This window comes from Andrographis paniculata, unplaced genomic scaffold, assembly GCF_009805555.1.
Source record: "Andrographis paniculata isolate CXL003 unplaced genomic scaffold, ASM980555v1 Contig89END, whole genome shotgun sequence".
NCBI lineage: Eukaryota > Viridiplantae > Streptophyta > Magnoliopsida > Lamiales > Acanthaceae > Andrographis > Andrographis paniculata.
The window spans coordinates 2,870,802-3,014,980 of NW_026137627.1; the positions used below are offsets into that span (position 1 = coordinate 2,870,802).

The window sequence follows — 144,179 nt, forward strand, 5'->3', positions numbered from 1 at the left end:
ATATTCTTTCATAGCTTTTATCCATTGAGTCTTATTTTCAAAATTAATTGTCACGCTAAAAGTCTTAAGTTCATTCATATTTGAGTTCTCAAACGCCTTAAAAGCTAATGAAGATCAATCAAAATTACCAAATTTAAAGGGTTTTCTAGTAGTTCTTCCAACTCTATCTCTAATTAATTGATAATTTTCTAATTCATTTTGATTACTATTATCAAATTCAGATTCTATTTCACTCTCAAAATCAGTAAGCTTGTGGATGATAGAAATATAGATGATTATAGTACTATGGTTCAGCTAAATGTTATTCCAAAGTCGTATTTTGATGTAAAATCTCTGATTAGGCTACAACAGATTTTTTATTATCAACCTTACAAATTACGTGAACAACTAAGTTCGATGTTATGCTATAATAAGTCATTTCATCCATTTCAGCCTTCTTTTCAAGTGGTATGTTAATTGCATGATCCGACTCAACATATTTTATTAATCTTGAGGAAACTAAAATACTTCTCATTTTTTTATTACAAATAGAAAAATCAAATTTTCCATCAAGATGTTGCATATTATAAAATATTTGTCTATCCATATTTTAATATTTCAAAAATAGTTGTTTTTCAAACAAATACATATTATACATAAGTTATCAAGCACACAATATGACACATAAAGGCAACGAATCACAAAATTCAACATATCTATTACAGCATACATTCAATAATTGTTCCACCAACGCACCACAATAATCACTTACACAACTGCAAGAATCATATATTATTTTAACCTTGGTATCAAAATAGTCCTTACAATATTTCGGGCATATTTACAAGCAGAAATTAAACTAAGTAAAGAATATAACAATATAGTAAAAGTTAAATTTTAGAGTTTTACCCTTGAAGTACAACAATGATTTTCTCTACAAAATAGCAAAGGGAAAACACAGCAAGAATCTATTCTCTCACCATAAAAATTCTTAGCCAACAAAATAAAACAAATGTGACATAATACAAATTGATTCAGACAAAAAACAAGGATGGATTTTCTTCTATTAACAAGTTTTAACCAATATTTTGCCTAAACATGCAATCTAATCAGTTTATCCAGAAAAAAGACATGGAAGCATAGGATTTTTAACCGAATGGGCTTTATTTTTATATATCTACAGAAATCGAACGGAATTTTAGAAAATCTATATATATTTAGACCATTCTTTATAGATCCAACCAATGCGAAACAATATAAGAACAATAGAAATTAAGTTCAAACCATACATGAATAATTCGATCAAGGTTAAAACAACAAAGATCAAATTACTATGAGGCCGGATTTAACTTAAAACCGAAGGAAAGAAACCAAACACATAGAAACATGTCCGATTCAACCAGATTCTTTCTATTTACAAGCTGTTAACTTTGAGATCAATCAAATTTACACAAAAGTGAGTAAAAAATTATGATTTCATAAAGAAAACACAATGAATTTGTGCTCTAATACCACTACAATGTGTTTTATGACCAATTAAAGGATTTTGAGCACAAATGTAATATGAAGAATTAAATAAAACACAAAAAATTATGAATTGAATTTAAAGTGAAAACCATCTCAAGTTAACAAAGAAATTTGAGGCTTAGGCCCTAAATTATTTGAAGACACACAACATTACACAAAAACAACACAATAAATCCAAATCACGACAAAGGCACAAATACCGGCCCTAATACTCATCACACAACAAAAATTAACCCCAATAACATAACGATATAGCGGTGGACATAAAAGAAACACCATGGAAAAAAATTGAACACCACACAAGCTATACAAACCCTCTGCGGTTTGATTTGTCAATTGAGAAAAGAACCGCGGCTCAATCTCCACTCGAAACAAGAAGAGAGGTACCACAGAAGAATCTAAAAACAAAGACAGTGAATTACAATGAGAAGTAGAGAGAGGTGAGAGATAACAAATTTTAGAGAGAGATATAAGTATAAATATGTGAATAACGACAACTTTCTCACTCTCACCCCTCCCATATATATCTAGGGCAAGGCGGATTGGACGGCTAAGGATAATGCCCTAGATCCAACGGCTCAGAATTGAGATGTATATGTGAGTCAGATTAGGTGGTCATGGACCGGGCCAGAGGGATGTTGGGTCAGGCCAAAGTATATCGCGGGCCACATAAGTGGATTTATATGTGTTGAGTGTGGAATTGATTTGTTTTTATCTTAATTAAATCATGAAAAATCGTTGACTTTATTCTCTCATAAAAAATGTAACATCTAAAAATCCGGATATGTCACCCGTCAGCATTATAACAATAACATGTATTGACACATCACGCTATAATACTAAGGCTTCATAGAATGTCACATAATTTTTAAACTTTTTTGGAAATAAAATTTATTTCAAAACATAGTAATACTTCAGTGTTACCTACATTATTTCTCAAAACAATGAAAAAAGTGAAACGGGTTTATTACGATACAATGTCAAAATAAAAAAAAAAAAAGGTGACTGATGCAGTAATCCAAAACTATCTCAAAATTGTTTATATGAAATTGCTAAAAACTTGTTTGCAGTCATGTGGAAAGACCACTTTTCCAATGCTATGTCAATCATTGACCCAATGGTCCAAGTACGAAGTTTCTACGAAAAAAAAAATGTAATACCATCAACAATACTAGTTGAGTATGAAAATAAATATATAAAAATAGAAAAGACAAATCATAATCCAAAAATCATGACAATACTCTCAACCATCATATTCAATCATAACACATAGCTCAATCACAACTCGTCATAGCCGATCCCACATATTAGCTCAATCATGGCTCATCATAATCAATCGCAACCCCTAGCCAAATCACATCTCATCATAATCAATCTCAAATCATTAGCCCAAATCCGGCTTAAATCATAATCAATCCCAAAACAACAGCTCAATCACAACTTAGAATATAATCAATCCCAAAATGAGAGCTCGAGCCCAGCTTATAATATAATCAATCCCAAAAAATGATAGCCCAAGCCCAGCTTGTATCAACAATCAATCCCCAAACATTAGTTCAAGCCCAAATTATAGCATAATCAATCCCAAAATGATAGTCCAAGTTTGTTTAATATCATAGTCAATATCCAAATATTGGCCCAAGCCCAGCTTATAACATAGTCAATCCATATATAATAACCAAACTTAGCATATATCACAATCAATCCCCAAATATTAGCCCAAGCCTGGCTTATAACATAGTCAATCCAAAAATAATAGTCCAAATCCGGATTATAACACAAGCAATCTCAAAATATTAGCCCAAACCTATCCTATAAGACAATCAATTCTAATTACACAAATCACATAAGCATATGAGTACATCATATTACATATCTCATTTCATCAAACATATAGTTACGTAAAATTCACAAGTTTATCAAATCACAATCAAGTTGCACAAATCATCACAGTCAACACATTTATCACATCACAATTTTCAAATCATATGCAATCACAATTCACATCTAAGCACTGGACAAATACATAATCAATTGCTTATTCATTTCAAGCACAGTTGGTTAAATTCGGCTTACGATATTTAAATTCACACTTTAACTTCATATATAAAGCACCAAGCAGTTGTCCACACTGACAACCTCTTTAAAGATCGGAACCTCCTTTAAATAATAAATTTTCTTTAGTTACAACTTATCGAACCCAAATGTATAAACAAACCAAATGAGTCCTTACCATCACCTCTACGAGCATAGTGCAACGGATGAACACGGATCGGAATTACGAGACGTCAGAACAATCAAAGCATAACAATCAACCCCAATAAAGGCATGAACATCACAATAGCACAATGTTGAAATTTCAACTCACATCCGAAAAATCCATCAAACACATTTCAAAAACAATCCTCACTCATCCACAAACTCACACTCAATCACCACAAAAGTTAGAAGAACATTTTAAATTATTTTGATTCCAAAATTTAACACATACAAGGTTGTCCATTCGGACTAAATAGAAAATAAAGTAATTTTGATGGTTCAAAAACCAAAATGCTTAAAATTCACCTAATTGCATTAATACGTCAAAAGACCTATCAATTGGCACCTCTACATGCTAATTAAATATTCAAAACGCTAGGTTCAAAATCAAATTAAGGATTTTCATGAGTTTAATCAATATTACAATAGTTGAATCTAAAATCATACAATTAACAATACTAGGATTTAAAAATATTATAGCTAATTAGATACTGTTTTTTAGTGAGTTCTCATACGGATAGCTTTAATTTCAAGTGGACATAGTGCTCTTGTCTGATGTTCAATCGACTCGCTGTTAGCGGAATTGGAAAGTTAATTCAAATAACCATCAAATGACACTAACTTCAACAAAAAAGAATGAAGAATAAAAAACTTGCATGCGTTCAAAGTGATGTATTGCAAAGAGGTTTTAAAATGATCGAATATAATAACATCTAATGAAACGGGTTGATGTCGAGTATTATAAAAAGTCAAAATTCAACACAATTTTCAAAAAACCATACTAAATATATTTTTTAATATGTGAACATTTTCATTTAAAGTATAATATTAAAATATGACTTTTTATTTTTATTTTTATGCAATTTTATATCAAAATGTAAGAAACGGATAATTACATATCATTGATAGACACTACAAATAATATAGATACAAATATCCCTATGGAGCAAAAATATAATGTTAAAATTTTTGAGCAATTTTATAAGAATTAAAGTAGATGGTATGCAATATGTGAAATGCAAGTATTGTTAGTACTACAAGTATAAAATGATAAAATACTAATTTGACAAAAAAAATATATGTCAAGTTGAGGAAGTTATTTTTTTTTCCACAATAATTATGCTTTAGTAGTGTCTTCGGTTGAAGGAATATTATTCCCAAAGTTGACGTCTCCAAATAGATGATATCTTGATATTTATAGCTTCGGCGAGCAAGATGAGACAGTAACTGGGCAGTGCCAAAGAAGCAATGGAAGATGAGGGATTGTGAGAACACATACCAGAAAATAAGAGCTAGAAGGAGAAAAAAAAGGGCTATTCGAGTTTACTATGTTGGAATGGTATGGAGGATGCCTCTTTTATTGGTACTTCAATCCATGGAGTTTTGGCGTTGACCAAAATTCCCGTTTATTATTGCCGTAATTATTGCTACTGACCTGTCGCGCGGTCAATCAAATATTTTACCTAATCCGTGATCACAATTTAATGTAATATAGGGGAATGGATCGTCTCCACAGGGATTGTGATTCACTCTTTCGTGTTCTAGTGCAGTAAATAAAGGGGAAATTTTCTTTTATTATCTAATGAAAATAAAATAACAAAACAATTAAATTAAGGGGGGAACTGACTATCAAGGGGATGTCTGGCTCAAGGGATGATGCAGTTATGGCACTTGTGTTTTATCATTAATTCAATAAAGTTAATTCTTATTAAAGTATCAATAAATTGGTTATAGTTATCAACAAGCTCTGACAACCAATTTTTCCTTACAGTGAAGGTAATTAAGGTACGACCGTTAACTACCCCTAGTTAAGCAAATAAACTTAGGTGCGTCCATAAGAATATTGCCTAACTTCATTGTAATCTAGAAAAACCCAATTCAAAACAATTACTACCTAGGATGAGCAATTAGATTTGATTGTCTAACCCCCGGGAGGAATTATTCAACCCGGTTATCACCTATTCAAGTGCGAATACAATTACGGATATCCTACCTGAATTGACTTTAGATTATCAGACTAATTTAAATATCAGTACCAAAATATTCAATCAATCTAACAATCACAAACGCTATTCTTAGAATTAGACAAGTATTGATAATCAAAAAGAACTTTTATAAAGAAAATCAAGAATTTCCAAAACAAAAGAACCAAAACATTATCACCCCTCAAACCAGAAAAGTATCTACTCCATAATCAAATAACAAAGAACAAAAGAGAAAGATAAAGTCATAGTAGGAGGGGGAAATCTTCTCTGTCGATTTGCTCCTACGCGATCTATGAATCTGTCAGTCTCCTACTCCTCTGCGTTTTTGCCCTAGCCGTTCTCCCTTGCCAAATAGGCGTGTCTTTTTCTTCTTATTTGATTTTTGCCCTAATTATTTTGTAGATGGGCTTTTGGGCCTTTAATTAATTTTATTTCTTTTTTTCTACCAATTATGTCCAATTTAATATTTGCCTTCTGCACACAGCAAATAAACAATTCGCATATAAATTAGGTAGAATCCAATCAAAATCACTCAAATATCGCATATGATATGAATATAAAACGCATACGATTTCTAACTATCAGCTACTCATTACTGACATAATTTTCGGAGTGTAATGACAAGAACTCAAAATTGCACCATAGGTTTAGGGTTTATCTTGGTTGCACGGCCACAAATTACATTTACTTTTGGACGATTTTTCGAGTTTGGATTCTTGGACTTGTCTCAAGACATAATAATAATAATAATTGAATTGGGCTTTGGAGCAAAATTGGCCTTACCAAACCAAATATTTTTCAAAATTTCAAGTCCAAGCCAACAACTAGTACCATGCTCGTATACATGTATATGTCCGTGTACATACCAGACGGCACACGCATATTGTTTAGTTGTTTTTATGCACTCTAAAACATTTTGTTCCGTTTATAAATACATCAAAATTTACTATAATTACAATATGGAATGAATGAACTTAATAAAATTCGCCCCAGTGTTTCATTATTATATAATGACCTTATTTAGCCATATCAAGTCCTTAGTCAAGCCCAATCAATTGTAGACCACTCCAATTAACTTGTTTGTTTGGCCCATAATATTTTCACTCACCAATAAATTGATTTTCTATTTTTTAAAAAATTTAAAAAAGAAATAGAATTAGCTTTTATATTAAATCTCATCAATTCATTTTATATTGATTAATCAACAAGTATTGCTAAGTCGTTTGAAAGCATTAGGTGATAATGAAACATATTTTTAGGAAAATAATATAAATAATATCATATCTTTTGGAGGAAAATAAAATACAAATAAAATAAATATGATTTCTAATTATTGATATATGTTGATTTTTGTAAAATATCAAATGAATACAAATATATTCAAAATGAAAAATAATGTATAAATATCATACATATATAGATACACATAATTTTGACAGCAAAATTAATGGATTTTATCAATTACGAAAATATCATTAATTGATATGTGACGAGAAAGAAACAATATAAAGATTTTATCAAAAAGAAATATACAAATAATTTTTTCAAAACGAAAAATACTATCCGAATAAAATATTTTAAAGTCTTCTTGTCGACTAATGAGAGTATACCATGTGGCCTCATTTGAAAAGAACATAAAAATTACTCATTACCATAATGATTTAATCAAATCAACATGGTGCTAATTTGACTCCGTCAACATAATTTTATAAAAGGGACAATGCATTTTGTCTATACATCACATTATTTCATAAACAGAATTTTTCAATACATAAATAACAAGTTTTAGCTTCGTTTAAGGTCTTACTAAGATAATAAATAGCTCGTTCCCGACCTTCGTCATCATCCTGAGTAAGGAGGCAGCCTGTCGTGTCATCGGTGGCGGCTATGTATAACTTCAGTTCTCTTCCACTGATTGGTGGCGTTAACACCAGAGGAGATGCTAAAGTCTGCTTAATCTGGTCCAAAGCTTCTTGTTGGGCTGCTCCCCACTCGAAGACGTCTTTATTCCCACACAACAGCAACGAGAAGGCTTTCATTCTCCCAGCCGTGTTAGCAATGAATCTCTTCAAGAAATTGACCTTCCCCATCAAACTTTTCAGCTCTTTAATGTTGAGGGGGGCCCAAGGTACTAGACAGCCTTGGCCTTATTTTTTTCAACTTCGATGCCCCTCTGATGTACCAAAAAACCTAAGAAATACCCTATTTGTACTCCAAAAGTGCACTTCGCTGGGTTCATCTTGAGGTCATGTTGCCTCATCCGCATAAAGGCCTTCTGAAGGTCCAGTAGGTGGTGATCGAATGCTCCGAACTTCACGACTACGTTATCTATGAACACCTCCATGCAGGCACAAATCAGGTCGTAAAAAATCGCATTCATCGCCCTCTGGTAGGTTGCTCCGGAATTCTTGAGACCGAAGGGCATTACTATCCACTCGAAGATTCTGATTGCTCTAGGGCAACAGAAAGCCGTCTTATGGGCATCATCCTCAGCCAAATATATTTTATTATAGCCATAGTAGTTGTCCATAAAAGAAAGAATCTCATATCCAGCCGTAGAATCCACGAGCATGTCGGCAATGGGCATCACATATTCGTCCTTTGGTGTCGCTAAATTACAGTTATGGAAGTCAATGAAAATCCAGATTTTTAAGTTCTTTTTCACTACTGGAACAATGTTAAAAATCCACTCCGAGTACTTGCATATTCGGATAAATTTAGCTTTAAGGAATTTTTCGACCTTTTCATTCACTTTCGGTAAAAAAAAAATTCCGGCTTGAAACGTCTAAGGGTTGTTTGTGGGGCCGAAATGAAGCTTTAGTTGGCAGTCGATGCTCTACTAAACTCCTTGATAGCCCTAGCATCTCGTGGTAGTCCCGTGAGAAGCAATCCTTGAATTCTCATATCAAAGCAATCATTCACTCATTTTTTACATCCGCAAGGGGCTGACCCGTGTGGTTCGAAGGGTTGTCTCATCCCCCAGTTGACCTCCTCAGTGGATCTTGTGCCTCAAAATGTGGAGCAGCTCTTCGAATTGGTGAATGAATATCCTCTTTGTCCTCATCGTAATTAGGCGGATGGAAGGATGGCCATGCCTGCCCGACAAGAGGTTGAGCGGCGTGCTTTCCAGCTTGTATAAACGGACAACTGGACCTGTCTGCTCTCGCCTACAGATCCTGCACAATCAAGTTGTCGGACATGATAAGTACCTGAATTATTAGGCCGTGCGTCGGCCTCAACTTTGATCTCGAAATCCTTCATGGTTAAATTGCACTATTTTCAAATTCCAACATCCTCAAGCATCATGGACAGTGGGTATACATTAGGGGAATAATAAACAGCCTCTGCGGAATCTACCTCCATGGCCAAATTAGCTTCGGCCTCCACCGTCTCGACTTAATCCCCATTCCAAAACATAACTTTTTGGTGCAAATTCGAAGGGACGCACTAGGTAATGCGGATCCAATCCCTCCCGAGAATGACCAAATAAGTTGGCATCCCTTTGATAACGAAGAAAGTCATCTGGTCCGTCCTCGTTCTGACTGTCACTTTCACCACGAAGACGTCTACTACCGTATATGCGTTTCCAGTGAAGTCGGCCATCTGCATGGTTATCGGTACAAGATCGTTCCTGTTTTTTCCAATATTCCTTAGAGTAGACCAGGTCATGACATTGACAAACGCCCCTCCATCGACTAGAATCTTGTTGACCGTCCGCCCATCGAGATGAACGGTGAGGAACATGGGTTTCAAATGACGCGTATCCTCGTCCGCTAACTTCTGGAAGATCATTGGTTCCGGTTCTTCTTTTTGGATGTCGTAATTCTGGTCACCCAACATAACGAACCAGCTTTTTCCAACAGAACATCTCCCTGGAGATAGTCGGGCTGGCTTGGAGGAGCTTCGAATTCTCAAGGAACACACCTATTGTATTAACCTTGAGGTCTCTTTCATAGTGCGAAGGTCGTTCAATTTCTTGGTTGGAAGCTATAATATCCAAGGTAGCCTCTGATGCTTTATTGCAATCAAAGGTATCGATCATTGGTTCATCCTCAGGAATCTGGTCTTCCCCAAGTATCACAGTAAAGTGAGGTTCAGTGGGGTACTCAACCCTTGTGAAAACTCCTTTTAGTCTACACTCCTTTCGGGCCTGAAGCTAGTGACGAAGGTCCTCCCGACCAATCTTTGGCCTTCTGGCGACATCTCCTTCCGAGTTCTGGGGTTGCTGCCCCCGGCCTGACCTTCATGGCCATCAGTCTGCTGCCCCCCAGCGTGGTACTCTTGGGAAAAGTGAGCGGCCAAACTTTGTCGCTGCATTCTCCTCTTTTGAGTCCTAATAGGAGGCCGTGTTGCCTGCTCCTTCCGGTTACTTGTCCAGCTTCTATCGTTGGGCACTTTCCCAGGAAGACAGGTCTGATGGGGTGTGATCAACACCTGATCTACGGAGGTTACTCGCCAAACTTCTCCTCCTTTTTCGAGGCTTACTTCCGCGACTGTATTCATGGAGGAAAGTCTGTCCCACACCGAACTCTTTCTCAGAGTTTTGATCGACATTCCAAGCCTTTCAAAAACTGTTTTTAGGGCCTGCTCCCTACCATCTGTTCCAAAACCTGGATTTGACTTTCTGGACCTGGTTGGACGCATCTCGACAACGTTTATTGGTGCCGGGAATGGTTTTGTGTCTACTTTCAGGTTGGGTTTTTCAGCAAGCTTGAGGTGACCTTCTTTGATGGCTTTCTTAATTTCTTTTCGGAAGGTGATATAGTTACCAATCTGATAACCATATACTCCATGTCACTTACAAAACAATTTTCCATTCAGCTCATCTTCGGTCGGCATTTTGTGACCTTCTTTAAGGCGGAGCTGATTGTCTTTCAGCAGATACTCAAAAATCTGCTCCGTTTTCATGATGTCGAACGAGTAAGATATCTTTGGATTCATCTTCTTCCGTCGGGGTGGCTTAAGTGCCGGCATGTATATGCCTTCCTCTGCAAAATTTCAGCATGGAAGGGCTCTTCATGCTCCTCCTCGACATCGGCACCCTCTTCTTGGGCAAAAACAGAGTGATTTCCACCCCGGAACTTCTAATTTTGTACCGTTTGAGCCTCTTTGACGAGCTGCCCGGCCTTCACAGCTTTGGATGTCAGCTGCTGGAAATCGTGGTACTACTAGAGGGCTAGTTTATCACGCAGCTGATGCGTCATGTTGTCGATGGCCATGTTCACCACCTGGTTTTCTGGTATACGAACTTGGCACCTATTTTCCGACTCCTGAAGCGTTCCAGGAACTGTTACACAGATTTATCCTCATGCTGACGTAAATGTCACATTTGAGACGGTCACCTCTAGAAGAGGGCTGTAAAAGCACTCATGGAAGACCCTCTCCATGTCTACCCACGTATGGATAGAATTCGGAGGTAGCGAAGTGTACCACGAAAAAGCAGGACCCATCAAAGACAAAGAGAAGAGCTGGAGTTTAAACCAATCGTTATTCCCGTATTCTCCTCCACATTGCGCCGTAAATCGGCTAACATGTTCGATGGTGGAGTGGGAATCTTCCCCAGAAAATAATGTGAATTCGGGAATGCGAGCGTTGCGAGGCAACATGTGATCCAAAAGAATATACCCCGGGAAAGGCTGTTGGTAGTGAGGCCTAGCCGGTAAATAGATGGGATCATTGTAAATTCTTCGAATTGCATCCTCAATTGCCTGAGGATTTTGGAGTGGCAGCGGCAACACTTCTCTAGCTGCCCCACAGGCTGCTCGGGAGTTGCCTGAGCGGGCGGCGGATTGCGGGCTTCCGGTTGCGGGAAGACCTGATAAGTAGTTTCCCATAGTAGGAAACTTACTCTAAGGCCTCCCATAGTTTCCCTGAACGTTGCGGTCTGTTGTGCTGGGGGATTTCCGGGGGGTGTTTGGGCAGAAAATTCAAATTTTGTTGTATCCTGGAACCAGCAGCGAGCTGACCTTCTGTGGCAGCCACCTGCCCCCAAGTGTATTGGGATGTCACTGGGATAGCTCCCCATAGTCCCCACATTATCCCAGAAGGTCCTGGAGCGAATGAGGGTGTTGGAACCGTTGTTGACCTTGCTCCTCAAGTATTGGCGGTCTCTTGCTCGGGCGTCGGATATCCTTGGAGGCTTAGAACGGGGGTTGGAGCATTAGAGGTGGTTCCGGTGAGTGACAAACCCGAATGCAAGACGGAGCTAATGGTACTAACCCGAAGGTCATGCCGAATTGGTCTGTCGGAGGTGGCCCAAAAAAGGCATGCCCAGCTGGCGCGCTAAATTCTTTGAACTTCCGGGCGTTGAACGAAGGTTCTCGAGATCCGTTTTTACCAAAAATACCAACTTCACCATATTTGAGCGCCTGGGAGTTCGGATCCACCCCGGAGCTGGCTGCGAAGGTGGCAGGTGGCCAGTTTTCCGACGGATTGGAGTTGGCCATCAGTGCCTTGCCTTTTTGAGCTTCCTCCTCCCGAAGCAACGCGAATTCAATTCGGATGGTGCGCTTGAGTACGTCGGTGATGTACTTGGACAGTTCCAGAGTAGATTCAAATTTCAAACCAAATACATCGTTAAAGTTTATTAATTATGAAATATATTTTTAAAAATATTAAAATTTAAAATGTTTTTATTTTTTAAAAATTTCACTAATCCGGCCTAAGTTTGATTTCATATCATGCTGGAGTTGAATTTTCAAAATTTTGGGTCATGTTTATTTTTATTTGTTTTAATTAAATTTAATAAAAAAAATAAAAATTTTAAAATAATTGTGAGTAAAACATAAATAGATAATTTGAATATTGATTAAGATTTAATTGTGATTAAAAGTTGTTCGTTTTTACTTTTTAAGGAAAGTGACATAATTGAATAAGATAACTAAAAAATGAAATGCGGGCGGGACAGATGGAGTAATAAAGAACAAGCTTCTATACCATTTATTATATTTTTAAGATGGAAAACTTTAAGTCCTGCAAAGGATGACATAGTGATGTGATCAACGGTGGAATCAGAACTTGAATAGAGGAGGGGCAAATTTTTTTCCTTTCAAAATTCGATATACCAAAAAATTGGTATGATAAATGTATATATTGAAATTGTACAAAAATTTTGGTACAATATCGATATATACTATTTCATACCCAAATACTAAAATTTAAAATAATAATTGTAATATCAATATATTGAATTATTTGTATATATCACTATACCGAATACTAAAATATCATTATTCCCGTATTAAAAAAATTAATATAATATTAGATCATACCGTAAATTTTGATATACTAAAATTTTGATATATTTATAATAAAAAAATAATTTTTTAGTACAAAACAAATTTATATTCCAAAATTTTAATATTTTTTAAATAATAAAAATTAAGAGGTGAGGTGGGGCTGGCGCCCCTTGCCCAAATGTAGTTACGTTTCTGGATGTGATGATGAATTTGCAATCATGAAGATAAGAACTCCAATTTTTGACACTTTCTGGTCTTATCTATCGGACCTAGTTGCAAGCTCTCGGTCTTTGCCAAAATCGAAATTTCAAACCCTTGACATACAAATCACAGTTTGGTAATTTGATTTATGGTAATATCTACCCATATTGCACACACACAACATATATCGCAGGATTTATTGAAGATTAACGGTTCAAAAAATTTTCGACCCAACGATCAAGATTGAATCTCATAAGGCCATGGACCAAACTTGAAATTGGGCTAATTAAGATGGACACGTTATATATAAATTGATATTGATTAAGCCTCAATGTATCAATTGGCTGAAATTTTAATAATATGATTCGACATTATAAAATTATTACTATTATTGCTATTAAACATGAAAATATATATGTTTGCTTGAGAAAAATACATATATTATAGGAAACAAAAAAATTTACAATATTCAACCACGTAGAATTCAGACAAATTTTGCGAATATTCGATTACATGGGATACAGATCAGACTTCGCGAATATTCGACTACATGGGATACATGTCAGACTTCGCGAATATTCGACTCCGTGGGATCCAGCTAAGACATCCGAGATACTCAAACTGCATAGGATCCACGTCAGACTTCGAAATAATTATATTATTATTTCAAATTTATTGTCGTTGTTGTTGGCTTACTAAACTTAAACGAGACATAATTATTATTATTTTTTTCAATTTGATTTATTCTAAAAAGGAAAATCATAAATTATAACTTACTCTTAAATTATTTGCATTAAATTAAATTTAGTATAAATTTTCTAATAATTTCATTATAATTTTGACCGGTGAAACTTATAAGAAAAACTAATAGTAAAAAATGAAATAAAAATACAAGCATATATGCATGACGGAAGTTATGGCAGTACATTATGTGGTAACAGACAACATACGTAACATACAATAATTGATTTAAAATATGATATATTTTTATACAAGTTATAAATATAAACAATAATAGATGTCTTTATTTCACATAACACATACAATATCTATTGTTTGTGACAAAGACATGTGTTATTTGTATATTTTGGATAAATTAAAATATTGTTTTTGATTTCCCCAAATCAATATCGTAACTGCTTCTGATTTCCCAAAATATACATATTTATTTGTATTATTTATAAATTTTTATGTTCTTATAAAATAATTTTATTATTATACGTATTTTATTAAAATATAATGTTTAAAATATTCAAATATATATTTTATATTTATTTTAATCATATTTTTTTTAAAAAAAAAAACTATCAATAACACAGTTTATTAAAAAAATAATAATATCATAATTGATTATTATTAACGGACTAAATTTAATTATTCTAAATATCAGTCTTACTAATCAGATGCGTCTACTGTTTCCGGAGCAGGGATTATATAATAAAGTAATTTTGATAGAAATTTATAAAAAAAAATATATATATATTATATAAAAGTAAAATAAAAAAAAGAAAGACAAGGCAAATGATAAGCGGGTCATATATACAAAATATTATGTTAAATTAATTATTCAACAAAGCTATTAAACTGCATGCAAAAGCATACTGTACCAAATAAATTAACACTGGTAAATAACCTTAAATCCTTAATCAACATATATTTATCTATCTTAACCATTATGCATTCTTAAATTCTTCGAATAAATATTGTATTATTATTATTATTATTATTATTTTCATTTCCACCTACCCTACCTACGCACCCTTTCACCTTCTCCATCAAGACCATACATACAGACACAGTCATTGGACCAAAACACCGGACGAATCCACGCCACCCATCTCTCGGGGCCCACAAAGAATCAACGGCGCAGATTCACCAATCAGTCTCCAAGTCGTCGTCGAGAGGCGAGAGATCCGTCAATCAGATAGATAGAAAATTATTCCATCATTTGTATCTAAACATTATTAATTTTTTAAGGAAATTCGCAATGAGTACCCAAATATAAGTCCCAACCCATCATTACCTCTTCATCATTTACGTTAATTATTTAATTAATTATTTGTTTTTTTAAAAAAATCTTATTAGCCCCCCCCCCCCCCCCCCCCCCCCCCCCAGAACACACACACTCCTCCAAGAATCAATTTTTATTACAAAAGCTGAGCCCTTTTGGAGAGAGAGAGCTTACTTAAAGCCCCCTTACCCACCCACCCCCTTTCTCCTCTCTCTCTCTCTCTCTCTCTCTCCCCCAAAAAGAAAAGTTAGAGAGAGAAAGGGAGAGAAACAAAGGTTGTCTTGGTCGAATTCTCACTACTACTCTACTGCTGTGCTGCTGCTGATTTTATATAATCGAAGAAATCATTCATCATCATAGTCGTCTTTCTTGGTGCCATGGATGAGTACGAAGCTACTAAGGTAGTGATGACGAGGATCCAAAGTTTGGATCCGGACAACGCCTCGAAAATCATGGGATATATTCTCATACAAGACCAGGGCGAGAAGGAGATGATTCGATTGGCCTTCGGGCCTGAATCGCTGCTGCTTTCTTACATCAGCCAGGCCAAGGCTTGTCTGGGGCTCACCGCCGGCGCCGGCGCCGGAAACAGCCCCTTTCCGCCGCGAATCTTGGTCCCCAACAATGGCTTCCATTTGAGCGGCCCTCCCTCGCCTTCCCTCTTCCAGAGGAGCAGCCCCCGCCCCTTTTCCTACGCTGCTGCTCTCAACGGCAATGGCGCCGGCGCCGGAGGCGGCGGTGGAAGTGGCTCGCCAAGCTTGCATTTTTACGGCGGCGGCGGCGGTGGTGGTGGGAATGAATTTCCGTATCTGGACGACTCGATTGTGGATCCGGTGATGAGCCCTAGCGGGAGGAGTGATTCGATGATTTTCCCGTACGGCGACGACGGCAACGGCGGCGTTTCTTCGCCCCACCCTTTCCACCGCCGGAGCTGCTCCGTTAACGACGCTGCTGCATTTTTGTCCGGTCTGGAGGACGGAGGAGGCGGCGGCGGCGGCGGGGGGTGGAGGCCTTGCATGTACTTCGCTCGAGGGTTTTGTAAGAATGGGAGTGCCTGCAAGTTCTTACACAGTGACGTTGCCGCCGCCGCCGAAGCCGCGGCGGCGATGGAGATGGGGTCTCCGGGCAAGAATGGCGCCGGATTTGATGAGCTGCTGAGACTGCGGACTCTTCAGCACCAGAGGTTTGCTTTCATGGCGGGTCACCATCCGTTTGGTTATCACAACGAGAATCCGAGGTGACCCAAATTCGATTATTACTAATGTTCTTCTACTTTGTAGTAAAGTTTATCTATTTTTAGGAGGGGTTAAAAAAATCTCACCTTTTTTGCTAAAGAATCTCATCTCTGGCCATTTCTTTGTTCGACTAATCGATCCTTGCATACCCAATTTTCACTTTCTTTTTTTGTGACCCTTTCTATATTACTAATGTTGTTCGAATTCGATTCATCTGATAATTGAATTGCAAATGTGACTGTTGATTAGCTTTGATCGATCTTAATTTGGTGTAATGATATATATATAATAGGAATGAGTTTTCTGCATTGGGTTTGATTGTTGGTCCGAATTCGAGCTCCCGACAAATTTATTTAACGTTCCCGGCGGATAGTACATTCAAGGAAGACGATGTTTCGAATTATTTCAGGTTAGGGAATTGGATGAATGTGTCTTGAATTGCTGCTTTGATGCGCAGTAGGCGTCGCTAACGATGTTTTTTTGTTTTCTTACGACGAAAATGTTCGATTTTGAAGTAAGTTTGGACCGGTGCAAGATGTCCGGATTCCGTATCAGCAGAAGCGTATGTTCGGATTTGTGACCTTTGTCTATCCGGAGACCGTCAAGATCATCTTGGCGAAAGGGAACCCGCATTTCGTGTGCGATTCTCGCGTGCTCGTCAAGCCGTACAAGGAGAAAGGGAAGATCTTAGAGAAGTAATATATGGGCGCAATCGATAATCCTATCCTACCTTGTATTGTGTCTCGACATTTTTGATTTGTTAATGTTGTTTGTTTGATCGTTGTAGGAAGCAACAGCAGCTGGAAAGAGGCGAGCATTCAGCTTGTCTGAGCCCATCCGGGAGAGACACTAGAGAGCACGTCGATTCCCCGTTTGGTAATAACAATCGAATGCTGCTCGGCGCTCAAGAAATGATGCTGAGACGAAAATTGGAGGAGGCGGAGTTGCAGCACGCCATCGAACTTCAAGGCCAAAGGATGATGAACTTACAACTTTTCGACCTCAAAAATCAGCATCATAGCCCTCGATTTCTCCCGAACTTGAGGTCCGCCGTCGCTCCGTTTTCGTCTCCCAGACACTCTCATTTACTGATGAACCAAACTTTCGTTGCCGCCGTTAACAAAGAAGACTCTGAAGGTCGAGACATCGTTTATAGAATTCCCCGTCGTTTTAATTCCATCTTTTTCGCCGTATATATTGAAATGACATCGTTTATAAAATCTCGAATTTCCCATGCAGCTAAATCTTCTGCCGAGGCAGCTGCCGGTGAACCTGATCTACCGGAAAGGTACGGTTTTTATTTTTTAAATCGACGATTTCTATGCAAACTAACTATACGGACGTATTATTTTCGATGGATTCGAGCGCAGCTTGGAGCACATCCTTCCCGACAACCTCTTCGCGTCTCCGACAAAAGCAGCGGCGGAATGTAATCCTCCTTTCTCCGAAGCTTCGGGTGATGAAATCGAACAACCCGTCGTAACAATGTCGCCGTCTCCTAACAATAGCAACAACCCAGCCAGTTCTTCCCCCGGCATTACTCCGAAATCATGTTACCTTCAAATGCCAAGGTAACGAAACCGATCTCTTATTGAATTTTGCCTTTTTACTTACGGCGATTATGATCGACATGGACTTCGATTCAGGTTTTCGTCCTCCGGGCAAGAAGTTATCGAAATGTAGGTGCAGTAGAACTGATTTGAGGTAGCGAACAGCGATTAACAACTTAGCCACCGGTAATTCTCGACGGCTTTTGCTCGATTTTTTTATGTCCTAATCCATTTTTAAGGTTCTTAGTGTCTTTTTTTTATGCAGAAAGTAACAACAAAGTATACAAGGAAGTAAGAAAAAGGCAGAAATCTATGTAGCTGTATAGCCAAGTAAAAAAAAAAAAAAGACCACATACAACCTTCAAAACAACACAAAGAAGAAGTTCGATCGATGGATCCCTTCAGACAAATCCAATCCAACCGTAAGCAAGAAAAAAAAAAAAAAAAAGGAATCTTGATCGAGGATTATTATTGATATCATCATCAAACGACATCAACATCATACTACTAGTTTTTACAACAATACATGATGCACGGGGGAAGGACAGATGAACTGATTTATGAGAGCGGGGGGTACTTCTCTCTCTATCCTCTTTCTCTCTCTCTTGGTTTTTGTAGTACCCTGTTTTTCTCTCTCTCTAGATGTTTGTCTGGACCACAATACAACCCACCCATAGCTGCTGCTGCTTATAACAATACAAAAGTCTAGCAGTGAGTAACTTTTACTAATATTATAGTAGTAGAATGCAGATTCACTTCAACCCCCCCCCCCCATCCCCCACCCCACCCCACCCCACTCCACCTTATGCTATGTATATCATCAATGTGTAAATCATTTGCAACTTAGCAGCCCAGGTGGGTAAAGATTAGATTTTTATGGATGAATGGTGAATTGGGGATGGGGTTTGGTTAAATAGAGAATAAAATAAACTGAAAAGAATAAAGCAGACAAGAAATGAGAGGGAAAAAGATAAAGGGCGGTGTATCATTAAAGTGTGTGTAGTGTGTGTGTGTGTTTGTATGAGTGGGTTTCTCTCTCTCTCATTCTTTCTCTCTCTCTCTTTTAAGGTGAGTGAGGGCCACAGAGTCACATGGGTGCTGACACCCCCCAGTTGAATGGGCATCTGGGTAACATAATATCATCAAAGTCCTTTAGAGTGAGAAAGAAAGAGAGAGAGTTGAATTGAATGGGGGGCAGTCATCTCTCTCGCTCATCCATCAGGGTTGTAAATTGCAGAAGCAGTAGTAGTAGTATTGTAGTAGTAACATAATTACAAGTCCTTTCACTTTCAGCCCACACACTCACATGGGGTTGAGCTTTCTCTCTCTCCCTCTCTCTCTCTCTCTCTCTCTCTGCCCTTCTCTCTCTCTGAGTGAGTGGGTATCCACATGTGGTTTTGCTCTTCTTTTATATAATTTCTTTATGGACTCTGCAAATCTGATTCCTCTCTTCTCACTTTCTCTGTCCTTTTGGTGTGTTCATGTGCTCCATTTCTTGCCCTTCCCTCCTCCCTCTTCAATCTTCTGTTGTCCACAAACATTATATATATATATATAATAGATCATATCTATAGTGCATCTGGGATTGGGATTATGGAGGGTTGTTGATTTTTTATGCATTGGGAGGTGTGGCAAAAATCAAATCTGTCACGGTTGATCCTCTTGTTTTATTGTCTGTTGATTCTTTCTTTGGGGCATTTCGTCGAACACATTTGGGGCTTAAATAAACAGCCTGGTCTTATGTGCATATTTGTATATTTCCCTGTTCCAATATATTTCCAATCAATCAACAACACCATTCCTTATCATTATCCTTCGAAAATTTTTGTGAAAAAGAACAATCTTTTTTGTCCATCCTCAAACCCCTCTTTATTTTAGATTTGAATCTCTTACTATATATGGTCGATATGTCTTTTTCATCATTTGCTGGAAAAATGTTCATCTCATTATTACTCAAATTTTATTTTAATTTTTTGGCACCTTACTGTTGCTTACCCTTCTCACCAATGAAATTAATTACTCCACTTTTAAAGAATTAGCCATTTCTGGCGTTCAAATAGAGATAGAAAATTGTATTATTTGGTTCTACTTGTTGTGATATACTCCTACATCCATGGTGCAATATTTGATAGGCAAATTTAAATGAGCACTATAAAATAGAATAATTTGAAAATTAAGTAATATTATAAGAAAAAAAAAATGTATTTTTATTTGAGTAATGTAATTTGATAAAGTAAAGTAGAAATTAAATATATTCAATTATTTTTTATTTTAGAAATACTCCTTTCATTTCAATTTTTGTGTGTCCATGTATTTATATTTTTGGTAAAGTTACTGAATCAAAATATATTTAACAAATATATATCAACTTAATTAACAACATAACCCCTTTATTTCTATCTATCAAATATTTTTTTCCGTCGTCCAATTATGTGCTTATTTGACCGGACACGAGTTTTAAAAAAAATATGTAAGAATAGAAATTTTTACTTTTTTAGGTAAAGAAAATGGGTGTTTTTTACTTGAAAAATAAAACGAGAATAAATTTAGATGACAATAAAAAAAATGAAAGTGAAAATAGATATGAATGGCTGAGTACTATTTTTTTATCTACTTTTAAAACTTCACATCTTTTGTAAAATTGGCTTACGTTAATTATAAATAAATAAACATATTTTTTTTATTTAGTTGTATTATAAGAAATTTTATTATTTACAAAATGATATCCGTATTGATATATTTTTTATTGCTTTATAATTTTAAAAATATTTAAATTGGCTTATGTTAATTATAAATAAATAAACAAATTTTTTATTTAGTTGTATTATAGAAAATTTTATAATTTACAAAATTATATCCATATTGCATATATTTTTTATGGCTTTATAATTTTAAAAATATTAAAATACATATTCTAATTATTTTAGTCATATATATGTTAAATTTATTTTAAAACTACCAATATTATTAACTACATAAAAAATAATAAAATAATATTATAATTCACTATTATTAACTAATTAAACATTATTGTCTTAAATACGATGTTCAAGTGTCAACTGAGTCGGGACAGAAAAAGTATTACACAAGAAAATGTCGCAGAGAGAGGAGTAATATACTTCATTCATTCCAAAACAAATGATATTTTTTTGTTCTAACATGTTTAATTTTATTTGACATATTTTGTAAAATTTATTAATTAAAAATATATTTAATAAATATAAATTAATTTAATTAATTTCATAATATATAACATCATACCCACTCAAAGTCTATTTTTATTTTTTTTTCTCAATAAGGAAATATTTTATCTACATTTAAATTTTTCATCTTTTATAAATTTAATTTATTTAAATTATAAAAAATAAATATATTTTTTATTTATTTCTATTATATAAAATTTTACTACGGTCTACCAAGTGATATTAATATGAGATGGAATATAGTTTATTGAAATATACATTTTAAAATATTTAAATAAATATTCTATTTTTTTTAAATTATATATTTTCTTTGTCCGGGGCAAATGTAATTTTTATTTCTTACACGCAGATTTTAATATATTAGTATTTTATAGATAATATTAAAGATAATAAGATAATTTTGTCCTTAAACTCATTTACATTTTAATTACATTGGTTATAATATTGTGTTAAGTTTAAGGATATTTTTTATAAAATGAAAATATTTTTACTAACAAAATGAAACCAATACATTAGAATTGCACTGAAATGACAAAATAGTTACATTAAGAATGGATTGATGGAGTATATTAATTCTTATTTTAAAACAACTAATAACACTCACATGAAAAATAATGAAATAATATCATAATTTATTATTATTAACTAATTAAGTTTCGATGTATTAAAAGTAGATCTGTCAAAATGGGTTAGTGGAGCGTATTGATCCACAATCCACCATAACCCGTAAATAAGCGGGTTGTTTGCGAGCCAACCCGCGGCGGAGCGGATCAAAATTTCATCAGTCAAACCCAACCCACCGGCGGGTGGCGAGCTAAGCGGGCGCCCATGAGCTTTTTAAAAATATTAAAAGAATATTAATATTATAAATATTTTCGTAATTAATATTTAAAAATATTTAAAAATAGTTTTAATGTAAAATTTAAATAATAAATATTTTAAAATAAATAACAAATATAAAAATTCTCAATTCTAAATATTATTAATTGATGTATTTAAAAAAATTAATAATAAGAAATACTTCATTTTAAAAATATCATAATTAATTTTATGAATTTGTAAAATTATAAAATAATAAAATGGAAGACGAACAAAACAAATGATGAAAAATCGAAACAAATAACAATGTCATGAATAACATAGTTAGAAAAGAAAAACAATGTGTAGACAATATTAATAATTTATTTAAGCTAATGATAATATAAATTTTATTTTATTCGTCTTAACTTATTTATAATGGTATGTTTGTAATTTATAAAAAATTAAAATACATTTTTATATTAATATTTGATTAGTTTTATTATAATTTTTTAATATGACAGTACAAAATGGTAAAAAAATACATTTAGTTAGACGAGTGAGTACTAATTATTATATCTACTTGACTCGCGGGCCAACCCACCCTCAACCCGCGGCCCATGCGGGTTGGCCCATTTAGGCCCGCATTTTAACAGGCTTAAAAAATCACAACTCAACCCTCCTTAAAAGTAAGGCGGGACGGGCCAACTCAACGGGCTTAGCCCATTTTGACGGCTCTAATTAAAAGATATTATTTTTATGCCAGTAGGATTGTGGTAAGTTTAAAATAAGAATTAATATATATGATTAAAAAATTAAAATATATGTTTAAATATTTTAAATTTTATATTTTAATAAAATATATGTAATATGAATATAATTTTGTAAAGAATAAAATTTTATATAATACAAATAAATAAAATATTTATTCATTTATAATTAATATAAATAAATTTTATAAAAGATGAAAAATTTTAAATATAGATAAAAATATTTGTTTACTAAATAGAGATATAGAAATAAAAAATATTATGAGTCTATTTGATATGTTATTAAATTAATTAAGTTGATTTATATTTATTAAATATATTTTGAATTAATAAATTTTATCAAATACACAAAATGTCAAATAAAATAAAATATTTTAAAACAAAAAACTTTGAGAAAGACAATACCACTGATTTCGACCGGATTAATTTATAGTATAAGGGTCGTTTGGTTCAAGAATTTTTTTTTTTTTGTTTTTTTAATGGGATTGACATTTTACAGTATGATTTGTATGTGATATGATTTATTGTACTCCCTATGTCCCATAATTATGTATCCATTTGTTTTTTGTACGGAATTTTAAAAATATTAGTATTATATTGGGATGTAGTAAGAATAAAGTAGAAATGCCTAAAATAACTTTATTAGTTTTGTGTGATATAAAAGTAATGATATTTGTGTAATATATTGTAAATTATAAAGGTGTTTGTAATGTTAGGCAGATAATACAGTTATTCAAAAAGAAAATAAATATTTTGTTATTGGACGGACTAAAATGAAAAAATGGATAGTTTGTTACGTGACAGAAGGAGTATTTAAGATTTGAAATTTATCCTGGTTAAACAACAGAGATTTATATTTTAAATAACATAATTATTCTTCAACGAGTTTTAGTTATTGTGATAAATTAAACTTTACATTTTCAAAACTTTAGTTATTTTTTCACCGTGTTCTAATAAAAAAATTTAATATAGTTTTTGATTAATATTAAAAAATATGATATATATATATTTATACAAAATATATAATATATAATTTCTACACTAAACAATACAATAATTTAACATAAAATATTATTTTTTACACTACCAACACTCTTTCTCATATTTCATATTTAAAAAATTAAAATTAAAATTACAAAATTAATACACCAGTAAAATAAATTTAAATTATTAATTTATTTAGTACTTCGTATAAAAATTATCTTTTCAAATCATTTTACAAAACAAACACATTCTAACTATTTTAATTGGATTAAATTTTAATTATTTGGATAATCCTAATATTTTTAAATTTAAATAGTCCGCTATTTTTTTATTTTTTATATTTTTAAAATTGTAACATTTCTAATTTGAAGCGAGGGTACTTAAATTTATTTGGAAACACAATTATTAAATAATAAAAATATTCTTTTGATAAAATAAAATTACTGATGTATCACCACTCTTTTACACCTTCACCCGCCCCCTGCTAATTTGTGTATATTTTGAGAATATATACTAACTGATTAAATCAACAACATACTATTTAATTCATCAATATTGTTGAAGATTTTTATTTGCGAATAAATAATTAATTGTTGCGTTTTTTTTAACAGTTCGAATTTTTAGGTTTGACGATTACTCTGTATCCAATATAGCATCAGAGTTTAGACTAAGTTTCGTATAGCTCGACCATTTAGGTGAGATGGTCAGATGACCTTTAATAATTTATATATTATTATTTTTAGTTTTTTAATTTTATTATAAAAAATAAAAATTATTTACATATCTGTCATGTGGCGTTAATCTGGAGGATACGCGGATAATTTTTATTTTATTTATTTTTAATTTTATTGTTATTCTTTATTCTTTTATTTTTATTATATTATATTTTTTATTTTCTAAAATAAATTATCCATATGGCGGACACATGTCCGCCACGTGACGCTGATCTGACCGACATATGTCCGCTAACATGCGACTAATGTGCCACATAGGCTTTATGAACTAAATGTACAAAAAAATTTCATTTACAAAACTATTTTTAAATAGTTTCAGTTACACTGAAAAAATTAAATTATAAAGCTAAAAATCAATTTACCCTAATATTGTTAATTAAATAAATTTCATGTCATTCAACTTTCAACGGACCATCATGGAGTATGTATTATTTAGTACGAAAATAATGTCAAAATTGAAAATAAAAACAAACACGACCAAATCATTCACGTGCATATTTTATGAATTTGGCATATACCTTTTCAAATGGTAGGACAGAATTGTCCACTTCTAAGTCCAAACCGTACAAACGAATCTCGACCGTTGAAAGAGCATGACTAAATCTCCAACCGTCGATTAGTAAACTAGTCATTTTACTTTTATCCATCAAGAGTCGTGTGGAGAATAAAGCGCTTTTCGCACTTCAAATCAAGCATAAAATTAAAGTCGCGTTTTCAATGTTGCAGGCATTAAAATCGTGCTTTTGCCAATAAAAATAATACAATTACTCAATTAATCCCAAATTTGTCGCATCAGCAAATAGTAAAGCTGGTCATTATTTATTACTATGATCCGTCCCAACTTTTATATTCGAATTAGTGTAGATACGGTAATTTAAAAAAAATTATCCCAATTAATTTTTTTTTTTACTATTTGTTTATCTTATTTTAAAGTATTATTTTTTTATTTTAAAAAAAATAATAATACATTAGTACCAAAATATATTTAATTTTTATTTAAATTACAAACATATAATTACATATGCGATTACTTTATACATAAAGTTAAAGAATAAAAATGTCAAAAATTCTTACACGATATTGACTAATAAAATACTATTATTTCTTAATTTATTACAAAATTCCAAATTCTTTTTAATTAGGAACAGAAAGTATATATAATTAGTAAATAATTAAAACTATATTAATAAGAATAACTATTATATATAATAAATAACTATAAATTGGGATTAATCTAACTAAATTTATAAGAATTAAAAATTTAAAATGAAGTTAAATGTATATTTTTTTTAAGAAAAAAGAAAAAGAAATGTGATGGACAAAATATGTGAAACAAAAAAGAATAATATTTAACATTTTAAAAAAAAATATCAAATTAAATACTTCTTTCATCCCAAAAAAGATGTCTTACTGGGAGTGGACACAATAATTATGAAATAATAGTATTTAATTGAAAGTGGGTATAACGTAGAAAATAAAAGACTAAAATACCTTTGAATAATTTTAAAAAGTAGGTTATAATAATAATTAGGGGTAGTTTGGAAAAATAGGAATAATTTTGTTATAAAGTGAGGACTACAATTACTAAATAAAAAAACAAAGATAATTGTTTTGGAACGGACAAAAATAAAAAAATAAGACAACTTTATTGGGACGGAAGGAGTATTTATTTAGACTTAGAAACTATCAAAATTTTCAAGGTTGTGTTTCTGTGGGTATGAGTTTTGGAAACTTAATGTGCCGTTATTGTTAAAGGAAAATTGAGTTGAGCGTCTAAGATTCCGATATGAGGTGAAAATCGGAAAGTTATATATGAGCAGAGCAGAGCAGGTGTTGATTTTGTTTTTTCCAAAAATTAGAATTACAATCCGGTCTGCACAACTGTATTGTAGTTGAGCCGAGCCATTTCGCTGTTTTATTGAACCCTTATCCACAGAAAATTACATGCAGTTCTGTACAACGAATTAATATTTTCAATAATATAGTTTAATATAAGTAACATAAATTAATACTCAAGTCAAACCATTATCTGATTTCATAAATTTAATTTAATATATTTTTCATCATTATATTTATTAACAATCAAATCAATACACGTTAAAACACTTCAAATTAAAACCAAACCTACTGATCCAAAGAAATGCATATTCCTAAAATTTTCAAATTCAAATCAAATACAAACCAAACTAAATAAGCTTGCAAATCATTTTCGTACCATTGATGGATGAGACTAAAAATAAATAAATAAATGTGTTCAACTGTGCAATTTGTAATTAAATATTTTTCCTCTAATTAAAGTATTATTTTTATTTATGTCCGTCCATTCATAAGTATTTATTATTTATTATAGTAGAAATAATATATTTATATCAAAATAATTTTTAGTTTTTATATAAATTATAAATATATTATTACATATATATTTATCTTATATATAACGTAAAAAAATATTAAAATTATGTTATATATTTTCACTGACTAATAAGATTACATCATTTTTTAGTTCACTATAAAAATCCAAAAATAATATTTTAAATTGAGACGGACAAAATATTTTTTAATTTTTTAATAAAATTATCTATTTATAAAATCAAAGTTATGTCTCTTTTAAATAAAATATGCATTTATTTTATTCAAATCTCTCCCTTTTTTTTTTATTCTGCTTAGCAAGGAGATCTTTGTTGATGAAATCTCGCTCTGCAATTCATAAATTCGGTTGGGATATGAAGTCTGATTATATCCTAAAATTTAGGGATATGATTTAGATATTATATTCTAAAATTTGGAGATATGATTTGAATATTATTGACATAGGCTTAGCCTATAAATATCCATGTATTCTTACTTTAACACGTGCATGGGTACTTTATAGTAGAATTTCTGGCTTGGCAGCGCCCCCAGACGTAGATCATTGTGATCGAACTGGGTTACCGAATTCTTGTATTCTTTTGTCTTTGTTATCTCATCTTGATTTCCTGGGAATTTTTGTAACAAGTAGTATCAGAGCCTAGTTCGTTCGTAAGATAGACTGAGAGGCATCGGATATTGATTGTGGCTATAGGAATCCCTTGTGACCTGCAGAGATGCCTTGTGTCGAAAGTCTCCTGGCGGTGTTGGGTCGGTCCCGACTGGTAGGTCAGACAGCGGATCCCTTTGTGATAGGCAGTGCAAGGTAGGCAGGGAAGGATAAGGGTTTCGGCAAACGCAACGGAAAAGATATCAAAGATGTGCTCTCATATCAAGTGAGCCTTGGGTTTGTTTGTGGGAGTCAAGATGGGTGATCGTTATGTTGTCAAGGTATTCGATGGTATGAACTTCAGTTTCTGAAATATGCAGATAGAAGATTACATGTATGGTAAAGATCTAGATGCGGTATTGAAGAAGAAATCCGAAGACATAGGCCGAATACAAGAAGATCGACAGGAAGATGATGAGTGCGGTTCGACTAACCCTTTGGGAGAATGTCTCGATTGAATTTATATTTGAGGCAAAAGGAAATGGTGAAGATCAAGAATGGTCAAAGTTGAAGCTGAAGAATAAGGACAAGGAAGATGCAAGTCAGGTGGTATGTTGGAACTGCAAGGGGCACTTGAAACGAAAGTGCGGGGCGCCGGAGAAGGATCAGGGTTCAGCAAACGCAGCGGATGAGATATCCGATGCGCTGATTCTGAGCGTCAACAGTTCAATGGAATCATGGAATCCTATACCGCAGGTAGTTTTGGTGTTGTTTACCTTGCAGATGATTGTAGGTAAAGAAATGATTCGAATCAGAACACCGAATGGTGGGGAGTGAATATTGAATGACGTGAGCCATGTTTTGGGTCTGAAACGAAATCTGATTTCCATTGAATAATTGGATGAGGCAGGTTACTCGACAATTTTTTGAACCTAAGTCGTGGAAGGTAACCTAAGGATCCATTGTGGTGGCCCAAAGGAGAAGAGATGGAACTCTCTACATGACGAAAATCATGTAAGACGGAATCAGTTCCGTGGCCATAAATAATGACACAAAATTATGGCATTCTCGTCTTGGACATATGAGCGAAGGGGATAGGGAAGCTCATGTCAAAGGGAAGATTGTCAGGTCTATAGTCTGTCGATATTGGAGTATGCGAGGACTGTATCTTTGGGAAGCAACGAAAGGTGGTGTTCTCAAAGGGTATGAGAGACCTGGAAAATGAAAAGTTGGAGTTGGTTCATACGGACCTACGAGAACCAACTTTTGTATCGATCCTTGGAGGCTCACAGTACTACCCCGTGGTCATTGATGACGTTACAAGGGAGGTATGAGTATATTTCCTTAAGTGTAATTATGATGCTTTTGATACTTTTAGGAGGTGGAAAACACATGCAGTGGGAGTAGTGAGCCGATTTATGAGCAATCCTGAAAGACAGTCTAAGGTGGTGACCTTAGATGAATTGAGGTTGTGTTCAACCTCAAGTGGCCTCGATGAGTGATGAAGGAGGCTTGACGCCGTCATTGCTGATGAAGTAAAATGTTGAAGTGGAAGATGCAATCAGTCTTGGAAGATGCAATCAGTCTTCAAGTGGGAGATTGTTGGGATATGAAGTCTGATTATATCCTAAAATCTAGTGATATGATTTAGATATGATTTAGATATGATTTAGATATTACATCATATATTTAGATATATGATTTGGATATTATTGGCATAGGCTTAGACTATAAATATCAATGTATTCTCACTTTAACATGAGCCTGCGTACTTTATAGTAAAATTCCTCGCTTAGCAGTGCCCCCAGACGTAGATCACCGTGATCGAACTGAGTTACCAAACTCTTGTGTTCTTTTGTCTTTGTTATCTCTTCTTGATTTCCTGAGAATTTCCGTAACAAACTCATATTCAGCTCCAGGCCCAGACGGCTTTCCAGCCATATTCTACAAGCGATATTGGGACATGGTGGGTGATGGTGTTATCAATATGGTAAAAAATATATTTCTAACCGGCCAAATCCCTGATGGACTTACTGAAACTCTTATTACTCTTATCCCGAAAAATGCTAGCTCTAACTTCTTCTCGAACCTCAAACCTATCGATCTCTGCAATGTTATCTTCAAAATTGTCACAATGATCATTGTGGCAAGACTAAGGCTCATCTTACATATCACCGATCCAAGCTGTTTTCCTAATGGGCAGGAGTACTGATGACAACTCCATAGTGCTCCAAAAGGTTATGTATCAGCTTCATAAGGACAAAGCCAAGGTGGGCTCTATTGTGCAAAAAATTGGCCTAAATAAAGCTTATGACAATGTGCGATGGCAATTCTTAAAGCAGTGCTTGGAGGAGATTGAAATTCCTCAGCAACTCACAAAGATTATCATAAATATGTAACATCTACATCATTAACTCTTTTTTGGAATGGGAGCAGTCTCCCCACCTTCAAACCTACCAAGGGCCTCAGGCAAGGGGACCCTCTTTCACCCCTGATTTTTGTATCTGCATGAAGAAATTGTCCAGAACAATTTCTCAAGTTGTTGATGATGATAGTTGGAAGCCGATCAAGCTCTCCAGGTCTGGAATTGAAATCTCACACCTTTTATTCACAGATGGTATTATCCTATTTACAAAATATGAGAGAAATTAGGGTGATATAACAAACCAAATTCTGGATTCTTTTGCTTGTGCCTTAGGCTTGCGTATGAAAAATAAATAATTGAGGGTTATTGCATCTCCATCCATGCCCAAACACATCCAATGTGATTTTGGCCAAACCACTGGGATCCAATTCACCCATGATCTCGGAAAATACCTCGGATTCCCAATGGTGCATGGTAGAAAAAAGAAAGACTTCTTTGCCCAGATAATAGAACGGATAACTCAGAAGATCAATAATTGGTCATCTAGGTTCTTGTCAAAATGCGGGAGAATTACCCTAGTTCGCTCAGTCCTGAATTCCATTCCAGTCCACTTGATGCAAAATTTCAAGCTTTCATTTTCCTTAATTCAGAAAACAGAAAATTGCATGGCCAGATTCATTTGAAAAGATAAAGAAGGCCGCTGAATACATCTTGTTGGATGGAAATATATGGCAAAACCCATAATACACGGTGGTCTCAATCTTCGGAACATAACTTCCTTTAACTTTGCACTACTGGGAAAATTCACTTGGGGGATGTTACACCAGAAATACAAACTATGAGTTCGCCTCATGCACGAGCTCTACTGCAGAGGAAAGAATTTTTTGGAAGTCACTAGAAAAAATGGATATTCGATTTGGCGGGCCATCTACTATAGAAGAGAAATATTAAAATCGGGCTACAACTTTAGAATTGGAAATGGAGAATCCTCATTCTGGTTTAAGGAATGGTTGGATGGTCGGTTGCTATGTAATGAAGTTCCATTCATTGACACCGGGGATATCAATTTGAAAATTTAAGATATTTGGAACGAAGGAAAAACCAACACCAAGCACATTCGATCATGGATCAATGAAGATCTCAAGCTTGAGCTAAAGGAAAAATTCATCCTCTACCATCCTAAAAATGAGGACTTCATGATTTGGAGTGCATCTATATCTGGAAGCTATTCAACCAAAGATGGCTACAAGTGGATTACAAAACAGACAAATACCAATACAAATTATATTTGGAAAAAAAATTTGATGCATGCCAACACCTGAAAAGGTTAAGCTCTTTCTCTAGCCAATGATAAAAAAAAATCCCTCCCTCTTAATGATTTAAGATATAATATAGGTATGTCACAATCTCAAATATATATGAGATGTCAAGAAGATACCGAAAACTGGATCCATGCCTTATTTTACTGTCCACATGCCAAAGTGGTTTGGCCGAGCTATATCAATGAGATCAGCTACTACGCTAATCAAAATGAGATCATGGAGTGGATCTTTTGCAACTTTAACATAGGTCATACCGATTTCTTTGCTAGACTATGGATGGCTTGGAAATCAAGAAACGAGGAAATATTTCGCTAAACTAGTCCCAAGGCGGGAAATCTGGAAGCTTCAGTCAAGTATCATGCCTTCTTTTGGAACAAGATATCCAAACAACCAAAACAGCCTTGTCTCAGATTCGTTGTCTGGAATGAAGCTAGAAATAAAAAAATACATCCTAAACTGCGATGGAAGCATGAATCATTATGGAGCTAGATTTGGATGTGGCTTGGAAGGGACGATGGCTCATGGCTGACCTGTTTACCTGGAAAATGACCACAAGTTGTGGTGTTGTTCACCTGAGTTAATGTCGATACGGGAAGGAATTCGCATGGCATCTAGATATTACCTTCCAGAATTAATGATATACTCGGATTCCCTCCACGCCATCTAGCTATTCTTTGGTAGCGACCTTCGTCATCATTAATACACTGGGCTAGTTAATGCAATTAACAAATTCTCACCGAGCACCCATCATACGCTTCGCGAAGGGAATTTAGTGGCATATTGTCTTGCAAAAAAGGAAGTTGCTCTGGACAACTTTGAGCAAATAATGTGGGGTTCGCCTCCTAGATAGATTTACTTTGAGCTTCTTTCATGTAAAATTGGTACTCGATTTCCTAGATAATAATAATATTCTTTTTCGTTATCTTACCAAAAAAAAAAAAAAAAACTCTCCATTTTTTTATAATTTTATTTATGTTAATAATGTGTAAATATATAACTACCTCCATTCTTCTTTATTTTTATTAATACTACCTCCGATAACCCATAAGAAGAGTACATGGCCTTTTTGCGTATAAATATTTAAATATTGATTACTATATCAATATGTAGTACAAAAAAAATGATAATAATATCTCTATTAGTATTTTATAATACAAATACAATGACATTTGTGAGGTAAATTATACAAATATAAAGATATTTTTAATGTTAAGTATAATGATGCAGAAGACAAATATAATCCTTCTTATGGAACAAAAGTAGTATAATTTTTATAAATATTTTTTACACTCACCTGTGCAACACTATACTTCAATTTTGTCCTTCGAAAAATGGAGAAGGAAAGTATGAAATATACAATAAAATGAAGACCTTAAAAGTTACTTTTTTGTTATCATTTTTTAGACCTCATTTTGCTTGATTCGATACATTTGAATTTGAAAATGAATTTTAAATGAATAAATTTGAATTAATTCATATTTAAAGTACTTCATAATTAAATTTCATTGTTTGATTACGGAAATAAAATATTTGAAATGATACAATATACTTTATCTGTTCAAGAGTAAATTTTTTATTTTTTTTAAAAAATAACTCACTTAAATACCAAAATATCCATTTTTTTACTTTTCATATCACTTTTACTTTAATGTCAAAGATAAAATAGATATTACATTACTTTATTACATTATATATCTATAAAATATTAATTTATCTTAATTCGCGTACAAAAGTCAAATAAAAAACTTACTCAACGAAGGAGTATATTTTTGAAATACTGAAATAGATAGAGATTTGAATCTATGTCGTGATCAAACAAAAGTAATAAATTGATAAGAGTCGTTGAAATACTTTTTAACCCATATTTCTCAAACCAAACATGCTTTACAAACATGCTTTAGATTTCTTTCTATAAATCATATTTAGAAGACTGAAATATAATTTTTAAATAGTACTTGAATAAATATTTTAGTATACATTTTTATCAAAATATAAATATTATACAATATTTATAATATTGAATAATATTATACATTTTTATAAAAATTAATAATTCAACACAAAATATTATTTTAATATTACTAATATAATGTTTTATGTTTTTCAAGTCTATGACGCAACTCCTCTTGAAAAAATCGCTAGGGTTTAGGATCACAACCCTAATTTATATCCCGAATTATTCATTGGTCTCATCACCCAATTAATAAGTTACCGAGTTTCTGCACATAAGAGACAAACACTTACTAAATACTAAGCCCAATAAATTAATAGATCACTTAATATAGGCTTAATCTGACTGACAACCCAGATAGTTACATTTAACCCACAATTGAATTTTTAATCCAACAATCTCCCACTTTGGTAAATGTACACTGAATAACCTTATAAGCTCATGAATATTTTGCTATAAGTTTCTTTAATGTATTTTACCAATCTTATCTATAAATCACATAAATGCAGATCAAAGTGGCCGTCACTACATCTATCGCAATGAGACCGATCAGTGGTCACAACATCAATAAAACCTAAGATTCGATCAAGTGCGGATGCACAACATGAAAATTTCATGTAATGTGATCTTAACATGCCTATTTCCAACTGATCCACCTTAACTTTAATTTAGAACAACTGAATACTGAACAAGGCATACTGAATACTGCAGTATAAAATAAAATAACTTTAATAGTATTTGAACATTACTAATTAGCTCCCATTAAACCAAAATATCATATATGGTTCCACTCTCATACGAACAACATGCTCACTTTAGACCTTATATGGAAACTCTTTAGCAATTAAGCGGATCCACAATCATGGAAGCTATATGAATATGTTTAATAATTAATTTATGAAATGAAACCATACAATTAAGCAAATGACGATTATTATAATCAAACAAGGTACTAGTTCCAACTAATTTTGAATTTTATAAGAGACAAAACTCTATATCCGAATGAACAATAATAACCGAATTTATTCAAAATAGAGATTGGAATTAAATTTCGACTAAATATGGTACCAAAAAACGTCTAATCCAAATCCAAATAATAACAAGTACCTAATAATAATCTAAAATTCCCAATGACTTCAACTTTAACTTTCTTGTCGTCACCCATATAGATGCATCTTTCAACATCAACTGATTTTCGGCAATAGAAATGATCTTGCATAGACCGTTGATGTAAGTTGTTACACTAAAATACACCCCCCAGGTGTGTCTATGAACTGAAGTTAAATTAATTTCAAGAGCAAATTCGATAGGACAAACATGTCCTCCGAAAGGTTTAACTTAAGTGCCCTCAATTTAGTAGCAATATTAGACATGTTTAGGATGTACTCCCTTATGTTGTATTTGCAGTTACATCATCAGATATCGTACTCCGAAAAATTTATAGAGTATTTTTCTTAATGATTATCAGACTTAGTCGTTGGGCCTATCCTACTTCTCAAACAACTGTTATTCATCTGCAATGCTTTTCGTTGTATGAGGGGGTTGGTTTACTCTTAATGCCAAGTCAAAATTTCTAAATAAATCAATATTGATTCTTTTTAGTGCTTAAATTTGTTCACATACCATATTGAGACCGGAAAATACATATATAAATATTTATGAAGCACAATGAAGTTCAAGAATAATTCATTTTCATCCATAGACACTAAGTGCAACATAAATGATCAATTTTTGAATCAATAACATTGATTGCTAGCAGCCATCTTGTTGCAATAATATGTACGGACAATAAGTAATGTCAAACAGTAACCAATCTTTGGATTGATTCACTATTCACATAAGTTAAAACTATATAATTATCTCATACATATTATCGCAGATGTATATTTCATTATGTCAATTACTAACTGCCTTTTGGCCGAAGAATAATCACAAGAATTAAAATACACATATAAACACTTATGTTATAAAGTAAAGATCTCATATAAGAGAGGTTACTTTGGCAACGTCAAATATTTGATTTTCAAAACGCAGCAAACATTATTAATGAATTTATATATTCTTAAACCAAATTAGAATTAGAATCACGTTCAATGTATACGAGTCTGATTCCATAAAAAATAAAGAATATATATAAACAACTGAATGCACATGTCTATAAGCAACAAAATGTTCCGTATGTGAATTTATAGATAAACTAGCAATCATACTACAAGCACTCGAGCAACATCATCAATTGTCTTTGGACAATTATTGACTCGCCAGTGATAAACTTATTTTGACAATCGAATGTTGACAATAAAGTAGTGTGTCAAACAATACTCTATCTTTGGACAAATCTATTATTCACACACAAATAGCCAAATTATCATCACCACATTAAATGTCACTAAACATGCATGTAACTATTTAATCGTTGAAATGCCTTTGAAACAACCTTATAAGTTACATGCACAAACTTTTAATATATAAGATAAACTGATTTACACAGCAAATGTTGTTTTGGTAACATAACTGTTTCAACCAACTCATAAAATATATTATATTATTTATTGCTAATTAAATTCACCTTAAAGAAATCATGTCCAATACATTATAAAACCATAACAACAACAATTAAATTTTCGATTTATTAAAATAATCAAATAGTCCAAGAAGTACTATATGCAGCGGAATTACATAGGTAAAAATATGCCACCAAAAAAGAATATAAATTTGATACAATAAATAATTATAGTCGAATTTGAACAAACACATATGATAAAAAATACATGCTGATGCACAAACTTAATTGCATCGTAAAACATATCATAATAAATCTATAGTTATGATTATTCATAAAAATCAACGATAAATAAATAAATAATCGGTCAAATGCATGTCTAAATTCATGACATTCGAAGCAAAATTCAGCTTCCATAAATAATTAAAAAAATTATAATAGCTACATATATAAATAAATCAATGATGGTTGTCATGATTGCAGAGATACATCTATTTTATTAAATCACATAATTGAATCAAATAATTTAATAAGGGAGATATAGACATATTATGTGCAACACATATGAAAATTGTGTGATATTTTTGAATTTTATGAATATAATTTTAAGAACAAAATAATTTTTGAAAATTAAATTTGCATATATTTAGAGAAAATTGGTGTAAATAAATAAATAAAATAAATAAATAAATATATAATTTCAATATATATAGTGATGATCTCGGCGGAAACAAATAATCACAAATATGCTCCCGAATGAAAAGCTATACTGACATGAACATAAAAAGAAATTAATATGTACTAATTCCATTGCATTAAGTACCGAATAAATTGATAATAATAAATAAACATGATTGCATTACAACCATTAATGCTTAATTCTACGTCATATGAATACAGAAAACAAGGACATTGATTCAAATATGTTTTTAACAATAGATACACTGGCGATTTCCTCATTCAATTAATTAAAGTTGATTAACCAATTACTTCGTCTGACGAAAACAAATTCAAATCGACACCAACTTTAGACCAATTGATCGATCCAAAAAATGTTAGAAAATAAACATATAATCAAATATGTTAGCGGAAGCGGAATTAAACAAACCTCCAGCCATTGCTAAAAATTAAAGTTATTCTCGATATTCTCTTCTTCAAGCAAACGGTAGATTGGAACCGTGGGAAGATGGTGTTGCCAAACTCTGGAATCCTTGGGAGGATGTTGTCAAACTTTGAACCCTGTGAAGATGTTGCAAGATCCTGGAACCCTAGGATGATGTTGCCAAACCCTGGCTCTCAAATAGCGTTGGTGTATTCTGATTTTCTAAGAGTAGGTTTAGTAGCCCGTATGTGAGAGTATTTATAATAAAAAAGAGAAACCGTCCATCACGATTTTTCTGCCACTTCTGACGTATATTTTGAATGTGATAGACTTAATGGGAGAAAAGTGGGCCACAATTTAAGGTCAGTTTAATTATATAAGATAATTCAAAATAATCAAAATTCAAATATGATTAATTAATTAATTAAACTAACATTATCCCACTTGGCCCACTCAAACCATCACAACATAACGAGAAACTTTACATACAAATCATGGCGGTAGGTCTTCTATAAACGAATGTTACATTCCATGTATTACGATATGTCAAGAATCTCAAACTAAATTCACAACTTAATGAATAAATCTTATATTTATTCCGGGTTAAACTTAAGCGAGTTTTTCTCAATAATAAACAAATATGTGCACAATAAAGCGAGAAAACATCAAACTGAATAAGAGTCTCAAATAACAATGTGCGCAAATAAACTACATTGTATAATCAAGTCCCATACTTGCTACGTGATCCTTGAAATTCTTTAGTGGTATGCCTTTAGTCAAGGGATCACAAGCATCAACTCTGTATTAACGTGTTCAATGACCACTTTATTTTCCTTGACACGTTATCTTAAGGTTAAATACTTAATGTCGATGTGTTTACTTCGACACCCACTCTTATTGCTTTTAACCATAAACACCGCAGCAGAGTTGTCACAGTACAACTTGATCGGTCTAGAAATAGAGTCAACGACTCTAAGCTCGGATATGAAACTCTTGAACCATACACCATGCGAGCTAGCCTCGAAACATGAAACAAACTCAGCCTCTATAGTGGTAGTAGCAGTGATAGACTGTTTTGCACTTCTCCAAGAGATAACTCCACCAGCCAACATTAACACATAATTCGATGTGAATTTCCAAGTGTCAATGCAGTCGGCGTAGTCCGAATCGGAGTAGCCAATCACTTCCAAGACATCAGTTTGTTATACATGAGCATGAAATCCTTCGTACCTTGAAGGTACCTCATATAACATCCCTTTATCATTAGTTGCAAGCAAAATATCATCCACGTTCAACTCAAGGAAGCATATACGACTCCCACTAACCTTATGGTATATACAGTGATCCATGACGTTTTCTTCAAAGCCGAATGAAGAGATAACATCATGAAATTTCAAATACCACTGACAAGAGGCTTGCTTCAATCCATATATGGATTTATTAAGCTTACAAACTAAATTTTCTCCATTCCTCCATCAATAATTTTTCATCCTCTTTAACACACATGGTCATCAATTCATTGATGGACCATTTATCTTTATGTGTACTGTAGGATAATGTCCCGCATCCGCATTATGTGCTCGCGCACACCCCTCACACCCGCAAATCTCGTGGTGGAGAACTGAATGACTGGCATAATCAATGTCCATCCAACCTAAATGAAGGAGGATCCATTCTTCCAGATTTCGTAATTATCACCAGTCAATTCGGGGACATCACACTTAATGTCAGAGAAATTCATAGGATTAAACGCTCCAAAATTAAATATACATGCTCATCAATAAACGAGACAAGTAAATTACATGTTCTACCAATGTAAACATGTTAAAACATGAATTTAGAGACATAAAACTTGTCTGTGGGCTAAAGTTTTACTCAATTATATTCAAACAAAAACTTAACAATAAAACTATCAAATTGTGTTCCTTTTCTTAACTCATGTGGGTAGATTAAGAAATACAATTCGATACTTTATCCTAATTACTCATATAAATATAACAAGACTCCTGTGGGTAGATCTTATTACATTGTACATGATAATTACAATTAATGTCTATTAATATGATTTCAAATCAATCATGAATAAATGTTTAATTAATCGAGGATGTTGTGGCTATTCCCCAATTAAATAAAATTTAAAATAAATCAAAAAAATCATGAATATGCAATCTAAAGTACACATTTCTATAAGCTATTGAGCAACATCAACAGTTGTCTTTGGACAAATTATTGACTCGCCAATGATAAATTTGTTTTGACAATCGAAAGTTGACAATAAAGTAGTGTGTCGAACAATACTCCATTTTTGGACAAATCTATATTCACACACAAATAACCAAATTATCATCACCATATTAACTGTCACTAAACATGCATGTAACTACTTAATCGCTGACTTGCCTTTAGGTCAATCAACAACCTTATAAATTACATACACAACTTTCTAACATATAAAATAAACCGATCTGCTCAGCAGAGGCTGCTTTGACAACATTACTGTTTCAACCAATTCATAAAATATATTATACTCCTTATTGCTAATTAAATTCACCTTAAAATAAACTATGTATGTCCAATACATATGAAAGCTATAACAACAATTAATTTATGGACTCATTAAAATAATTTAGTAGTCCAAGAACAACTAAGTGCAGCTGAATTATACAGACAAAAATATGTCACCCAAAGAGACTATAAATTTAATATAATGAATATTTATAGTCGAATTTGCATAAATGCATAATGTCGAAAACACATGTTATATCCCAAATTTAATTGGACCTTCAAACAGATCATAATGAATCTACAATTATGATATTCACAAAATCAGCCATAAATAAATAAATAGATTGTGCATGTATTAAATATAATTGCAGATACATTAACATACACACATTAATTAATTAATTCTGCAATAATCAAACTGGATGGATATATATAAATTGAACGTCAATCTTGACCCAAATGGTTGATTAAATAAATAAAAGACTATTAATTCGCAATTGCTCACCAAATGCAAATATTAAATATATAAATAAATAGGCACCCCGATATAATTTATTTTGGTGTCAACAAACAGACAAATACAAATTTACATGCATCTAATTCAAATTATAATATATGTGTATAACCAATCCAACAAAGTAAAACACAGTATATTAATGTGAATCACACAAATCTATATAGCAATTATATTGAGGAACTTATCCAAGTTTGAGAAGTCATAGCAGAGGCTGCCCACACACTTCTTTCTAATATCACAATAATTAATACCACCCACACGGCTAATGATAGAATTGAAGATTATTTCGCAAACTGAATAGGCCGCCAAGCAAGAGAGAAGCCGGAATTGCTAGATTTCTCATCAAACAACAATTGATTTCTTTCGTGTCGGGAGTAGATCCAATAAAATTATAGTGTATATGATTTCAATCGATTGATCCCATACAATATCTCAATTATTCAACACGAAACTGCTTTCTCAAGGTAATTAATTGCGCATACAAGTTGACACAGATATGAAGTGCACAGAAGACATTACAGAAGAATCTGAACACTCCATCGAAACACACGAAAAATTCATAAATTTAATATTTTACATAAATTAATTTCAAAATAAAATTTAAAATTTTTCTCAAAACATAATGAAATTTTCTCAAATCGCAGGATTGGATCTTGATCAAGAAATATCGCAAAGCAATTGTTGAAAATAAACAACAAAAATATTTCCAAATAAAAATTAAAGCGAATCTTGATCAAGAATTTGACGAGAAGAAAATTCAAAGCAAGGCAGAGGCAAAAATTGCTCTGATACCAAATGTTAGAAAATAAACATATAATCAAATATGTTAGCGGAAGCGAAATTTAAACAAACCTCCAGCCATTGCTAAAAATTAAAGTTATTCTCGATATTCTCTTCTTCAAGCAAACGGTAGATTGGAACCGTGGGAAGATGGTGTTGCCAAACTCTGGAATCCTTGGGAGAATGTTGTCAAACTTTGGAACCATGTGAAGATGTTGTCAGATCTTGGAACCCTATGATGATGTTGCCAAACCCTGGCTCTCAAATAGCGATGGTGTATTATGATTTTCTAAGAGTAAGTTTAGTAACCCGTATGTAAGAGTATTTATAATAAAAAAGAGAAACCGTCCATCACGATTTTTCTGCCACTTCTCGCGTATATTTTGAATGTGATAGACTTAATGGGAGAAAAGTGGGCCACAATTTAAGGTCAGTTTAATTATATAAGATAATTCAAAATAATCAAAATTCAAATATGATTAATTAATTAATTAAACTAACATAAAATATATTAATTTTGCTTGGATTAAATCGGACCAATCAAACATCAATCTATCAAATAAAATCTCCCAATAATCTCTTATACCAATTGTTGAACTTATCAGGAATTTAAACTTAAGCTCAGGATTTGACGTGTTGAAATAATAAAATAAAACTAATTAAATATAACATTATTCCATTAGCGCAAACGGATTTGGATCTACGAATTGACAGACGGTTTTGTGTTCTTCAATCCTATGACGCAACCCTCTTAAGAAAACCGGCAGAGTTTATGCCGTTATTACCACGATTAGATATAGATGGACACCTGGGATCACAACCCTAATTTATATTCCTAATTATTAATTGGTCTCATGGCCCAATTAATAAGTTATCGAGTTTCTGCACATCACATCGGAAGTATACATCTAGGCCCAGTAAATTAATAAATCTAATTTAATAGAACACTTAATATAATCTGATGATAGTTCAATCATTATTAATTTAATAGAACACTTAATATAATATGATGATAGCTCAATCTATAATTGATTTCTAATACAACTTATATTCTTCTATCCATCCACTAAATCACTGAACAATATAAATGAAAAATAAGAACACCGAAACTTGTTTACCTAGTGTAAAGACCTACATTTTGAGGTTACAATTTAAGTTTGATCATTAGAAATTAATCATAATTACACCAATTTATTTCTCAAACAATTTCTACAATGGTAAACTTCAACCTTTTTTCCTCAAATTTTATACTTGAAGGATTCACTAACTAAGTTCACGAATTTGATTTTATTTTCTAAATGATACCTAATTTGATCAATCTTAAGATGGAACAAAAAAGATTTTCTCTCTAATATTTATAAGATAACATAAGCAATAACTAGAGCTGAATTATTATTGGGCTTGTTTTATTTGTGTTGGGCCTAATTTGAACAGCCCAATTGTGGCCCGTATAAACCCTAATAGTACATATAGCTTACGAAAGAAAATAAAACTAGCCGTTAGGATTGCGGCGTGGAAGTAACGTTCGAAAATTTGTATTTTGAATTTTCGAAACCACAAAACGTCTCTTTTTATATCGCATCTCTTATCAGTGTACTGTCTTCGTCTTTCATTTCTCTCTCTGTTAATCTTCACTTGATTCGATTTGCTTTTGGGAGAAGAAGAAGATCGATCGATCCAGAGTTCTCTTTAATTACCTGCGGTCTCTTCTTCTTCTTCGATCCGCACAAGGGCGTTGTGATTCCGCATCGATTTTGTTTGCCATTTCCTTGAATTCGATCGATTACGTAGCTGGAGGTGGAAATTATGGCGACGACAAACAATAGCCGCCACCAGGATAGCAACCCCAACACCCCCGCCGCGGCAGCGATGGCGAAGCAGACAGTGGCCCCTGCGAAAAGTGTCGATACGCAGTCTGTTTTGAAGAGGTATGAGCTTTCTCCACCACTTTTAGGGTTTCGTTTCTTGCGTGAATCAATTTTCGGTTTCTCAATTGTTCTTGATCCACCTGTAGCTAATTTGTTCAAATCCAATTTCGATTCATTGTTCAATTCGGTCTTCTAACCCTAATCTGTGCAATGCATTTTGTTCCGAACTTGCGATTTGATTCTCAGTGTGATTCAGATCTAATTATATGATTCTTTTGATTTTGCCCTAATTCATCAAGATTTAGGGGCAAATGAAACCCTCCAATTCCAATTTAGTCTAATTCATCATTTTCTTCAATTCACAGGCTACAGTCTGAGCTTATGGCCCTAATGGTAACACCTTGAATCCACATCCAAATTTATGAATTATATATATATATATATATATAACACTTTCTTGTAATCTACACAGATGGGCGGCGATCCTGGCATATCTGCCTTCCCCGAAGAAGACAACATATTCTGCTGGAAAGGAACAATCAGCGGCAGCAAAGATACAGTCTTCGAAGGAACAGAGTACAAGTTATCGCTAGCCTTTCCCTCCGACTACCCTTTCAAACCTCCAAAGGTTAAGTTCGAGACAGCCTGCTTTCATCCCAACATTGATGTCTATGGAAACATATGCTTGGACATATTACAGGTACATACATATATATATATATATGGCACAAGATTTACCTCTTCCTCGAATCTTCTTGTCCAATGAATTAATCCTATGGAATGAATGATTTATATATAATTACAGGATAAGTGGTCATCTGTGTATGATGTGAGGACAATCCTGCTCTCAATCCAGAGCTTGCTTGGGGGTAAATAAACTATTCTGACAAAGCCATCAAATAATTGATGTATTCTTATGTTGTTTGGTTGTCTGTTTTAGAACCAAATATCAGTTCGCCTCTCAACACACAGGCAGCAGCTCTCTGGGGTCATCAAGAAGGTACATTTCTCGTCATTTTAAAGTATGTTTGGACATGTGAAGAAATAAACTTTTGCTGCATGTATTTACATATATCAAATACAGAATATAGGAAGATGGTGGAGAAACTATACAAGCCAAGTGCTGCTGCTTAGCCTTTACAGTGCAGTGCATCTTCTGCTGCTGCTGCTGCTGCTGCTGCTCTTCATTTAGCTTTCCAGTATAGAGTGAGTGTGGTGTGTTCCTTGTTTTAGTGATAATATGAAATAATAATAATAGTAGTAGTAGTAGGAGAGCATAATATATTATTATTATTATTATATTACTTACTGCAAACTATTACTGTATTGAAATCATATAAACAAGCACACATGTATGTGTTGTACTGTATTTTTATGAAATTTTTCTAAGTTTCAGTAGCAATAACAAAAATCCCTCCCCTATACCAAGAAATGGAAAAATGGTATATGCCTGCCACAACTATTTAGATTTTCTCTCAACTCGTTGACTTACCAACATACTTCCTAAAATACCTTTATTTTTATGTCATTATTACAATGCATATTAGTACATTTATCAGTAACACTATTTATCTCCGTCTGCTAAACTTATGGCTAATTTAGTACACAATTTTATTCACTAATTTGCCACCATTTTTTCATCATTTTAAAATAACAAATTTCCATAAACATCACAACTTTATTTTTTATATACCCCTCTATAACATTAAATTATTGTTATTTATTAATCTTCATAATTTTCCTGGACAGAGAGTAAGTCCGTGTAAACATATGCTGTTATAGTCACAAAACATCTTATTCAATCCACTATTCAAAAAAAAAAAAAGAACACAAGCGTTAACACTATGACAGGCACTTTAATGGCGAAAAATACCCCTTCTTGATCACTCCAGGGGGCTCTGCTGCCTGTGTGTTGAGAGGTGAATTTATATATCTGATTCCAACAAGACCAACAGCAGCACAGGCAACCATCAGAATACATCCATGATTCCGCAATGGATGGTGAAGACACAGACAACTTATCCTGTAACAATTAGACATGATTAATTCGATGCATCAAGGAAGAAGATTCAAGAAAAGGCAAAGCTTGTGTTATTTATACCTGCAATATGTCCAAACATATGTTTCCACACACCTCTGATGTTCAAATTTAACCCTGGGAGGCTTGAAACGGTAAAAATACACTTAAATTTAGCAACAGTTTATATTTAACTGTACATTTAGCCCTCTGCTATTTTGTAAGGTTAAAATTCCAATAATGATCTAATTATGTTTCCATTCTATCGGTTGTTTAATGACATTCTAGAACAAACTGATTGTTTAGTTAACTAGGATAATCATATTTTTCTGACAATCTACCTTATAAGGAAACCATAATCAGATCAAACAGGGATCTTAAACAAACTTTGCCGTATGTAGTGTTTACCTTCAGCCAACACCACCATCATGCTATGCGCCGGGTCTTTTCAAGTCTTCGAATTTCCAGCAGTACATATTTTAATCAAACAAGACCTCATTGTGATGGGCTTGCTAAAGATAGATAGTGCAAACGAACATCACAACCAAGAAATGCCCACTTAAAGATTGAATTGATCACTGATAAAGAGTAGAAAAGAATCTTCCAATTCCTGTGTTCGGGATCTACTGTTATGCTCATCTTAGGCCAGCTGGGGTAATATATTCCTTGTACAAAACATATAATGGATCCTAAAAATAAAAATTCAATTAGCACCAATCCTTGAATGTTTGTACTCTTAGCGAAAACTTGAAAATAAACTAAATACAATTGAATAAGATTGTGGTACTAAAGCTCTATAATAGTGTTTCTGATGTAAAGGAAAAACACTCTGAGCAGTCAAAAAGCAATCAAAATTATTGAGTTCAACGGAAATAAAAGAAACAAGATGTACTCAAAATATTCGTTCTTTCACACAACATGCATATGAAATGGTAAAACTTAAAGTGGAAAATTACAGCCAATTTTAAGACACATTTCATACTACAACTTGAGCCTGCAACAGCTGATTCAATGAAACACAGAAATCATCGTCATAAGAAAAATAAATAAATAAATACATAAAAATAAAACACAGAAATCAGAAACCATCAAACAAGGTTTGCATCAGTGAGTTTGACAGAAAATACCACACCAAACTTTTGAACAGGCGATAAAGGGAAAATTGTACTCAAGCAGAGAATGACATAGTCGATCCAACCATCTGATGCACCGCGATGTCCCCGAGAAACAAACCACATAAAAAACAGATGTTCTGCTAAAATGCATATACCTGTATCCACACACACACACATACATGTCTGTGTTTATAGTAACGTAAGCATGGCATAGAATAAAGTTAGATAAAGCAATCAATCATAAGTATAACACAGGAGAAATATCGATATGAAAAGAAAAAAAAAGAAAGGAAAAAGGTGACTGCAAATAATCTTTTATTAACTTTAAATTTCAAGTATATTTATCTCAATGACCTTTCGCATTTCAGCTGATGTTTCAAGTTTCACAAAATAGATTTTTTCAATGTCTGTAGTATTAACAAATTCCCTCGATAAGGGAAAAGTATAAACACTAGTCTAATCTATGTTCCCCTATACCACCAAACGGCTCATCGCTTGGCACCAAAAAATTGTTTTTGTAGGCTACCAAATGAGTCAGTAAGAGCTCTATTTGCTCCAAATTTCAAAGCAATACTACCGTTTGTCAAATCATTATTCACAGGGTTATGAGCTAGGGCTGATATCCAGCTTCCCAGACCATGTCAAGAATTGTGAGTGGTCGATTCAGTTTCAGCAGCATTCAATATCTGTCCCTTTCCTCACCAGATTCATTATATACTAATTGTGGGGTAAAATCTTCTCAGATGATGCAGAAGTCCTATCTCTCGTCTGATTCAATCAGTTGAAGAAAGATTAATCTATTCAGATTCCAATCAGATGGCACCTCTGTTGATCTTTCATCAACACAAACCAAACAATTAGCAGGCTCATCAGTGTGTGCAATCTCTGGTTAATTTTCTGAAACAAATTCACCCTTTGTTGCTTCCTACTGGAAAATGATGGGGGCAGAGAGGAGGTCTCTTATCGAGACACATATGGCATTTGAAGCTGATAATATGTTCAATTTTATCAGCCGTAAGATTCAATGCATCTCCATGGAACCAAGCTGCACACAATCACACAAGGAGAAATAAATAACAAGAAAAGAAATTAAGGTTTCAATTACGATAATCAAGCTCCATTACACCATTAAATTTTCCATCAATTGCTTTACAAGATTAGAATCACGTATAAACTAAGATCAAAATTATCTAGCTGGACTTCTCACAGGATATCGAAATCAGGACACAATAGTACAATCTGGCATTGAAAAAACAATTACCAAAATGGCAACGTGGTGTACTGATATAAAATACAAAGTATAATTAAAAAGATTACCTCCACAAATCTCACAAGCTAGATAGTTCAACTCAGACTTGTATTCCAATTCCTTGCAGAGACAGCATTTTGGTTTGTCGCAGATGAAATTCATCTCCCCAGAAGACACAAGAAGCATTTGATTTCTGAAATTCATTGAACGTTCATCATTTGGTCTTCGGCAAAATCTCAAACCGTGCAGCCAGTAACTGCTATAAACAGGAGTCCTCTTCTTCTTCCGAACACTATTTTTGGGCTTCTTTATTGCACCCTCTGAATGAACCCTTTTGCACCTCTTGCGCTCTTTCACTAAAATACTATGCAAATAAAGCCTAGCATTTTGTCCAGCGCTCCTCACAGAACACCGCAAGGGAGTAACTAACGGAACTGTTCTTGTGTTTCTAGAATCCACAGGCTGTTCCCCTTCTCCCCTTTTTTTCCCTTTCCCAGAAGGTTTTGATGCTTTTGATGCATTCTTAACTTTTGGGAACCCAGATTTCCTATTTCCTGTATCAACCTTCACAGGCTCACCACCAAGGCATTTACGGCAAGTATATGCACTGACAGATTCAGCTGATTTCTGAACATGTTTCTTATGAAAAAATCCTGAAATATATTATCCAAGTACCAAATGAACAGGTTAATTTGGTTTACACTACAACAAGAGAAGAAATTCAAATACATAACATGACAATCTGACAATAACTAAGATAAGAATGTCTAACTACATCTCGGAACATGAATGCCTTTACCTTGACAATACTGACAGCTAACTGCTTCACTGCAAATCAACATCAGTATTAGCATCACTGCTATTGAAAATTAATAGAGTAAGGGTTAAAAGCAAATCATTTTTGGAGCACATAATTCTGATACCATTCTAAGAAAATGAGAAAGACTACACATATTTTTAGCTTCTCGAAAAGGCAATATCCTTGTACACTAAGGAAAAAGTCTTGTGTTTAGGAAATGTATTCATCCAACTTTTGTGCATCTAGGATAATAATGGAAATATTTATCCTCAAAGAAGGCAGGGCATTCAACACTTCAAGGATAAAAATGGAATCATTTGATTTCCAGCGTTACAATATTGTAATAAGATTTTTCTGTTATAAATGATGCTCTAGGAACTAATAGATTGATATAAGAATGCGACCAAATTCTAAGTTTGAACAAGGACATACCTGATTAAAACATCTTCGTCACAATGCCCGCATTGAATTTGCTCAGATGTTTCAGCCCTTGAGAAGAGATAAGAAAATCCTTTGTTCCTGAAGGGTTTAATAATGACTTCACTGCTCTCACCAAGTTTTCCAGCATTTGCAACATCACAGTTACGAGCGATTCTTTTCTCTTCAAAAGCTTTTAGGAGATGCAATGGAACATGAGATTCTTCCAGCCAGTATTTCTTCCTTTCACTTGAGGAATCTTCAACCATGGATCCATGTATCACAGCAACATCAGGAATAAATCTTCTTTTACCAAAATCTAGAAGGTACTTTACTGCAGTTCCCTCGGAGCATTTCCTCCGGATTATAACCTTCTTAAATGACCTAAGTGAATTCTTAGCCTCCTTGCCCACCTTTGCGAGAAGTCTGTTATTACCAATTTCATCCCATTTAATATTGGCATCAAGCTCTCTAACCTGAAAACATGATAAAAATTCATCAGAATCTCTTTTGTTATGAATCAGTAAACTAATGCTTATTTCACTTTTCCATTAATTAGGCGGGACAAAACCAGAATATATATATATATATATATGTAAAGCACATTGAAGGAACAGGCCTGGAGGGCAAGCTGCTCCAAATTTCTTGATGTCTCAACTGCAGCTCTCCAGGAAACACACTTGGTTCTCTTGGCATGCTCCCCACTTTCAGGGTACAGTATGCCTGGTATCTTCTTACAGCCACCTATAACAATATAATTTAAACCATTTTCGGGTAAGTAACTGGACAAATATCACAAGTTCAAAAAATAGAAAAATTACAAAACTTCCAACCTTGGCGAGCAGCTTTGGAAGCCAAAGACAAAGGCAAAACTTTCCAATTGAAAAGTGTATGTGAGATCCTTCTACCTCTCCACCAGAGTAAACGCATCCCTGATGCAGCTTTCGAAGATGAGACAGTCTTAACCTTGGATGGATTCGTTCTTTTCCTGCCACTTTCATGTTTCAATGACACTCGAACACGACGAGCAGAATTATTGACAAAATGATAAGCAGAGCCCATTGTAACTGCAGAATCCACATGCTTTTGCCATTCAGAAGAAAGTGCTAGATGATGCAAATTTGACTCCAACTGGCATCAAATTAACAAAGAATAAAATAACTGGTTAATAAGAAAGTATAAAAAACCTGATATAATATGTAATAAATTAGGAAGGGAAGACTTTAAGAATCTCGCAATGTGGATTAAAGGCAAAATTCAAATTCAGCATCTCTTTAACGGAGAAATAAACATAGTATACAACGTCAACATCCATATATTAGCCGCAAGAACAATTTAGCTACAATATGCATACCTTTAACAACAAATATTTCAATGATGTAATGTTGTTTGCTTCTAGAACACTTTTACGCCAAACCATAGAATACTGGGGATTTAACCATGGGCCCAACAGAAGACCGTGCAGGTGATCTTCAATGCATACATAATGGCACTTGATATCAATAAGATGATTATTGTTACTATTTCTTGACTGAAATCCCAAAGCATTGCAGGTATAACTTTCCACAGCAGGAATACTATCGTTCATAAAAAATAAGCAATCCCTTTCGTCTTCTGGAACTCTACAATGGCAACACCACCCACAGCTCTCTCTCCTGGAGACCAAATTTGAAGTTTGAATATTTGACCAAGAAAATTCAGCACATCTGTTTGACACAACCTTCAGTTGTCCTGCTACATTTTCTTCAATAGATTTTGTAGCATCTTCAGAGATATTATCAGAAGATTTACAGGTCATATTTTCAAAATATGATGATGCAGTTTTAGCCAATTCATAATGGTTGACATAATTTGCCTCGTGTTGAACTTTAGACAGAACTCCTGAGTTTTCATTGTGAGGTGCAGAACACTCCAAACTAAAGTTTCTGCCTTTTTCAGCATCCAGAGAAGTTGAAACCATACAGTGATTCCCAGCATTCTCAAGCCTCCCTGGAGAATGAAAATGATCAGCGCCCTTTTCTGAACAAGCCAACCCAGCTTCACTTAAAGAATCAGGCTTTATAGATGTCTGAGATACTTCGGCTGAACATTCCGGACTTGCCAAATCCAATCTCACTCCATGGGTTTCAGTCTCCAGCTGAACAGTGCCCAGACCAGCATTTACTGGTTCTGCACAACTTGAATTTGCAGGCATTGACTTTTCACGAGACCTCTCAGCAAAAGTCTCATTGTCAAGCAGTTGTCTGCTTTCGGGAAAAGCTGACTGTATAGAGTACGAACGATCATCCAAATCATTTCTTACCCCAACAGCTACATGAACTACATTCCAAGTTTTACACACAGAATTTATTATTGAGTTGTAGATAAATGGTGTTGATTCCAGAGCTTCAATAAGAGTGGCCAAGTCGTTTCTGTTGTAGAACCGATACAAGCAATCATCTTTCCAAGACTCCATTCTGCAAGTAAGCAGTGCAATGGTCAACATATGCTGTATGACAGTTATAATAAGCAATGCTCAGTATTAATGTGAGAAAAATGTATCATAAGCTATTTAACACTAAACAAATATAGGAAAAAGGTAATAAATGTAGCTAACTATAGGGCATATAACAAGAGCCAATGATACATAAGAAATGAATTACAGAAGCTATTGAAAGCACACCATACTTTCTGCACAACATTGAATAAGCAAAAATGATTCTGCAAAAAAACCATGTATTATTCTATTTTTACACAGTTTAAGCTCTAATATGCATAAAATAAAAAGACTCAAAAGATAATGTCAATTATATAATATGATATTAAAATATCAAAGAACTTGACAAATGACTTTAGAGAGGAAATTAGAGAGAACAAGTATTTTCAAATTAAATAAGGAAACAATAAAACAAAACTCGGAACAAGAGTTGGTGCAATTCATCCGTAAATAGGATTCAGAACAAGAAGTTAGTCGAAATTGAAGAACAAAACTCATTTTCCATGGCACACATCCCAAAGTCGCATTAGAACCATATAGAAGCACATTGCACACTTATCAACTGAACTTAACATAAAATAATTGAACAAAAATGAATCTTATATACAACTATAAAATTTAAAGAAACATAGATGGTCAACACAAATGAGAAAAGTGGATGATAAAATAACCACGACACAAGTTCAAAGGTTAATAGATTTGTAGAGGAGTATTTAGTTCTTCTGAAAGACACCAAACCAGAGAATGAGAGAGATTAAAGTTAAGAGGGAAGGATGATACATTTAAGGGACTTATTTTTTTAAAATACTCCGATATTACAAAAATAAAAAAGTTGGAAACATACATTTGAAGAGATGGTGCAAGTCATGGTCTCTATAATTGGTTAAAAAGGGGAAAGGGACAAAGATATGTTTCTAAGGCTCTCCTCACCACTAAGTGGTGCTGAGGTAGCAACTTGTGCCATGGCATACGAATAACAACTGTGGTTAATATCATGCTTAATGGTACTAGATATAAAAGCAATAGTAGAACAACACCAAGTCCAAAGGTTAATAAATTTTGTAGGACAGTTATGTTCCTTCCAAGTGCAAAGGTATACAGTTCTTCTCGAATAGCATTTACTAACAAAGAAGCTAGAAAAGCCTTTTGAGGAGCATGTGAAGGACACGCCTCTACAATTGTGTAGAAGGGAAAGACACGTGTCTTTGATGTTAACTAATAAAGAAGCAAGGAAGCCTTTTGAGGAGCATGCAAAGAACACGGCCCTACAATTGCATTAAGGGGAAAAGAGGCGTGTGTTTGACATTTGCTAATAACAGAGCTAGAAATCCTTTTTAGGAAGGTGCCTAGGATGCACGCGCCTCTACAATTGTATTGAAGAGGGAAAGACACGTGTCTTTGACACCTATTGCCACTCCAAATGGTGTTGACGTTGCACCTTGTGGCATTGTATGCCATTTAAAATTAAGATCGAGTCAAGGTGAATTTAAATATCAAGATTTAGGACCTCAAACACAAATCGTCCTAAGGAGCTAAACTCAAGATCAATAAGGCAACTATTTCATGGAGTTTTGCGCCCAAGCATGATAAGACTAGTTAATGAAATGAGTTTTCTTCAAGCTCAATTAAACTTGAATCTACTTTACATAATCATTATATTCAGCATAAAAACCCCATTTTAATTTAACAATAAAATTCTCAAATTTAGCATGCTTGGTTAATTACATGATTTTCACACATTTTATTATGACTCAAGTTAGGCTTAAGTGTTCAAAAGTAGCCCAAGTTTGACGATACATCATTATTCTTTGGACTTGAGTCAAGTTTAGCCCATAAATAATGCTAGCAATAATGATTGAATTGGAGGAATCATTCGGTTCTTGTCGGGAGAAATTCATCCTTCCCAAACACAATATAAAGCTCTTTATTGTAACACTCTCCAAGAAACAAACATTATAACCCCATAAGTAACAAATCATCTATTCTATTTGTTCACAAACTTTGCGGGGGTTAAAAAATATGGTGCTTTAGTGTGAATTCTAAATATGCTGATGTATGTTTCGTTTCATACGGTTTTTAAGGTTTATGTAGACATACTATTTATGTACAACTACAAGTCCCATAATTAACATACTTAGTTGAGCTCAACAACCATTGTGGACCAACTTCTCAATAACTCAAGTTGGACATGTGAATGTTAACAGTCGGCCCGAATTTAAAAATAACCAAACTCGATTCTGGCTTATGATCCAAGTCCGTTTACATTCCCCATGTCAATTATATATAATGGAAAGTAACAAATTGATGTTTCTTTTCTAAATATATATATATATATTTCTTGATGTGTTCACCAACTTTGAAAGTGAAACATATGGTGCTTAATGTGAAATTCTAACGATGGAGCTAGTGTTTTTTACTTTTTTTTTTTTTTATTTTAGTTAGGCTTACAATAACTGTTTATTTAAGAAGGGACAACCTCACTCACTCTTGAATTGGGACACTTGCATGAACAACAACTACAAATGTTGCACATCCGCCACCTACTATACTCTTAAGGAAAAGTAGGATCATAGCTTAGATCCGCCCTAGAATTGGGTTTGGAATAATTTATAATAACAAAATTATTTGATAGCTAATCAATTAAAAATAACCAAACTCGATTCTGGCTTATGATCCAAGTCCGATTACATTCCCCATGTCAATTATATATAATGGAAAGTAACAAATTGATGTTTCTTTTCTAAATATATATATATATATATATTTCTTGATGTGTTCACCAACTTTGAGAGTGAAACATATGGTGCTTAATGTGAAATTCTAACGATGGAGCTAGTATTTTTTACTTTTTATTTTTTTATTTTAGTTGGGCTTACAATAACTGTTTATTTAAGAAGGGACAACCTCACTCACTCTTGAATTGGGACACTTGCATGAACAACAACTACAAATGTTGCACATCCGCCACCTACTATACTCTTAAGGAAAAGTAGGATCATAGCTTAGATCCGCCCTAGAATTGGGTTTGGAATAATTTATAATAACAAAATTATTTGATAGCTAATCAAGTATATCATTAACTTCTACAATTTAAAACATAAGGAACATATGTAATGGATTGACTATTATAATTAAGGTGACTGTATAAGTAAGAGAAAAGGTTAAGATTGTCTTTCATTGGAAGGGTGCTTGGCAGGAAATTATGAAAATGGTAACAAATATGATCATAATTTCAATATCACGTCTAACTCTTTAGAAATAATTAATAGGAACGATTATAGCCTTGATCCGTCCTAGAATTGGGTTTGGAATAATATATAATAACTAAATCATTTGATAGCTAATCAAGTATATCATTAACTTCTACAATTTACAACATAATAAATATATGTAATGGGTTGACTATTATAATTAAGGTGACTGTATACGTAAAAGAAAAGGTTCAAGAGGTCTTCATAATTTCCATGTCACGTCTAAATTTTTAGAAATAATTTATATGAACAATCATAGCCTAGATCCGACCTAGGATTGGGTTCGGAGTAATATATAATAACTAAATTATTTGATAGTTACTCAAGTATATCATTAACTTCTACAATTCAGAACATGGGGAATATATGTAATGGCTTGATTGTTGTAATCAAAATGACAATGACCATGTATATGTGAGAGAAAAAGTTCAAGCGGTCTATTATTAGAGAGGGTGCTTAGCGAGAAATTATGATATAATGGTAAAAAATATGATCATAATTTCCATGTCAGGTATAAATCGTTAGAAATAATTAAATATGAACATTCATAGCCTAGATCGGTCCTAGAATTGGGCTTGGAGCCTAAATTATTTGATTGTTAATGAAGTATATCATAAACTTCTGCAATTTAAAACATATGGAATATATGTAATGGACTAATGGCTTGACTATTATAATCAAAATGACTGAATTTTGTGTATGTAAGAGAAAAGGTTCTAGAGATCTTTTATTGGAGAGGGTGCTTGGAAGGAAATTATGAAAATGGTAACAAATATGATCATAATTTCCATGTCACGACTAAATCTGTAGAAATAGTCAAATATGAACTTAGATAGATCTTGTTAAGAATGAGATTAGAATAACAACAGCCATGAATAATCATTGGCAAAACATAACAATTGCAAGAATCTCAGGTTTTTCAATTCAGCTTTTTCTTTTAATGCAAAGTAAATAATGCCATTTCAGTGCACGTTATCATTCAAAATCAATTCATCGTATCCTATTCCCTAATTTCTAGCATATAGATACATTGAGTAACAAAATCAAGGAAAAAAACACAGCAATAAACTAACATAAGATGCCATATTGGTACTCAACATAAACAGAATTGTTGATAGTTAAATTACTTGTGTGTTGATTCTGTTGAATACAGAAAACCATGATAATTGAAGCTAAATTTATGAAACGTTCTAGCATTTTGCAAGTATATGATTTTCATATGTGAAACCAGCATTATCTAGACACAAGTAAACACAGCGTGCCAATCGCATACTTTTAAAAACAAAAGAGTTGTATAGTGGGTAGATTACCACCAAGGTGACAAATGAATTCTCCTTGAGATATTGCATTAACATGCAAACCAACTGCTGGAGATGATCATTCATCTTTTATTAAAGTAAAGTTCATCTCTATGTTATAATATTTGGTGTTTGTGATTTGGGAGATAAAGAAGTTGTTCTTCTGTACAATTTTAGAAACTTATAATGTTATACACCCTCTTCTTTTTCTTTTTTTTGAAAAAAAGGTCATGTCGTAATTAATTTTTGGAGTGCATATACATATAAAATGTGAGGTAATGTGTATAAATTTCAATGAGAACTTAATACAGATCTTGATTAGATAACAATAGATTTTGACTTTCATGCAAGGTAAACGAAACAACTTGTAAATAAATCTAGACTTTCAAAGCCAACTAACAAGTTTGGTCTACATATGATGCCATTCATTCACAGATGTCAAATCAGTAGTAAAGTATTCAAGAAACTAAATGAATGTCATACTTAGCTAACCACTGTGATAAAGAGAAATTCAAAAGACCACTTTTACATTCAAAACATCACAATCAACAACGATTTTGACATCAAAACAAACACGAAACACAAGTAAACTCAACTGGATGCAATATACTTAGCTAACTACTGTAAAGAGAGACTTACACCAGCAGGTAACCACAGCTGTTGTAATATGCCCTTCCATGAGGATCGATACCCAGCAATTCTTGTCCTCTGACCGGATTTCTCAGTATCATCCAGGGCCTATCTTTAGCTATGGTGCATTCAGGGCAGTACCAGTCCCCGTCTGGCAACAAGCTACTAACAACCCCTACGCACCGTGAATGGAATGCTGCAGGACAGCCATCACAGCATATCAAGTTGCCTTCCATATGGCAGAGACGGCACTCATCATTGTTTCCGTCTGTCAGTTCCTCAGCATCCTCCTCGGTTACGCATGAGATGCTAGCAACATCCCCGACTGGCTTTCTTCTTGTAGAGCGACCCATTTTTATATTGTGTTCGAAACCTGTGGATCGCTCTGTTTCCAACAGCCTTCTGTTTATTTCTGTCCTGAATACTTTCATTTCTGTAATGTCATCACAGAAATGTTGAAGTATATCAACTTTTGTTGATATTGGCTGTTTGTAGTAGTTATTCTGCAAATATTGATCAACAGCCAATCCAGGACCATAAACAGGCCTGTGAAAAGATATATACAGCAGGGCAAACATAGGCCAGGTCACAACATCAAGGAAATTCCAGTTCAATGACCTAAATCAAAATTCAAATATTAGAGATTGTAAGTGCCATAAATTGAAAATGTAACAGCTTTGTAGCAAGAGTGAAAGTAATACCTGAGACAGTTGGAAGCAGAAAGAGAACCTTCCTCAGACAACGACTCCAAATGTTTCTTTAATGTTCTTAAAAGGGAAACATGGATGGAGTCGAACAATAATGTTGAGTCCTCAGCTTTAACAGATAGCAAAAAGTCATCAAACTCGAAAGGACTCAAAAATAATAATGTGCTAAAGGACCTCAGAAATGAATAAACCGAAACAAGATCGGCCACTGATACTCCACAGAGGTCCAGATTGCAGGAGGAAGGCGGCAGCTCCACCTTTGGAGGAAGCGCTGCAGAGCTCAGCGCATCAAAAACTTGATATGAGCTTGAGGCTGCAGCCCGCCTCGCCCGATGATTGCTCCGTTTCGGTTGTGCCACCGGCAAAGGTTGAGCATTATCATTCCCCGGCACCTCCTTTCTCTTCTTGCCCTTTCTTCTCAGGGGTAGGTTCTCTTGGCCAGCTTCAGGATCCACCTTTGGCAACTCTGATTTGACCAATTCAGCATCTTTATTGGGTGGATCCTTTCTCTTTTTACCCCTGCTCTTCCTTTGTGCACTTTGTGGGGGAATTTCATCCCCAGCCACATTATTAGGGGAGTTGCCTCTTGCTCTATGATCATCCATCAACTCCCCCCTTGCCTGCACATCCTCTTCCCCACAAATCCTATGAATTGATTCAAATTGACTCCCCCTTTCCTGTTCCTTTTCTTCTTTGTATTGTAAATTCAAGTCAAAGAATCGGACTCCCCTCCCCTCACTTCCAAGAGCTTCATTTGCATCAGAATTCAAATCCAAGATTTCTCTGTTTGCTCGCGAACTCTGTGCTGAAACTCCTTCATTCGATTGTAATCTTTCATCCAATTCAGTGCACACTGCCTCATTCAAATCAAAGCCAACCGCATTCCCGCGGAGTTCATCATCACTGGAGCAATCAATGGGCGCCTGGTTCAGATCAAATCCTTTATTCAAACCTCGGCAAGATTTCGCTGAATCGCCATTTCCACCCACCGGATTGCAACAAACGCCACTCCCACCAACTGAATTCCCATCACCAACTCCTTCATTGCCTACACGGCGCCGCTTATTCGCCGCCTCACCATCCGACCCCGACGGCGGCAGAGGTGGGGCCTCGGCGGGTACCAGGAACGAATAAACCCCCGACCAATGCACCTCCTCGGAATCCCCGCCGTCGTACACGATCTTACAATTCCCAGTCGCCGGTTCGTAAGCCCGAACCATACCGAAAACTGCATCGCCCCCTTCCAAGCTCTTCATCACCCTCCTCCCCACACACTCCATCACAAAATTTCATAAATAGCAAACCTCCACCACCAAAAATCAAAATCAAAATCAAAAGAACCCCAAGAGCCACCAATGAATTGACGAAACGCAAAGAAAAAGAACAGCAAGAACAAAAACCAGAATTCCGTTGATCTGCAATAGCCCGCCCGTCCGACCGCCCGTCTACACGCAGAGGATCCTTTCTCACTCAAAAATTGCAAAACGTTCGGTGCATAAGACAGGACGGTAGGAGAGAGTGTGGGGACTATTCAGACGACACAAATGTGAAGCAAGGTGCGTCTTTTTCGTGACCCAGTACGGTTACATATACTGTTCAGTCTACCTAACCTACTGCAAACTCAGGGTACAACTCTCGAGAAGGAAGGTACTCCTTCGATTGGCCGCAATTCTGCAAAAGGTTGAAAACCCGGAAAACTGCAGACCAGATTTTACTCCAATCTTATTCATTTCTGTTGAAGACATTGATGAGTCATCGCTGTATCCACCTCCTACATTTGCATTTGTTAAAGGCAATTAATTTCAGGTACAACTCGTGCTGGACAAAGTACAACCGCCGCTGCGACTCGCGCTATTTTAGGGAAAAGGGTAAGGGACTGCGGGTGGATACTTTTCCTCATTTGGGGGCAACTTTGTGAAAATCTCAGATTTGGGCACTGTTTGTTGAAATTTAAGACCGAGGGTATAAATGGAAATTCGTGTTTCTAAATTAATTTAATTTTCCTATTTTATTTCTGGGGCTGTCCCTTTGTGTAACTGCCTCTGCCTTTTTAATTATCTAAAATCTTATTTGTCCTCGTGGCAGTCATAATTTAATTTGAAAATATATTATAATAATACTCCTATATGTTTTCTAAGAAAATAATTTAATTTGAAAATGAGTATGCCAATAGTCATAATTGGAAGATAAAGACTCAATAAATTGAGGATAGAAGTAAAATTAATATAAATGATTTAATATACGGAAACAATATTTAATATTTGAATTTAAAAAATGACATTCATGTACTTACTAGAAAAGTGGAGTACTATTATATTTAAAACACTTCAAATGGAGTATAATTTAAAGGTGTTAAAAATCTCTAAAAATATTTCTTTTATTTTTTTTCATTCAAAACATCAACAATTATTTTAATTCGAATTTTATTATTTAAAATCAAAATTGAAAACCAAAATTCTAAAAATAACTACACTTAATAAATTTTAGATATGATTTAACAATTTCTTTAAAAGCACTCTCCATAAATATTGTATTTCAATTATATACTTGCTAAAAAGTAAATGAATAATAGGTAATATATTGAAAAACAATAGGTATTATTTATTTAAAACACTCACATAAAATTTCATTACTAGAGATATGCCGCCAAAAAAATGAAATGGATTGTAGCTATAATTTTTTTACATGACAGTCTTAGGGCGTGTTTGGCAATTAGCTGATAGCTGTTAGCTAATTCAATTAGTTGTTTGGCAATTAGCTGATAGCTGTTAGCTAATTCAATTAGCTGATAGCTGTTAGCTTATTCAATTAGTTGGTTTGACTAGCTAATTCGATTAGCTGTTTGTATTAAAATGTTTGGTAAAATAACTGTTTGATATTAGCTGTTTATACGTAAAATGACAATTGAAGGCATTTCTATTTTATGTTTATTTCTAATATATTCAAATTTTCTTTTGAGTTTAGAATGTTTAAAATTTTTTTGTTATTAATTATTGAAAATTATAAAAGTGTTATAAAAGTATTTATTTTTATTACAGTTATATTTAAAAAAATAATATATTTTTATTAAAATATATAAATAGTTTTTTCTAGTAAAATATAAAATAATAATTTTTTTTGTGTATATATTTATTATGTTAGTTGTCGATTAGTTCATTATATTTATAATTTTCAATAAATTTAATTTATTTAATTTATTTTTAGTATAAAATTTATATAATGTAATTTTAATATAAAAATAAATTATTAATATTTATATTTTCTATTTTATGTTGATTTTAATAAATTTATATATTTTATAATTAAAATAATTTTTATATAAAAATTAATTATTTTAAATTTATAAAAGTAAAACTATATTATAATAAAATATTATAATATAATTAATAAATAATCAAAATATATTTATTTGTGTAAATTGCATAATAAATTTTTAAGGACATATAAGGAATAAAAAAATTTTTACAGAAAAAGCTATTTCAAAACGTTGGGTAAGTTAGCTTTTCAGAAATTAGTTTTTTAGGTCCAAAAAGCTAATTTACCAAACACCTAAATTAGCTTTTTGACTAGTCAAATAGCTAAAAGCTGTTCAATAAGTTAAAAGCTCTTCAAAAAGCTATTTGCCAAACACCACCTTAATCTGCACTTTTTATATTTTTTTTCACACATATTTTTTTAAAAATAATAATAAATTATATATTTATTATTTTTATATTTTCGGGGTCGTTCCTGGGCCCGAGCGAAATGGGCGACCGTCCAAGGCCCAATTTAAAATTTGCATAATTAATTATGTTTTTACAACAAAACATCAACTTTGGATAGAGAAAATATTTTATTTTGTATACTTTAATTAACAAGAGAGTTCACGCAATAAATAAAATACAAAATATTTTTTGCATTTTTACTAAAATACAAGGGGTATTATATAATTTATCCTAAATTTTAACCTATGTGTTTAATTGTGATTTCAAATACTCCCTCCGTCCCAAAAAAAATATTCATTTGTTTTTTGCACGTAGTTTTAAAAATATTAGTATTATATTGGGATATAGTAGGAATAAAGTAGAAATTACTAAAATAACCTTGTTAGTATGTGTGATATAAAGGTAATGACATTTGTGTAATATATTGTAAGTTGTAAGGGTATTTGTAATTGTGGACAAAAAATTGTGTTATTTTTAATAAACACAAAATTTGTACAAATTATATTTGATTTGAATTTAAAGCGGGTCATATTCTCTAAATGGATCATTTGATTCTCCTTCCAGGTCGATTTGTTTTCCAACTTAGTTTTCGATGGCTTCTTTGATCCGAAGAAGTTTGGTTTTCGGTTTGACTTTGCCGGCTTTTGGAAAGTTTTGGTCTCCGTACAGGCGATTTGATCGTCGGCTTTGGATTTGATGTCTTTTTTAGACGATCCGCAACTTTGATATTTGTTTTGGCTTTGCCGCTTTTGGAGGACTTTGGTCTCCGTATTGGCGATTTAATCATCGTCTTTGGATTTGTTGTCTTCTTTAGACGATCCGCGACTTTGACCTTCGCTTTGGCTTTGCCGCTTTTGGAGGACTTTGGTCTCCGCGTTGGCGATTTGATCATCGTATTTGGATTTGTTGTCTTCTTTAGACGATCCGCGACTTTGACATTTGCTTTGGCTTTGCCGCTTTTGGAGGACTTTAGTCTCCGCGTTGGCGATTTGATCATCGTCTTTGGATTTGTTGTCTTCTTTAGACGATCCGCGACTTTGACCTTTGCTTTGGTTTGCCGCTTTTTGAGGACTTTGGTCTCCGCGTTGGCGATTTGATTCATCGTCTTTGGATTTGTTATCTTCTTTAGACGATCCGCGACTTTGACCTTTGCTTTGGCTTTGCCGCTTTTGGAGGACTTTGGTCTCCGCGTTGGCGATTTGATCATCGTCTTTGGATTTGTTGTCTTCTTTAGACGATCCGCGACTTTGACCTTTGCTTTGGCTTTGCCGCTTTTGGAGGACTTTGGTCTCTGCGTGGGTGATTCGATCGTCGGCTTTGGATTTGATGTCTTCTTTAGACGATCCGCAACTTTGATCTTTAGTTTGCCTTTTCCGCCTTTTGGAGAGCTTTGGTCTCCGTGTGGGCGATTTGATCATCAACTTTGGATTTGATGTCTTCTTTGGACGATCCGCAGCTTTGATCTTTGATTTGTCTTTGCCGCTTTTGGAGGGCTTTGGTCTCCGTGCGGGTGATTTGATCCTAAGCTTTGGATTTGATGTCCTCTTTAAACGATCCGCAGCTTTGATCTTTGAGAAGGTTGATTTGGTGCTCCATAACGCTTTTGGCGGCGTGTCCCTTTGACTTTTGGATCGAAGAGGGCCGAGTTGTTGCTTTGGTGAAGAATGCGATGAACACCTTGAAGCTTTGGGATGAACTTTTGAGACATTCCCTTGGCTTTGACGAATTCCTCAACGGCTTTGAGAGCTTTGATCCTTGAAGATGTGGATTTAGTGCTCCATAACGCTTTTGGCGGCGTGTCCCTTTGAATTTTGGATCGAAAAGAGCCTGGTTTGCGCCTTTTATGAAGAATGCGACCAACATCTTGAAGCTTTGAGAGCAGCTTTGGAGGCTCTTCCTTGGCTTTGATGGATTCCTCGATGGCTTTGAGAGCTTTGATCCTTCCTCCGGCTCGGACACACGATGAAGAACGTTAACTTCATCGATTCGCCAACCAATATTGGCTCATTTGTCCAAATTGGTGACTTTTCGACAAAGAACGCTTCGAATGACACGAAGAACAATGAAGAACATTGCAGAGAGTCTAGAGAGACTTACCCCTGCGTGAGTCTTCAAATGAACTTCGGTGTGTAAATGAATTGGCCAAGGCTCCTATTTATAGGGGAGGGTGGCCTTGGTTTCCTTTTCGGATGGTGCCACGTGGATGGAGAGATTTTATAATCTTTCTTTTTTCATTAGATGCTGCTTTCCATTCTTGACGGATTTGATTGTGCACCTTCCTTTCTCGCCAAAATCTTCATATCATTGTCTTTTTTGGAAAATATTAACTTATATATTTCCTTTATTTACAAGATCTTTATATCATTGCCTTTTTTGGAAGATATTAATTTATATACTTCCTTTATTGACAAGATTAATTTATTTTGCTGCCAAATTTATTATGACTCTATTTATGCACGTAATATTTGTACGATATCTTCCATTTTAAGCATATTTTTGCATTAATGGTTTATATTTATTGTACAAAAATTAACATATGTGCATAATTAGATACCATATATTTATATTATTGGAATTTTATTTTATTCCAAAATACATGATATTTAATTTAATTTAGACATTTAATTTTTAATGGCTACAAAATGCCCCCTTGAGACTTGTTTAAGCCGACGCAAAACGTTTAAGGCGTGAACAAGTCTCGAAACATAAAAAAAGAATTTCTTTTTGTTTCTTTTTTTCTTTTTTTCTGGATGAGATTTTTTTTGTCAAATTGATTTTTTTTAAGCTCAATTCTTTTTTTGGACTTTTTTTTTTGCCCAATTTATTTTTTAGGGCTTTTCTTTACTTTTTTTTTGGCATAATTGACTGAACTCGGAGTTATATTCCAAGTTGCCTACGTATCCGGTTAAGGAATCAAGTCATAACGTAGTTCAAAACAAATTGAATTTGTTTGTTTTTGTTAACAGTTTATTCTCGTGTTAAGGAGTCTTGTTAGAAAGTTTATCCTCATTTCCAGGAGATTATAGAAAGTTTATCCTCGTTTCTAGGAGATTAGAGAAAGTTTATCCTCATTTCCAGGAGATTATAGAAAGTTTATCCTCGTTTCTAGGAGATTAGAGAAAGTTTATCCTCATTTCCAGGAGTGTTGAAGGTATGATAGCCCCCATTATTTGAAGTGTTATATTTCTCGTCATCTGAGAAATCTTCAGTAGGCGGTCTATACATTCCACTAGACATCATGCTGAATTCCATACCATGACCGCGAGTGGCGAGTTCTTCAAAAGTATGGGGTCGGATCCCTTGTAGGATGTATTTCAAGCCCCATTGCATCCCTTGAATGCACATTTCTATGCCGGAAGCCTCGGATATACGGTCTTTGCAGTTGAGGCTTAGACTTCTCCAGCGGTTGACGTAGTCAATTACTAGTTCATCTCTCCATTGGCGGCTGTTGGTGAGTTCAGACATGCTGACGGTTCTCTTTGTGCTGTAGAACTGATTCAAGAACTCGTACTTTAGTTGTTCCCAATTTTCGATGGAACCAGCCTCTAAGTCGATGTACCAATCGAAGGCGTTGCCGTTTAGTGACCGCACAAATTGTTTGATTTAATGTCCTCTGAATAATATACGTTTAGTTAAATGAATATGTATAAAAACAACTTTTATAACAAAATCGTTTGGATGTAATAAAACAAAAATATTATTATAATAATAATCAATAATAATACACTAAATTAACAAAAATAATAATAAAATAAAAAACACACACAGATAGTATTATTCTATCTAATATTACATTTACGATTTTTTATACATCACAACAAAAATACTTAAAATTATAATACTAGACAAACAACTTCTATTTTTTATTCTTTAGATTACGAGGTGTATTCCATTAGAATGGTAATAATTTAATTTTTTTTTTTTTTTTTTTTTTTATACTTAAAAAAACTTATGAATTTTGATGGACTTGAAAAATTCATATACTCCAATACAAGTTTGACTTATTTTGTTTTAAATTGATTTAGTTAATTTTTTATAAACTTGATTGAATTTATATGAATTTTAATAAAATTGATAGAATTTTAAAATAATTTTTTAAATGATTTGTATGATTTATATCATTTTAAGTATGGATGTACACAACAAATTAATAATAATAATTTAAAATGTTCAAATTATTTAACAAAAATATAAAAATTAGCAATACGTAGGCTTGTTTAGATTGGTTTAAAAAATAAGTAAAAGTTAAAAGTAAAAACAGAAGCAAAAATTAAAAATAGAAGCCGTTCGATTTTATATACGTTTGGTGTAATATTAGAAAGAATAATACTATGTGTGCGTATGTATTTTTTTATTATTTTTTTTTTTATTAATTTGGTGTATTGTTATTGATTATTATTATAATAGTATATTTTTTTTATAATATTTTTTGTGAATCATATAGTAATAGAACATTATTATTTTTAATAGAACATTAAGTACACGTATTTTAGGTATTTGATTTAATATTTTAGAATTGAAGAATTAGTGGACAGTGAAATTTTTATTTTTATTTTTTTCTCTAAAAAAAACTAAAAACTAAGGTTAGGGTATAGGGGAAATTTTCAAAATATATTCCTTACCTATACCAATTATTGTGTTTGTTATATTGAGTATAATTTTTGCATTAGCAATTAACATTTTACATATTTATAAAAATAATATTTTTCGTACCTAAGCTGTGTGAGACTTTCACGTTCTATCTAACCTCACTCGCTTTGGTCATTTCTAGCGTCTTAAAACCACTTGGCAAGCACAAAAAAAAATTATATTTTATGCATATTGTTATAAAATATATAATATAACAATACTATATCTAATATATAGATATATATATGTCTAGAGAGAGAGTGAGAGAGGAGATAGAGTACAATAACGAGAGAGAGAAACCAAAATTATTCACTTCATTTCATCAAGTACAAAGTCTTTATATAGGCAATTAAAAAATGATTAGTCACCACATTAGACTATGTGGCATTACAATATTATAACACCTATATATAATGACTCATAACACTTCCCCTTAGGTGTTATTAATTGTAATGAATATGCCTCGTTAAAACCTTATTAGGAAAAAATCTAGTGGGACAAAAATCCTAATGAAGGAAAAAGAGTATGATATTCATGCATTAAAAATACTTCCCCTAATGTAGACATTACTTGAAATATCGCTCCCCATGATGTGGACGTCATTTGAAGTCTTGCAACCGACGCATTCCGATGATCTTTACTAATTTCTCGAACGTTGCGGTCGGTAAAGCCTTGGTCAACAAGTCTGCTAAATTTTGGTCTGATCGAATCTGCTGCACATTTATTTCACCATTTTTCTGGAGATCATGAGTAAAGAAAAATTTTGGTGAAATATGTTTCGTTCTATCTCCCTTGATATATCATTCTTTCAGTTGCGCTATACAAGTTGCATTATCTTTGTACAAGATAGTAGGAGGATTATCATTTTCAGATTTCAAACCACAATTCTGTAAAATGTGGTGAATAATTGATCTTAGCCAAACACACTCTCTACTGGCTTCATGAATTGCTATTATTTCTGCATGATTTAAAGATGTGGTGGTTAATGTTTGTTTAGTGGATTTCCAAGATACCACTGTACCGCCACAAGTAAACATATAGCCAGTTTGAGACTTGGCTTTATGCGGATCAGAAAGATACCCAGCATTTGCATATCCAATCAATTCATGTCGAGATCCTTTTGGATATAATAGACCAAGATCAATAGATCCTTGGAGATAACGAAAAATATGTTTGATTCATTTCCAATGTCGTTGTGTTAGCATTGCACTAAACCTGGCCAATAAATTTACAGAAAACGCTATATCTGGTCTATTACTGTTAGCCAGATACATTAATGCACCAATAGCACTTAAATATAGTACTTAAGGACCAAGTGCTTCTCATTCTCCTCTTTTGGTCTAAAAGGATCTTTAATAGGATCGAGAGTTCTAATGACCATTGAAGTACTTAATGAATGTGCTTTATCCATTGCAAATCGTTTCAATACCTTCTGGGTATATGCAGATTGATGTATCAAAATCCCATTTTCCAAATGTTCAATTTGTAGACCAAGACAGAACTTCGTTTTCCCAAAATCTTTAATTTCAAACTCCCTTTTCAAATATTCAATAGCTTCTTGGACCTCTTCAGGGGATCCAATTAAATTCAAGTCATCCACATAGACAGCTATTATTACAAAATTTCTCCCATTTTTCTTTATAAAAATACATAGACAAATAGAATCATTGGCATATCTCTCTTTCAATAATGATTCACTGAGACGATTATACCACATGCGACCAGATTGTTTGAGCCCATACAAAGACTTTTGTAACTTAATAGAATAACATTCTTTTGGCTTTGATTTATATGCATCAGGCATACTAAATCCTTCAGGGATTTTCATGTATATATCATTATCCAATGAGCCATATAAATATGCAGTTACAACGTCCATCAGACGCATATCCAAATTTTCATGTGTTGTCAAACTGACAAGATATCGAAATGTTATTCCATCCATTACTGGAGAATATGTTTCATTAAAATCAACTTCAGGTCTTTGTGAAAAACCTTGGGCAACAAGTCTTGCTTTATATCTGGCAATTTCATTATTCTCATTTAGCTTTCGAACAAATACCCATTTATAGCCAACAGACTTAACACCTTCAGGTGTTTGAACAATGGGTCCAAAAACTTTTCGTTTTGCCAGTGAATTTAATTCAGACTGGATCGCATCTTTCCATTTTGGCCAATCTATTCTTTTCCGGCATTCATCAACTGATCTAGGTTCTGGATCCTCGTCATTTTCCATTAGATCAAGTGCTACATTATATGCAAAAGCATTATCCATAATTGTATCACTTCGGTTCCAATGCTTTCCAGTAGTAACATAATTTATTGAATTTTCAATAATTTTATTCTCTTCAGAAGAAATTCTATTATGATTAACATCCTCATAAAGTTTATCAGGATCAATTTCTCTAGAAATCTGATCCATATTACTACTTGTTTCTTGAGGGTTTTGATTAACATTCAAATCTTCAATTCTTTCATTTTTTCCTCTTTTCTTTCGAGGATCTTTATCTTTGGAACCTACAGGTTTGCCACCCTTTAGGCGTACATTTGATTCATTAGCACTTTGTATTTTGTCTCCAGGAATAACAATTTTAGTAGGTACATTTTCAGCATCTATATAAGATCTGGTGACCCTGCTGGCGTCACAAAAAGCATCAGGCAACTGATTTGCTATTCGCTGCAAATGTAAAATTCTTTGTACCTCTAATTCACTTTGACTTGTACGGGGATCAAGAAAACTGAATGGTATTTTCCAAGTAATTTCCTTTTTCAGTTGATCAGTTTCTCCCCCTAATATTAGGAAATGCGACTCGTCAAAATGACAATCAGCAAGACGAGCCGTAAACGAATCACCAGTTAATGGTTCAAGATATTTAATGATAGATGGTGATTCGTACCCGACATATATCCCCAATCTCCGTTGGGGGCCCATTTTTGTACGTTGGGGCGGTGCAATTGTCACATAAACCGCGCACCCAAAAGTTCTCAAATGTGAAATATTGGGTTTTTCATTGTACACTGATTGTACTGGGGAGTAGCTATGATAGCTTGTCGGTCTTAATTTTATCAGTGTTGCTGCATGCATAATTGCATATCCCCAAGCAGATACGGGAAGTTTGGATTTCATTAGCATAGGTCATGCAATTAATTGCAGTCTTTTTATAAGTGATTCAGCTAGACCATTTTGAGTATGTACATGAGGTACAGGATGTTCAATGTCAATTCCAATAGACATGCATGAAAATTCACCAGCAATATCAAGACGAATTTTCTTTATTGGGTGATCTGGAAACTGAGCTCGTAATCTAATTATTTGAGCAAGCAACCTCGCAAATGCCAAATTGCGGGTAGATAATAAACACACATGCGACCATCTAGTAGATGCATCGATAAGTACCATAAAATATCGTACTGGTCCGTATGATGGATCTACAGGTCCACATATATCACCCTGAATTCGTTATAAAAATGAAAGGGGTTCAGTTTCCACTTTTGCCGGTGATGGTCTAATTATTAACTTCCCTTTTGAGCAAGCAACACATATAAACTCATTTGTATTTAATACCCTTTGATCTTTCAAGTTATGGGCATTGGTATTTTCAATAATTCGTCTCATCATAGTATTACCAGGATGCCCAAACCGGTCATGCCAAATCATAAAATCTGTAGACTTCTTGTCTACCAGATATGTCTCAACCACATTAATCTTTGTGCAATATAATCCGAAAGACAATGAAGGCAATTTTTCTAATATATATTTATGTCCATCAATGAATTTTGTAATTAACAAAAATTCATTATTTGCCTCACTTGATGTCTCAATATGATATCCATTTATGCGAATATCATTAAAACTCAACAAATTTCTTTGAGATTTACTAGAATATAGTGCATTTTGGATATCAAGTTTTACTCATTCGGGGAGAAATATTATCGCTCTTCCAGAGCCTTCAATTAACTTCGCACAACCACTAATGGTATTCATCTCAATTTTTCCCAACTTCAGGTTGGTGAAATATTTCTTATATTTCAAAATAATGTGCGTTGATGCACTATCAATAAAACATGAACTATCTTCCATATTATTCATTATAACGTGCTCAGCATTCATATTTCTTCTTCAGAAATTCCGCAACCTTCCGAGTAATACAACAAAAAAAATACGCTATCTTTTATGTGCACTTCCTCGGCAAAACCTCGTGCTGATAATGTGTTATAAAATATATAATATAATAATACTATATCTAATATATATATATATATATATGTTTCTAGAGAGAAAGAGTGAGAGAGGAGGTAGAGTACAATAACGAGAGAGAGAAACCAAAATTATTCACTTCATTTCATCAAGTACAAAGCCTTTATATAGGCAATTAAAAAATGATTAGTCAACACATTAGACTATGTGGCATTACAATATTATAACACCTATATATAATGACTAATAACACATATCAAATTATTAATACTTTTTAATAATAGTGTTTCATAAATCTAATTTATGTAAGATATTATAATTTTAATCTTTTAAATTAATTAAAGAAAATTACATTGTTTAATTTGTAGTATTTTTTAATATTATCTCCATCTCGTAAGAAGAGTACTGTGATTTTTTGTGTGTTGATATTTGAATATTAATTATTATATCAATATTTAGTACAAAATCAAGAGAAAGACAAAAATATATCTATTAGTCTCTTATAATACAAATACAATGATATTTGTGGAGTAAATTTTACAAATATAAAAATATTTTTAATGTTGAATACAATACCGCAAAAGACATAAATTTTACAAATATAAAAATATTTTTAATGTTGAATACAATACCGCAAAAGACAAATGATGCTAATTTTATGGGACGAATGTATTAATATATTTAATAAATCTAATTTGTGTATGCGATACAATTTATAAACAAACATAATTTTATGAATTTTGTATTAAATTTACTTTATACTTTTTTATTTATGAATCCTTTTTCTATAATTATAAAAAATATGATAATGTATTTTAAATATATATATATATATTTAATATATCATATGATAATTGCCGACAATGAATTTTATTATTGTTATTTTGATTAATGTTTTCAAGTGGACCAAACATATTTGTAGGTACACAAACTGCATTCATGAGCCCAAATTCAAGAAGGTGATCCAAATGCTGATTAATCCATCCAACTTAGCCCATATTGGAGATTCAGTAAAAACTCAGGAGGAAAAAAAAAAAAAAAAAATTGAGAATATTTTGGGGGTTTGGATTTTGAGTTGGAATTTGAATAGTAAAAAATTTGAATTTGAATAGTTGTATGATGTGATATAAATAGGTGTTGATGTGATGTTTTGAATGTAAAATTGATTTTTAGTATAATATAAAAAATAAAAAATAGATATTTGATTTGATGTTTTTGAGAGAGAAAAATGAGTTGAACAGTGGAATTAAAATCCAATCCCCCAAACAAACACACCCTAGAGTGGAAGGCAATTGCAACAAATGAAGTGAGAAAGTTAAGGACGACTGAGATGAAGAATTTGTTTACAAGAACATATACATGTGTATGTGAGTTTGTAGAAAGAATAATTGGGATGATGATTAGCTCTACAAGTGAAAAATATATTTCTTCCGTCCGACGTAATTTGTTTCTATTTTTAATTTTCGTTGTCCCACATAATTTGTATTTTTCTTTTTTTGAAAATATAATTATATACTTTAATTACATTTTAAATTTTATAATTTTTTTAATCTTAATTAAATTATTTAGTTATCTTAATCTTAATCTATAATTATTTTTATTATATATTTTTTAATTACTTATTAATTATACTTTAACTAAATTTTCGTATATAGAGGAATAAACCCATATTACATGAGAATGAGGGATTAATAGACAATATTGAATGCATGCATGACTGGTTGAGCAACTTAAAGGAAAATGGGTGTATACTCTTGAGGTAGTCTATGATATAGTCCTATTGTCAGTTTAATTTGTTTTTTCAAAATAAAACACTCTACAATTTACTAAAAAATTAATAATAATGACAAATATTTATGGGTGTGCTTGTTTAGTTGTAATTTCAATTGGAATTAATGCTATCAAAATATTATTTAAACAAACATTTAAATTAATATTTTATTTTAAATAAATTTCAAACTACAATCATACAAATTATATATATACAGCTCATAGACTATCAAATGAGCGAATTTGGTGGGGCCTTTATCGTATTTATTTGAGTGGTGATTATTTGCTAAGAGTGGTCTTACACTCCAATGCGGGAAAAAAAAAAAATAAAAATAAAAATCCCAATAGATAGATGTGAGTATTGGTTGGTCTAAACTAGCAAAATTAATTTCGGTTCATACTGCTGGGTGAATTGGTTCAATTCAGTTTAAAATTGAATTTATTAATTTTGATTTCAATTTAGTTATGATTTTCATTTTTTAGTTTCGGTTAAAGGAAAAAATAATAATAATAATAAAAATTACATGCTCCTTTCGTCCCATATTTATTTATCCGTTTGTTTTTGCATGAAATTTAGAAATATTAGTATTATATTGAGATGTAACATAAATAAAAATAAAAAGGCCTTGTTAGTATTTTATGATAAAAATGTAATGACATTTGTATAATATTGTAAATTGGAAAGGTATTTGTAAGGTTAGGTAAATAGTAGAGTTACTAAAAAGATGAAATAAATACTTTGTTATGAGACAAATAAAAATAGAAAAATAGATAGATTGTTAAAAGACGAAAGAGAGTATTAATAAAAACATATATTAAAATTTTGAATATTTGTATGTGCCCTATATATAAGTTATATATATTAATAAATAAAAATTTGATTTGTTCAGTTTTAAATCCAATTGAACCAAATTAATTTGGTTTGATTTATTTGAATTTAGAAAACTTTTGTTCGATTTCAATTTTAATTTTTACAAGTAAAATTGATTAAAATTTAAAATTCGATTCGGTTCGAGCCGAACGGACCAAATGCATGCACACCCCTACCAATGGATATGGGTGGGTATGTTTGATATTTTTAGCCTAAGATATTTTTCATGTTAAATACTAAAATATGTATAAATAATAAAAAACTTAATATCTTATTTTTAATAATTAATTTTTTTAGAATAAATAGAGATTATATTATATTTTTTAATTTTTATAATACTACGAAATTATCGATTTTATTATTATTATTATTATTATTATTATTATTATTATTTTGGAAGAACATATGTTTTGAAAATGCATTGAAAGTTTTGAATTGGTTTGAGAATTACAAAAAATCAAATAAATATTTAATATTTTTAAATAAATACTTAGATATAATATTTTAAATAAAAAATATAATTTTGATGTAATTGTAGACAAAAAAATTGTGTTATATTTTTTTATAAACACAAAATCGTACGAATTACATTTAATTTAATATATGCGGGTCCTATTCTCTATTTGGATCATTTGATTCTCTCTCCGGCTCGATCCATTTTTCCAATTTGGATTTGGGTGGCTTCTTTGATCCGAAGGGACTTTGGTTTTCGGTTTGACTTCGTCGGTTTTTAGGAAACTTTGGTATCCGTGTTGGCGATTTTGATCGTCGACTTTGGATTGATGCCTCCTTTGGATGATCCGACGGAATTTAATCTTTGAATGAGGGATTTGGTGCTCCATAACGCTTTTGGCGGCGTGTCCCTTTGACTTTTGGATCAAAGAGGGCCTGGTTTACGTCTTTTATGAAGAACGCGACGAACATCTTCAAGCTTTGGGAGCGACTTTGGAGGCTCTTCCTTGGCTTTGATGGATTCCTCGATGGCTTTGAGAGATTTGATCCTTCCTCCGGCTCGGATATACGACGAAGAACGTTAACTTCATCGATTCGTCAACCAATATTGGATCATTTGTCCAAATCGGTGACTTTTCGACGAAGAACGCTTCGAAGGACACGAAGAACAATGAACAACATTGCAAAGAGTCTAGAGAGACTTACCCTTGCGCGAGTCTTCAAATGAACTTCGGTGTATAAATGAATTGGCCAAGGCTCCTATTTATAGGGGAGGGTGGCCTTGGCTTCCTTTTCGGATAGTGCCACGTGGATGGAAAGATTTTATAATCTTTCCTTTTTCATCGGATGCCGTTTTCCATTTTTTGACGGATTTGATTATGCACTTCCTTTTTCGCCAAAATCTTTATATCATTGCCTTTTTTGGAAGATATTAATTTATATACTTTCTTTATTGACAAGATCTTTATATCATTGCCTTGTTTGGAAGATATTAATTTATATACTTCCTTTATTGACAAGATTAATTTATTTTGCCGCCAAATTTATTATGGCTCTATTTATGCACGTAATATTTGTACGATATCTTCCATTTTAAGCAGATTTTGCATTAATGGTTGATATTTGTTGTACAAAAATTAACATATGTGCATAATTAAATACCATATATTTATTTTATTGGAATTTTATTTTCTTCCAAAATACATGATATTTAATTGATTTTAGACATATATTTTTAGTGTCTACAAAATGCCCCCTCGAGACTTGTTTAAGCCGACGCAAAATGTTTAAGGCGTGAACAAGTCTCGAAACATAGAAAAAATTTTTTTTTTCTTTTTTTTTTTTGCCCTTTTTTTTTTGCAAAGTTGGCATTTTTTTTTTTTTGCATTTTTTTTTGTAAATGGCGTTTTTGCCATTTTTTTAATGCAAAATTGTTTTTTTTTTTTTTTTTGTAAATGGCGTTTTTGCCATTTTTTTATGCAAAATGGTTTTTTTTTTTTTTTTTGCAAAATTCTTTTCTTTTTTTTTTTTAAATAGCATCTTTGCCATTTTCTGGCGTTTTTGTCAATTTTTTTTTTTATTTTTATATATATATATACACATATCATATATATATATATATTATTTCCTTTATTCTTTGTTTTTATTTTTATCTTCCTTCCCCTTTTTTTTTATTTCCTTATCTTCTTCCTTTCCTTATGCATGTCTTTCCATGTCTCAATTTTTAGACACTATATAAACCCCCCACCATGAGAGAACTTTGTCATTCTCAACTTCTCACAATCTTGATTTCTCTCATTCTAGTGTAGGTTTCTCTCTTGTTTTTTTTTTTTTTTTTTGTCATCTTTCGATCTTTACTTATGTTTTTTTTTTTTTTGGTAGGCGAGATGGCTTACTTCAAGGATGTCTCCTCCCCCTCTGGAAACGCCGAGTTGGTGATTTGCGAGTTTGAAGGTCAATCGCTGGACAAGGCGACTCGTCTATTGGTGCATCCACCACTCATAGGACGCGGAGCTGCTCGCCCTCGCTTGGAGGTCCCAAATTTCCCAAAGACGTGGTCTCGGAATGTCGCTGGCGGAAAACATACTTTGCAATCCTCACTCCATCAACACATGCCAAACGATGTTCTTCCACTTCCAACCTTGGGGCGGCGGATCATGGAGGGAGCGTGCGTTTGGAATGGTCTTCCTTCATTTGATGGCAACTTTTCGTACGTGGCCGGCTATTGGGAATGGGCGGAGGATGTGTTGGATCGATGCGAGATTCAACTAAAGAGAGGATGCATTTACGATGCGGTCTATGCTTCCTTGTTCTCCTACGACTATTCTCCGGAGATCGTCAAGGCCGTTTGCGAGGCGTGGTGTCCCAGAACCAACACCCTTTTGACTGTCGCCGGTGAAGTGTCGATCTCTCTCCGTGACTTGGCGTCCTTGGCGGGCCTTCCCATACTCGGCTCATTTTACGAAGAGGTGGTACCAAGCGCAAATGAGCTATATGGCAGTAAAGAGGATAGGAAGCTGGTTCCCCGTTCGTGCCGATACCTGTTGCATGCCTATCACCTTCTTCGGAGTCGTGACAAAGGTCGACGTGGCGTCCGCACAACCGACTGGATTTCTTTTTGGTGTGAAAAGACCGTCAAATACGAGCGTCCTCAAATTCGTCGTGGCAAGGAGTCTACTCGTTCTTCTCGGCCTGATGCGACTTACAATCCTACCGGAGAGATTGGTGCCCACGAGCCATGGTCGAAGGCGCAAGAGTCACCTTTTGCCAAACTCAAAGTTGGACGGGAGCACCTTGAGGAGACTTTTCTCGCAGCGTTCCTTTCTTGTTGGCTTTGCATCTTTGTGCTTCCGCTCGACGATGTTGGTTTGATACGTCCTTCAACTTTCAAGATGGCAAGTATCCTAGCGTCGGGATTTCCAGTAAGCTTGGCCATTCCAGTCTTAACCAGTATTTATAAAGGGCTAAACCAGATTGCGGATTCATCATGTCCTGGGAAAGTTCGGTCGACAATTCCTCTCCACTTTTTGACCGGATGGATCGCTGAGTATTTTCAGACCCACTACGGCGTATGGAAGGGAATCCGTGGTCCGGGGATGGTGAAGCACTCCGGGGCTGTTAGTGCTCGCGCGTATAGAGCAGATGTTGCATGCCGAAAGATCTTGCGCGGTGACTACTTTCGTTGGGCTTGCACCATGATCACGAAAGATTTCGACGTACGATTTGTTGATGACGGGAAGCGCGAAGACTACGAGCAAGAATACTTCATCTCCATTCGCTCTTGTTTTCTGACTTTGCGGGATGGATTTCGATGCTTCGTGGAGCCGTATAGTCCCCACCATTTTTGCCGTCAATTTGGTTTTTTCCAAGAGATTCCCGGAGTTCTTTTGAAAGACATCCGTTGCTGCGCTTTTGAGGAAGGCTATCAACATTGGCACCAAAGTACTTACTTGAAATCTTCAGCCGAAGTTATTCTTCCACGCATTCCTGCGATCCCGAGGGGATTTTCTTCCGACGTATACAAGAAGTGGTGGACTCAAGTTTGCGGGTCTTTCTTGGATAAGTATATCCCGCCGGTACAAAAGACCACCGATCAGACCAAGCCATCGGATAAAGCTCGAAAAATGCCGCTACTTATCTCGGGTGTTCCTAAGAGGAACAATGGAAATTCAAGTACTCACAATGTCGGTTCTTCAAAGCAGACGGTACCCTCTGTCTCTGAACGAAGCAGTAGTGAGCATGATGTTCATTGGAAGCGAGCTCGTCGAGATCCTCATATCATCAACCCGTCAAGTCCTCGTTCGAGCCGACACCATTCTTCGAGCAATTTCGCGAGAGAGGTAACTTCTATCTCTTTTTTTTTTCTTTTTTCTTTTTTTTTCTTTTTTTTTTGACATGATCCGTTTTTTTTATCCCCTTTTTCAGTTGGAGCAAAGAATCCCGAGTATGGATGAAAAGATGGCGAGCCGAGATTCCATTGTTGAGGTGATTGGAGAAAGCAGAGGTGTTTGCAATGAGCAAGTAAAGGATGCTCCAACCAAGCCCATAGTTGTTCATTCCGTTGTGCCCGCGGTTTCAAAATTCTGTGGCGCAAATTTTGTGAAAGGGATCCAACGCGAATATATAGGAAAAGTATGGTCGGATCTTCGGGGTAAGCTTTTGAGGACACCAGCTCGTTTGCTTTCCTCGATTAAGGACGAGGTTGATGTAGTGCTCCAATCAATGAAAAGCTTTCAGTATTCTGACATTTCTCATATTGAGGACCGAGTCAAGGCCCCTTTTGATGACGCTGCATCTTTTGATGAGGCATGTTCTGACTCGATCGACGCCGTATCCTTGGCGGCTCGTAACCAACAGATTTTCGAGATCAAAGATCGACTGTCGCACCTTGAGACGAGGCATGTTGAGGAGTGCGAAGCTATTAAGGAGTTAGAGGGGTGTGTGGAGAATATTGACGTGAAGCTTCGCTCTTTACAAGAGCAAAAAAGAGAGAATATTTTCCTTATTAAGCGACGTCAAGGAGTTAATGAGAATATCACCATTCAAATTGCTGAAGTCAAGGATGAACTCGCCGCTGTAGAGAATGTCCCCGCGCAAGACGAAGAATACTTAAAAAGCTTAGAAGAGTTGTTGGATATTAGCAAAGAAGAGTTGTATAATCTTAATGTTTAAGATCAATTTGTACTCTTCATTTTGATTGCCAATCAATAAATTTAAATTCTCTCTTCTTTTTTTTTTATATATATATATATATTTTTTTTTGAGCATTTTTTTTTTACCCAAATCCTTTATCACTTATTTATTTATTTCTTTATTTATTTGACTGAACTTGAAGGTATATCTCAAGCTGCCTACGTACCCGGTAAAGGGATCAAGTCATAACGTAGTTCAAAGCAACTTGAATTTGCTTTTATTGTTATTTTGCAGTTTATCCTCATGCTAAGGAGTCTTGATTTGATTTGAAGGTCTCACGCATAATATCTTTTGAGGAACCTCCCGTTGATTGGCCCTATCCGGAGTCCGTCTTGAGATGTCAACTTGTATGCACCATTTGTGTAAACCTGAGTGACGACGTAGGGTCCATCCCACTTGGATAAAAATTTATTTCCCGAACGAAAGTTGATCACAATGGGCCTTCTCACAGCAAGAACCAAGTCCCCAATTTGAAAGGATCGTGATTTGACTTTTTTATTGTAAGCTCGAGACAATCGTGCTTGATAACACTCCAGTCTTTGTTGAGCTTGTAGTCTTTTCTCGTCGAGAGCCTCTAGCTCTTCGAGTCTTAATCTGACATTTTCTTCAGTCGTCAATTCTTCCTGGAGAGCGATCCTTAGTGAAGGAATTTGTCTTTCCAATGGGAGGACAACTTCGACCCCATATACAAGTGAGTATGGTGTCGCTTGTGTTGGAGTGCGGAATGTAGTACGATAGGCCCACAAAGCTTCACCAATGCGGTCATGCCAATCTCTTTTTGATTTGGAGACAACCTTTTTCAGCAAGTTACAAAGTGTTTTATTGAATGCCTCTGCGAGTCCATTTGCCGGTGCATAATACATTGAGGACTTCTTTTGTTGAAAGCCAAACTTTTCACAAAGCTTGTCGATGTGAGTATTGGCAAAAGATCTTCCATTATCAGTGATGATACACCGAGGAACTCCATAACGGTAAATGATGTTGACTCGTATGAAGTCAGCTACCGTCTCCTTTTTGACTTCTTTCAAAGGAACTGCTTCTGCCCATTTGGAGAAGTAGTCTGTTGCGGCCAAGATATAGAGATGTCCAGCGGACGACTTTGTGAGTGGTCCTACAACGTCCATGCCCCAGGTATCGAATGGCCACGAAGCAATAGTTGGGTGCAATGGTTCCGGTGGTTGATTGATAAAGTTAGCATGAAATTGACACGGTTGGCAGCTCCGTGCGAACTCTATACAGTCTTTAACCATGGTTGGCCAATAATACCCCATCCTCTTTATTCGGAAGTGTAACTTTGGGCCAGCTTGATGAGCTCCACAGATTCCGGCATGAGTTTCCTCCATAGCTTGTTTGGCTTGATGATTGCCGAGGCATCGAAGGAACATGTTGTCGAACGACCGACGATAGAGTATGCCGTTGAAGTAGGCATAGCGTGCAGCTCTTCTTCGGATATCTGCTCGTCTGCGCGGGTCACTCGGGAGCTTGTCATATTTTAAGAAATCTAATATTGGTTGCCGCCAATCTTCTTCTTCTTCTTCAATTTCAAACACCTCGATGAGGTGATTTACTTCTTTTTCAACACATTCTTCTTCTTCATACTTGCAGGAATCCACCCAAACTTTGCGTATCGGAATATACACCTGTTGATCCGGGATGGATAGAGTCGATGCCAATTTAGCCAGAGCGTCAGCTTGCCCATTCTCTTTCCTTGGGACATATTCAATAGAGACATCCCCGAGCAACTCAATGAGTGCCTTAGCATACTTTAAGTAAGGCATTAGTTCTGGTTTCTTCACTTCAAACTCTCCAGTGATTTGATTTACAACCAGCTTGGAATCCCCGTATACTTGAAGTTGGCGTTGCTTGATATCTACCGCCATTTTTAGGCCGAGGATGAGTGCTTGATACTCAGCCACATTATTTGAACACTTTTCTTTTAAGGCAAAAGAGTATGGAAGGACTTCTCCTTGTGATGTGACAAATATTACTCCGGCTCCAGCTCCATTTTTGTGTGATGAGCCGTCAAAATACATTTTCCATGGTGGGGTGATTTCGAGAAAAAGCGCGTCTTCATCAGGGAAGTCGTCAGACAACTCCCACTCAGCGGGGATGGGATGATCAGCAAGGAAGTCAGCCAATATTTGTCCTTTTACAGCTTTCTGTGGTACATATATGATTTCGAATTGTTGCAGCTGCAGGTACCACCTCGCGAGTCGATCAGAAAGGACAGGCTTTGACATGACATATTTCAAGGGATTTGCTTTGGACACCAACCGGATAGTGTGCGCTTGGAAGTAATGCTTCAACTTTTTTATGGCGAAGATGAGCGCCAAGCATATCTTTTCCACCGGTGAATAATTTAGTTCATTTGGTGTCATCATTCTACTGAGGTAGTATAGGGCATTTTCTTTCCCTTTATTGGCTTCCTGTGCTAACAAGGCTCCAACTGAACGCTCTTGTGCAGCGATGTAAAGCGTCAACGGATGTCCAGGAATTGGGGCTGTCAGCACTGGTGGCTTTGTCAAGTAGTCTTTGATACTTTGGAATGCCTTCTTGCATGCTTCATCCCAATGGAAAGGCACTCCCTTCTTCATGATTCGGCTGAAAGGTTGACATCGTCCAGCGAGGTTAGAGATAAATCTTCTTATATATGCTAATTTTCCTTGTAAGCTTTTTAGCTCGTGGATGTTACGAGGCTCAGGCATTTTTTGATGGCATCTATCTTTGCCTGTTCAATCTCAATTCCACGACTATGGACAATGAATCCGAGGAATTTTCCGGAGGTGACTCCAAAAGCGCACTTGAGAGGATTCATTTTTAATTGGTAGCGCCTCAACCTTTCAAAAACCTTTCTTAAGTCTTGCAGGTGATCTTCTTTTCTCTTGGATTTGACAACCAAGTCGTCAACATAGCACTCTACATTTTTGTGTAGCATGTCATCAAAGATCTTTTGCATTGCTCTTTGGTAGGTTGCCCCAGCATTTTTCAATCCGAAAGGCATAACTTTGTAACAGTAGATACCTTTCGGTGTACGAAAGGCGGTTAACTCTTCGTCTTCAGGTGCCATACGAATTTGGTTATATCCAGATGATCCATCCATAAAAGAAAGCGCTTCATGTCCTGTCGTTGCATCAATCATCAATTCAGTTATGGGTAAAGGAAAATCATCTTTTGGGCATGCTTCGTTTAAGTCTCGGAAATCCACACAAACTCGGATTTGTCCATTCTTTTTCTTTACAGGCACGATGTTGGAAATCCATTGGGGGTATTTGACTTCCCGGATGAACCCCACTTCAATGAGTTTGTTGACTTCATTTTCAATTTGAGGGATGAGTTCAGGACGGAATCTTCGTTGCGCTTGCTTCACAGAGCGAGCTCCCTTCTTCACACCTAGATGGTGGACCGCAACTTTCGGGTCTAAGCCGGGCATTTCTTTATATGACCAAGCGAAGACATCTTGGAATTCGTTGAGAAGTCGGATGTAGGCATTCATATCATCCTCACCCAGCTCTTTGTTGACATAGACAGGTCTTGGGTGATCTTCATTTCCCAAGTTGACTTCTTCTAACTCGTCCACTGCAGCTTTGATCCCTTCTTCAAGCGCGGAGGGTGCATTTCCTGCATCTTCTTCAATCATTGTCTCTTCTCCCCCTTCAGTGATGTAGCAGGATGATGCAACACTTTCTTCATTATCTTCTTTGGGTTTGGTGAAGACAACGGTTTGCCATTTAGCCTTTAAAACTTTACCGCAATGTATCGTCATTTTTGTTTGACGCGTCATGCGGGATGGAAAGCGGCTCTTGATTTCTTCATCCATCTCCACATATTTTGTTGATGTGGAATTCGTCTTGTTTTTCTCTTTATTGATCTTTGGTCCTAACCTTGTGAAGACAGAAGGTTTTAGCCTCTCGAAAACCGATACTCTTGCATTCTTCCCCTTTTGAGGTGAATTGGAAGACAAAGTCTCGCTTTCGGTGATATGATGATTTGCAGCCCTTTTGATAGCAATGCGTACGGGAGCTTGTGGCATGTACCCAAGACCAGCCCTCGAACCTTGGGTTGTCTGTGGTGGTAACTTTCCCAGCAGTGATTCCTCATTTGGATTATATCCAGCTTTTATGAGAAGTTTGTAGGCTTTTGGGCCAAAGCTTTTGTCCTTTTGCAATCGCATAGCCTCTATTTTTTCTTCTTTTCCATTTCTTGTCTGTGATGGGGAGATTGGGTTGAGTGGGGTCTTCGGAAGAGTCAAATCTTTCAGAGGCTCAATTAATGAGTCTGCAGAACCTGAGGCAGGTATTTTTTCTTTATCTCTTAACTTTGCCCCCAAGTTTGGTTGTGGTGCTTTGACATCTTCATGTACCTTGGATTTTTTTGCTTCTGTAGAGAAATATTTGGCGTCCGCAAAGTGTGACTCGGCTTCTGCATATGGCTTTGTGTCTCCGAGAACTTTCTTTGTCACTCCATTTTGAGTGTATTTGAAGCATTGGTGCCACGTTGATGGAACTACACCATTCTCATGTATCCACGGTCTTCCCAAAAGAATGTTGAAAGATGTCTTTGCGTCTATCACGTAGAACAAAGGGTTAGTTTCCATTTCATTGATTAAAAGTCTCAATCTTATGGTGCCAAGTGCTCTTTGCCCCTCTTGATTGTATCCATGTATTGTCATACGACTCTCGAACAACTGATCTACTGGTATTCCCAATTTTTGCAATGTGTATAGAGGAAGGACATTGACTGCAGCTCCTCCGTCTAAGAATATCCGGTTAATCCTTTGTTCATGGATATAACCCACGACCAGTAATGGACGATTATGGGGTTTGGATCCTAACACCAAATCTTCATCAGTGAAAGTTATCGTGGCACATTCTTCACTCGATTTGTCTCTGATCGCCTTGCCACCTTTCTCGGTAGTGAGACAATATGATTCTTTGTCTTTTATGTCAACTTTGAGAGACCCGAACATGATTGAAGTGACATTAACAGAAGCAGAATCGTCTTCAAGGGGTGATCTTTCCTTCATGAGCCAACTCCATGACTTTGTCTTTAAAGATGAAACAGTTATGGATGGGATGTCCTACGACACGATGGTATTTGCAATATCTTGGGTCATCAACCTTTCCAGCTTCCTCCGGTCTTTTTGAATTCGGAAGTTCAATGAGGTTTTCTCTGAGTAGATCGTCAAAGATTCCCGAGACGTCAGAATCCAGGAAAGGATAAGTTTTGGATTGCAACTCTTTAAGGGTTGGCCTTGGCGGTCTTTCTGTCTGAGTTGATTGTCTTTTCCTCGCAACTTCCTTTTCTTTACTTTGGATCTTCATAGGTGCTTTGGTCGTCGCTTTTATGGCCAAGGCTTCTTTTCCAAAAGACTTGATAGGGGCGTTGTTCCCCTTCTTTGCGGCATCATATCTTTCGTATCTTTTTGCTTTTGAAGATTCTTGAACTGGTGGTCCGTGCATCCCGCTTGAAGTCATACTTAACTCCATGTCATGAGCGCGGGTAGCAAGTTCTTCAAAAGTGTGGGGTCGGATCCCTTGCAGGATGTATTTCAACCCCCAGTGCATTCCTTGGACGCACATCTCTATACCGGAGGCCTCAGACAACCGGTCTTTGCAGTTTAAGCTCAAACTCCTCCAGCGGTTGATGTAGTCGATTGCTGGTTCATCTTTCCATTGACGAGTATTGGTGAGTTCTGTCATACTGACGGTCTTTTTTGTGCTGTAGAACCGGTTCAAGAACTCGTACTCCAACTGCTCCCAACTGTCGATGGAACCAGCCTCCAGGTCGATATACCAGTCGAAGGCGTTGCCTTTTAATGACCGTACGAACTGCTTTACCAAAAGATCGCCGTATGTCCCAGCGTTGTTGCATGTTTCCATGAAGTGTGCCACATGTTGCTTTGGGTTGCCTTTGCCATCAAATTGTTGGAACTTTGGTGGTTGATATCCCAACGGCATCTTGAGGGCGTCGATCCTTGAAGTGTAAGGCTTGGCATACATATTTGTTGGCCTTAAACTTCCTTCAAACTCTCTTTTGAGAGCTCCTTTGATATACTCGTCAAGTTGGGATAGATGGATGAAAGAGTCAGATGATGCTTGAAACGGCATTGGTCCCGCCATTTTTTCTTTACCGTGGCATTGATCCATGGATGTTTCTGCTTCATTTTGGGCCTCCGAAGCATTCTGGTTGGTTGGTTCCGGCTTGTCCAATTTTGCAAGCAGTTTTGCGATGACATTGTCTTGTTGCTGCATGTGTTGAGACATCCCTTCAACAACTTTGGCCAGTGCAACAAGTTGGTCTTCTATGTTTGAAGCGTTCGTGGTCATCACCGGGGCATAACTCGATGCAGTCGAACGAGTTGCAACTTCTTGAGGGGTGCCCGGTGCGGAGGTACTCTTGAAGCTTTCGTCCTCCTCATAAAGTGAGTTTTGCTCTGTGATTTTCGGATGTGCATCCTCGGAAAATGACAGTACTCTTTTAGCCATACTTCGTGTCATCACTCCAGCATTCATTGAAGCACTTGAGGTTCTTGATGTAGTAGCAGCGACTCCTTTGGCGGTGGCGGCTAGAGCAGCAGCTTTCGACACAGCATTGGAAGTCTTGGTTTTGTAGGAAGCCATTGATCGTTTGAGAATTCGACGGAAAGAGAGATGAAAGGTAGAGATGTCCCACTGGGCGTGCCAAAAATCTGTAGACAAAAAAATTGTGTTATATTTTTTTATAAACACAAAATCGTACAAATTACATTTAATTTAATATATGCGGGTCCTATTCTCTATTTGGATCCTTTGATTCTCTCTCCGGCTCGATCCATTTTTCCAATTTGGATTTGGGTGGCTTCTTTGATCCGAAGGGACTTTGGTTTTCAGTTTGACTTCGTCGGTTTTTAGGAAACTTTGGTATCCGTGTTGGCGATTTTGATCGTCGACTTTGGATTGATGCCTCATTTGGATGATCCGACGGAATTTAATCTTTGAATGAGGGATTTGGTGCTCCATAACGCTTTTGGCGGCGTGTCCCTTTGACTTTTGGATCGAAGAGGGCCTGGTTTACGTCTTTTATGAAGAACGCGACGAACATCTTCAAGCTTTGGGAGCGACTTTGGAGGCTCTTCCTTGGCTTTGATGGATTCCTCGATGGCTTTGAGAGATTTGATCCTTCCTCCGGCTCGGACATACGACGAAGAACGTTAACTTCATCGATTCGTCAACCAATATTGGATCATTTGTCCAAATCGGTGACTTTTCGACGAAGAACGCTTCGAAGGACACGAAGAACAATGAAGAACATTGCAAAGAGTCTAGAGAGACTTACCCTTACGCGAGTCTTCAAATGAACTTCGGTGTATAAATGAATTGGCCAAGGCTCCTATTTATAGGGGAGGGTGGCCTTGGCTTCCTTTTCGGATAGTGCCACGTGGATGGAAAGATTTTATAATCTTTCCTTTTTCATCGGATGCCGTTTTCCATTTTTTGACGGATTTGATTATGCACTTCCTTTTTCGCCAAAATCTTTATATCATTGCCTTTTTTGGAAGATATTAATTTATATACTTCCTTTATTGACAAGATCTTTATATCATTGCCTTGTTTGGAAGATATTAATTTATATACTTCCTTTATTGACAAGATTAATTTATTTTGCCGCCAAATTTATTATGGCTCTATTTATGCACGTAATATTTGTACGATATCTTCCATTTTAAGCAGATTTTGCATTAATGGTTGATATTTGTTGTACAAAAATTAACATATGTGCATAATTAAATACCATATATTTATTTTATTGGAATTTTATTTTCTTCCAAAATACATGATATTTAATTGATTTTAAACATATATTTTTAGTGTCTACAGTAATATTTTTGAAAAAGTGTTATTAATTAATAATGCGAAGTCAGTGTTTTTGTTTATACACATACTTTAGAAAATGTTGATACGATTCGTTTATAATAATTTTTTAAAATGTAAATAAAAAAAAATCTTAAAAATAGCACTTAAAAAATTAATTTATTTTATTAATTTTGGATATTTTTTAAAATTCCAAAACTTATATGTTAACAAAGCCTAATCATTAACAAATAATATTTCAATTCAAAATTCAGCTCAAGTTTATATTGAGGTTGTGTTCGTTTGACGAATCTGTGGCAGATTTTACTGTGTAAATACTGTACAAATTCAAAATTAAAAATCCTACCCCTATATCCTACGCACGCTAGACCTATAGACTTCCCTTCGCCTTTCCTTCGCGCAGAAGTTGTCGCGAGAATCACCTGTCAACTCCACCTCTCATCTGATTTGATTGACGGATTGGACGGTAGGGTTGGTAGAGGCAATAAATCATCACCATTCTTATTACGGCATCTCAATTCTGGATTTGTGGTATACTCAACACCGGCGTCTCGGTGGGGAAGAGGAGAGGTTCAGAAGATCAAGGTGCGACGGAAACAGCCAGACGACCCAGAGGTTAGTATATCTCAACACTGTCTCCCCAATTTTGTGTGATTTCGGTTCTATGCTGCAATCTTTTCCATAAATCGCCTGAAATTAGTTCGAATGTAGATGAATTTCATCATTATTGCGTGAACTTGGTTTGATTTTGGTGATTTCTGTTCAATTTTGGGGTTTTCTTGTGTATTTTCCGAAGCCCATTTTCCGGCGAGAGTCTTTCTGCCACTAGATCTAGTTCGAGTCGTCTTGGTTAACCGGTGAAAATGAGTGGTTGCTAACCGAGATGATTCCGATGTTCTCTATTAAAGTGGAAAGCTTCCTAAATATTGCACTTACGAGCTACGCGTGGGGGGAGGGGGAGTGTCGATTGGTTCACGTCTTACACACACTCCAAAAATAATAGCTCATAACTTGCCAATATTGTGTCCCTCTTTTTACTTTGACGGATATAAGGAAGTTTATCCGAAAGAAATGGGATGAGGTTTCTTCAATGTTATTATCCAATGAACCGTGTCTACTTTTACCAATATTAGGACCACTGTGTTGGGGGAATGGGGGTATGTGCTAAACATTAATACCCGCCGGAAGAGTTGGCCGTTTCCGTTTTAGAGGAGGCCTATGTACGCTACATTTTCAGTTTGGCCAAGTTATCGGAAGGAAGAAATAATGTGGTCCAAGTGGCTTTAATTTCATCTCAGTCACACATTGCTCGCGAGTTTCAATTCCTTAAGCAATGAGTTCTACTAATAAAAGTTATCTGTAGGTCGTATAATATATTTGTATTGCCTAATGGGTTGGGAGATTGTATCCGTCATTTGTTAGTTTACATCCTAATACCCAAGCTTAGTTTTGATGAAAATCTACTTTACCCGGGAATGTGTCTACTAATCATTACATTACGCAGTATGCCTTGTTTTACTATTTAAGTACTGAATAGTTGCGATAGATTCTGGTTGATGAACTTGTTGTGTTACCTACTAGGCAAAAAGTAACGTGGTTGGTCGATTACTAAAATATAATATGCATAGAAGTGTTATTGCCTCTAATCCGTCATGGCATATCCGACAACAATTAGAACATTCAAATCCCTAGACTAAAGACTGTCCACACCCTACAACGCTTATACAGTGACAAACTGGAGGGTGAAGTTCCTGACGCGCACAGTTCAACTGGGAGTTGCGACCAGCCCCACAAACGAGGGGTAAAACGCAAGGTTAGTGTGCATGTCTTTTAGTTACATGAGAAAAAGTACTTTCCATGGTTAGTGCACATGACTTTTGGTAAATCCGGTCTTGTGCCTAGGCAATGCCACGCGAAAGACGTGCAACAGAGGATCCTTCTGCACTGTAGGCTAATTGGACGTTGGCACAAGAGAAGTGTTTCCTCTACCTAGTGTGGTTGCAATGGCAACTGGACGAGTATCAAGGAACGAGCTTCACAAAACCGGTGTGGGAAGATATCACCGCAAAGTTCAATGCGGAGATGAATGCCCATTACAAGCTAGAACAGCTTCAGACGAAGCTAAAGCGTACAAAGAAAGGGTATTTGGAACTCCAATCGTTGGTGGTGAATATAACGGGGCTCGGATGGGATCCGGAGTCACGTTTGATAGTAGAAGACGAGGAGCGAAAAGTGGATTGGGCTCTGGTACTTCATTTACATGTTTTGCGGATCTCTTATATCGCTATCCTTATAGATTACGGTTTGTCGTTGACCAGGTTTAACGTATCTCTCTTAGGCCCATAAAGACTTTGCACATCTCTTAACTAAACCGTTCGCCCACTTGGACTATTGTCACGATATGTTCGGTCCAAGCGGGGAGGGGGCACGCAGACCTTTATCTTCTGGTTGGGATAATGCATTCAATGGACCAGGTGGCAGAGCAAGTGTTGACCCCAATACAGAGGACGGAGCTACAGGCACAGAAACAAGGGTCGATGGGACGGGCGGAACGAACACCGGGATGGGTCACACAAGGCCCTCTGAGGCCGGGCCAAGTGTCAGGAGGGTTCGACCGCGTCGGGTCATGCAGACGAGGTGCGTGCTGTGGTTCGTGAGGAATTGAACGATATCCTTGGGCGCAACAACACCGAAAAGGAAGCGGAGAAAGCTAGGAATATGGAGCTTGTTGGGGAGGTTAGCAAGGCCCTCCTTGCTGTGCCCAGATTGGAGCCCCGTGTTAGAAGGAGGGCAAGCGACATGTTTCTCCTTCCACACGTCCGCGACTACTGGTTGTCGTTGCACGCAGAGGCTCGGATTAAGTGGATCGATGCCTTCGTTGATGTGGACTGATAAGGAGAGAAAACGGCGACAATCTTATGTAGTACAGAATTTTCGTATTACTTTGGACTACCTTTGTGATGTGTTGAAGTGTCTAGGTCTCATCCCTTAAGTACTAGTACTTAGGATCCTTTATTTTCGGTGAAGTTTGCACTTCTCACCTTAGGACTGTCTGCTTGGTGTTGTGATAGTGTTCGGACTGCTTGTCGACTGAGTCGAGCTGTAACGTAGAATTCAGTTTCGTACATGTTAATTTTAATGGCGTGTTTCCGGAAGACTGATCGTTTCGTCATCATCTCACCGTGCAATGTCGTTTTAATTTAATTTGTATCGAACGCAGGAAACACATGGAGGGCACTAACCGAAAATGCAATCTTCTCTGTCTGGCTCGTCGTTTTACAGAAGAAAATGAGAAGGAGAGTGACAGGAGAGACACTTTGCTGATGGCTATGGCAACTACTGCCGCCGTGGCATTAGCCTCACGTAGTACGATGCATCGGTGCTACGACTCTGCACTCGGGGGGGAGGAATTCACCCACGAGCTGATGCACGGTCACTCAGCTAGGATTAAAAATTTATTGCGGGTATCATCTGATAGGTTTCATGATCTTTGCGCCACCTTGGTCGAAAAAGGCCTCTTGGATTGCCACCATAGGCAACGGATAAAAGTTCATGAGCGCGTAGCAATATTTTTGCACACAGTGGCTCATTCGAACAGGCAACGTTCAACTGCGGAGCGTTTTCAACACTCGACATCGACCGTATGCTACCACGTTAACGAGGTGGCCAAAGCGCTTGTTCGCCTGGCACCGCACGTCATCCGCCCAGGTGACATGTCCACCCCGGCTAGGAGGATACGTGACTCCCTATTTTTCTGGCCGTACTTCAAGGTAATCGCCTTCAAATAGCATTCATCCATTATCCGTGTGGAGTTCCCGTAATATGGTGACGTCTCTATTCACTAGGATTATGTGGGGGCCATGGACAGAACATTGGTTCACGCTTGCCTGCCCGCCAGGGATCAATGACTATTCCGCGGCAGAAGGGGTGACATGATGCAAAATTGTCTTGTCGTCTGTGACTTTGACATGAAGTTCACGTACGTGCTAGCTGGGTTGGAAGGGAGTGCACATGATGCCCGTGTGTTAAGGGTTGCTATCCAAGAGTAAGGAGACTTCTCCTTCCCACATGATGGTAGGGGCTCAGAAACTTCGGCCGCAACTATGTAGCGATGTGATTATGATCAACTAACATTCTCTCTTTGAAAAATAGGAAAGTACTACATCGGGGATTCTGGTTACATGAATGCTTCTCAGTGCCTAACGCCTTATCATATGTATCGCTATTACCTTTCAGATTTTCAGGGAAATAACCCATGTCCCCGAGGCAATGAGGAATACTTCAATTACCGACACGCGTAATGCCGAAATGTAATTGAACGAGCGTTTGGTTGCCTTAAGCGCTGGTTCGCCATTCTGCACAGACCAATGCCAAATTACAAGTTTGATCACCAAGTCAACTTTGTAATGACGTGTGCCGTGGTGCATAACTTTATGTTACTCCACGGTGAGGATGTGTTGGACCACGCTGCGGAGGGCCACGACCCTGGCGAAGAGGACCCATTCCCTGTACCGGTTGTACACAATCGGCAGACACCGAACCCCGGGCATCTAGATCGGGAAGACTAAAATGAATTCCGTTATATGATTGCGGAATGGTTTTGGATTAACAGATACGAACACGAGGATGTGTAATGGCCGCACGCATCCTCCGTTGTCCCTTCTATTGTGTAATGTTACTCTGTTTTTTATGAATGCCTACCACTGGTGTTGTAAGGTTAACGCTAACGTACATGTGAACCACTTTGTTTTCGTCCTTATTTTCGATGATGAGCAACGGAACCACATTTCACTACAATAAACATAAAGTAACCCCTGTAACAACACAAGTGAGCGAGCCACTGGGAATTCCACCCACATGCATGACAGGAAATTACCAAGCGGACTGCACACCCTGTGTTGTCGGCCTTCCTATTTTCTGTCCACAGGAGGAGAGCATCAATCGCCTCATTTTGTCTACATGTAGTCATTTTTTGAAAATGTTGTCCTGGCGTATTGTCTCACCCATTCAGTGCACATTCATAACATTGATAACACATTGACATATGATCACCCTACACCACATTTTTTTTATTTGTTGGTAATTCTTACTTGGCTGCATTCTTGCAGGAGGTATGGGTTGAGAATAAGGAAATCGATGACAGGAAAACGTCTTCGCAGGGAACGGAATGCCAATGTGACGGAAGTAGAATACGATGATAGTGTGATTCCTTTCAACCAGTTACGCAGCACCGATCCAGATATCGAGGCGAAATACGTGGGAATGAGCATGTTACCGATGCTATCCGGACGCACAATCGACGCTCAGGCCGTTGAAGCTATGGGTGGGAAAGTGGAGATGGAGAGACTACTTTCGTGTGGGGTGTGGAGGAGATTGTTTGAGATCAACGAGTCCGCGTACAAAGAATTGACGTTAGAGTTTCTCTGCCACTAAAGCATGACAGGACAAACTTGTATCTTTACGACAAACCCAATGCGCTGCAGTTTCGACTAGGAGGCCGTAGCTACTCACTATCCGTCACGGACTTCTCCGTTGCACTAAGACTATACGACCGTGAATTCACGGAGACACGCGAGCACAAGAACATGACCCATACGATGCCTCTGCCTTGGTTAGTATATTGGCCTAGGATTAGCAGCAGTCGGAACTTCAATCCAGGAGCATCTAAGACATCGACACTGAACTCGCCTATTTTAAGGTACATCCACAACATACTTGCTCATACACTTTCAGGCCGGAAAGATGCAACCGCGGCAGTAAGTAAGGTGGATTTGGAGTTTCTATGGAGCATGAACAAAGGCATTCCACTCCATCTGGGGATATTGGGTAGCCAGACTTTGTATAACTTCTGCCGTCGACACAAGGGTACGCAACATACTGGTTGGCCTATACGTGACAAGATTGGCGAAGGGGCTCGGGGTGGCGAAACTTGCGGACGGAGTTCCAGATGCTCAAATGGTTCCATGTGGAATGGAGACTCTTTTCAGCATGGGAATTTTGCAACGCCACCACCGGGGCGATCCTCCACCCAACACTGAACATGGGCCGCCGCAGCCAGCCTCGAGCCACTCCGATCTGCATACCTTGTGTAACGAACGCTTCGACAGGATAGAGAGGAAGGTCGATGGAATGTGGACGGAGCTGCGATCGCTCATGGCACACATGCGACTTCACCGTACTTCACCATCGGAGTAAGGATGATGTCGTAATGCACTTACGTTTTAGGTATTCCTAGTAATTTGTGCGTAGTATTGAACACCGGTCAGAATGCATTGGTGCTAATGGTCGGCAATGTCTGGAACCAGCTATTATATATATACGTACGATTTCCATGACGCTAAGAACAATATTATGCATACGCTAACGCTTTAATATGTTTTCTTGATCCGTAGACGTTGGATCCTACATCGGCGTACATGTTTAATCTCGACTCCACTAGTAATTGGTTGTTGACGTATCGTGAGGAATGAAGAACGTAAACATAAAAACAATGGCCGATGTTTGCGTTACGTGTGTTAAGCAGATATTATGTTGTTCTTGCTGAAACGTGATAATCGCATCATGTCTCGTTGTTGAGGTTCAATGTGGACTCAAGTTGAAAGGGCTTAACCACATCGTAGTTGGTAAATCATTTGCTAGCAAAATATCCCCACATTCCCAAACCATAGCAAAGTGCATTGTTTATCAAAATTTTTCCGTACAAAAGTACCCTAACAAACATGTACTTTATATTTCTGATGTTACATTCAAAAAAAAATTTTACGTTCAAAATATCACATAAATCATTTTTATATCACGTCACACAACTATTAAAAATTTAAATCCTTCGTCGTTCAAATATCAATTCAATATCAAAACCTTCAAACAAACAAACCCTTAAAATAATAATAATAATAATAATAATAATAATAATATCTCCAAAAAAATTTTTAAAGAAATTATTTTATAAGTATCAATTCCAACATCACTTTACTTTTTCACTTTTATTTATTTGAACAATATTTCATTTCAAACTATCACAACAATACATCACCTTTTTTACTATAATAATAATTTCTTCCAACATAATCATTACAAAATTCAAACCTTCAAATAAACACAACTTAAAAATCCATACTTACAAATCTTTAAAAATCCAAATCCAAAATCCAAACCCTCAAACAAACACACCCTGAATGTATCTTACTTCTTGAAGTTTGCTTATTAGGAAATGATAAAATATTTTGAATTCAAACTAAAACTTTTTCGTTATATATTTAAAAAATGGCGGCGTTAATATCGTGTTCATTTGATTAAGTCAACACTCTAACTATTAATTTCAACATCTAATCACAAAACATACAATTAAAAAGTATATTATTGTATTCCCTCCATCCCGACCAATTTGTCCAATTTAGATTAGACACGAAATTTTAGGTATTATGTAATTAGTGAGTAATTAAAAAGTATATTAGTAAAAATAATTATGATTTAGTAAAAATAACTTTAAATTAAGATTAAGATGACAAATAGTATAATTAAAATAAAAAATTATAAATTATGAATTTTAAAATGTGATTAAAGTGTATAAATTGTATTTTCAAAAAAAGAAAGAACAAATTATGTGTACTGATGAAAATAGAAATAATGGACAAATTAAGTGAGATTGAGAGACTATGTTGTATTACTATATTATATGCTATATGATTAAAGTGTATAATTATATTTTAAAAAAAGAAATGACAAATTACGTAGGACGACGAAAATAAAAAGAGTGGAAAAATTAAGTGGGACAGAGGGAGTAATAAATAAATCACCATATCAAATCAAGTAAACTCAGTTAAAAAAATTATTGAGTATTTTTTCTAACTCAGAGCTCAATTTATGCTTATGATTTACGAGCAAAATGACCAAATGAGCGACAACAAAGGATCAAATAGTTATTTTGATGCATGCTTCAACTTCCTTCGAGCCACGGTGATCTCATTTGCTTCCTCTTCCATCTCTCTGTTAAAAAGAAACTCTTTCAAAATCGATTGATGTCAAAAATTATCGTTCACCATTATAAATAAGGAGACCATCCAACATTTATTCATGTGGTAAAACACTTAATACTTCCTTCGAGATGATATCTCTCTCAAAACCAAATCTGAACCAATATTAATATTATACTCAATACGGATATCCATTACTCTGACACCATTGTTAAGAGCAATTGCAATGCCAATTAAAAAAATTGCATCTTGATGTCTATATGTCAATGCCCATGAATTACTTGCCATAGAGTATTTTATTAAATTCATCCAACAACCTTGTTTTGAGGTACGAAGAGAGAGGAAAAATTAATTTTCTCTCACATCACGCCATTTCCTCTTCTTCCAAAACCCTACAGAAAAATCGCTCATCCGGTACTTTTCTCTCCGATTTCGATTTCGGTATTTGCTTCTCTTCTTCCTCAATCTGCTCGTATGGGATAAACAAAGGAGGTTTTATTGTTGATAAAATAAGGATTCTGCCGCGATTGAGGTAAGCTTCAACATTCTCTTTAATTTTGAACTCGATTGCGGATTTGATTTGATTTTCAGTCTGTGTGGTGAAACTATCTTTTCCCTTTCTTCTTCATTATCTCTTCAATACGTTCATACAAATTTGGTAGTGTTTGTTGCTAAGTTGGATCGATTTTACAATTTCCTGCATATTAGAATGTAATTTGTGATTGAGATATGTGATTTTCAACATTTGGCGGTAAGTATGATTTTTAGCATTGCTCATAGGATCCAAAAATTGCATGTCAATTTGTTGAATTTTGTATCTTCATGTCAATTTGTTGAATTTTGTTGCTAATTATATATCTTAACCTTGCACGATTCATCTAGTTTCACTTGTGTTTTGTCATTTATGTGTGTTATATTTAAAAATAAGTGTTTATGCTACAATTTCTATAGAATATAGTCATGACAGACAGACTTTCCAGGAAGAGAGTTGATGAGGTGGTTGATTTATTGGATTCATCCCAAACAAGTGAGAAGACCCCAGTCAGGGCAAGTAACACATCTCCGTGTACCGACCATACCCCAACTCTACCTTCATATCAATATGCTTTTCCGAGCCAATGTAATATGAGTTTTAGTGGTCCATTCTCTCATTTCCAATACTACCCCCATCAAAGCGATTCCAGGTTATACCCAAATATGTGAAACTTTATACCACCTGTGGGTTCAACTCCGACTCCTTATCATGAGACACAAGCATCACAGACGAACACATCATCCTTCAATTCTAATTATCCATCGGTACCGTGCCAAGTTCCTTCACAAAGACAGCCTAGTGTAAGGGTCGCTGAACCACACCAACGTGCAAATAAGAATTGGAGCTTGGATGAGGATGTAGAGTTGGCCATAGCACGGTGTAACGTGTCGACGGATGCACGAGTTGGGGTTGGACAAAAGAAACAACGGCTGTGGGAGCGTATCTACGAGACTTTTTTCGTACTTATAGAAGAAAAACATGGAGTCAGTAAATTAGAAAATAAGAGAACAGTAGGAGGGTGTGAGAATCAGTGGTCATAAATTCAAAATAAATGTACTAAATGTTCGGCCATCCGAGTTCAGGCACAATCACATTATCAGAGCGGTTGGAGCGCATTAGATTTTGTAGGTTTATTTTCCACTTCCCCTATTGCTATCTATTGATATGGAATTTTATTAAAACCACTTATATATATATATATATCTGTGTGTTTTTACATGAGCAATTTTGTCATGCAACCTTTACTGAAAGACACGAGACTAAATTCAAATGGGATGCATGCTGGAATATATTAAAAGACCAACCAAAATGGATAGAATTTGGTAGCAGCAAGAAGAGCAAATTAAATGAGCGGTCGAGTACTTTGCGTAATGAAGATGTTGGCGAACGAAATGATCTTCAAGGACCTGTTGAAGTACCATCGTCAGTGACCCTTATAGATAGTAACATAGGTGTGAAACCTGTAAATACTAATTCGTCAGCAAGATTCCCCACTCAGCCAGAGCTAGTAGGACCTGCCGAAATCGATGTGGAGTGTCCAATTGGAGTCAAGAAGGACAAGGCTGCCAACAAGCCAAAGAATCAACGAAAGCGATAGATACAACAAGATGAGGAGTCTCAGAGATCGATTGTTCGATCAATCACCGTCATTTTGATGAAGATCGATTCTGAAAGTAATGAAAGATGGTCAAAATTTGAGGATGAAGACCGTATAAGAGATTTGCAACGAGAAGAGGAGTACGGGGTCATCTCTGAAAGATAAAAAATGGAGGTGATTTTAAGATTTAGTCTTTTCAATACAATTATACCTTTACTGCTATGACACTAACACTTGCTCACTTATGTGTCTTATAATCCCTTCAACATTCAATAAAGATTAATAAAGAATGCAAATATTGCCAAAGAAGTTGCCAACATTAGTGAACGGTTAATAGAGGATGAAACTAAGTTAGAGGAATTGGATAAGGACAATCTGGACACTTTCTTCAAAGAGAGACAATATGAAATGTGGAAGGAACAAATGCAACATTACACGCGTTCACTCACGAGTATGTGTCTCTATATTTTGTGTTTTAAAAAACTGTGAATTTCTTGATTGCTCAATTCTTGCCTTTCCCAGGGTTGAGAGCAACGCTGCAATCCATCGACGAAACAAGCCATACAAGAGCGAATGTGCCGAATACAAGCGGTAGACACAGTGCCAATAGGAAGAAACTTTTCAGCAACACTAGTGGATCAAAATGTTCTCTTGAAAAATGAAACACCAATAGCGCGGGAGGATATGCATGCCATTTTATAATGTGTCTGCAGTTGACTCAGGAAACGGGGTGCCATCGTTTAAACTCTACTACTTTTTTACTAAAGCAATGTTTCATTGCAGTAACGCCAATATGTTTACATACTAATATGACGAGTTTGTCTTTGATATATATATTAGAGTAGAAGTTAGGAGTAGTTAAGCAACTGACTTAATTTTATTTATGAATAGGCTATAAAGTTTTTTTGAAACAGGTCTTAATTCTGATTTTTGGGACTGAATTAGTGTTTATTGTATATTCAGTAAATATATAAATTTCTGAGAGGTTTAAGTTTTACCCAACGATTGGTGTCAAGCTAGTATATAATCCCTCGCAACGATTTATTTTGAAATATGAGTTAAACTAAAAAAATAAAAAAATACATGTTTGTTATTATTTACGCCTTCGTTGTATCTGGATACTTTAATATATGTCATTTTTCTAGGTATTATAGTTATTGAAAAAAAAATATTATAAAAAATTGGTATAATTTTTCTGTGATAGATGAAATTATATAGTAAATTATATTGATGAGATGTTTATTTTATGTTTATATAATACATAAGTAAAATATAATATTTTGTATCTAATTGTATTTTTTATTTAAAATATTAAATTAATATATGGTATTATTTATTTAAAATATTATATTATATATATTTTTTCCAATTATTAATTTAATATACTATTTTTATATGAAAATTATTTCATCTGCACAATTCCTTTTTTACAGATAATTCAATTATTCGGAACTAAAAAACATAATACAAACCACTTCAACACAAATAAATAACATGGCTGATGGATACACCAGATAGATAGATATATATATATATATATATATATTTACAAAATTATCCGATTGTTGAGATCCGGTAAAGGAACATGACACCACGATACCACTAGATGTTTTCTCCACCCGATCTCGTCCACTGGTGATTAATGAGATCATCGCGTAGTCTTACATTAGTTTCAGGATTACGAATTCTACCCATCCGAATGCGATATAAGAGACGAACATTTTCAACTGATTGCTCATGCTCGGGAAAATTTTGATTCTCTTTAATTGGTGGTGTCCAAATGGGAAGATTGTGACCACGTTCATCTTCGACAATCATAGTGTAGAATAGTACACATAGTCATTACACATAGAAGATCGCTTGTCTTTCGCATTCGAGCGGGCATGGCCAAAATACGCCATTTTTGTTGGAGTACGCCAAATACTCTTTCGATATCTTTGTGAAAAGCTTCTTGCAATGTAGTAAACGCTCGTTCTTTGGTAGTAACCGGATTGCTTATTGCCTGCATGAAAACTGCATGCTTAGGATATATACCATCCGTCAAGTAGTATGGGAGGTTGTACCGCCTCCCATTCACCTCATATTCGATCGGCGTTGCTGTTCCGTCCATATATCTGTTGAACAAGGGTGAATAATCCAAAACTGTAATATCGTTATTGGTACCGGGCATTCCAAAAAATGCATACCATATCCACAGGTCTTGGGAAGCAGCTGCCTCTAATATCAATGTCGGGTAGCCGTAGGGCCCATTGTATTGGCCTCTCCACGCCACATGGCATGCATCCCACCGCCAGTGCATGCAATCGAGAGAGCCTATCATCCCCTGAAATCTACGTTCTTTGTTTTCAGCTAATAGTCGTGCTATGTCGTCGGTGGTCGGGTCACACAAATATTGTTCCTTAAGCGTATTGATAATTGCTTCACAAAACTTTAACATAGCCACTCTTGTTGTACTTTCTCCTATCTTTATAGCATCATCAATGCTATCGAAACAAAAACCATATGCGAGGATTTGCACTGCTGCCATAATTTTTTGCAGAGGTGAAAGACCTTTACGATTTGTGTAGTTATCTTGCTAACTGAAATAAGGGTCGTTATTGCATACCTCTGTGAAAATTTTGGTAAATAGTTCCCTTCGCATTCGAAACCTTCATCTGAAATATGACTCAGGAAAGTGAGGCATCTCAAATAAATAGTTTGACCACAACACTTCATGTTTTCCTTCTCTATCCTTATATATATGATTTTGTCTCGTTGGAGCTGCCGCTACCTGGCCATTAAAAATTGCAGGCAAGACTGCCGACCATCGTTGAAGTTGTTCTTGCTCCAACAACAGTAATTGCTTTCGCCGGCGGCGGCGATGCTGTGCACATAGTTGATCTTCCCGGAGATATGCTGCTTTGCTCGAGTTATCGGATTCCTGCTCCTGTTGTCTGTCCATGGCCGACGATGAACCGCCATACAAATTGCAGAGGCTGGAATATGGCTTAATTAGTGTATTGCATGAGAAGGGGTGACTGGTTTAAAAAATGTAGAGTTTGGAATATGGCTTAATGAGTGTATTGTATGAGAAAGGGTGGCTGGCTCCTCAAGTTGGAATTGTCTGCTTCTTGAGGATGGTAACTATGTTTATATATATGTATATATACATATATCATAGAGCGATCATCCACTACACACACATAGACTTAGTATAAAATGGAGCCGTTGCTTTACTATTTTCATATAAGAAATTAATGCCATGAAAGAAAACATATACAATTAATATAAAATAGAGCCGCTAATTTACCCTTTTCATATCATAATTTAATGACATGAAAGAAATATATACATGCACATATTTATTGTCATCAAAACAAATATATATATATATATATACATTACATCATTTAAAATATGTATTGTTCCCTGCAATGCTTCAATTCAATATAGAAGTAGGTCTTTTTTCTCAATTGTCAAGTCCTACTACAATTTATTGTGATACAACATATCAATGACAATAATGTTCCTCAGCAAATATTGTCCTGCAGCTCAATTCCTTTCATAATTACATACCTTCAGTTATTCATTTACTAGCCTGCCTGCACCCGATAATAAATAGAAATCACTTCCAACAGATATTCTTCGATCATGTACTCAAAAGATTTGAAGAATAAAAGGGACAACTATCTATCTATATATTAATGGCTGCAAAACTTACATGTACTTTGCAGACCAACACATTGTAATAGTAAAATTTGGTTGATAAATGTGCACATCTACATAACACATTAGTTGTAATGAAAATATAAGACTCAAAAAATTAACGTCAACCAATGACAATAGATACAAATGCTTTTACATTCTTTCACATATACTTCGGGTGTGTTTGTTTGGGGGATTGGATTTTAAATTCACTATTAATCCCATTTTCTTCCCAAAATATCAAATCAAACACCTATTTTTCATTTTCTATATTATACTAAAAATCAATTTTACATTCAAAACATCACATCAACACCTATTTATATCACACTATACAACTATTCAAATTCAAAATTTTTACTATTCAAATTCCAACTCAAAATCCAAAATCCCAAACAAACACACCCTTCGTTTAATAAAATATCCCAATAGTTTCTGTACAATCAAAATATGCATATTGAGTCTCAATATATGTAATAAGAAGACACCAAAATATACTAAAACAAACAAAACCATAATCCCCACGGAATTAACTTTGTGAGTGATCTTTATCTGACCTCATTAGCTAACTACGAGCCATGTATTTTTCATGATACCTTATACAAAATCTCAAGTTTAACTAAGATTTTCTTCCCTCACATAAAGTGATATGCAATTTTAGCACCACGCTTTTAACATAATCTCAAAACTTGAACAACACAATAATAAGACTCAAATTCGATGAATTCCTAGTTTCCATGATACATCACATAATTTCATGGAAAAATTAGAGTTTTCATCAATGAAATACGGCAGTAAGCAACTCTTTTAACAGCAAAGTTGCTCTGTAGCATTTGTATAAAACTTGACAACAATAATTAGTGAATTAACAACCTTGCGATCAACTTTGCCGACAAATTGACAGAAACCCCAATTTTGCATTAATTAATTACTTTTGGACTATATAAATAAGGTAAATGTCCCATTCATTCTATGTAGTACACAAATGTGCATAAAAGTCCTATAAAAAAGAAAATTACCAATTAACCACATTTCATCGAAGTTAGTTCCACTACAAAAAAATAGTATATTTGTAACGGAATTCCGTCCCTAAAGATCACGTAGCTAACGTAATTTCATCATTAATTCCGTCTCTAATATCATTAGTAACGGAAAAAGTGAATTTAAAGACGAAAAAATCTCGTTACAAAAATGATATTTTCTTGTAGTGAATTCATAGTTGATTCTTTAAAATATTCCAAGTAAACAACAAGAATCGAAGCTCGAATTAAATGTATTGGAAACATGACATAATACTTATTCATTGACAAAAAGCCAATATGATAGTCTTCCTATAATCCTTACAACATCAAAATCTCAAAAACCAAAAATTTAGATCTCAAAAATCAAGGAAATGATTATACAATTAAATCAATCAATACATTTATTTCTTTCTTCCCCAAATAAATATTTGGGGATGAATACACAATAGGCACGAAAACTATCAAGAAGAAAACAGAAGCAAATATATTAACAAAAACTTCAGTATCAGTTACCAGTTCAATTTCACTCCATACAATGGATTCCCGAACACCATGGTTGGCAATTCTAATACTCCCCTAGCCTCAATAATCTGCGAAAATTAAGAGCCATCTAAGGAAATTAAAACTGAAAAAATCGCAATCAAAAATTTTTCAGAGAAGAAGGAAACGTGATTTTGCGATGAAGCGATACTCTGTCCATAGCATCCTTCGCAGCCTCCCTTCATCGGCAACAGATGCAACCGCAAACAACAGACATACATACATAGTTGTCGTACTAAAACCATAAGATATTTCACAAAAACAAATTAAAGCGAAATATAATACAAAGACAAATAATATCTAAAAAAAAGTGGGAAGGAACATCTATGAAAACGAAACTAGAAGATTTCAAATCGATTAACAACATTTTCAACCCAAAAATGCCCAAACACTAGACCTATTCCAATCAATAAGTAAAAACCAAACGAAGATGTTTATTCGAACCAAAGCCCTAGCTTTGACAACCAAACTGTGTGTTCGAATCAAACCCTAGTTTTGAGGCCCCAACATCCTCAATTTGTCAAAGCAATGAAACCAAGATTCAATCAAAGCCAAAATATAAAATAAAATTGTTGAAAACTTACCGACAGAAACGACGATCCGCAAGCTTTTCCAGAAAAGATTCGAGTTTGAAGCGGATTGGAGAAGCTTTGGTGCAAAGTGAACTTGGTGGAAGAAGAGGAAGAGATGGTGACGCGGAGAGAGAAAAAGAGAAAGAGAAAAATTTTTGGCCCGTAGCGAGGCCTCTACTTTGCCAAGCCACGGAGACGGCCGGCCGAAAGTTAACCCTCCATGGAAAAGCCACTGTATATGTTAAATTTATATGACACTCTCTAAAACGAAGGAAGCTACTCTTTACTTGGACCGTTGCAATTGCTCTAAGCAGAAATCAAGGCTCCATTTCAAAATTCACTGGTGACAAAAGGAGTTGTCATTTACCCTTCATATGGACTTTAACACTCTCGATCCTTCAATGGCTCCGCGCGACTAACCTCTCTCTCCTCATTAGTCTTGCCCGCAATACAATTTGATCAAACAATGGTTTAGATCCAACGGATGATATTGTCCGGGTGATGCATCTGGCCACGCACTCTCGATGCTAAGATTGTGACAACAGTTTCTGCAGGCCTCGGGCGCCAACCTTCAAGGATTCCAACTGCATCGACAAAGGAGCATTGATGAAAGACCAAAAACTCATCTTATGTATATACTATCGTTTTTTTATTTGAACAGGAGTTTATATTAAATATTTTGCGAAAGATAATAACATATTTTTATAGTGAATCTTTAATATTTATAATAAAAAATTTGAAACGAAACTTAAGGCAAGAGCCTAAAAAGTTTTCCTTTACAAGATGAAATAGTATATTTTACTCGACAATTCTTGGATATATATATTTTATCCTCTCAAACATGCAGAAAACGAATGAAAATCGAAACGTAAAGAGGGCGAAAACGCGACGTGCCGGCGAAGGAATCCTACAAAAACATCCATCATCATCGCCTAATTCTTCCGAGCTTGTCTTATGTTCTTCAACTCTTCAGAAGAGCATAGGTTGTCTTCAAGTTTACCAACATCTTATGTAAGAGCTTATCATCGCCGTCACAAGTATCACCGGAAACTTCCAAAACTTTCGAAAATCGACAAAAATTAGACAAATTTTTCCAAACAACAGAACCATTTTGATCAAACTTATGAGCCAACAAACAGTTAAGAACAGAAAAGAAGAAAACAAAATCGTAACAAAGATTTCTTGGTCTTAAGAAGACAAAGATTGTACAAAACACAATGTCAAATTCGAACCAAATATCTACAAAACCTTAAGTTAGCCCCTAAAAAAACGAGAGCAAAAAGAACAACAACAAATCGATCATGTTCGACGGCTAAAAACCTCCGCATATATATATCAAGATCGAGTCTTTACTCTACAAACAACGACGACAACGAATAAATTTCAAAGAGAATGTAATAAAAAAAAAACGACAAAAACTAGTCGAAACCACCCGAAAACTTCACCTCCTATACCTCCACGCCGATACGGAGAAAAGGGGTCGATCTTGCCAGCAAATCACGACGCACCCGTTCTCTTCCCTAATCTTATACCCGTCACAATTAACGCTTTGCAACAACCTCTTCGCTTGCAACATCGCGTAGTAGCTCAATGGAACGTTCGAGAAACCCGTCAAGTCGAATCGTTGGCTCCACTTCTCAAGCTTCTCGTGTCGTTCTTTCCTCTCGACTCCCTCGCACGCTATTATATTCTTAATTTCCTCCCCTAACAACATTTTCTCCATCTTCAACCTCTCCGACGACGCCCTCGGCAATGCCGATTCGAGACAATCGAACAATGCAGCGTAAAAGTACAACGATTCCGACAGCCTCTCCATCAAATTCTTCCCGTTGTGATCCGAATCCTGCTCCGTCACCACCATAACCTTCGGCGAAAGACCCCATAACGCGCCGAGAAACCCGTCGATGCTCGACGTGGGAGCGGAGGACAGCGGCGATGACGAGGCAGAGTCGGTGCTCGGGCTATGGCCATTAACCATGTCTTTTTCGAGCAAATCGCCGAGCGTATTATTCTGATTCATCTGCGCTGCAACCCTATGCAAGTTTAGGCTGAATGCATTCGACATCGGAGATCGATTGTACCGCGAATTGTCGGCAGCGGCGGAGGCGGCGGCGGCTCCGCTGCCGACGAGGGAATGCAGCTGCATAATCGAACTAATCGCCAGAGCCTCCCCTGTTTTGACACGAAGCTTTTCGATATCAAGATTGTCCAAACGACTAACCACGGGATTGAACTGAAACGACAAATCCAATTTCTCGGCTTCCTCGATTAACACATGCGCCGCCTGGTCCAACACCTCTTTCCGGCGGTGGACGCCGGTGATCCTCAGGTGCGGCGGCCCTTCGGGGCGGGCGCTGAGGTCCCGGATCAGGGCGCACCACTGAGCCGGTTCGGACACATTCAGGTCGATGACGTGGACCATTTTCTCGCCTTCCATGGCTTCGATTATTGCCTGATTAGTGATCACAAAGGCGACCTTCATGAACGGGAGATACTCAAAGAAGAGTTTTCTTACAAGAACTTCTTCGGCAAGGTTGGGGAGTTTGGTGGAATTGAAGGCCTTGTAAACGCCAGGCCAGTTTCGGAGAATCCGATCGGCGAGAGCTTCGGAGAAGTAGGAGGCAATTCGCTGCATCGTATCGCCGTCGGGAGAGGCCAAATGGGAGATTTGATCGAGGGCTATGTTGGCATTCTCGAGGCTGCCGGAGGCCACGTGATTGGCGCACGTGACCAGAAGATGGATCAAATACAGACCCCTTTCTTCAGGCTTGAGTTCTTTCAGCCATGGGTACGGACACATCAAATTTGGGGATAAGGACATCATCGGAAACATTTGGAGCGGCGAGGAGGTCACCGACGAGGATCCATCTTCTTGAAACATTTGTTCGAATCAGAAGATAAGATAATCAATCCCTAGCAAATCATAGGAACAAAAAGTAAATAAATCAAAATCCCCAAATTAACATACTCGGAACCGAAATCTTAACCTAATCAATCGAATCAAGAACTAACACAAACATGAGAAAATCGAAGAAACTCACCAAGAATCCCTTTCTCGAGCGTTTTTCAATTCACGAAAAACCCACCAAAAGCCCTACAGCAATCCCACCTCCAGATAACAAATAACTCCCAATCTTTGTTCCACAGCCTTCTTAAATAAACAAAACATACAGAGAGAGAGAGAGAGAGAGAGAGAGAAGGGTTTGCAAATATTTATTTTTAAAAATAATAATAATAAAAAAAGAATAAAGAGTTAGGGGAAAAGATTAGTCATTGTTGGACGATTTGATACATGGCAGCGTCGTGAACTAAGCGTGAGAGGGGATTTTGTCGTGACAGGCTTGGTGTCCTTTTGCCTGTTGAAGGAATATGGAATTTGTGAGAACAAGTGCCCATTTTTGTACCTTTAAGAAATTATTAATATATAATTATATATTTATATGTATATGTATGTATATTCCTTCATAGTCTTCTTTACTTATATATAGATATTATTTATTTCTTGAGTTGTAAATGGCCCCTGGCTGTCTCGAAACCTGTTGTTATTCCTTGTCTTAGGACACCCACTCGTCGTTTTCTCCTCTAACTAGGGGATAGGGGATGGAAATTTGTAGGCACCAGTGACATTGACAGCCTAGTCTTTCTTGCCAATGCCAGCCAACCAGCACAAGAACAATTACTTGGGGATTGGAAATTCCCCATAAAAATAAAAAAATAAAATAAAAGAAAGAAACTTTAGTGCAACAATTCTTGGATTTGTTGTTGTCATACTGTCATTACATTTATTCATCCTCCATGTGAAAACCCCTCCTTTGATTCATCATGTTTAGTTGAAAAAGTTGAACAATAAAGAGAAGTAGAGAACCCCCTACTCACCCCTACCCCTTTCTTGTCTTTTACTACATTTTGTAGTATACCCTAATTACAATTTCATTTTTTGCACATAATATAAAAAGAATTTCACCCTAATTAATTATGATCCCCATCTTTTGCACAAAATAATTAAAAACCCTAATCACAATCCCATCTTTTGTCAAAAAAAAAAAAAAACAAAAAAGGGTTTTGCTATTTAGTTTTATTTGTTACATGATTGATCTAATGAAACTTGCTTTATCAGCTTAGTTTGTCGAAAATTTACTCAAAACACACTTTAAGAATAAAAAGTTATAAATTTTCACTATCATAAAAAACCTTGATAATTTCACCCTAATTATAATCCCTATCTTTTGCAAAAAAAAAAAAAAAGAAAAGAAAATCTTGATAATTTCACCATAATTATAATCCCTATCTTTCGCATTAAAAAAAGAAAAAAAAATTCTTGATATAATTTCACACTAATTAATTATAATCCCCAACAAAACAAAAACCCTAATCACAATCCCACATATGGATCTTTTGTAGAAAATAAAAGAAGGGTCTTGACAATTTCACAAAAGTGAACAATGGTAAAATTCAAAATGCTCCCACCAACATTGTCACATTCAATAATACAACACAGAGATGAGAGACCACTGTGGTTGTTTTTTTCTGTGCAGACAATGACCATTGGTGTCTCTCTTCAAAATTTGGACATAACTTTTTTCTTTTCTTTTTTTTGTTAAATAAAAAATCAATTAATTTATATATATTTATTTGTTGGCTACATGCATATACAGTAGTTGTCATGGCATGGCATGGGATGGATAGGGAATCAAGGGCTGTCCTAAAGTCTTCAATATTCTCCAATCTTGACAAACCTCCAAACAAGCTCTAACAAAAGCCAAAACATCACTTGTTTTTGTCCTCTTATTTCTTGTGGGAATTGCAAGAAATTCTCCCACAACCTTCCAAACCCTCTTGTGTTTGTCTTCTTCTGCTCCCTCATTTTGTTGCTGTCTGTCTTGTCTTCCCCATTTGGGCCAAAAGCTATATATAAAGAATCTGCCAAAAGGAAATGTCAAAGTTAGCAAGATTTGCCAAATTGTTTGCAAATACACACAAACATATATATATATATATATATAATCTATCCATCCTCTCAGGCTCAGCTTTGGGCAGATGGGAATGAGAAAGAAAAAACAGCAAGAAATTGGGTGGGTGGGTGGGTGAGTAGGTCAAGAAAAGACACCTGCAATGTTGAGATGATATCAATGGTAAGTGTTTGGAAAGTATGTAAATTCCCATTAAAGTAGAGTTGGTTTTTCACCTGCTTTGATATATATGATCAACCACCATCCCATCCCATCTGCCATGCCTCAGAAGATTTCAGATCAAAGCTTAAGACCATCACCATGTTCCTTTTGGTGTATACATGTATTTTAAATTTTAATGTTTTTGAAATGAATTTGTCAAATTGGCTACGATTATATAAGAATTTAATTTGGAAAGTTTAAGTTATGTAAGAATTTTAAAAGTAGTTAAAACTGAACATTGACAATGTGATGTTTGTGATAATAAATATGTATTCAAGATATTTTTTTAAAATATTAATAAATAACGACAAAATACAAATATATATATATGTGTATATAAATAAAGCCCATTTATTATTGAATATGACTATTTGTATGAAAAATAAAATGAATATAATGCTTTTTTGAAGTCTAATTTGAAAAACTGTACAGTAAAATGAAAAGACAGAAAAAACTTTGGACAATGTTTATTTGGAATTTTGTTTTATTATACAATTTTCTATAAAAATAAAATGTTTGTTTATTTAATATTATATAGTTTAAAGTATATATATATATACTACATCCATCCAAATTCAATGAATTTTTTTGGGATTTTGTAATATATTAAAAAAATAACAGTATTGTATTAGTTAGTCAAGGTGTGTAAGCGTTTTTGATATTTTTGTCATTTGTCTTTATATATAAGGTGTGTTTGTTTGGAGGTTTGGATTTTGATTTAGATTTGAATAGTAAAATTTTTGAATTGAAATAGTAGTATGATATGATATAATAGGTATTGATATAATGTTTTGAATGTAAAACTGATTTATAGTAGAGTATAAAAAATAAATAAATAAATATTTGATTTGATATTTTTTGGGAAAAAAATTTGGTGAATAGTAGAAATATTGAAAAGTCTCACATACGAACACACCATAAAGTAATTGTATATGTAATGATATGTTTGTAATTTAAGAAAAAGTTAAGGGTATTTTGATATTAATGTATAATTATTTTTTCTAAAGTAAGAAATAAATACTTTTAAATGTGACATACCAAAATGGTCAAAATAATACTTTAAATTATAACGGATCGAATATATATTTTTTTAAGTATGTAGAATTATGATGAGATTATAGAAAAAAAAATGTACAATTTGTGTGTGAATTAATGATTTTTATTGTATAGGTGGTAAAAATAATACTTTAAATTATAACGGATGGAATATATATATTTTTAAGTACGTAGAATTATTATAAGATTATAGTGTAGACACTAAAAATATATGTCTAAAATCGCTTAAATATCATGTATTTTGGAAAAAAATAAAATTCCAATGATATAAATACATGGTATTTTATTATGCACATATGTTAATTTTTGTACAATAAATATCAACCATTAATGCAAAAATATGCTTAAAATGGAAGATATCGTACAAATATTACGTGCATAAATAGAGCCATAATAAATTTGGCAGCAAAATAAATTAATCTTGTCAATAAAGGAAGTATATAAATTAATATCTTCCAAAAAAAGACAATGATATAAAGATCTTGTCAATAAAGAAAGTATATAAATTAATATCTTCCAAAAAAAGACAATGATATAAAGATTTTGGCGAGAAATGAAGGTGCACAATCAAATCCGTCAAGAATGGAAAACAACATCTGATGGAAGATGAAAGATTATAAAATCTTTCCATACACGTGGCACCATCCGAAAAGGAAGCCAAGGCCACCCATCTCCTATAAATAGGAGCCATGGCCAATTCATTTGAGAGACCGAAGTTGCATCAAGGATTCAAGCAAAGGGTAAGTCTCTAGATTCTCTCTGTATTGTTCTTCATGTTCTTCGTGTCCTTCGAAGCGTTCTTCGTCGAAAGTCACTGATTTGGACAAATGATCCAATATTGGTTGACGAATCGATGAAGTTAACGTTCTTCGTCGTATGTCCAAGCCGGAGGAAGAATCAAAGCTCTCAAAGCCGTTGAGGAATTCGTCAAAGCCAATGGAAGGTCTTCAAAGCTCCTCTCAAAGCTTCAAGATGTTCATCGCGTTCTTCAACAAAGCATCAACTAGGCCCTCTTCGATCCAAAAGTCAAAGAGACACGCCGCCAAAAGCGTTATGGAGCACTAAATCCACCTTCTCCAAGATCAAAGCTGCGGATCGTTTAAAGAGGACATCAAATCCAAAGCTTAGGATCAAATCACCCGCACGGAGACCAAAGCCCTCCAAAAGCGGCAAAGAAAAATCAAAGATCAAAGCTGCGGATCATCCAAAGAAGACATCAAATCCAAAGCTTAGGATCAAATCGCCCACACGGAGATTGAAGCTCTCCAAAAGGCGGAAAAGGAAAACTAAAGATCAAAGTTGCGGATCGTCTAAAGAAGACATCAAATCCAAAACTGAGGATCAAATCGCCCACACGGAGACCGAAGCTCTCCAAAAGGCGGAAAAGGCAAACTAAAGATCAAAGTTGCGGATCGTCTAAAGAAGACAACAAATCCAAAGACGATGATCAAATCGCCAACGCGGAGACCAAAGTCCTCCAAAAGCGGCAAAGCCAAAACAAATGTCAAAGTCGCGGATCGTCTAAAGAAGACATCAAATCCAAAGCCGACGATCGAATCGCCAATACGGAGACTAAAGTCCTCCAAAAGCGACAAAGCCAAAACAAATGTCAAAGTCGCGGATCGTCCAAAGAAGACAAAAAATCCAAAGACGATGATCAAATCGCCAACACGGAGACCAAAGTCCTCCAAAAGCGGCAAAGCCAAATCAAAGATCAAAGCCTTGGATCATCTAAACTAAAGACATCAAATCCAAAGCTGACGATCAAATAGCCCGCACGGAGACCAAAGCTCTCCAAAAGCCGGCAAAGTCAAACTGAAGACCAAACCTCTTCGGATCAAAGAAGCCATCGAAAATCAAGTTGGAAAATAAATCGACCCGAAAGGAGAATCAAAGGACCCATTTAGAGAATATGACCCGCTTTAAATTCAAATCAAATATAATTTGTACAAATTTTGTGTTTATTAAAAATAACACAATTTTTTGTCCACATATGGAAAAAAAATGTACAGTTTGTGTGTGAATTATTGATTTTTATTGTATAGGTGTTGTAAACACTAAAAATATGTCTAAATTTAATTAGATATTATGTATTTTGAAAGAAAATAAAATTCCAATAAAATAAATATATGGTATTTAATTATTCATATATGTGATTTTTGTACAATAAATATCAACCATTAATGCAAAAATCTGCTTAAAATGGAAGATATTATACAAATATTACGTGCATAAATAGAGCCATAATGAATTTGACAACAAAATAAATTAATCTTGTCAATAAAGGAAGTATATAAATTAATATCTTCCGAAAAAATGCAATGATATAAAGATCTTGGCGAGAAAGGAAGATGCACAATCAAATCCGTCAAGAATGGAAAACAACATCTGATGGAAAAAAATTATAAAATCTTCATATTGGTCAGTCAGAACTCGCCATGTGGCACCATTAAAAAGAGAAGTCGAGGCCACCCCTCCCCTATAAATAGGAGTCATGGCTAGTTCATTTGAGACACCGAAGTTACATCGAGGATTCAAGCAAAGGGGTAAGTCTCTAGACTCTCTCTGTATTGTTCTTCATGTTCTTCGTGTCCTTCGAGGCGTTCTTTGTCGAAAGTCGCTGATTTGGACAAATGATCCAATATTGGTTGACGAATTGATGGAGTTAACGTTCTTCGTCGTATGCCCAAGTCGAAGGACGGATCAAAGCTCCCAAAGTCGTTAAGGAATTCGTCAAAGCCAAGGAAGAGCCTCCCAAGTCATCCCAAAGCTTCACGATATTCGTCGCGTTCTTTGTCAAAAGTATCAACTAGGCCCTCTTCGATCCAAAAGTCAAAGGGACACGCCGCCAAAAGTGTTATGGAGTACAAAATCCACCTCTTCAAAGATCAAAGCTCCAAAAGCCGTTGAAGAATCCATTAAAGCCAAGGAAGAACATCTAAAGTTCATCTCAAAGCTTCAAGGTGTTCATCGCGTTCTTCACCAAAGCATCAACTCGGGCCTCTTCGATCTAAAAGTCAAAGGGACACGCTACCAAAAGTGTTATAGAGCACCAAATCCACCTCTTCAAGGATCAAAGCTTCAAAAGCCATTGAAGAATCCATCAAAGCCAAGGAAGAACATCTAAAGTTCATTCCAAAGCTTCAAGGTATTCATCGCGTTCTTCACCAAAGCATCAACTCGGCCCTCTTCGATCCAAAAGTCAAAGGGACACGCCATCAAAAGTGTTATGGAGCACCAAATCTACCTCCTCAAAGATCAAAGCCGCGGATCGTCGAAAGAAGACATCAAATCTAAAACTGAGGATCAAATCGTCCGTACGAAGACCAAAGCCCTCCAAAAGCGACAAAAACAAAGGAAAGATCAAAGCTGCGGATCATCCAAAGAAGACATCAATACCAAAGCTGAGGATCAGATTGTCCGCACGGAGACCAAAGCCCTCCAAAAGCGGCAAAGACAAAGCAAAGATCAAAGCCGCAGATCGTTCAAAGAAGACATCAAATCAAAAGCTGAGGATCAAGTTGCCCGCACGGAGACCAAAGCCCTCTAAAAAGGCGACAAGGCCAAAGCAAAGATCAAAGCTACGGATCGTCCAAATAAGACATCAAATCCAAAGGCGACGATCGAATCGCTCACACGGAGACTAAAGTCCTCCAAAAGCGGCAAAGCCAAAGCAAAGATTAAAGTCTCGGATCGTCTAAAAAAGATATCAAATCCAAAGGCGATGATCAAATCGCCCATACGGAGACCCAAGTCCTCCAAAAGCGGCAAAGCCAAAACAAAGATCAAAGCCTCAGATCGTCTAAAGAAGACATCAAATGCAAAGCCGATGATCAAATCGCCTACACAGAGACCAACGCTCTCCAAAAGGCCGCAAAGCCAAATCAAAGATCAAAACACGGATCGTCCAAAGAGGACATCAAATCCAAAGCCGACGATCAAATCGCCTGCACGGAGACCAAAACCCTCCAAAGTCCCTCAAAGTCAGACCGAAGACCAAATCTTTTCAGATTAAAGAAGCCATTGAAAACCAAGTTGAAAACAAATCGACTCGGAAGGAGAATCAAATGCCCTATTTAGATAATAGGACCCGCTTTAAATCCAAGTTAAATAAAATTTGTACAAATTTTTGTGTTTATTAAAAATAACACAATTTTTTGTCCTCAAGTGTATTTGTAACTTTTTATTAAATAGTATTTATTTATTGAGCAATATTTTTGGAGACGATACTTGTTTTTTTCTTGAAATAATACAATTGAATTATTTTATGTCACAACATATATTGTAAACTTATATCTCGGATCCTTGTAATTATTCAAACAAAACCTTTTATACAAAATACGATAATGAATTAACAGAAGCAAAATTCGAATAAACCAAATTATTATAAACCGAAATCGAAAAGAAATTAGACTAATTATTAAAGCATAAAAGACACACTCTGGAATAAGGTAAATCAAATCTAAAACAAAACAAACAAGCATTAATACTCAATTAAATCAAATGAAATCAATTTGGACGAATTTGTTGGGTTTATTTCAGTTCGACCCAGAGCGATCCGACCAGACCCAATCTTGTCCGACCCGGTACAAATCAGAACTGACCCGACCCAGCTTGGGTGTATTTTAGGTTCACCAAATCAGAACCGATTTCTACCTTATCCATACGTTCTACTCGCGATTTTAAATCAGCCTCCACCGGTTCCCTTTTTTCTCGGCACTTATGTTTTTCTCCTTCGTCCGAACGGTTGCTCGATAAGGTATAGTTGTTACCTCTTTTCTTGGGATTTATCCATTACTCCCTTTAGCTATAAATATCGTTGGGTGTTCATGAGTTGTGGGTGTGGAATTGAAAAATTAGTCGCTTGGTGTTGATTATTTGTGTTCTTTCTTATTTAATGCTCCCCGGAGTTCTGTCGAATCTCCTCCCTCATAGATGTTGTGCTACTCTTTGTCCTTTGTGGGATTACGGGTCCCTTGTTCTTGAAACCCTCGATTGCTCCCTTTTGTGGTGTTGCCTCGTTGGAAGACTTGGAGTTGACGCAGAATGGATTGTGATATAAGTCTACCAAATTATTCCAGATATTTCATTTAAATTATAACACTGTTTTTTCTTTGTTTCCTTTAGTTATTATTCAGATTAATTGATACTAACCTACTAATATTCTTGGTGAAAATTATTTGGTTGAAAGAACAACCCGAATTGCCGATTCAAGGTGGGAGAACAAATTCCTAACAGTGGTATCAAACCTTTGGTTGAAATTAAACACATGTTTGACCTTGTTAAAAATTAGAATATAACTTTGCCCTAGATTTAGTAATGGAAGGCTAACACTTATTTTTATTTGTTAATTAATTTTAGGGTGAGCTGTGATTAAATTTTTTGAATCATATAATTGTGTAAATACTACTATCACGTAACTGGCTGCTCCAAGAAGAAGTTATTAGCTGACCACTACTGATAGTTAGTAAATTATGTGACATTTTTGTGTGGCTAATTGTGTGAACTTTGTGGGATACTTGAGCATTATGACAACTGTGTCTATTGTACCTCTTGACAGAAAAATTGATTTTTTTTTAATTTGGCAACAAAATATGAAAATTGTCTTAGTAACACAAAAGGTTGTCAAAGCTATTGATGATGATTTTAATTGTTTACTGACTGAAGATAGAAAAGTTAAGTTAGATAAACATGCATATTCGTTGATAATATTGAATGTATTTGACTCTGTGATTAGAAAAGTAGAAAAACATAATTATGCAAAAGAACTTTAAGAAAAATCAGAAAAAATCTATATAAAAAGGTCTTTGCCAAATAAATTATTTCTACTTGAAAATTTCTTCATATTTAAATTTGATTTAACTAAATCAATATATGAGAATCTTGATATTTTTGCTAAATTTGTTCAAGATATTAAACAAAGAAAAGACAAGAATATTGATAAATACACCCCTATCGTGCTTTTGAATGTCATTTTTGAATTTTTTTATGATGTCAAATTTGCTATTAAATATGGTAGAGTAAGGAATTAGACTTGCATGTTAATGGGAAAGGAAAACAAAAAGTTGATGATGTCTTATTAACTAGGGATAAGTCATATAATTTAGAAAATTCTGACAATCAAAATAATAAAAACAAGTGAAAAGGTAAGAATATAAAGTTCTATAATTATGGGAATAAGAATCATTTTAAAAATCAATGTCCATATCCTAAAGAAAACTTTAGTAACAAAAACGTGATGAAACAAATGTGACTATAGATGATGAGGTCGTAAGTAATGTATTTATGGTTAGAGATAATGTTTCTACTATTGATCCAGTGTGAGAAACTGAATGATTACCTAATATTGCCCTTGAGAAATTTGTTTTCAATTTGTAGCTCTATGTCGCATGCTTTTGTTGGTACATATGATGTTAGTTTAAAGTTTTTTGTTATATGTTAACTTTGGATATTGGATGGGTTGATTTTAAAACTTGGTGTTGTTTATTTTATTTGCATATATATATTTACTTTGTGCTTCTATATATACTTTTGTGTGCAATATCTATTTGGTAAGTTGCATGGATATAAGCAATGATGTCTATATGTTCCCCACTCCTGTTATGTCCTCCAAAATAATCATGATGGTCGACCAGAAACAAATGGGATATTGTTGGGTTTATTTCAGTTCGACCCAGAGCGATTCGACCAGACCTGACCATGCCCGACTTGGTATAAATCAGAATTGACCCGATCCAACTTGGTTGCTTTTTAGGTTCACCAAATCAGAACCGATTTCTACCTTATTCATACGTTCTACTTGCGATTTTGAATCAGCTCCCACTGGTTCCCTTTCTTCTCGGCGCTTATCTTCTTCTCCCTCGGTCCGACCGATTGCTTGATAAGGTATAATTGTTACCTCTTTTCTTGGAGTTTACCATTACTCACTTTAGCTATAAATATCGTTGGGTGTTCATGGGTTGTGGGTGGGGGAGTGAAAAATTAATCGCTTGGTGTCGACTAAGACAATGACAATTTCAATCGGTGAGTTACAGCATCAATATAGGTGGTCGGCGGCTTCGAACTCCAATCGACGAACAACGGCGTCTCTGAAAAATTCTCCTTCTCCACTGACGAACAACGACGAAAACATGCGACGGTCGGCGACAACTTCTTCTCTTCCAGCCGCTGCTTCCCTCCGGTGGCTCTTCTTCTCCGACAAGCAGCGCATTTCCGCTGCGCACTTCGGCTTTAGTCCAGAGTGGCATAACACGAACAACTTCTCCGATCGGACGACATCGATTTCTTTTGAACAACTATCGATCGAATTCGATCTTTCACCAAATGTCAAATGACATAGAATTTCGGCTCATGCCATGATGCGAATGACCCGAAATAACCACGCCTTAAGGTGGAGGTCGGCACGTCACTCTAAGTCTCGACACCCACCAAAATCACTCACCGAAAACCATCGTAATTTCGCTTGATTCTCCCCTCTCTATCTCACCGGCTGCTCTCCTCCTTTGTAAACCTCTCTTATGGTTTTGACCCATTTCCCCAAAAACCACCTCTATATCTATAACTAATAACTTCCCCAAAAGTAACTAACCCAACTAAAATGGGCTTAGGTTTAAGGGCTAAACAAAATGGGCCGAATCTGTTGGACAGGGCTAAGAAGTTTATCAATTTATTTTATTTATCAAAAAACTCGTTGAATTGGATCTCGAACGGCCAAAATTTTCAACCCATATTATATTCAAATTATTATTTAAATTAAAATTTACAATTAAAATATAAAATTAAATCCAAAGTAAATGATTACTTTCTCAATCTCTCACCATCTTATAATATATATGTTTCCCCAAAAAATTATCATCTTATACATATTTATTATTTGTATATTATATACAAAATTTCTTATATCTTACTAAAAAAATATATATTTCCTAACTATTTCACATAATTTTCACACCAAAATGTAATTTTTTTCTTTCTAAATTACTAACTACACCCGATGTAATAGTCTTCACAAGTTCATAAAATATTCTTACATTTAAATTAGGATAATACCTCTGAAGACTATACTTTCAAAAGTAATTTAATTTGTCAATGCATTCTTATATACTATCCATTACATGTATGATATAAATATTCTTTAATTTGCATACAAAAAATGTAAGCATACAAGTATTCTTTAATAAAGTAAGCTGATCAGTACGTTTCTATCGAGGAGGGATTATATCTTCAAAAAAATTATGTTTATTTGGTTTAGGTTGGAATTTGTATTTTAAATTTTTGATTAATAAAATTTTGTTTAATTCAATATAAATATATATTGATGTAATATTAATTTTAAATATAAAATTAATTTATTATGTAATATAAAATTTAATAAATTAATCTGATATGTTCCTTCGTCCCACTCCAAAAATCTTTTTGAAGTTTTAAAGTATATTAAAAAATAATAATTCCTCTGTTCCAATACAATAATCTTATTTACCATTTTTGATCGTTTCAAAACAATAATTTTATTTTCATAAATAACCATATGACTATAAAACTACTCTTACTTTTTCATTTTTATTACACAATAGCCACTACTTTTTACACTAATACACTCACAAGGGCAAAAAAGTCTTTTATCTATACTTTTTACCAACTACCAATATAATATCAATATTTTTTAAATCTCGTTCCCAACTCAATTAAGACTATAGTTCTTGGACGGAGGAAGTAATATTTTATTAGTTAGTGAAAGTGTATAAGAGGTTTTATATATATATTTTTTCATTTGACTTTAAAGTAATTGTAGGTGTAGTAAAGTGTATATATTTACAATTTAGGTAAAAATTAAAAAATATTTTGGTATTAATTTGTTACTCCCTCCATTCACTTTGAAAGTTTATATTTTTTTTTTGCATATTAATATTTGAATATTAATTATTATATCAAAACGTAGTACAAATCAAGAAAAAAAAATATTTTTATTAATGTCTTATAATTCTAATAGAATGATATTTATATAAAAAATTAATACAAATATAAAAATATTTTTAGTGTTAAGTACAATGATGTAAAAAATAAATATTAACTTATTAAGTAAAAAAAAAAATATTACTTTTAATAAACTAAAAAATAGATATTTTGCGATGAAAATGTAATTTTCTAATTAATAAATACTATTAGAATTTGGGTTTGAAACCTACCAACAAAACACATGACCCTAAAATTCTTGCATTGCAGCCCAATTCATCACTGTAGTTGGGTCATAGGTGAAAAAGGCTATCCTTACCTTATATACCATCCTTCTATCTTTATCTTTTGTGTCATTATAGTTAATATTAAAAATATTTTTTATTTATATAATATATTATATCATATCATTATATTTGTATTATTGTTACGTATGAAAATTATAATTAGGTTAAAAAAACCCAAGTCAGAAAGGGAGATGGGCCGATGATTGGGTCTGTTAGAACGATCAAGGAGTATTTCGAGAAAAATCGGGTGAAATACACGTATTTCTGAGGAAATAGCGGGTCGGAAGGTCCGCAGGTCGGATAGTCTGCTGGTTGGATGATCCGCAGGTCGGAAGGTCCGCAGGTCGGATAGTCTGCAGGTTGGATGATCCGCAGGTCGGAAGGTCCGCAGGTCGGAAAGTTCGCAGGTCGGATGATTTGCAGGTCGGAAGGTCCGCAGGTCGGAAAGTCCGCAGGTTGGATGGTCCGCAGGTCGGAAGGTCTGCAGGTCGGAAAGTCCGCATGTCGGATGGTCCACAGGTCGGGTGGTCCACAGGTCGGAAAGTCCGCAGGACGGACGGTCTGCAGGTCGGATGGCGTGTAAGTCAGACGGTCTGTAAGTCGGATAGCTAGCAAGTCGGGAGGTTTGCGGCTGGACCAGCGAGTTAGAAGGTTTGCGGCTGGATCAACAAGTCGGGAAGTATGCGGTCGGACCAACAGGTCGGTTGGTTGGTGGTCGGATAGGCAAGTCGGATAGTCCGCCAGTCGTGAGGTTTGCGGCTGAACTAACAAGTCGGGAGGTTCGCAGTCGGACCAACAGGTCGGTTGTTGTGGAGATTGGATGCTGCGGAAAGCAAGTGAGAACAATAGCTTGGTCGGCTGAAAAACACGTGTCAGCAGAAGAGGAGATAGCGAACGGTTAAAGGAAATATTATAACCGTTCGGGCGACGGTTCCAAGTACCATTTTTGAAGGGTATTTAAGGTTTGAGATTTGCAACTGACAGAGAATCTTCAATCATCTTCAATCGACATCAAAGTCAAGAGATTCAGGGATCATCATTTAAATTTCCAGTATTTTACATTTCCAGTTTATTTTCTGTACCGTACAGTGTTTAGGGATTCCTAATCTCAGACGCTAAATATATCAAATTCGAAGATAAATTTCTATTTTCGGATTTTACTTTTTATTGTTGAAAAAATATATCAACAATTATACAAAAGTAATAGACATATATATATATATTTATTTTGTACTACCTATGAATATAAATTAATATTCAAAATTCGACACACAAAAAACAATTAAATATTCAGATATGGTACAAAGATAGTATATTTTTCTGTTGCAATTTCAAACTTAAATTATTACTATTTATCTTGTTTGATTTTTAATAAAAATATATTATTTCATCCCATAAACTATCCTATCAAATTATTATTTAAATACAAAAATTCAAATCAATACTTTACTTAAAATTAATTACAAATTATAACCAAACAAACTATTATCAATGAAATCAGTCTATCAGACCCCTTCATGTTATTTATTTATGTTTATTATTATTATGTCTAATTAAGAATATTCACAAGACATGATCGTGTATATATACGCATCATGTGTTATTTCAATAGAAATGTCGAATCATTCATAAAGTGAAAATTAGCATGTAAGTATTTTTTTTTTTGAAAAAAAATTCTGTTAATAAATCAGTTCTTAATATTATAAAATTAACTTGACATTCACTTTCTAATTACAAAATTAACTTGAAGGGACGTTCTGGTGGTGTGGAGGTTGGACGTGTGACAGTCAGGTCATAGGTTCAAACCTTCGACACCTCATGTCATAATTGCCGGGAGTTTACCCAATGTACAGTTGCGGGTTCCCACGTCATAAAGGAGAAAAGAGTGTGTGATATCGAATAAGATGGGGTACAATTTATTTGTTGAACGGTGTATTTGAAAATATTCCTATGTTTTTTTATATTTTCTAGATATAAATAATTTATATAGTTATGTTTAAAGCGGAATTTAAAAATTGCTTGCATTTTGCATGAATATATCTCTAAGTTTGTTGATAAATGTAGGATCATTTGGCATTAATGCATCCATACGAACAACCCGCGTGCGAATTAACAAAGCCAAAAAGAGGCACTTGACATTGATGTATCCTTGTAGAGCAACCACCGTAGGAATGATAAAGTCCAAAAAAATAGAAAATATTGATACTACTATTATTTTTATCCTAAGATTTGGACTCAGCCTATTATCTTTGGACCCGACCCTCCACCCCATTTTATTGAGATGGGCAAATTATTCAAACCGAACTGTCGAATCGAATTGAATTTTTGATTAACTGAACAAATTCGATTTGAATACAAATACTATATATTTGATATTTGTTTTGTTCAATTCGATTTTAATTTTTGATATTTTCAGTTAAACGAACAGAACCAAACCAATTATATTTATATTATTATATTTTAAAATTCATATTAATAATTATATTATACTCACATTTACATCAGTTGAGTTAAGTTCAGTTAAAATATTTGCAGATGTTTTTATTTAATTGAAATTTTAGTTATTTTTAATATAGTTTTTTAAAAGTTTGGTTCCGTTCGAATTATTTTCAAATACTGTAAATACTTTTTATTAATCGAAAATTTCGATTCGAATGCAATTCACGATTTTAAGTATTTTTTTTTATTCGATTCAAATACCAAATTCATGTATATTTATGAATATTCGAACCAAAGCCATCCTAGCATTTTATTTGATATTTTCTGAGTAAACTAATATTATATTAAAATATATTGGACTTTTCATATTGAAGACCTTAAATAAACAACTCAAATTACGTTGAGAGGGAACAAGTCGTGTGTGGATTAGGCTTCTTAATGGGCTTCGGCCCAACAACAACAACAATAATAATAATGATTAAATAATTATAACAAAAAACAGAATTAAGAAATCATTAAGTCGAAACATGAAAGATGTCCATTTACATAAGAGAGTTTACAGAGTTTTGAAATTTTATAAATTTGAGAATAGTAAAAAATTGATATTTGAGGTAATAATTTTTAAAAATAAATAAAATCAAAATTTTAAAATATGTTTTGTATATTTGAACGAAAATGCCGTGTCGTATTTCATGACTGAGTCACACACCGAGAAAGTCGAATGCCAAAAAGCAAGAGTGATCATGAGAAAAAAAGAAAATGATTCTAAGGAACCAAGCATGACTCATCAGTAGTTGGCGGAGAAGCCATACTTGGATCACATTTGGCCCATTGTCAAACTGATTATTTTAACCCGTACATTCGGGTGTGTTTGTTTGGAGATTGGATTTTGAATTTAGATTTTTGAGGATTTGAAGGATGAACTTTTATAATGATTATATTGAAATTTTTTCATTATTTTATTAAAAAATAATATATTGATGTGATAGATTGAAATTGATGATATTTAAATATTGATAAAAAAATTTATAAATAATAATGAAAAATAATTTTTTGATTTGATATTTATAAATTAGCCTTAAAATTAAATTTTTAGAAAGTTATATTATTTTGCTTCTTTTATTTTTCCATCTCGTTGTGTTCTTTTAACAAATCTTTTCAAATTTTTATTATTAAGTTTGTTACGTATGATATTTATAATTAGGTTAAATGACCTAAGTTAAATGAAGATGTGGGCCTATAATTGAGTCTTTTAAATTGATTAAGGGGTATTTCAAGATAATCGGGTGAACTTGACGTATTTCTAAGGAAATAGGCAGGTCGGACGGTCCGCAGGTCGGATGGTCTGCAGGTCGGGCGTTCTGCAGGTCGGACGTTCCGCAGGTCGGACGGTCAGTAAGTCGGAAGGTCTGCGGTCGGACGGGTAGGTCAGGTAGTCTAGAGGTCGGATGGTCCGCAGGTCGGATGGTTTGCGGTCGGATAAGTAAGTCGGAAGGTCTGCGGTCGGACGGGTAGGTCGGTTAGTCTACAGGTCGGATGGTCCGCAGGTCGGATGGTTCGCGGTCGGATAAGTAAGTCGGAAGGTCTGCGGTCGGAAGGTCTGCGGTCGGATTAGTAGGTCGGTTGGTTTGCGGTCGGACGGGTAGGGGGATGGTTTGTAGTCGGACAAATAGGTCGGTTGGTCCGCAGTGGAACGAGTAAATCGGTTGCTGTGGAGGTCGGATGCTACGGAGAGCGAGTGAGAATAGTTGCTTGGTCGGTTGAGAACACGTGTCAACAAAAGAGGAATTAGCAGACGGTTGAGAGGAGGCATTGTAACCGTCCGGGCGACGGTTCCAGGTACTGTTTCTGAGGAATATTTAAGGATCAGGGTCAGCAATTGGTTGGGTATCTTCAATCATCTTCAAACGACAGCAAAGTCAGTGATTCGGAGATCATCCTTTAAATTTTTAGTCTTTTATTTTCCAGTTTATTCCTGTACCGTACAGTGTTTAGATATTCCTAATCTCAGGCACTAATTATATCAAATTCGAAGATAATTTCCTATTTTCGGATTTTACTTTTTATTGTTGAAAAAAAATACATCAACAAATTGGCGACCACAGTGGGAGAAAGGCAAGATTGCTGATCCTACATCAACAGAGAATTTCATACGACTGAGGTCCGGCCGAATCATCAGAAAAATCAGTATGACAGGGTCACAACCTCAATCATCATCAGCACCGGTGGGAGAAAATATTTTACCACCTGTCATGCCAAATCCAGGGGAGATTCCCCAACCACCTACCGATTGGTTGTCTTATGTTCAACAATTGAACAATCAGCAAACTATGACTATGCAGAATATGTTGCGCGAGCAATAGAATATCATGTTGCGCGAGCAACAGAATCTCATGCAGAACATGTTAGATCAAGCTTTATCAAGGGTTACTCTTCAACCCACTCAGACGCCGCCAGGAATATCACCATCAAGAATGTAAGCAAATTTCGCAGGGCCATCATATGTTGACAGTACATTGCCAAGCGCCACAACGGTCAACCGAATAGATAGGGGAAAGACTCCTAACTTTCCCTAATAATGTTCCTTTGGGACCAAGAGTTGACAATTTGCAGCCAAACGTTGTCAGGGAAGAGAGGCAAGGAGCACATATTCAGGATCCTATCTTTATCCCTGATCATCAAAACCCTTGTGTGGATCCTGAAGAGATTGCACAAGTGTTGAGGGTGCATTTCGGTTTGAATCCTTAGATGGCCAACCGTCTTGCTTATCAAAGACCTTTCCCCGAAAGGATTATTAATGACTATCCACTTCCAAGGAATTATCGACCACCTGATTTCCATGCTTTTTCTGGGGAAGACGGATCCTCCACCATAGAGCACGTGGGTCGTTTTACAGCACAGTTGGGGGAAGTTGGAAATAATCCTTTTTATAAACTGCAATTGTTTGGATTATCTCTTAGCAGAACAGTTTTTTCATAGTTTGTGAATCTGCCACCTGGGCAAATACAAACTTGGGAAGGTTTGGAAATGGCGTTCATGCTAGATTCTTCAATCCTTTACCAATTGTTTCTCTTACCAATTTATTGGAATTGAAGCAATATCCAGAAGAGTCAGCCTCACAGTTTATTGAAAAGGTGCGATTGATGAAAGGACGTTGTCCTACTATAATCAATGAAAAACAAATGACTAATTTAGTGGTCAGAAATATGCATGGCCGCCTAAGAGAAGCACTCATTGCTCATGATGTGGAAGATTTGGCAAGTCTCGCTGCCAAGGCTGGACGTTTGGAGTCTCTTTTGAGAGAAAATGATCAGAATTTCAGACGTAATAAAGTTCAACATATGGCAAGTATGGAAACAGAAGCATACGACTTTGATTTTGATCAGACAGAAGAAATGGCAGCCAAAATCATTTCAGGAAAGCCTTATGTGTGCTCTAAATTAAAGCCAGTGCTAGGAACTGAAGGACGAGGCAACCTACATTTGATAATTCAAAGGCTGATGAAATTTTTGATATTTTGCTAACTGATGGCCAGATTCGAATTCCAAAAGGGCAAAGGTTGGCTACTAAGGAAGAAATCAAAGGAAGACCATATTGTAAGTGGCATAACTCTTTCACACACAATACAAGTCAATGTACTCATTTTCGAAATGAGATCCAAAAGGCCATTAAGGCAGGTCGGCTAAAATATATTACTTTGGGTGTAGAGCAACAACCTTTTCCAAAAATAACCACAACAATGGTTAATATACAAGCAAGTCCTAGATCAGGAAAAGGAAATTCATCAAACAGTGGCCGACCAGAAGAGAAACTCAAGGTTTGTGAAAAAATAGTGGCCGAAAAATGGGATAATCAAGATGGTTCTTTTAATGTGGAGTTAAAGGAGCAAGTTTTGGTTCGGGACCACCCGACTAGAAGGACTGGCTTGGTCGGGAGCAAATGGGCTCGAAATAAAAAGCCTTTACCAATTGATGTGGATCTTCGTTTTCCAGGCATGAATCGTACTCAGATTCGGAATGCCAAGCGCAGGTATGCAGCGAGGTACATGGATAAGGTCTCTTCATCGAAGCAGCCGAATGATGTGCAAGGTGCTATTGATTCTCCGGAAGGAGGTTGGTCCATACGGGTCGCCTTATCAAAGCAGCCGAACGACATTCGAGGCACTGCTAAATATCATGTAAGAGGTCGGTCCATTAGGTTCGTCTCGTTTGAGCAGCCGTATGATGTGCAAGGTGCTATTGATCCTCCGGAAAGAGGTCGGTCCATAAGGGTTGCCTCGTCAAAGCAGCCGAATGATATGCGAGGCGCTACTAATTATCTTGAGGAAGGTCGGTCCATAAAAGTCTCCTCCTCAAGGCAGCCTAAGTATGTGCAAGGAGTCTTTGATTGCAATGAGGGAGGTCGGTCCATACAAAAAAGTGGTAAAGGAGTATCAGATGAAAGAATTGAAGGTTTCAAATGTCAGTATTGTGAGCGGATTAACATCAATCCATCTCTGGAGAAGTATCGTTTGGAGTCTCTGAGAGCTCAACCTGAAACTGATACCATAGACGAAATTCTGGAAACTAATTCAAGGTCTGTCAAATCTCGACTAGGGCCACGAGTTCCCTGCCGAATGATATGAATTAATTGGATTGAAGAAGAACCCCTGTGGGCAAGTCTGGTGGATGATTATATAGAAGAGCCAGAATGGGCAAAGATTTCAGATCTTGATTTTCAGTCAGAGGTTCCTCCAATAGTCTTCCCTCCCATTCCAGAAGGCACGGCGTCTCATTTAAAGCCTCTGTATGTTAATGCTCATATTTGCGGGAAACCAATCATGATGGTTTTTATAGAAAACGGAGCCGTCTTCAATGTGATGCCATTAAAGACTCTCAAGAACTTAGGGAAGGGAATTCCCGATTTATCTCCTGTGGATTTTGAGATGACTAGCTTCACAGGGCAGCCGACCAGACCAGAAGGTATGATGGTTGCTACAATTGAAGTCGGTCCTAAAAAGATTTCTTCTGTTTTCTTTGTGGTGGATGCGGACACCACATATTCAATCCTACTAGGGCGAGACTGGATTCATGCATCTCAATGTGTACCATCAACACTGCATCAACGATTAATGTTTTGGAAAGGCAACCAGGTCTTCAAAATGGAAGCAAATGACAACCCTTTGGATGCATCAGAATAAGTTGAAGAATAAGTTTTTTATTCCGGTCATGTACCCCCAATGTCTCAGTTTTTTATGGCTAATGAATACCCAAAGAAGGGTTTTAAATTCATCAGCCATAGTTCAATGTTTTTTTAAAAAAACAGTTTTACTGTATGGCTCATGAGGAAGCCAAACCCACTTTTTATAATATATCTTTTATGGAAGGTGCAAATTTACAAGATTGTAGTGTACTTATTAATCACTTTTATTTAGATCGGCTTTTGAAAAAAGTAGAAAAAATCAAAAAGATTCATAATGTTCATTTCCAAGAAGATGAACAATTTCGTTGGCCTGATTTATTAGAAAAGACAGAACCAGCTTTTTCGGCACAAGATCCTTTATTGGAATTTAATTTAGGAACCGACCTGGTTCAAAAAATGATCAGGATGAGTGGTTATTTGTCTGAAGAGCAACAAATATTGATGCTCGAAGTTATAAAAAACAATATTGATTGTTTAGCTTGGGATTATTCAGAAATGTCTGGTCTAGAGCGAAGTCTGATAGAGCATCGATTGCCTATTAAAAAGGGTTTTAAGCCCTACAAGCAACCTCCAAGGTGTATGAGTCTTGATTTAATGTCTCAGATCAAAGAGGAAATTCAGAAACTTCTTAAAGTTGGTTTCATCCGGCCTTGCCGTTATGCAGATTGGTTGGCCAATATTGTACCAGTGGTTAAAAATAATGGTAAGATCAGGATATGCATTGATTTCAGGGATTTTAATATGGCCACTCCTAAAGATGAGTATGTGATGTCTATGGCTGACATGCTAATTGATTCAGCAGCAGGACATAAAATTCTCAGTTTGATGGATGGTTATGCAGGATATAACCAAATCTTTTTGGCAGAGGAAGACATTCATAAAACAACATTGAGATGTCCAAGAGCTTTAGGTATTTATGAGTGGACGGTTATACCTTTTGGTTTGAAGAATGCGGGGGCAAATTATCAAAGGGCCATGAATTTAATTTTTCATGACCTTATTGGTAAATCTATGGAGGTATATATAGATGACGTTATCGTCAAATCTTCCAGTTTTGAGGAACATTTGAAAGATTTTAAAGATGCTTTCAGTCGGATGAAGAGGTACAAGTTGAATATGAATCCGACTAAGTCTGCTTTCGGCATATCAGCCGGGAGTTTCTTGGGATTTTTGGTACATCAGAGGGGAATTGAGATCGATGCTAATAAAGTCAAAGCAATTCTTGCCAGCCGACCACCCAAGACGGTTAAGGAAATACAAAGTCTTTTGGGGAAGGTAAATTATCTCAGACGGTTCATTTCCAATGCTACTGGCAAGTTCAGACCAATCACTAAATTATTGAAGGCTGGAGGAACTGCTTTTGAGTGGGGACCAGACCAACAGACAGCGTTAGAAGCTATAAAGCAAGCATTGGCTCAACCACCTGTGTTGATGCCCCCCAAAGAAGGTCGGCCCCTCAAACTTTATTTGGCAAACACGTATGAAGTGGTCAGTTGCTTATTGGCACAAGATGGGGATGACGGAAAGGAAAAGGCAATCTACTACTTGAGTAAGACCCTCACGGGACCAAAATTAAATTATACTATGCTAGAAAAATTGTGTTATTCATTGGTGTTTGTGTGCACCAAACTTGAGCATTATATGTTGCCCAGGAGAATTGAGGTTATTTCAAGGATTGATCTCATCAATTTAATTTTACAAAGACCTACTATGCAGAGCAGACTTATGAAGTGGGCCATTAAATTAGCTCCTTTTGATTTGTATCATTCCCCTTTGAGGGCGGTGAAAGGCCAAGCAATAGCAGAGTTTTTGGCAGACTTCGCAGGTTATGAGCAGGAGCCGACTGGATATATGTCTTACGTAAGTACCCGAAATTGGTTAATGTTTTTTTATGGTTCTACTTCAGGACACAGATCGGGTGCAGGTCTTTTGTTGGAAGGACCAGATGGTCAAAGGGTCAAGTTGCAGTTGCAATTAGAAGCTATGACCCATAATTCAGCGGAGTATGAGGCTTTAATCTTGGGTTTGGAAGCCTTAATAGCCGAGAATGTTCAATCCGTAATCATAAGAGAAGATTCTGAATTGGTAATCAACCAAGTAAACAAGCAATATGTTTGCAATTATCCTCATCTACGCAGATACAGGGACATTGTAAGTCGGTTGCTGTCAAAAATTTCTGAAGTAATAATCGAGTTCATCCCGAGGAAAGAAAATCAATTTGCAGATGAGTTAGCCCAAAAAGCTTGTAAAACAATTTCAAAAGATATATGTGCAGAGGTCGGCCCTGAAACAGAAGTTGGAGCCGACTGGAGAACAGAAATCATCATGTATCTACAAAATCCAGGAGCAAATGTACCGATTGGAATACGGTTGAAAGCTTTGTGATTCCAGTTGATAGAATGAGTATTATACAAAAGGACATTCGAAGGATTACTCTTGAAATGTTTGGGGTCCAAACAGGCTTTGGAGGTCATGACAGAAGTACACAGTGGTATTTGTGGAGCTCATCGGGCAGGTTTGAATATGAGATTGACTATTCATCGTTTGGGTTTCTTTTGGCCAAATATTTTCGAAGATTGTATACAATGCGCCAAAGGTTGCCAAGAATGTCAGAAGCATGGGCAACTGAATCATTTGCCACTCATGGAATTGCAAGCTATGGTAAAACCACGGCCTTTTAAATCTTGGGCTATGGATATCATTGGTAAAATTCATCCTCCCTCGTCCAAACATCATTTTTTTATTTTGGTTGCAACATATTATTTCACCAATTGGGTCGAGGCGGTTGCTTTGAAAAATGTGGATAAAAAAGAAGTGATAGATTTCGTGCTGAATCAGATCATCTATAGGTATGGTATTCCTCACTCAATAGTGACCGACCAAGGTTTGGTCTTTACTGGGGAGAAGTTTTTAAATTTCTTGGCAGAGTTTGGTATTCGTTTGAACCATTCTTCGCCTTATTATCCCCAAGCTAATGGGCAGGCAGAGACAACTAATAAGATTATTATTGGGATCATAAAGAAAACAATTGAAAGGAACCCAAAAAAGTGGCATTTGTTGTTACCTCGAGCCTTATGGGCACATAGGAATAACAGAAATTCTGCCACAGGGTTTTCACCATATCAGCTCACCTTTGGACAAGATGCTGTATTGCCAGCCGAAATTCAAGTGTCATCTGGACGTACAAGCTTTACTACTGATGAGCTTACTGAGTTATCAACAAATTATGTTGCAGCAATTGGAAAGTTTGGATGTCAATCGACTCTATGCAATAGATCAGATTGTGAAGCAAAGTGAAATCATGGCTAAGACTTATTGAAGGAAAGTTTTTTGTAGAACATTCAAAGAAGGAGATCTGGTTTGGAAAACTATCCTGCCTATATATAAGAAGATTGATCAATTAGGGAAGTGGTCTCCGAATTGGGAAGGACCATTTATCGTTCAAAAGGAGATCGGAAACGGTGCCTTTATTATTATAAATCAAGAAGGTAAAAGGGTACATGATTGTATTAATGCTAAATATCTGAAGAGGTATTTTCCTGCCTTTTCAGATAACAAGAAAGCATGAAACGATAATTTTCATTCGGAACCCGATTATTAGGGGTTCGAACCCAAAAAGGGTTCACTCATTATCAGATGTTGAATCATGCAGCGAGCTTTGTTCTTCTGAGTCAGAATCTTCATTCCAGTGATTAGGGATTAGTTCTGGTTCTTCATCAATAAGGTCCTCTAAGTCGGGTCGGTACTTTTCCCATTGATCTTGCATCTTCTCTAGATCAAAGTCGGTGCGAGCTTTCATGTCTGTCACGGCTTGACGCTAACGATCAACAAGAGTGCGTAATCTCGAAAAGACTGCGCGCTGATTGGAGAATGTATGGTCCCAGCCAAGATCTGGGAGTATGGCTGTCACATGGTGTTCAATCAAATCCATATGATGATCAATGTCAGGAAGACGATTTTATATATCCCGAAGGGTCTCATATCCTCCCAGTATGTTTTCCATCAGGCGAATAACACGATGAATGGTTTTTCTACCTTTTTAGGAAAATCTGAATTTGAAATCTAATTGCTTGAGTATGCATAACAAGTCATCGGCATGGCCTCCAACTGGATAATTACCCACGAAGAAGGGTTAAATAACGCCTTGCCAATTGTTTACAGGAACATTAGGACGATTGTGTGGCATTTTAATAAATGTTTTCAGGCGTGCTCAAGTTTCAATTTGTGTGTTAAACGTTTGTTCATTGATTTGCAAGGGATTGTAAGTGTTTATAAAGGAGATGAGTTGGATCTGTTCCCTGGAGGGTTGGAGTTTTGGAAAGTGATCCTTAACAAAAGGAGAAAAAAATTATTTACTAAGTCAAAGTTTCCAAAATTTTACATGAAAGACTCTAAGGCAGTTTTAATCTGAGACCATTTATCCTCTGTCCTGGAAAGTCGCCTGGTGTTAGCAGCCGACTGGTATTGCCTTATGAGTTGGGATCGGGCATGAATCTTCAGTTCTTGGTCCAAGTCGGCTTCATTTTTCTTGTACCGATCAATCAGGCGCTGTTCGTCGCTTATGTGGCCTTCCAGAACAGATTTTTCTTGATGAAGTGCTCTTAATTCCACTTCCTTATTTTGAATTGATTCATCTATATGGATCTTGGCGCTAAGAAGTCCGTCCAATCTTTCAGTCACTTGTTGAATTGATTCCTTGGTTTTAGTCAAGGAAGCCTCAAGATTTGTTTGATCCAAATTGGGCAGGGGCGTTTCAGCTGTCAGAAGTTGAGTGAACAAGATGTCATTTCGGAGTTCGGATAGTCGCTCCATCAGCCGGTGAAGAATGGGGGCGGCAGGCGATTCTGACGAAATCTGAAATAGAAGGCCACCAATGGCTTGAGGAAGTCTGTCAAGCAAGTCTGATCCCAGGTCGGGGAAAGGTCGATCAACAGCCTGTGCAATTATAGTTCAGACATCTGTCGGAATTGGAACAGCCGACAAAGGGGCTAGATCAGGACATCCCTGGGAGAATGGATGTTTATTTTAGATTACATGAAGCACAAATATCAAGAATTAATTGTGAAAGCTTTACTTACTTCTGGATGGATCGTGGTCGCAGAAGGTGCCAGGATTGTTATGGGTCTGGAAGGATGGGCGACTGGTATTGCAATGGCCGATTCGTCGGCTGCTTCAAATGGACGCTGTGGTATGAATCTGGGTCCCTGAATGATGAAAATAAGTGTATTTATATCATGTAAACACTAGCTCGTAATTTGGAAAAGGGAGTTTCAAGCATCTACCAGGTTAACAGAGGTCTCTTAATCAGATGAGGGGTTTTCTTGTAACTCTTGTAAAAGACCCCTCGGTTGAGCAGCTGCGGGTTCTTCTTCCCGTCTGTCTGCTTCTTGAGGAGGGTCTGCTGCCCTCAGGTCAGCTGCCCTCAGGTTGGCTGCCCGCAGGTCGGCTGCTCTTTGGTCGGTTGCGTCTAGGCAGCTGCAGCCGGTTCCTCGGGAGCAATACGGACGGCCGCATCAGAGACATTTCTTTCAATTGGAGCGACCGCCTCGAGAGAAACTGCAGCAGAGGCGACCGCACCAGAGGCGACTGCGGCAGAGGCGGATGCAGGCGTGGCCATTGGCTCCACGTTTGGAAGAGATGGGTCTGAAGCAACATAAGGCAATCTGCCCATCTGGGAGGCAGTCGCCTCACTGTCAGATGAAGCCCTTGTTAGTGCCAATTCGGCTGGTGAAGGCGCTTGCACGGAAGTTCGTGGCTTGGTTGGGGGTTCAGGTACTTGAAGTTGGTCGGCTGATGACTTTGGCGATTCGGCTGAGTTTGAAGTAGTCTGGACAGTCGCCCTTGTCGGGGTCGAACCTGAATATACGAATGATGATTTATAAAATTCTAAGGAAAGAATCAGTTTAAATCAGGATTACTGGAACATACCTAGACGGGGTCGGGTCTTCACGGGTGTCCGACCTGATGAACGGTCTCTTAGAGTATGTTGATTTTCTTCAGAGAAGGGTATGCTTGAGTCTGAGATGCTCTTCTTTTCCTCGGTGGGGGGCCCGATCCAGTGCTTGGGGCGACCACTTTTCTTCGGGTGTTGGTCAATCGGGCCGCCCCTAAAACCAAGGCAGGCTGTGGTAGAAGAATGCTTAGCAGACGATCTTTGTCAGGGGCAATTAAGGCCCAGGTGACCGACCACCATTCGTGGAAGGTTTCAATAGAGGTTGGAGAAGTTCGGAAGGGAATGTAGGAGTTGGAAGTTATATAATTGGTTAATTGGGACACGTAAAGAGAAATCAATTCAGGAATAACTCTCCCGTCCGGACTTTGAATTATTAGATGTGGACAGGCGATGGGGCCAGACAAACCTTGTTGGCATCCGAGTTGGCGTGCCAAAAACTGAGGTTGATAACTGAAGGTATAAAACACTTTGTGGCCTTTCTTATCAATTTTCTTACTAATAAATAAAGACCTGGGTTTAAGAGCAGCATCCCAGGAGAAAGAGTAAGTTGGATGAGGAAGTGGGTCCGGTTCGGACAAAGGTGAAGATACAGGGAATGGCCAAAATAGGTCCGACGTGTAACCAACATACTTTATGTACATGTAAAATCGGGAATTACTACGGTCATCAGCTAGAATGGTGGTTATGATGGGGTTGGATGCTTGAAGGTTGTTTCGACCCAAACAAAGTCGGTTAAGGGCTATTCCTAAAGATTTTTCAGGAGTTAGAGCAACAGGGGGATGACCAAGCTGCAAAGCTTCTAGGAAATAGAGACGGAACCACAATTCCAGGAACCAAAAAGGGTCCGACGCGGCGGTATCTAATTTTTTGCCATTCTTATCTGTAAGGCGGGTGCTAACCCTGGATAGCCCTTCGAAAAGATTGGCAAGGAAGAGAATACCCAGAGAAAAGAAACGACCTGAGGCTATATGTATGGCTAAGTCAAGATGAGAGGGAAAGACACATTTCGAAGGGGAAATTATGACATACTTACAGAGCCAAAAGAGCAGGAAGACAGTATGCTCACGGTCGGTCACATGTGTCCCGTCTGCTCCTTGCTGGTCGTTTAAAAATTTAGTCCAGCCCCATTCCTTTACGTCAGCCGGAGACCAGCCTAAATGGTCTGCGCTGGGCTCTTGCCCATCTAGGGCACCCATTACAGGGTCCTCACCCACAATTGGAAGATGTGCGATCATGGCCACATCCATGAGTGTGGGGCCGATGGGGGTTGTAGGAAGGAGGAAGGCGCCCATTTCCGAGTGCCAAAACGCCGATATCGCTAAAAGAACTTTCTCATGTAAATGACATGGGAGAGTAGATAGAAGTATTGCCTGGTCGATTTGTTGGCGTTTCCATTGATCTTGAAAACGTTCTGCTACCCTTTTGTACCAGGTGCGGTAGGGATTTTGGGATCCGTCAGGTGCGTTTTGATATTGTCATGGAGACGGATAGCGTTGTAGTTGGGATTATGGACAGCGAGTGAGTTTCCTGCCTCCAAGACCTCTCTCATTTGGTTGGAGTCTTCAGGAGTGGTGCAGTATGGGCGAATAGTAGGAGTAAGCATTTTCGTCGCAACAAACGCTATTTCTTGAACTGATCCGTCGAAGGGAAGTGCATGTATGTATTGATTTGCCATAATTGGAGTTGCAGAGATTGACAGACAGCAAAAGCCAATAGTGAAGGTGAAGAGTTTTCTAGAAAACAATGCGTTGCGGTAACTGGTTGCAGTTGCAGATGCGGTTCCACAGAAAGAGTGTTGTTATATAAATGGCGAACTTCCAAACGGCGATTGAGGAGTGGCGTTTGAAAGTCCGATGGCGGCGGGCAAATTGTTACGTATGAAATTTATAATTATGTTAAAAGGCCCAAGTTAAATGAAGATGTGGGCCTATAATTGGGTATGTTAAATTGATTAAGGGGTATTTCAAGATAATCGGGTGAACTTGACGTATTTCTAAGGAAATAGGCAAGTCGGACGGTCCGCAGGTCGGATGGTCCGCAGGTCGGACGGTCTGTAAGTCGAAAGGTCTGCGGTCGGACGGGTAGGTCGGGTAGTCTACAGGTCGGATGGTCCGCAGGTCGGACGTTCCGCAGGTCGGATGGTCCGCAGGACGGACGGTCCGTAAGTCGGAAGGTCTGCGGTCGGACGGGTAGGTCGGGTAGTCTACAGGTCAGATGGTCTGCAGGTCGGATGGTTCGCGGTCGGATAAGTAAGTCGGAAGGTTTGAGGTTGGACGGGTAGGTCGGAAGGTCTGCGGTCGGATTAGCAGGTCAGTTGGTTTGCGGTCGGACGGGTAGGTCGGATGGTTTGTGGTTGGACAAACAGGTCGGTTGGTCCGCAGTGGAACGAGTAAATCGGTTGCTGTGGAGGTTGGATGCTGCGGAGAGCGAGTGAGAATAGTAGCTTGGTCGGTTGAGAACACGTGTCAACAGAAGAGGAATTAGCAGACAGTTGAGAGGAGGCGTTGTAATCGTTCGGGCGACGGTTCCAGGTACTGTTTCTGAGGAATATTTAAGATCAGGGTCAGCAATTGGTTGGGTATCTTCAATCATTTTCAAACGACAGCAAAGTCAGTGATTCGGGGATCATCCTTTAAATTTTCAGTCTTTTATTTTCCAGTTTATTCTTGTCCCGTACAGTGTTTAGAGATTCCTAATCTCATACACTAATTATATCAAATTCGAGGATAATTTCCTATTTTCGGATTTTACGTTTTATTGTTGAAAAAAATACATCAACAAATTTATTTTTTATTTTCTATATTATACTAAAAAATAATTCTTTTACATAGAAAATATCACATCATACTATTATTTCAATTCAAATTTTTTACTATTCAAATTTCAATAAAAAAAAATCCAAACTTGTAAAAAAACAACACATGGTATACATCTCGTTTTGGCCTTATGTATTCGTTGGATTAGGTCGTTCTCATTTCTTCCATCACTTGCAGCCGTAACCACAGCTGGATGGATTTGATAGATTTTGGGAGAGATTTAGGGTAAGGATTTCCAATTTAAATTTTGCACAGTAAATGTACAATATTTTGTAAATTCAATTTGTCAAACAAACACACCTAATGTGTTCTACTTTATTTATTTAATATTTTAATTGATGTAGTTATTAAATATAATATTTTATATGAGAAAATAAAAATAATGTGATTTAATTTCTTTTAAAAAAATAAAAGAATATATTATAAAAATATTAGAATAAATAAATAAATAATAAGAAACTTCGAGAGATTTAACCATTATGTTTATTTTTAATATATATATATTAAATGTGATATCATTTAAGAAAATAAATATTTAATTTGATATTTAAAAAAATTATTATTGCTGAATAAGTTAAAAGTAATTTTGTTTTCTACTTTCTTTATATATATATATATATATTTCTAAAATAACATAAAAAGAAGAAATAGGTGTGTTTACTTTTATATATGTATATATTAGTGGGAAATTCGTGCACAACTTTTTTTTTATATATATATATATTTTTATTTATTAATTTATTAATATTTTTCTTTTTTATTTTTTTAAAAATTTACTCTATTTAATTTGTGTAGGAAAAAAAATTACTTAACTATTAATCTTTATTTACTATCATTATTACTATAAAAATATATACTTCCTTAGTCCGTCAAATTTATTTTCACTTTCCTTTTTAGTCCGTCCACTAAATTTATCCCATTATTAATTTTGACAAAATCAACAAATCAACATTTAATTATAACCCTCAATTAAACCCTTATTTACAACAAATACCACTAACTTTATTACATTCACTCTCTTCATTTACTTTAATTTTTAATTAAATTTTTAAGAATACCCTCAACTACCTATCATTTTTTGCAATTAAATATTTATTTTTCTTAATTTCCATTCCGAGCTCAAATTGACTAATTTTAATAGATGGAGAGAGCATCATATTTTCTTTAAATATATATCAAACAAATATAAATCATAAATAACATAGAAAAAATTAGGCGAACATAAAGAATTATTATATAATCAAGATAAAATTTTAATTCAAAACTTATAAAACTTACAAAATTTTATAAATAAATTCGAAATTAATCTTATTCAAAACTAAACTCAATCATAATTCAGAATTAAAGGAAAAAAAATCTAAAAAATAAAATAAAAATAAATTTTAAAAATTAAAAAATAAAAATAAATTTGTTATGAGATTCAAAACATACATTTATATTTAACAATTTGTTCATATTTGAAGTAATTGTTATTTTTTAGTTGTAATAATTTAAAATTTAATCAAATAAATTTGTACAAATTACTCAAAATTCATATATGTTTATTTGAATATATAAATATATAACATAGTATATACTTATTTTTTAAACTAAAATAAATAATTTAATTGAAAAATAAAGAAAGAAATATTCTATACTTTATACAATATCATAAAATTTATATCAAATTTTTTTATTTTATAAATTTGGTTAGTTATAGTTTATTAATTATGAATATTGTAATAAAAATATGTATAAAATTCATTTAAACTCCATAGTTATATTATAATAAATATACATTCAAATAAATTTAAATCATAAATAAAAAATTGAAAAAAAAAATAATTAGGAGAATATATAAATTTTATTCTTATCGTTGATATAATTAGATAAGTCAGTTGAATAATTAGATTCTATTTGATATATAATGCTTGTGATATGTAAAAATAAGTTTTGAATATGACTTTATTATAGACATTTATAATATTGAGTTGTGTTAATTACGAATGTAATTATTATTAGTTACATGTTTAAATAAGAATTAAAAATTATTAAATCAATTTTAAAAATGGTAAAGAATTTCAAAAAATTTAAAAATTATTAATTACGAACATTTCATAATTACCATTAATTGCATATTTAAATTAGAAGTAATAAAATATTAAATTAATATATAGATAATAATATTTACATTATTGTATTTAATTTTTGTAAATTTTCTTTACTAATTAAATTTCTATATATAATTTTAATTTTTTTTTTCAATTTTTAAATAGATTTCGTACTTTTAACGAAAAATAAAAAAAAAATTAAAAAATATGCACATTTTGTATAAAGTGGAATATTAAATATAAAATTATTAAGTAAATATTATAAAAGTAATACGAACAATCAAACATCAACAAATACACACAAATATAAAATACAAAATATATTATAAACATTCAATTAATAAAACATATTTTTTATACAATAAAAAATAATAATAATAACAACAACAATATCATTCGAAATATATTTGTCTTTCGGATAAGTATATTACCCGAGGAAAATTCATTTTTTGATAAGATTTGTATAAATTATATTTCAAAATAATAAAAAATAATTATCGAAGTATGCGATAATTTACATTGGGTCGATAATAAAACTTTGACCTATAAAATGAATACATTCTAATAATACCTATAGTTTATTATGTAACAATAAAAAGAAGTATATTTTTATATTAGGTGACACTCTAATATTTCGGAACTCCGATGAACTAAACTGAGAAAAAAAAAGTTGTGTCGAGAGGCTTGAACACGAAGGAGAGTCGTGTTATTGTCGAAAAACTCACCATCGAAAAAATACATAGAGAGAGTGATTGAGAGAAAATTTTATATTGGTTGATGAGAAAAAATGAATTGTGGAGATGACCTTGTATAGACTCACCAATATATATAAATTAAATGCCGAAATGATAACTGCCGAATATTATCTCCGGTAATTGTTGACAATTAATGTCGGTCATAAATTTTCGGATTAATGTATAGAATTTATGATAAAATTTAGAATTTATGCATATTTCTATAATATAACCATCATTATTCTATTATTTTTTTACAAAAATATCTCTTAAATTGTGTTGATTATTGTATTATGAAGTATTATCTATTTAATTATGAAAGATTAATATATGTTTTTTTAAAAAAAATAAGAAAATAATTTTTAATATGATTTTTACTATAAACCAATATAATACAATATTAAAAAATCTACATGCAAAAAGTAAATGATGGTCTTGTTGCGGACGAAGGTAGTATAAAATTTAGCAAATTAATTTTAATATAATAATACACGCACAATTTATTAATTTTATAAATGTCTTATTATATGTACTTGTATATAAATATTGATATTATAGTTTTTTATACAACATTTTGCAGAATATATTAATGATTTTTACAAAATAAAAAATAATTAATTAAAATGTATAGATAATGATCAATTAGTATAAATAATTATAAGTACCATTAATATATAGATAATAATAATAAATTTTGAATTTTAATAAATATATTTATTAGCTATAATTTCATTAATTATACCAATAATAATTATATAATATTAATGAAAATTATTAATTATATTAATTAATATAATTATTTTTATTAAAAAATAAAAAAAATAAAAAAAAGTTTTGATCAAACGAGACCCACCGACCTCAAATATATAATATATAGATTATTTTTATAATGTTGGCTTTACTTCTAACAAGTTCACTTTTACTCTACAGGCCATTATTTACTGAATTTATTTTAATTTTTTATTTTGATTATGTGATTGTGGTTTGAATGATATTGCTTTATGTAAATACTTTTTAATAAAAGTTTATATAGTTTTATAAAAAATAGTAAAATTATAGAGCAGAAAAATTGGAAAAAAATGGAATCCATAGTTTCAAAATAAATAACGTCGGTATTATATATATATTATTTAGATTTGGTGTAAAAATGAGTGATTTTGCATTAAAATTTAGGTTGAGAATACTTGTCACACCATATATAATAAGACCATCCACATCAAGTAAGCTCCAGTTGTACCACGTTGTTTGTTTTCATGACAAAATCATAACTATTCATTTTAACTCCTTTTTTTTTTTTTTTTTTTTTTTAATATATAAAGATATTCTTAAAGACAGATATATATACACACGCACGAGAACTTGTATGGATGGGTACATATTGTTATTTAAATGTCTTTATTAGTGTAATATTTGTTATTTTAAGCAGTTATATTTAGTGGTTATATTATAGACAAGTAACATTGGGTGTTGTCAATTAAACCCCGTGTTGTCAATTATACTAAGTATATTGGGTGTTGTTGAAGTTTGTGTTTTTTCCAATTCTATTTGTTAATTGGTAGTGATTTATTTGTAGAAAATATATTGATATAAATATTATTTCGTAGATCGTAACATTTACTTTAATACAATAATTTTGTTATAATATTTAAAAGCTATGATATATTAGAAAAAAACATTTGAAACTAATGTAGGGGTTTTCGAATTATTTGGGCATGCAAAACAAAAAAAATTTGTTGCCGATTGGATGGTTATTCAATAGATATATTTATATTATATTATTTATTTATTGAAATTTTAATTTGCGTACGACCGGACGCTTCACCTCCTTCTCATTCGACCGAATCAACCGTTTTCTCTTCTATTCCCATCCCAACCGACTGTAAATTTCTGCTCCTTCCAACCGATCAATTCGGTCAGACACCTTTCTTTTTTCTCATTCTCTCATAATAGTTTATTTTTATATTATAAAAAAAATCCATCCCAACCGACCGGACGGCTCTTTTCCTTTCATCCGCCCAATTCTATCAGACTCCTTTTTTTTTTTTCAGTTTCTTTTTTGTCTATTCTACCATTCTCTATCGTAAAGGTTTATTTATTTTAATTTATATATTTATATTCGTATAATGTAATTTTTAAAATTTATTTAGACATTTCAAATATATCAATATATATTTTTGAATATAATTGATTATAGGGTAAACTGTTTTTTTAGTCCCGTAACTGGACCCCCTTATCATTTTAGTCCCGTAAGTGGAGCCTATCGCAATTTAGTACCATAAGTGAAAAATTTTCGTTGTTTTAGTCCTCAGGCGCCGGAGATGTCCGCGTGGCTCGCCGGAGGTGACGTATCCGCCAGGTGTCCCACTAGGTCAGCGACACCTAGCGGACACGTGGATTTATTTTTTTTAATTTTTAATTTTTTTTAAAAATTGGACTAAATAAAAAAAATACAAATAAAATTAAAAATAAATTAAAAACAAGTTTTTAAAAAAATTTTAAAAAATGAAAAAAAAAAATCCACGTGTCCGCCAGGTCAACGACACCTGGCGGACACGTCACCTCCGGCGAGCCACGCGGGCGTCTTCGGCGCCGAATGACTAAAACAACGAAAAGTTTTCACTTATGGGACTAGTTTGCGACAGGTTCCACTTACGGGATTAAAATGATAAAGGGGTCCAGTTACGGGACTATAAAAACAGTTTACCCTTGATTATATTTCTCATCTTTCTCATCTTACCAATTCAATATATATATCATTTTGTAGAGAATTATTTTTTAATAAAATAGAAAAAAAATTATCCAAACAAAATAGTAATTTTTTTTTAAATTGGTTCGTTGTACAGGTATAAAAAAAATTATATAATTGGTTATATTTCTTTCTCTCCTCTTTCTATGCCAGCCGACTGGAAGATTGTTCTCCTTCTCATCCGACCAATTCAGTATATATATCATTTTGTAGAGAATGATTTTTTAATAAAATAGAAAAAAATTATCTAAATAAAAATATTTTTTTAAAGAAATATAAATTATAAAAAGAAAAATAATCCAAACACAAATAATTTTTTTTTAAAAAAAATGTTTGGTTGCACAGATATAAAAAAAATATATATTTATATAATTGATTATATTTCTTTTTCTCCTCTTTCTATCCCAACCGACTACTTACTGGACGGTTCTTCTCCTTCTCATCCAACCAGTTCAGTCTATGTATCATTTTGTAGAAAATAATTTCTTAATAAAATAGAAAAAAAATTATCTAATGAAAAATATAATATAAAAAAATATTTTTAAAAAAGATTTATTTATTTATTTTAAATTGATTGGTTGCTCAGATATAAAAAAAATTTTATATATCATTTCTCTTCTCTTTCTATCATATTCTATTGGACGGTTCACCTCCTTCTCATTCCACCATACAATGGTTTCTTTTTAAAATTGGACGGTTGTTCAATACATATATTTATATTATTTATTTATTGAAGACATATATACAAGGAGTTGTACGGAAGGCTACCTGTTATTACTTAAATGTCTTTATTAGTGCAATATTTGTTATTTTAAGCAATTGTACTTAGTGGTAATATTGTAGACAAATATGGGTAAATTTGTCAAGTAACCCCCGTGTTGTCAGTTATACTAAGGATATTGGATGTTGTTGAGGTTTGTGTTTTTCCAATTCTATTTGTTACTTTATAGTGATTTACTTGTAGAAAATATATTGATATGGATATCATTTTGTAAATCGTAACATTTACTTTAATACAATAATTTTGTTATAATATTTTAAAGCTATGAGATATTAAAAAAAGGCATTTGAAACTAATGCAGAGGTTTTCGAGTTGTTTGGGCACGCAAAACAAAAACAATTTGCGGCCGACTGGACGGTTGTTCAATACATATATTTATATTATATTATTTATTTATTGAAATTTTAATTTGCGTACGACTGGACGCTTCACCTCCTTCTCATTCGACCGAATCAACCGCCTTCTCTTCTGTTCCCATCCCAATCGACTGTATATTTCTGCTCATTCCAACCGACCAATTCGGTCAGATACATTTCCTTTTTCTCATTCTCTCTCATAATAGTTTATTTTTATATTATAAACAAAAACTTCATCCCAACCGACCGGACGACTCTCCTCCTTTCATCCGACCAATTCGGTCAGACCCTTTTTTTTTTTTTTTCAGTTTCTTTTTTGTTTATTCTCTCTTTCTCTCTCATAAGGGTTTATTTATTTTAATTTATATATTCATATTCATATAATGTAATTTTTAAAATTTATTTAGACATTTCAAATATTCAATATATATAATTTTGTACATAATAATTATGTATATAATTGATTATATTTCTTTCAATTTTCTATCACAACCGACTGGACGTTCTCCTCCTTCTCATCTGACCAATTTAATATATATATCATTTTGTAGAGAATCATTTTTTAATAAAATATAAAAAAAAATTATCCAAACAAAATAGTAATTTTTTTTTAAAAAAAACTTGGTTCGTTGCACAGATATATATAAAAAAAATTATATAATTGGTTATATTTCTTTTTCTCCTCTTTCTATGCCAACCGATTGGACGGTTCTCCTCCTTCTCATCCGACCAGTTCTGTATATATATTATTTTGTAGAGAATGAATTTTTAATAAAATAGAAAAAAATTATCCAAATAAAAATTATTTTTTTAAAGATATAAAATAAAAAAATAATCCAAATACAAATAATTTTTTTTGGTTGTACATATATATAAAAAAAATATTTTTATATAATTGATTATATTTCTTTTTCTTGTCTTTCTATCTCAACCGACTACCTACTGGACAGCTCTCCTCCTTCTCATCCGACCAGTTTAGTGTATTTATCATTTTGTAAAAAATAATTTCTTAATAAAATAGAAATAAAATTATCCAATGAAAAATATAATATATAAAAATATTTTTTAAAAAAGAAGGTTTTTTTTTTTTAAATTGATTGGTTGCTCAGATATAAAAAAAAAAATTTATAATTGATTATATTTCTTTCTCTTATTTTTCTATCCCAATCGAATGGCCAACCGACTTGATGTTCTCCTCCTTCTCATCCGACCAATTCAATATATATATATATATCATTTGTCTCCTCTTTCAATCACATCCGACTGGATGGTTCACCTCTTTCTCATTCGACCATACAATGGTTTCTTTTTAAAACTGGACGGTTGTTCAATACATATATTTATATTATTTATTCATTGAATTTTAAATTTGCGGCCGATTGGACGGTTGACCTCCTGCTCCATATAATGTCATTTCTAAAAATGATATAGAAATTACAAATATATTAATTTATATAATTTTCTACATAATAAAATTTCTATAGTACTGAAAAAAAATTAGGTAAACAAAAGTATAATATAAAATAATCTTTCTAAAAAAGGAAGATAAATTTTTAAAAGTTGATTGGTTGGATAATTAAAAAAATAATAATATATTTATATAAATTGTCTCTCTAAGGTTTGATTTAATTAATTGTTTCCTATTTTACGTCTTTGGTGCAAATTTTTGAATCAGTGATCGATAAAATAGGATAAATTTAAAGTTAGATGTTACACTTTTATATACAAAGTTGGATAGTTTCAAGATTTACAAAAGAAGGGCCCTGAGGACAGTTCGTAAGTCTGCCTATTTCTGTTCAGAACGGGTCAACCTCCGCTGTTGGAAGGCCGTCTGATGCTCCTGTACAAGCCTTGACCGAATGCTTGCTTGTAGTTGGCCATAGATGTTTGTTTGAGTCTGGCGATGTTCGGTTACCATACGATCTCCTTCCTGAATGCATCGGTCCAGAGTCTTTAGCTCTCTTTGGAGGCCCTCGAGTTCTTTCATTTTCTGGGAAATCTCGGCAGCCAAGGCGTGTTGCGCATGCTGGAGCTCATTCAACCGAGTGGAGGCTTCATTGAGGTCTTCTGTGGCTTTTGACAAAGAGGCCTCTATGGCGGATGTGTCAGGCGTTGGTTGTGACGGAGCAGCGTCGGAGGATGGAGGTCGGATCAAGATAGGTCGACTTGAAGTTCGGTAATCCTCTACATCATTCGACCGAGTATCGAGGCCGCCGCAGACTCAACAGGAGTCTGCAGCAGAAAGTCGACGGCGACTTGACCTAGAGAATCAAGGTCTCCAGGGCTCAGGTCGCTGAACGACAAGTCAACGCAACACATCACTACTGCTCAGGCGACTGCCAGCAACGGTACTCTTGTGAGGAAGTTAATCTCACGAGTGGCCTGGTAGTACGAATTGGGGGTGATTAGAGAAACATAATTAAAAGGTAATTAGTGGAGTGATGTGGAAATTACCTAGTTGAGGATGGCCGTGGCCTCAGAAGGTGTCAAAAGAACCAGGGCTACAGAGGAGGGACCCGGGCGGAACCTCATCCTGGCAACTGACTTGTTGGTCGCGGAATGAGGACCAATAAAACCTGGTTCTGAACCCTGTAAGAATAAGAGGTTGAGTTAAGAAAGGTTGGAATTTTAAAATAAGGGAACCATAACAGAAAGAAAATACTAACCACAGCCTCGAGGTTCTGATTTACGGAGGCATCACCCAACTCCGAGGAAGACAGTTGGATTGGTTCCAGGTTGTGTTGGACTGGTTTGGGATTTGGTTGGACTAGTTGAGGGTTTGGTTGGACTGGTTCGGGGATCGGTTGGATTGGTTCAAGGCTCGGTTGAACTAATTCTGGAGCCACCGGCGGATGCCACTCAATACCAGCTGGTTCGGCCGTAGGAGCTACTGCCGCGTATTCCTGAAATAAATAGTTTGAATTAATTTACGAAGGGAAAGAATACAATCTTGGAATCAATTCAGACTCACCGAAAGCTTATTTGGACGGGGGAAAGATGTGGAGGTTGGAGATGAGACCTGCCTCATCGTCGGGTCCTCCTCCCGACAAATCACGAGCGGCTCCGCTGGTATATGAGCTTGCTGTGGAATGGCCACAGCAGCTGGCGACAAAGGAGCGGTCTGCTCAAGGAAGAAATCAATGTTAGTAATAGAAGTTTGTAGAAGGTAAGGAACACAATTTTGCAATCAGTTCGGTCTCACCGGAAGCAAATTTGGACGGGGGAAGATATGGAGGATGGAGATGAGACCTGCCTCATTGTCGGGTCATCCTCCCGAAGAATCACGGGCGGGTCCCTTGCTATATCAGCTTGCTGTGTAATGGCCGCAGTAGCTGGCGAGGAAGGAGCTATGTGCTCAAGGAAAAAGTCGAAGTTAGTAATAGAAGTTTGTACTAGGTAAGGAATACAATCTTGCAAACAATTCGGACTCACCGGAATCACATTTGGACGGGTGGATGATGTGGAGGATGGAGATGAGACCTGTCTTATCGTCGGGTCCTCCTCCCGACGAATCACGGGTGGCTCAGCTGCTATATCAGCTTGCTAAGAATAGCCGCAACAACTGTCGAGGAAGGAGCAGTTTGCTCAAGGAAGAAGTCAAAGTTAGTAATAGAAGTTTGTAGAAGGTAAGGAATATTGGAGATTACCTCTTCGACAGGTGGTTCTTTGCTCGGTCGGTCGTTAGGCAGGTCGTTCGGTTGATCGGCAGGTGATAACTAAAATTTGTTGAAACGTAATTTATACATTTTAACAGGGAATTTATATTCAGAATTCAATGAATGAATGATTATAGAAAGCGGTCAGATATAGTAAAAGATTGTGGTTGTAGACCCTGAGTAGTTATCACAATTATTTATACTCTTTTCACTGGTGATTTTCCAGGTCAAACACAGGGATTTTAAGTCATGAATTTTAAATCAGGTGTAGATCTTTGAGAAAGCGGCAAAAATGCAGTAAAGGACCCGCTCTGCAGCGGATCCAGATTTCTAGTCTATAAAAAACGGTAAATAAAACAGTGAAAGTGAGCGGAGGTGAGCGGAGCGGAGGCGAGTGGTGAAGTGCCAGCGGTAACTAAGTGAACGGGACATGAGCGAATGACGTTTACCGAGTGAACGGGACATGAGCGGATGGCACAATATGTATATATATGTAAGCGGTGGAGAGTGAGGGAGGGGTGTTGTGTCTGACTTGTGTGGTACTTAATGGCTAGGTTTTCCTGGATGTAATGAGCGAGCGGTGTAAGTGTGTTAACGGTGGTATATGTATAATACGGAAGTGGTGGAAGGGGATAATGTAAATATATAAACTGAATTATAAATAATTCTTAACACTGGAATTTGACCTTAAGGGATTTACAATAAGACTTTAATGACACCCAAAATTGGAATATTATAAGAAAGAAACCCTACTGTCACTAGGAGTTTCTGTGACCTAATAGACTACCGTCTATGCTCCGTGATTACCCCAACTTCTGCCTCATTAGTGGCTTTACCCTTCTGTTATCTCTTTTGAATCAAAATTGAATTCAAAATTGAATTCAAAACAGTAGTTAAGCAGGTCGACAAGGTTCCCGCATACTTAACTACATTGAACTACCTTGAAAATGCTTTTGACAAAAGATAAGGCTTAGATAATAAATTATTCTCATGCTCTAAACCAATGAAATGAGATTCTCTAAATTCAAAGTTTATATAAGTTTGAAGAGAATGTGAAAGAAATATAGATGAAGAACCGAATGATATTGCATTATTTACTAATAAAGTTGGAAATGCTAGAACTACAAAGCTGTAATTGAAAGCAGTAAGCTACTCTAAGTAAGCGGTAAAGTCTTGGCCAAGGGAGAAGGGAGATCCCTACTCCTTTGGCCATTCCTATGGAGAACTCCCTTACAGGGTTGGAGTTCTTCAAGAACAGGAAGATAACTAGAATGCGCAGGAATTAAATCGCTAATATAGTTCAATCGAAGTATATTTACATAGAGATATCTGACCCTATTTATAGTAGGTGAAAAGAAACGGTTGCAAGTAGTTGCAAGGCATTTCCAATTGCTAGGCAGTTAGGTGGTTGATGGTAGTTATTCTGTTGAAGCAGTTGCTGGCCATAACTGGTAGGGTGCCGCTTCGCTTGCATAGGACAGTAAGGGCTCAGATCTTCCTCACTTGCCAGAGGGCTGGAGGGCATCAGCACAGCTAGGACTGCTTGCGCTGGCTGGAAATGGAATGGTT

General features: G+C 35.2%; 5 protein-coding genes across 17 annotated transcripts; 2 read left to right on the forward strand and 3 right to left on the reverse strand.

Annotated features, from left to right (window-relative positions):
* The first annotated feature begins 15,377 nt into the window (after positions 1-15,377).
* On the forward strand, positions 15,378-18,367 carry LOC127243006 (zinc finger CCCH domain-containing protein 22-like). Its single transcript, XM_051262839.1, has 8 exons — positions 15,378-16,437; positions 16,728-16,844; positions 16,951-17,130; positions 17,223-17,572; positions 17,675-17,723; positions 17,806-18,006; positions 18,082-18,171; positions 18,251-18,367. Exons 1-7 carry the CDS (start codon positions 15,578-15,580, stop codon positions 18,116-18,118), a joined length of 1,794 nt encoding a protein of 597 aa, XP_051118796.1. The 5' UTR covers positions 15,378-15,577; the 3' UTR covers positions 18,119-18,171; positions 18,251-18,367.
* Positions 18,368-42,052: 23,685 nt separating this feature from the next.
* Positions 42,053-43,523, forward strand: LOC127243009 (ubiquitin-conjugating enzyme E2 20-like). Its single transcript, XM_051262842.1, has 6 exons — positions 42,053-42,403; positions 42,709-42,736; positions 42,816-43,043; positions 43,149-43,212; positions 43,284-43,343; positions 43,428-43,523. Exons 1-6 carry the CDS (start codon positions 42,282-42,284, stop codon positions 43,475-43,477), a joined length of 552 nt encoding a protein of 183 aa, XP_051118799.1. The 5' UTR covers positions 42,053-42,281; the 3' UTR covers positions 43,478-43,523.
* Positions 43,524-44,052: 529 nt separating this feature from the next.
* On the reverse strand, positions 44,053-58,102 carry LOC127242918 (DDT domain-containing protein PTM-like). Its single transcript, XM_051262653.1, is given in 10 exon segments — positions 44,053-46,394; positions 46,396-46,520; positions 46,793-47,377; positions 47,524-47,552; positions 47,956-48,416; positions 48,560-48,684; positions 48,774-49,071; positions 49,295-50,396; positions 55,605-56,213; positions 56,297-58,102. Coding segments are annotated over 10 exon segments (4,650 nt in total). The 5' UTR covers positions 57,583-58,102; the 3' UTR covers positions 44,053-46,364.
* Positions 58,103-96,228: 38,126 nt separating this feature from the next.
* LOC127242942 (scarecrow-like protein 3) lies at positions 96,229-103,748 on the reverse strand. Of its 13 annotated transcripts, none has more exons than XM_051262713.1 (9): positions 103,434-103,747; positions 101,838-103,305; positions 100,405-100,976; positions 99,972-99,999; positions 99,794-99,870; positions 97,345-97,549; positions 97,180-97,228; positions 96,761-97,094; positions 96,229-96,688 (listed from the first exon to the last, which is right to left on the reverse strand). In XM_051262713.1, exons 2-3 carry the CDS (start codon positions 103,271-103,273, stop codon positions 100,964-100,966), a joined length of 1,449 nt encoding a protein of 482 aa, XP_051118670.1. In that variant the 5' UTR covers positions 103,274-103,305; positions 103,434-103,747; the 3' UTR covers positions 96,229-96,688; positions 96,761-97,094; positions 97,180-97,228; positions 97,345-97,549; positions 99,794-99,870; positions 99,972-99,999; positions 100,405-100,963. The 13 variants fall into 13 exon arrangements, with proteins under 13 accessions (XP_051118670.1, XP_051118672.1, XP_051118666.1 ...); XM_051262709.1 differs by having other exon boundaries at positions 96,230-96,688; positions 96,761-97,091; positions 99,949-99,999; XM_051262708.1 differs by having other exon boundaries at positions 96,230-96,688; positions 99,949-99,999.
* LOC127242876 (uncharacterized) lies at positions 96,236-97,101 on the reverse strand. Its single transcript, XM_051262585.1, has 2 exons — positions 96,499-97,101; positions 96,236-96,379 (listed from the first exon to the last, which is right to left on the reverse strand). Exons 1-2 carry the CDS (start codon positions 97,099-97,101, stop codon positions 96,236-96,238), a joined length of 747 nt encoding a protein of 248 aa, XP_051118542.1.
* Positions 103,749-144,179: the final 40,431 nt, after the last annotated feature.

Coding starts and splice junctions, on each gene's coding strand:
- LOC127242876 (XM_051262585.1), bottom strand. CDS start 97,101: ATGGCAGCAGTGCAAATCCTCGCATATGGTTTTTGTTTCGATAGCATT. Junction 96,380..96,498: donor TTCACAAAGATATCGAAAGA/GTATTTGGCGTA, acceptor TGATTGTCGAAG/ATGAACGTGGTCACAATCTT.
- LOC127242942 (XM_051262715.1), bottom strand. CDS start 103,273: ATGTTTCAAGAAGATGGATCCTCGTCGGTGACCTCCTCGCCGCTCCAA.
- LOC127243009 (XM_051262842.1), top strand. CDS start 42,282: ATGGCGACGACAAACAATAGCCGCCACCAGGATAGCAACCCCAACACC. Junction 43,213..43,283: donor AATCCAGAGCTTGCTTGGGG/GTAAATAAACTA, acceptor TGTCTGTTTTAG/AACCAAATATCAGTTCGCCT. Junction 43,344..43,427: donor TCTCTGGGGTCATCAAGAAG/GTACATTTCTCG, acceptor TATCAAATACAG/AATATAGGAAGATGGTGGAG.
- LOC127243006 (XM_051262839.1), top strand. CDS start 15,578: ATGGATGAGTACGAAGCTACTAAGGTAGTGATGACGAGGATCCAAAGT. Junction 16,438..16,727: donor TATCACAACGAGAATCCGAG/GTGACCCAAATT, acceptor TATATATAATAG/GAATGAGTTTTCTGCATTGG. Junction 16,845..16,950: donor GATGTTTCGAATTATTTCAG/GTTAGGGAATTG, acceptor TCGATTTTGAAG/TAAGTTTGGACCGGTGCAAG.